The 135,392-nt window shown below is 51.3% G+C and overlaps 44 protein-coding genes across 44 annotated transcripts in view; 20 read left to right on the top strand and 24 right to left on the bottom strand.

The window, feature by feature from the left end:
• Positions 1–48,206: 48,206 nt before the first annotated feature.
• Positions 48,207–49,907, bottom strand: CLAFUR5_06783 (Oxidoreductase phnG; the record flags this gene model as incomplete). The annotated part of the gene is made up of 1 exon (XM_047905931.1): positions 48,207–49,907. The coding sequence occupies one exon, from the start codon at positions 49,905–49,907 to the stop codon at positions 48,207–48,209; it is 1,701 nt and encodes a 566-aa protein (XP_047762970.1).
• Positions 49,908–50,373: 466 nt separating this feature from the next.
• Positions 50,374–50,772, bottom strand: CLAFUR5_06782 (uncharacterized protein; the record flags this gene model as incomplete). Its single annotated transcript, XM_047905930.1, has 1 exon — positions 50,374–50,772. One exon carries the CDS (start codon positions 50,770–50,772, stop codon positions 50,374–50,376), a length of 399 nt encoding a protein of 132 aa, XP_047762971.1.
• A 945-nt stretch (positions 50,773–51,717) lies between these two features.
• CLAFUR5_06781 (uncharacterized protein) lies at positions 51,718–51,921 on the top strand (the record flags this gene model as incomplete). The annotated part of the gene is made up of 1 exon (XM_047905929.1): positions 51,718–51,921. One exon carries the CDS (start codon positions 51,718–51,720, stop codon positions 51,919–51,921), a length of 204 nt encoding a protein of 67 aa, XP_047762972.1.
• Positions 51,922–52,654: 733 nt separating this feature from the next.
• On the bottom strand, positions 52,655–53,518 carry CLAFUR5_06780 (uncharacterized protein; the record flags this gene model as incomplete). Its single annotated transcript, XM_047905928.1, has 1 exon — positions 52,655–53,518. The coding sequence occupies one exon, from the start codon at positions 53,516–53,518 to the stop codon at positions 52,655–52,657; it is 864 nt and encodes a 287-aa protein (XP_047762973.1).
• A 400-nt stretch (positions 53,519–53,918) lies between these two features.
• On the bottom strand, positions 53,919–54,593 carry CLAFUR5_06779 (uncharacterized protein; the record flags this gene model as incomplete). The annotated part of the gene is made up of 1 exon (XM_047905927.1): positions 53,919–54,593. The coding sequence occupies one exon, from the start codon at positions 54,591–54,593 to the stop codon at positions 53,919–53,921; it is 675 nt and encodes a 224-aa protein (XP_047763757.1).
• A 649-nt stretch (positions 54,594–55,242) lies between these two features.
• CLAFUR5_06778 (uncharacterized protein) lies at positions 55,243–56,160 on the bottom strand (the record flags this gene model as incomplete). The annotated part of the gene is made up of 1 exon (XM_047905926.1): positions 55,243–56,160. One exon carries the CDS (start codon positions 56,158–56,160, stop codon positions 55,243–55,245), a length of 918 nt encoding a protein of 305 aa, XP_047763756.1.
• A 194-nt stretch (positions 56,161–56,354) lies between these two features.
• On the bottom strand, positions 56,355–57,050 carry CLAFUR5_06777 (uncharacterized protein; the record flags this gene model as incomplete). Its single annotated transcript, XM_047905925.1, has 1 exon — positions 56,355–57,050. One exon carries the CDS (start codon positions 57,048–57,050, stop codon positions 56,355–56,357), a length of 696 nt encoding a protein of 231 aa, XP_047763762.1.
• A 535-nt stretch (positions 57,051–57,585) lies between these two features.
• Positions 57,586–58,650, top strand: CLAFUR5_06776 (NADP-dependent oxidoreductase lnbE; the record flags this gene model as incomplete). The annotated part of the gene is made up of 1 exon (XM_047905924.1): positions 57,586–58,650. One exon carries the CDS (start codon positions 57,586–57,588, stop codon positions 58,648–58,650), a length of 1,065 nt encoding a protein of 354 aa, XP_047763761.1.
• Positions 58,651–59,521: 871 nt separating this feature from the next.
• On the top strand, positions 59,522–61,084 carry CLAFUR5_06775 (Clock-controlled protein 8; the record flags this gene model as incomplete). Its single annotated transcript, XM_047905923.1, has 2 exons — positions 59,522–59,918; positions 59,976–61,084. 2 exons carry the CDS (start codon positions 59,522–59,524, stop codon positions 61,082–61,084), a joined length of 1,506 nt encoding a protein of 501 aa, XP_047763764.1.
• A 1,304-nt stretch (positions 61,085–62,388) lies between these two features.
• Positions 62,389–67,015, top strand: CLAFUR5_06774 (ABC multidrug transporter I; the record flags this gene model as incomplete). Its single annotated transcript, XM_047905922.1, has 2 exons — positions 62,389–66,608; positions 66,676–67,015. 2 exons carry the CDS (start codon positions 62,389–62,391, stop codon positions 67,013–67,015), a joined length of 4,560 nt encoding a protein of 1,519 aa, XP_047763763.1.
• Positions 67,016–67,597: 582 nt separating this feature from the next.
• Positions 67,598–69,421, top strand: CLAFUR5_06773 (Phomenoic acid biosynthesis cluster cytochrome P450 monooxygenase; the record flags this gene model as incomplete). Its single annotated transcript, XM_047905921.1, has 1 exon — positions 67,598–69,421. The coding sequence occupies one exon, from the start codon at positions 67,598–67,600 to the stop codon at positions 69,419–69,421; it is 1,824 nt and encodes a 607-aa protein (XP_047763759.1).
• Positions 69,422–69,546: 125 nt separating this feature from the next.
• CLAFUR5_06772 (uncharacterized protein) lies at positions 69,547–69,916 on the bottom strand (the record flags this gene model as incomplete). Its single annotated transcript, XM_047905920.1, has 2 exons — positions 69,547–69,666; positions 69,719–69,916. 2 exons carry the CDS (start codon positions 69,914–69,916, stop codon positions 69,547–69,549), a joined length of 318 nt encoding a protein of 105 aa, XP_047763758.1.
• A 300-nt stretch (positions 69,917–70,216) lies between these two features.
• Positions 70,217–71,737, bottom strand: CLAFUR5_06771 (Dual oxidase 1; the record flags this gene model as incomplete). Its single annotated transcript, XM_047905919.1, has 1 exon — positions 70,217–71,737. The coding sequence occupies one exon, from the start codon at positions 71,735–71,737 to the stop codon at positions 70,217–70,219; it is 1,521 nt and encodes a 506-aa protein (XP_047763173.1).
• Positions 71,738–73,015: 1,278 nt separating this feature from the next.
• Positions 73,016–74,382, bottom strand: CLAFUR5_06770 (Acyl-CoA dehydrogenase fadE12; the record flags this gene model as incomplete). The annotated part of the gene is made up of 2 exons (XM_047905918.1): positions 73,016–73,256; positions 73,310–74,382. The coding sequence occupies 2 exons, from the start codon at positions 74,380–74,382 to the stop codon at positions 73,016–73,018; spliced, it is 1,314 nt and encodes a 437-aa protein (XP_047763760.1).
• A 224-nt stretch (positions 74,383–74,606) lies between these two features.
• CLAFUR5_06769 (Peroxisomal acyl-coenzyme A thioester hydrolase 1) lies at positions 74,607–75,587 on the bottom strand (the record flags this gene model as incomplete). Its single annotated transcript, XM_047905917.1, has 2 exons — positions 74,607–74,648; positions 74,700–75,587. 2 exons carry the CDS (start codon positions 75,585–75,587, stop codon positions 74,607–74,609), a joined length of 930 nt encoding a protein of 309 aa, XP_047763185.1.
• A 170-nt stretch (positions 75,588–75,757) lies between these two features.
• CLAFUR5_06768 (NADH:quinone reductase) lies at positions 75,758–76,946 on the top strand (the record flags this gene model as incomplete). The annotated part of the gene is made up of 4 exons (XM_047905916.1): positions 75,758–75,800; positions 75,861–75,943; positions 76,005–76,733; positions 76,809–76,946. 4 exons carry the CDS (start codon positions 75,758–75,760, stop codon positions 76,944–76,946), a joined length of 993 nt encoding a protein of 330 aa, XP_047763186.1.
• Positions 76,947–77,103: 157 nt separating this feature from the next.
• CLAFUR5_06767 (uncharacterized protein) lies at positions 77,104–78,728 on the bottom strand (the record flags this gene model as incomplete). The annotated part of the gene is made up of 3 exons (XM_047905915.1): positions 77,104–77,319; positions 77,377–78,458; positions 78,506–78,728. The coding sequence occupies 3 exons, from the start codon at positions 78,726–78,728 to the stop codon at positions 77,104–77,106; spliced, it is 1,521 nt and encodes a 506-aa protein (XP_047763193.1).
• Positions 78,729–79,769: 1,041 nt separating this feature from the next.
• CLAFUR5_06766 (uncharacterized protein) lies at positions 79,770–81,342 on the top strand (the record flags this gene model as incomplete). Its single annotated transcript, XM_047905914.1, has 3 exons — positions 79,770–80,083; positions 80,140–81,085; positions 81,139–81,342. The coding sequence occupies 3 exons, from the start codon at positions 79,770–79,772 to the stop codon at positions 81,340–81,342; spliced, it is 1,464 nt and encodes a 487-aa protein (XP_047763194.1).
• A 281-nt stretch (positions 81,343–81,623) lies between these two features.
• On the top strand, positions 81,624–83,507 carry CLAFUR5_06765 (Hydroxymethylglutaryl-CoA lyase, mitochondrial; the record flags this gene model as incomplete). The annotated part of the gene is made up of 1 exon (XM_047905913.1): positions 81,624–83,507. One exon carries the CDS (start codon positions 81,624–81,626, stop codon positions 83,505–83,507), a length of 1,884 nt encoding a protein of 627 aa, XP_047763191.1.
• A 529-nt stretch (positions 83,508–84,036) lies between these two features.
• On the top strand, positions 84,037–85,750 carry CLAFUR5_06764 (Succinate--hydroxymethylglutarate CoA-transferase; the record flags this gene model as incomplete). The annotated part of the gene is made up of 7 exons (XM_047905912.1): positions 84,037–84,243; positions 84,297–84,368; positions 84,418–84,593; positions 84,650–84,747; positions 84,807–84,960; positions 85,032–85,552; positions 85,608–85,750. The coding sequence occupies 7 exons, from the start codon at positions 84,037–84,039 to the stop codon at positions 85,748–85,750; spliced, it is 1,371 nt and encodes a 456-aa protein (XP_047763192.1).
• Positions 85,751–86,052: 302 nt separating this feature from the next.
• CLAFUR5_06763 (Retinal dehydrogenase 1) lies at positions 86,053–87,758 on the top strand (the record flags this gene model as incomplete). Its single annotated transcript, XM_047905911.1, has 5 exons — positions 86,053–86,476; positions 86,544–86,665; positions 86,721–87,527; positions 87,588–87,694; positions 87,746–87,758. The coding sequence occupies 5 exons, from the start codon at positions 86,053–86,055 to the stop codon at positions 87,756–87,758; spliced, it is 1,473 nt and encodes a 490-aa protein (XP_047763189.1).
• Positions 87,759–88,410: 652 nt separating this feature from the next.
• Positions 88,411–89,929, top strand: CLAFUR5_06762 (Acyl-CoA dehydrogenase apdG; the record flags this gene model as incomplete). Its single annotated transcript, XM_047905910.1, has 4 exons — positions 88,411–88,591; positions 88,651–88,973; positions 89,026–89,582; positions 89,632–89,929. 4 exons carry the CDS (start codon positions 88,411–88,413, stop codon positions 89,927–89,929), a joined length of 1,359 nt encoding a protein of 452 aa, XP_047763190.1.
• A 277-nt stretch (positions 89,930–90,206) lies between these two features.
• On the bottom strand, positions 90,207–91,696 carry CLAFUR5_06761 (Sterol carrier protein 2; the record flags this gene model as incomplete). Its single annotated transcript, XM_047905909.1, has 3 exons — positions 90,207–91,092; positions 91,147–91,388; positions 91,445–91,696. The coding sequence occupies 3 exons, from the start codon at positions 91,694–91,696 to the stop codon at positions 90,207–90,209; spliced, it is 1,380 nt and encodes a 459-aa protein (XP_047763187.1).
• A 775-nt stretch (positions 91,697–92,471) lies between these two features.
• On the top strand, positions 92,472–93,491 carry CLAFUR5_06760 (Putative sterigmatocystin biosynthesis peroxidase stcC; the record flags this gene model as incomplete). Its single annotated transcript, XM_047905908.1, has 4 exons — positions 92,472–92,574; positions 92,630–92,671; positions 92,730–93,209; positions 93,265–93,491. 4 exons carry the CDS (start codon positions 92,472–92,474, stop codon positions 93,489–93,491), a joined length of 852 nt encoding a protein of 283 aa, XP_047763188.1.
• Positions 93,492–93,930: 439 nt separating this feature from the next.
• On the bottom strand, positions 93,931–94,539 carry CLAFUR5_06759 (uncharacterized protein; the record flags this gene model as incomplete). The annotated part of the gene is made up of 2 exons (XM_047905907.1): positions 93,931–94,291; positions 94,346–94,539. The coding sequence occupies 2 exons, from the start codon at positions 94,537–94,539 to the stop codon at positions 93,931–93,933; spliced, it is 555 nt and encodes a 184-aa protein (XP_047763834.1).
• Positions 94,540–95,163: 624 nt separating this feature from the next.
• CLAFUR5_06758 (Baeyer-Villiger monooxygenase) lies at positions 95,164–97,014 on the bottom strand (the record flags this gene model as incomplete). The annotated part of the gene is made up of 5 exons (XM_047905906.1): positions 95,164–95,504; positions 95,565–95,597; positions 95,653–96,074; positions 96,124–96,809; positions 96,868–97,014. The coding sequence occupies 5 exons, from the start codon at positions 97,012–97,014 to the stop codon at positions 95,164–95,166; spliced, it is 1,629 nt and encodes a 542-aa protein (XP_047763833.1).
• Positions 97,015–97,464: 450 nt separating this feature from the next.
• On the top strand, positions 97,465–98,658 carry CLAFUR5_06757 (Aryl-alcohol dehydrogenase; the record flags this gene model as incomplete). Its single annotated transcript, XM_047905905.1, has 2 exons — positions 97,465–98,008; positions 98,072–98,658. The coding sequence occupies 2 exons, from the start codon at positions 97,465–97,467 to the stop codon at positions 98,656–98,658; spliced, it is 1,131 nt and encodes a 376-aa protein (XP_047763832.1).
• Positions 98,659–98,763: 105 nt separating this feature from the next.
• On the bottom strand, positions 98,764–99,676 carry CLAFUR5_06756 (Delta(3,5)-Delta(2,4)-dienoyl-CoA isomerase, mitochondrial; the record flags this gene model as incomplete). Its single annotated transcript, XM_047905904.1, has 2 exons — positions 98,764–99,502; positions 99,561–99,676. The coding sequence occupies 2 exons, from the start codon at positions 99,674–99,676 to the stop codon at positions 98,764–98,766; spliced, it is 855 nt and encodes a 284-aa protein (XP_047763831.1).
• Positions 99,677–99,977: 301 nt separating this feature from the next.
• CLAFUR5_06755 (Phenylacetyl-CoA ligase epaB) lies at positions 99,978–101,722 on the top strand (the record flags this gene model as incomplete). Its single annotated transcript, XM_047905903.1, has 3 exons — positions 99,978–100,006; positions 100,064–101,274; positions 101,328–101,722. The coding sequence occupies 3 exons, from the start codon at positions 99,978–99,980 to the stop codon at positions 101,720–101,722; spliced, it is 1,635 nt and encodes a 544-aa protein (XP_047763830.1).
• Positions 101,719–103,073, bottom strand: CLAFUR5_06754 (uncharacterized protein; the record flags this gene model as incomplete). The annotated part of the gene is made up of 2 exons (XM_047905902.1): positions 101,719–101,724; positions 101,778–103,073. 2 exons carry the CDS (start codon positions 103,071–103,073, stop codon positions 101,719–101,721), a joined length of 1,302 nt encoding a protein of 433 aa, XP_047763829.1.
• Positions 103,074–103,601: 528 nt separating this feature from the next.
• CLAFUR5_06753 (uncharacterized protein) lies at positions 103,602–104,103 on the top strand (the record flags this gene model as incomplete). Its single annotated transcript, XM_047905901.1, has 2 exons — positions 103,602–103,706; positions 103,756–104,103. The coding sequence occupies 2 exons, from the start codon at positions 103,602–103,604 to the stop codon at positions 104,101–104,103; spliced, it is 453 nt and encodes a 150-aa protein (XP_047763828.1).
• A 271-nt stretch (positions 104,104–104,374) lies between these two features.
• Positions 104,375–104,964, bottom strand: CLAFUR5_06752 (uncharacterized protein; the record flags this gene model as incomplete). Its single annotated transcript, XM_047905900.1, has 2 exons — positions 104,375–104,892; positions 104,946–104,964. The coding sequence occupies 2 exons, from the start codon at positions 104,962–104,964 to the stop codon at positions 104,375–104,377; spliced, it is 537 nt and encodes a 178-aa protein (XP_047763827.1).
• A 305-nt stretch (positions 104,965–105,269) lies between these two features.
• On the bottom strand, positions 105,270–105,911 carry CLAFUR5_06751 (uncharacterized protein; the record flags this gene model as incomplete). Its single annotated transcript, XM_047905899.1, has 1 exon — positions 105,270–105,911. One exon carries the CDS (start codon positions 105,909–105,911, stop codon positions 105,270–105,272), a length of 642 nt encoding a protein of 213 aa, XP_047763826.1.
• Positions 105,912–106,910: 999 nt separating this feature from the next.
• CLAFUR5_06750 (uncharacterized protein) lies at positions 106,911–113,122 on the bottom strand (the record flags this gene model as incomplete). The annotated part of the gene is made up of 3 exons (XM_047905898.1): positions 106,911–107,535; positions 107,590–112,814; positions 112,871–113,122. 3 exons carry the CDS (start codon positions 113,120–113,122, stop codon positions 106,911–106,913), a joined length of 6,102 nt encoding a protein of 2,033 aa, XP_047763825.1.
• Positions 113,123–115,004: 1,882 nt separating this feature from the next.
• Positions 115,005–115,247, top strand: CLAFUR5_06749 (uncharacterized protein; the record flags this gene model as incomplete). Its single annotated transcript, XM_047905897.1, has 1 exon — positions 115,005–115,247. One exon carries the CDS (start codon positions 115,005–115,007, stop codon positions 115,245–115,247), a length of 243 nt encoding a protein of 80 aa, XP_047763240.1.
• Positions 115,248–115,817: 570 nt separating this feature from the next.
• On the top strand, positions 115,818–116,855 carry CLAFUR5_06748 (Esterase; the record flags this gene model as incomplete). The annotated part of the gene is made up of 1 exon (XM_047905896.1): positions 115,818–116,855. The coding sequence occupies one exon, from the start codon at positions 115,818–115,820 to the stop codon at positions 116,853–116,855; it is 1,038 nt and encodes a 345-aa protein (XP_047763241.1).
• Positions 116,856–117,046: 191 nt separating this feature from the next.
• Positions 117,047–117,698, bottom strand: CLAFUR5_06747 (uncharacterized protein; the record flags this gene model as incomplete). Its single annotated transcript, XM_047905895.1, has 2 exons — positions 117,047–117,601; positions 117,657–117,698. The coding sequence occupies 2 exons, from the start codon at positions 117,696–117,698 to the stop codon at positions 117,047–117,049; spliced, it is 597 nt and encodes a 198-aa protein (XP_047763232.1).
• A 2,533-nt stretch (positions 117,699–120,231) lies between these two features.
• Positions 120,232–121,002, top strand: CLAFUR5_06746 (uncharacterized protein; the record flags this gene model as incomplete). Its single annotated transcript, XM_047905894.1, has 1 exon — positions 120,232–121,002. The coding sequence occupies one exon, from the start codon at positions 120,232–120,234 to the stop codon at positions 121,000–121,002; it is 771 nt and encodes a 256-aa protein (XP_047763233.1).
• A 23-nt stretch (positions 121,003–121,025) lies between these two features.
• Positions 121,026–122,159, bottom strand: CLAFUR5_06745 (Aryl-alcohol dehydrogenase; the record flags this gene model as incomplete). Its single annotated transcript, XM_047905893.1, has 1 exon — positions 121,026–122,159. One exon carries the CDS (start codon positions 122,157–122,159, stop codon positions 121,026–121,028), a length of 1,134 nt encoding a protein of 377 aa, XP_047763234.1.
• Positions 122,160–123,441: 1,282 nt separating this feature from the next.
• CLAFUR5_06744 (Carboxylesterase NlhH) lies at positions 123,442–124,524 on the top strand (the record flags this gene model as incomplete). The annotated part of the gene is made up of 1 exon (XM_047905892.1): positions 123,442–124,524. One exon carries the CDS (start codon positions 123,442–123,444, stop codon positions 124,522–124,524), a length of 1,083 nt encoding a protein of 360 aa, XP_047763235.1.
• Positions 124,525–124,772: 248 nt separating this feature from the next.
• CLAFUR5_06743 (NADH:quinone reductase) lies at positions 124,773–125,928 on the bottom strand (the record flags this gene model as incomplete). The annotated part of the gene is made up of 3 exons (XM_047905891.1): positions 124,773–124,955; positions 125,016–125,833; positions 125,886–125,928. 3 exons carry the CDS (start codon positions 125,926–125,928, stop codon positions 124,773–124,775), a joined length of 1,044 nt encoding a protein of 347 aa, XP_047763236.1.
• Positions 125,929–126,713: 785 nt separating this feature from the next.
• On the bottom strand, positions 126,714–128,219 carry CLAFUR5_06742 (Adenylate-forming reductase; the record flags this gene model as incomplete). Its single annotated transcript, XM_047905890.1, is given in 3 exon segments — positions 126,714–126,795; positions 126,882–127,212; positions 127,232–128,219. 3 exon segments carry the CDS (start codon positions 128,217–128,219, stop codon positions 126,714–126,716), a joined length of 1,401 nt encoding a protein of 466 aa, XP_047763237.1.
• A 1,226-nt stretch (positions 128,220–129,445) lies between these two features.
• Positions 129,446–133,168, bottom strand: CLAFUR5_06741 (V-type proton ATPase catalytic subunit A; the record flags this gene model as incomplete). The annotated part of the gene is made up of 2 exons (XM_047905889.1): positions 129,446–130,402; positions 130,460–133,168. 2 exons carry the CDS (start codon positions 133,166–133,168, stop codon positions 129,446–129,448), a joined length of 3,666 nt encoding a protein of 1,221 aa, XP_047763238.1.
• A 1,947-nt stretch (positions 133,169–135,115) lies between these two features.
• The window catches only part of CLAFUR5_06740 (uncharacterized protein), a gene marked incomplete at both ends in the record, with an annotated part of 725 nt that continues 448 nt past the window's right edge, over positions 135,116–135,392 (top strand). The window contains 2 exons of the mRNA XM_047905888.1: positions 135,116–135,306; positions 135,369–135,392. The exon at positions 135,369–135,392 is cut by the window's right edge and continues 448 nt beyond it. Coding sequence (XP_047763239.1) covers positions 135,116–135,306; positions 135,369–135,392 — 215 coding nt within the window. The remainder of the gene's footprint in view (positions 135,307–135,368) is intronic.

Raw genomic sequence — 135,392 nt, 5'->3', positions numbered from 1 at the left:
ATAGCGATCTTTAACGCCTACCTACGGACCGGATACTACCCGATAGCTTTTAAACAATTAACGATAGTAGTCCTAAGTAAGTCGTAGGAGGAAGACTATACGTAGGTAAAGTCGTACCGCCTAATTGCGCTCCTTAACACTCTTAGGAAGGCGCTTAAGAAGCTAGTTATAACGAGACTCTCCGAGGCGGTAGAGGAACACTCCCTACTCCCGGACACCTAGATAGGTACGCGCCTATAGCGATCGACGCTATCCGCGATAGAACTTATCACCTCTTAGGTAAAGGCTATCTAGTATAAGAATAGGGACAAGGTGGCTTCCTTACTTAGCCTAGACATATCGGGAGCCTTAGACTACGTGTTATACCCGCGGCTACTCTATATCCTAAGGTCGAAAGGACTCCCTAAGTAGCTTGTCAACTTCGTACGGTCCTACCTCCAAAACCGTAGTACGTCGATCCTAGTCGGCTAGTATAGAAGCCTATTTCAAGTAGTCTATACTAGAATCCCGTAAGGCTTAACGCTAGTACCTATTCTGTTCCTCTTCTTTATAGCGACGCTACTCCTAGCCCTAGAATCCTAGAACACCGCTACGAGCGGCTTCGTAGACGACATAAACATCCTAGCGTAGTCTTCCTCGACTAAGGAGAACTATAGGCTACTAGAAGAGAAGTATAAGATCTACGAGGACTAGGCTAGGAGGCACGGGGCTCGGTTTGCCCTAGAAAAGTACAATCTAATACACTTTACGCGCCGGCCACGGTTCCACAATATATAAGCTTCTATCTAGATATAGGGGTATACGACTAACCCGGCAAATTAGCTTAGGATCCTCGGACTATAGGTAGACCCGGCGCTACGGTAGAGGAAGTACGTATAGGCAATATTACGGAAAGCTAAACAGAATATAGCATTATACTAGAGGCTCACTACGTCTATATAGAGGGCGGACTTCCGGTAGTTACGACTTCTATATACGGCTATTATATAGCTAGTCCTTACCTATAGTAGCTAAGTGTAGTCCTTAGGCGAGAGGGCCTACCTATCGAAGGGACTCGTCGCGCCGCTAGCGAAGATCTAAAACTAATGCCTAAGGAAGGTTACCGGGGTATATAAGTCGATACTAACGAGGATACTTAAGTACGAGACCGCTATACCGCCGATCGACCTATATATCTAGGGACTACGGACCTCCTACTTAGGCAAGTCGGTATAGTACCTAGTATAGAAGGTCATCGCTAGTATAGTCGTAAGGGCCCGCGAATTAGTACTAGCGTATAGGGGCATTCGACCCGGAAACGAGCCGAACTACCGGGTAAGGGACGAATAGCTAGTAATATAATAGGAAGGTAAGAAATTGTTTATAGAGCAACTATAGAAAGAGAGGTGGAACAACTAGGTTATAGGGCATAGTAGACGCCCTTACTACCTTTACGGCTATATAGACAAGCACCGAATAGCTAGTACGAAAAGAGGAGGAGCGTAGGACTCGCTAGGCCGGCGGGAGTAAGGCTAAGACCTAAAGCCTAGCGGAACAGATAGCGAGCTACCTATAGGAGCAGGACTAGAAAAAGAAGCCCCCTAAGACAATAGGCCCGATAGCGCTCCGAGCCTTCTAGAGACATAATTACTAGCTATATAGGGACCTGACAAGGGCCGAGGCAAGCATAGCGATCCAAATCAGGTCCGAACATATTAGGTTAAGGGCCTACCTATTTAGAAGACGCGTACTAGACATCTATAGCCTAGCCTACTAGTATAGCTACCTATCGTAAAACCTAGAATATATACTACTATAATGCCCGTAGTAGGCGAGAGGTAGGGGAAATTGGAGGCACTAAGCGGGAAGGAGAGACTATAAGTCAATTATTAGGGACAAAGGCAACATTCGCCGAATCTCTCGGTAGATACTATAGTAGGGATACCTCTAGTAGTTTAGCCTCGCTAGCGAGACGGAGGAGTAGATAGACAAGAGGCGGAAGCTAGTAGGTGGTAGATAGGGTAGTCATTAGGGCAGGCCTATAACACTAGCGTACCCCTAATAAGGGAAATTTTAGACGAGAACGAGGGGGAAAAGATAGGCGGGAAGGAGAAGGGGTTTTTACTAATACGGTGCCCCTCTATATAGATAGATAGATTTGTCATTCCCCTGTTCTAGGACCCTATCCGGCCTATATAGGTATATATCTATTGTTATATATAAATAGAAACCCGAATAGGTGAAAACCCTTCCCGCCCCCGACTACTCCTTATCTAGATTAGCTTTCCCTCTAAACGTACGTAGTCTATGTCACTACCCCGTTAGCCCCCGCTCCTAGCCGGTCTCGTCGCGCTATATCGTATCCTCTCTTCCTATACTACTCCTACTAGGCGGTACTGTTCTAGCTAGCCCTTCTCTAGTATCTAGTTCGTAATACGCCGTAGGTCCTTAGCGTTATTAAGAAGTACCCTAATCGTCCGGTTCCTCGCCTTTACTATCTACTCCCCCCTTCCTAGCGACCACCTCGGATAGACGAGGAGTACGTACCGTACGTTCTAGGAGCAATAGCCGTAGGGGTAGCTAGTATTCGTGTATCCTAAAACCTTCCTCTATAATAGGTACCCCTAGAGGCCGATGTGTTCGCTTCGTAGTTAGGTTGCTATACTACTCTATACCCTCGTAAGGCGGTAGTAGATAAGCTTCGGGGGGTACTTGACCGCGGATTTTGTAGCTAACTATTCCTTAGGTTGTCCCGCTAGCTAAAGGCGTCTACTATACCCTATAATCTAGTTGTTCTACCTCTCTTTCTATACTTGCTCTATAAACGATTTCTTACCTTCCTATTATGTTACTAGCTATTCGTCCCTTACCCGGTAGTTCGGCTCGTTTCCGGGTCGAATGCTCTTATACGCTAGTACTAATTCGCGGGCCCTTACGACTATACTAGCGATGACCTTCTATACTAGGTACTATGCCGACTTGCCTAAGTAGGAGGTCCGTAGTCCCTAGATATATAGGTCGATCGGCGGTATAGCGGTCTCGTACTTAAGTATCCTCGTTAGTATCGACTTATATACCCCGGTGACCTTCCTTAGGCATTAGTTTTGGATCTTCGCTAGCGGCGCGACGAGTCCCTTCGATAGGTAGGCCCTCTCGCCTAAGGACTACACTTAGCTACTATAGGTAAGGACTGGCCGTATAATAGCCGTATATAGAAGTCGTAACTACCGAAAGTCCGCCCCCTATATAGACGTAGTAAGCCTCTAGTATAATACTATATTCTGTTTAGCTTTCCGTAATATTACCTATACGTACTTCCTCTACCGTAGCGCCGGGTCTACCTATAGTCCGAGGATCCTAAGCTAATTTACCGGGTTAGTCGTATACCCCTATATCTAGATAGAAGCTTATATATTATAGAACCGTAGCCGGCGCGTAAAGTGTATTAGATTGTACTTTTCTAGGGCAAACCGAGCCCCGTACCTCCTAGCCTAGTCCTCGTAGATCTTATACTTCTCTTCTAGTAGCCTATAGTTCTCCTTAGTCGAGGAAGACTACGCTAGGATGTTCGTATCGTCTACGAAGCCGCTCGTAGCGGTGTTCTAGGATTCTAGGGCTAGGAGTAGCGTCGCTATAAAGAAGAGGAATAGAATAGGTACTAGCGTTAAGCCTTACGGGATTCTACTATAGACTACTTAAAATAGGCTTTTGTACTAACCGACTAGGATCGACGTACTACGCTTTTAGAGGTAGGACCGTACGAAGTTAATAAGCTACTTAGAGAGTCCTTTCGACCTTAGGATATATAGTAGCCGCGGGTATAATACGTAGTCGAAGGCTCCTAATATATCTAGACTAAGTAAGGATACTACCTTATCCCTATTCTTATACTAGATAGCCTTTACTTAAGAGGTAATAAGTTCTATCGCGGATAGCGTCGATCGCTATAGGCGCGTACCTATCTAGGTGTCCGGGAGTAGGGAGTATTCCTCTACCGCCTCGGAGAGTCCCGTTATAACTAGCTTCTTAAGCGCCTTCCTAAGAGTATTAAGGGGCGTAATTAGGCGGTACGACTTTACCTACGTATAGTCTTCCTTTTACGGCTTACGTAGGACTACTATCGTCGATTATTTGAATACTATCGGGTAGTATCCGGTCTATAGGCAGGCGGTAAAGATCGCTACGACTACTAGGGCTAGTTAATCTCTATACTTCTTTAGTAGCTCGTTTAGGATCCTATCCGGCCCCGGGGCTTTCTTCGCCGGTAACTTCCTAAGTATAGCGGTAACTTCCTCCTCGGACACCCCCTATTAGACCGTAATACTAGGGGCTAGGGGAGTAGAGCTGTTTATGTCGCTTAGATTAGCCTCGACTAGGGGCGGGAAGAACTTGCTAGCTAGTAGACGCGCCTTAGCCTCGGGGTCGCTAACCGGGCTACTAGGCGATTATAGCGCTAGGATAGAGAAGGAGGGGCCCTATATAGGGTCCTATCGGGCCCATTTCGCTAGCTTCTATATCCTCGCTAGCTTGCCGGCGATTTCTTCTACTATAGCCCTCTAGCCGACTACTTTCTCCCTCCGTATTATAGCTTTCTTCTATTAGTATGCCTCTCTATATATGTTCTAGGCCTCCTCGCTATAGCTACTCGTCTATACCCGGCGGGCTCTCCTTACTTCTCTTACTACCGTAGTATACTTTAGCGTCTAGTATAGTTTAGACTATATCGTTAGTTAGGTAAGCGGAACGTAAAGTAAGGTCGCTTTTCTTATTTCGTCTATTAACCCTTAGACTGCCTCGTCTATCTCGTCTTTACTATTATATTACTACTACGCGATCTAGACTAGCCTCTCGGAGTTATCGAGGTACGCCTAGATGTTAGCCTAGTAGGCCTTTCCCTAGTTTAGCTTAGGGGTTCTCGCTAGTATACGTTATATCTATGTCGTAATAGAGGTCCTGACTAGTATATAGTCTAACGACGCCTCGAGTTTATGTTCGATCCTATAGTAGGTTACCGTGTAGTAGTGGCTATCTAAGATCTAGAAGAGGTCGATCGTGCCTTAGAGTCCTCCTCTCTTCTAGTTACCTAGGTCCTTCGGGGTATTAAGGGCAATTACGTTACTCGCTATTAAGTCGAGTACTTCGTCGGCTATAGGGTACGGCTATATAAGGCTTTCCTAGGAAGGGTAGTATATATTAAAGTCTCCTATTACGATATAGTACCCTTATCTCTTAAGCGTACTATCTAGGTATCTATAGACCCTAAGGTCGCGGCTAGACCTCGAGGCTAGCGGTTATATATATAGGTTGTATATCTAGGTACTACCTACGTAGAGGGAGGTAATATCGCCCCGCCTTCTTTGTCTACGTAGTACACTACCTCCTAGTCGGATTCTAGTATGTCCTTACTAATATCGAAGCACGTACGGGGTCTACCGTCGCCTCGTAGGTATATCGTATAGCCTAGTAACTTATAGGTCGTTAGTCTCTTATAGTACGGGTTAATCTATAGCTCCTAGGTTACTAGGACGTAGTAGACATACGGGTCCGCCTCGTATAGGAAATAGTTCTAGACTATATCCTTGCTATAGTTAACGTTATACTAGATAATACTAAGCGTGTCGAGGCTAGTTATCGGCATCGACAATCATTTCCTCTATATCGTCCTATGTCCTACTACCCTATACGTCCTAGTCTACGCCTATCGGCTATGTACTAAAGGGGAGCCGGGCCTAGTTAGATTCCCTCGCCGTAGCTAGTAGAGTACGTAGCCTCCCGTACGCCCTAGGTTACGTATCCTTTACGTTATTCTCGGCCCTAGGGCGCTTATACCTAACCGCCGCTAGCTAGTTCCGGTATAGGCTAGCCTTACGGTCGCCGTAGAATCTTAGGGCGACGGTTCTATATATAATTGCCTTGTTTTTCGCTAGTTTCCGCTATAGGCATTCCGCGCTATACGATAGGTAGTACCCCGGACAGTTCGCGTACCGTCTCGTAGCCGATATATAGTCCCTAGATATATAGTCTCCTATATAGTTCGAGTAGGCCTACTTGTTTATATACGTATAGGTTAGTGTCTATACTATTAGTATTTGAAGTATTAGAGGACACGAAAGGATAAGGAGTGCTTTTCTACTATCTTAAGGCTATATTACTAGATTAGGCCTTATTCTATCGCTAGATCCGCCGCTTTTACGTCTTATAGCTATACTATTAGCGCCGAGGCCTTCTTACCTTCTAGCTATTTCCTATAGAGCCAAGTCGCCTTCTAGATTAGAGAGTTAAGAGTGACCGGGTTGTCCTCTTAGAGAGCACGTAGGTGACCTTAGTTAGTTAGGTCGAACTCCTTAGGTATATCGTAGACTAGGATCGTAAATTACTTCGTTAAGACCTTCGCTAATAGATAGATAGATTTGTTATTCCCCTGTTCTAGGACCCTATCCGGCCTATATAGGTATATATCTATTGTTATATATAAAGGGAAACCCGAATAGGTGAAAACCCTTCCCGCCCCCGACTACTCCTTATCTAGTTTAGCTTTCCCTCTAAACGTACGTAGTCTATGTCACTACCCCGTTAGCCCCCGCTCCTAGCCGGTCTCGTCGCGCTACGTCGTGTCCTCTCTTCCTATACTGTTCCTACTAGGCGGTACTGTTCTAGCTAGCCCTTCTCTAGTATCTAGTTCGTAATACGCCGTAGGTCCTTAGCGTTGTTAAGAAGTGCCCTAATCGTCCGGTTCCTCGCCTTTGCTATCTACTCCCCCCTTCCTAGCGACTACCTCGGATAGACGAGGAGTACGTACCGTACGTTCTAGGAGCGATAGCCGTAGGGGTAGCTAGTATTCGTATATCCTAGAACCTTCCTCTATAATAGGTACCCCTAGAGGCCGATGTGTTCGCTTCGCAGTTAGGTTGCTATACTACTCTATACCCTCGTAAGGCGGTAGTAGATAAGCTTCGGGGGGTGCTTGACCGCGGATTTTGTAGCTAACTATTCCTTAGGTTGTCCCGCTAGCTAAGGGCGTCTACTATACCCTACAACCTAGTTGTTCTACCTCTCTTTCTATAGTTGCTCTATAAACGATTTCTTACCTTCCTATTATATTGCTAGCTATTCGTCCCTTACCCGGTAGTTCGGCTCGTTTCCGGGTCGAATGCCCCTATACGCTAGTACTAATTCGCGGGCCCTTACGACTATACTAGCGATGACCTTCTATACTAGGTACTGTGCCGACTTGCCTAAGTAGGAGGTCCGTAGTCCCTAGATATATAGGTCGATCGGCGGTATAGCGGTCTCGTACTTAAGTATCCTCGTTAGTGTCGACTTATATACCCCGGTGACCTTCCTTAGGCATTAGTTTTGGATCTTCGCTAGCGGCGCGACGAGTCCCTTCGATAGGTAGGCCCTCTCGCCTAAGGACTACACTTAGCTACTATAGGTAAGGACTGGCCGTATAATAGCCGTATATAGAAGTCGTAACTACCGGAAGTCCGCCCCCTATATAGACGTAGTAAGCCTCTAGTATAATGCTATATTCTGTTTAGCTTTCCGTAATATTGCCTATACGTGCTTCCTCTACCGTAGCGCCGGGTCTACCTATAGTCCGAGGATCCTAAGCTAATTTGCCGGGTTAGTCGTATGCCCCTATATCTAGATAGAAGCTTATATATTGTAGAACCGTGGCCGGCGCGTAAAGTGTATTAGATTGTACTTTTCTAGGGCAAACCGAGCCCCGTGCCTCCTAGCCTAGTCCTCGTAGATCTTATACTTCTCTTCTAGTAGCCTATAGTTCTCCTTAGTCGAGGAAGACTACGCTAGGATGTTTATATCGTCTACGAAGCCGCTCGTAGCGGTGTTCTAGGATTCTAGGGCTAGGAGTAGCGTCGCTATAAAGAAGAGGAACAGAATAGGTACTAGCGTTAAGCCTTACGGAATTCTAGTATAGACTACTTAAAATAGGCTTCTATACTAGCCGACTAGGATCGACGTACTACGGTTTTAGAGGTAGGACCGTACGAAGTTGACAAGCTACTTAGGGAGTCCTTTCGACCTTAGGATATAGAGTAGCCGCGGGTATAACACGTAGTCTAAGGCTCCCGATATGTCTAGGCTAAGTAAGGAAGCCACCTTGTCCCTATTCTTATACTAGATGGCCTTTACCTAAGAGGTGATAAGTTCTATCGCGGATAGCGTCGATCGCTATAGGCGCGTACCTATCTAGGTGTCCGGGAGTAGGGAGTGTTCCTCTACCGCCTCGGAGAGTCTCGTTATAACTAGCTTCTTAAGCGCCTTCCTAAGAGTGTTAAGGAGCGCAATTAGGCGGTACGACTTTACCTACGTATAGTCTTCCTTCTACGGCTTACGTAGGACTACTGTCGTCGATTGTTTAAAAGCTATCGGGTGGTACCCGGTCTATAGGTAGGCGTTGAAGATCGCTATAACTACTAGGGCTAGTTAATCTCTATACTTCTTTAGTAGCTCGTTTAGGATCCTATCCGGCCCCGGGGCTTTCTTCGCCGGCAACTTCCTTAGTATAGCGGCAACTTCTCCCTCGGACACCTCCTATTAGACCGCGATACTAGGGGCTAGGGGAGTAGAGCTATTTATATCGCTTAGATCAGCCTCGACTAGGGGCGGGAAGAACTTGCTAGCTAGTAGACGCGCCTTGGCCTCGGGGTCGCTAACCGGGCTACTAGGCGATTATAGCGCTAGGATAGAGAAGGAGGAGCCCTATATAGGGTCCTATCGGGCCCATTTTGCTAGCTTCTATATCCTCTCTAGCTTGCCGGCGATTTCTTCTACTATAGCCCTCTAGCCGACTGCTTTCTCCCTTCGTATTATAGCTTTCTTCTGTTAGTATGCCTCCCTATATACGTTCTAGGCCTCCTCGCTATAGCTGCTCGTCTATACCCGGCGGGCTCTCCTTGCTTCTCTTACTACCGTAGTGCACTCCGGCGTCTAGTATAGTTTAGACTATATCGTTAGTTAGGTAAGCGGAACGTGAAGTAAGGTCGCTTTTCTTATTTCGTCTATCAACCCCTAGACTACTTCGTCTATCTCGTCTTTACTATTGTATTGCTACTACGCGATCTAGACTAGCCTCTTAAAGTCATCGAGGTACGCCTAGATATTAGCCTAGTAGGCCTTTCCCTAGTTTAGCTTAGGGGTTCCCGCTAGTATACGTTATATCTATATCGTAATAGAGGTCCTGACTAGTATATAGTCTAACGACGCCTCGAGTTTATGTTCGATCCTATAGTAGGTTACCGTATAGTAGTAGCTATCTAAGATCTAGGAGAGGTCGATCGTGCCTTAGAGTCCCTATCTCTTCTAGGTACCCAGGTCCTTCGGGGTATTAAGGGCAATTACGTTGCTCGCTATTAAGTCGAGTACTTCGTCGGCTATAGGGTACTGCTATATAAGGCTTTCCTAGGAAGGGTAGTGTATGTTAAAGTCTCCTACTACGATATAGCACCCTTGTCTCTTAAGCGCACTGTCTAGGTGTCTATAGACCCCTAGGTCGCGGCTAGACCTCGAGGCTAGCGGTTGTATATATAGGTTGTGTATCTAGGTACTACCTACGTAGAGGGAGGTAATATCGCCCCCGCCTTCTTCGTCTACGTAGTATACTACCTCCTAGTCGGATTCTAGTATGTCCTTACTAATATAGAAGCACGTACGGGGTCTGCCGTCGCCTCGTAGGCATGTCGTATAGCCTAGTAACTTGTAGGTCGTTAGTCTCTTATAGTGCGGGTTAATCTATAGCTCCTAGATTATAAGGACGTAGTGGACGCGCGGGTCCGCCTCGTATAGGAAATGGTTCTAGACTATATCCTTACTATAGTTAGTACGCCTAGATATTAGCCTAGTAGGCCTTTCCCTAGTTTAGCTTAGGGGTTCCCGCTAGTATACGTTATATCTATATCGTAATAGAGGTCCTGACTAGTATATAGTCTAACGACGCCTCGAGTTTATGTTCGATCCTATAGTAGGTTACCGTATAGTAGTAGCTATCTAAGATCTAGGAGAGGTCGATCGTGCCTTAGAGTCCCCCTCTCTTCTAGGTGCCTAGGTCCTTCGGGGTATTAAGGGCAATTACGTTGCTCGCTATCAAGTCGAGTACTTCGTCGGCTATAGGGTGCGGCTATATAAGGCTTTCCTAGGAAGGGTAGTATATATTAAAGTCTCCTACTACGATGTAGGACCCTTGTCTCTTAAGCGTACTGTCTAGGTGTCTATAGACCCCTAGGTCGCGGCTAGACCTCGAGGCTAGCGGTTGTATATATAGGTTGTGTATCTAGGTACTACCTACGTAGAGGGAGGTAATATCGCCCCCGCCTTCTTCGTCTACGTAGTATACTACCTCCTAGTCGGATTCTAGTATGTCCTTACTAATATAGAAGCACGTACGGGGTCTGCCGTCGCCTCGTAGGCATGTCGTATAGCCTAGTAACTTGTAGGTCGTTAGTCTCTTATAGTGCGGGTTAATCTATAGCTCCTAGATTATAAGGACGTAGTGGACGCGCGGGTCCGCCTCGTATAGGAAATGGTTCTAGACTATATCCTTACTATAGTTAACGTTATACTAGATAATGCTAAGCGTGTCGAGGCTAGTCATCGGTATCGATAATCATTTCCTCTATATCGTCCTATGTCCTACTGCCCTATACGTCCTAGTCTACGCCTATCGGCTATATACTAAAGGGGAGCCGGGCCTAGTTAGATTCCCTCGCCGTAGCTAGTAGAGCACGTGGCCTCCCGTACGCCCTAGGTTACGCATCCTTTATATCGTTCTCGGCCCTAGGGCGCTTATACCCGACCGCCGCTAGTTAGTTCCGGTATAGGCTAGCCTCACGGTCGCCGTAGAATCTTAGGGCGACGGTTCTATTTGTGATTGCCTTGTTTTTCGCTAGTTTCCGCTATAGGCATTCCGTACTATACGATAGGTAGTGCCCCGGACAGTTCGCGTACCGTCTCGTAGTCGATATATAGTCCCTAGATATATAGTCTCCTATATAGTTCGAGCAGGCCTACTTGTTTATGTACGTATAGGTTTGGTGTCTATACTGTTAGCATTTGAAGCATTAGAGGACACGAAAGGATAAGGAGTGCTTTTCTACTATCTTAAGGCTATATTACTAGACTAGGCCTTATTCTATCGCTAGATCCGCCGCTTTCGCGTCTTATAGCTATACTATTAGCGCCGAGGCCTTCTTGCCTTCTGGCCATTTCCTATAGAGCCAAGTCGCCTTCTGGATTAGAGAGTTAAGATTGACCGGGTTGTCCTCTTAGAGAGCGCGTAGGTGACCCTAGTTAGTTAGGTCAAACTCCTTAGGTATGTCGTAGACTAGGATCGTAAATTGTTTCGTTAAGACCTTCGCTAATGCCGTAACCTTAGATGCCTACTATAGCTATGCCTCTAGGTACCTCCTAGTAGTAGTAGAGCTAGTATAGATCTATAGAGTACCGTTAGACTATTAGTTCACTACGACTACCCCTAGTTAGTTAATTCGTTAGGCGAGCTCCTTGTTCGATAGCTTCGTAACTTCGGCCTAGTCTTCCTTTACTACAATACGGATCGTAACTATATCGTACGTTAGGCGGGGGCCTAGTATCGATGCCGCGACCGATACCTAGCTATAGGGGTATTGATTCCGGGTGGCCTTGCTAATCGCCTAGGACGTCGTCCTCATTTCTTATTGCCCTCGGTAATACGACAGTATAAGCGCCGTACGTAGCTAAGTGATTATTACCTATAGAGACCGGTAAGGGAGCTAATCGTTAGTTTCTATACTTTTTACGTCCTCTATAAGTTGCTACTAGTTGTCTTAGGGGGGCTTCGCCTATAGGGCCGTAGGCGCCGTTAGTGCCGTAGCCTAGGCTACTATTGCCTAGGAGTTGCCTAATGTAGCTAGGCACCTCCGCGGCGTTTAGAGCTAAAGAAACAGGGTGAAGAGAGCTTTAAGCTATCCAGATTGAATGAGGTAGAACTCCCTTAGTCCTAGGGGCAGTGGCCTGCTTTATATATCGTTAGAATGGCCTTGATAAGAGCTTTCGAATATGTCTTGTTTTGGCGTAGAGATCGATAAGCCGACGCGTCGAGTAGGTAGGGTTATATCTTACGGCTATAACCTTCGCTAATACCGTAACCTTAGATACCTACTATAGCTATACCTCTAGGTACCTCCTAGTAGTAGTAGAGCTAGTATAGATCTATAGAGTACCGTTAGACTATTAGTTTACTACGACTACCGCTAGTTAGTTAATTCGTTAGGCGAGCTCCTTGTTCGATAGCTTCGTAACTTCGGCCTAGTCTTCCTTTACTATAATACGGATCGTAACTATATCGTACGTTAGGCGGGGGCCTAGTATTAATACCGCGACCGATACCTAGCTATAGGGGTGTTAATCCCGGGTGGCCTTACTAATCGCCTAAGACGTCGTCCTTATTTCTTATTACCCTCGGTAATACGATAGTATAAGCGCCGTACGTAGCTAAGTGATTATTACCTATAGAGACCGGTATAGGAGCTAATCGCTAGTTTCTATACTTTTTACGTCCTCTATAAGTTACTACTAGTTGTCTTAGGGGAGCTTCGCCTATAGAGCTATAGGCGCCGGTAGTGCCGTAGCCTAGGCTACTATTACCTAGGAGTTGCCTAATGTAGCTAGTTACCTCCGCGGCGTTTAGAGCTAAAGAAATAGGGTGAAGAGAACTTCGAGCTATCTAAATTAAATAAGGTAGAACTCCCTTATTTCTAGGGGCAGTGGCCTACTTTATAGATCGTTAGAATAGCCTTAATAAGAGCTTTCGAATGTGTCGTGTTTAGCAATCTATAACGATATATAGTATATAGTCATTTAGAAGGATTGTACGCCTCGTTCTTATACTACTATTCTAGCTAGGGATTAGTTTTAGTACGCTAGGTACCTTCTACCGTAGTATATATACCTACTCTCCTTTTTTAGGCATTCCCTTCCCTAGTATAGGCCTACGTAGTAAGGACACCTTAGGGTCTTCTCCCCGTATTTTAGGACTATATAACCGTACTCTTAGTATTAGAAGTACTATAGTACCCTATAGCTACTCTAATAGATCTCCGTGTCTATTCTCTCGTAGTTCTAGAATAGCCTATTATCTAGTATCTAGTTAGCTTGTTCCGCTGTCTCTACCTAGATAATAAGCGATAAATATGTCTTCTCTTGGTCTACTATCTTATACAACTATACCGCCTTTATTAGTCGTACTCCTAGGGATATGTTCTAGTTCTATACTTAGAGTTAGGGAAGGTCTTCGACCTTAAATGTCCTAGGGACTCCGTAGGCGATAACGGTATACTATTAGTAGGGGACTCGCGCCGACTTCGCGACTTTAGTAGTCTACTCCTTATAGGTCTCTAGTTTTCGTCTATTAGACTCTTATACGGTAAAGAGTCTTACTACGCCTATTACCTCTACCTTCGCTCCGACTACCTCCTTTTAGCCGATTCTATCGACAATCTCCTTACTTATTAGGGCTACGATTTCTTATTTCTCCGACGGATTAGTAATATATAGGCGTAGCGTATTACTTGCCTTCGTAGGGGGTTAATTCTTACCTACTACTACTATTGCCTATATAGTTAGTCTCTAGGCTACCTTCTATATTACTTATTAGATTGTCTTCGGGATTTAGTATAAAAGCGCTTTTAGAGCTCCTAGTAGCAATACTATAGTGTTCTTATATACCCGGGCTAGGTATTCGTTATCCTCTAGTAAGTTTTCCGCCTCCGTATATAGGGTCGTCTACGCTATACTGTTTATCGTTAGCCTCGTAAGGCTATAGCTCTCGTTAGTTACTATCCTTCGCTACTATTCGGAGTAAGGTCGCGCTTCCTAATTAGGTAGTTATCTTCCGTAACTCCGTAACTCTAGGGTCTACTATTAGAGGAACGGAACCTTAGTTTAAGGGTTCTTTATACTACGATTGCGCCGCCGCTAGCGTAGGCGGGTCGCTACTACTAAAGTAGATTACTCGTCTTAATAAGGGCTGTCGAATAGATAGTCCTCGTCGAGATTTAGCGATTACTAAGATTAACTTCTATAATAGTATATAATAGGGCGATAATATACCCTACTTTTCCCTACTTCTTAGTAGCTCTTCTAGATTTATAGAAGCCCTTAAGCTCAAATTTATCTTCTTCTATAGTCCTAATAAGGATACTAAAGTTGTATACTAACGTACTTTACTACCGAGCGGGCTACTTTTACTAAGAACTATACTACTTCTACTTTAATTGCGACGGTATCTTAATACGACGACATCCTATAGAATCGTTACTAGGAGGACAAATCCTCTTTAGATTCTTCGCCATCTAGCGAGTCTACTTAATAGGTACGTACGTTATACCCCGACTCGCTATATCGCTTATAGCGTCGTAGCCTTAGTACTAGCCGAACACTATCTAGCGACTCTCTACTCACTTCCTACCTCGTAGTATCCTCTAGAGGTATCAATTGCGACGCCTTATCGAAGGTTAGAGACCCTCTAGACTGAATATACTTGCGCTTTCGTGCTTTCCGCTATATAAGGGCCTCGTTAGACTTACGTAGCTTACTAATCTCGCTTCGTATAAGAGCTATCTAATACGCTATCTCTCTACTCCCTCTCTATTGCCCTATTAAACGACCTTCCTCTTTCTACTAGGCCTTTCTAAACCCGTAACGACGCTCTAAGACGTAATGACACCTATTATAAACCCTATCTCGTCGAAGTTATAGGTGCCCTAGTTAAGGATACTATACTTCTCCTTTATATTACGTATAAGTAAGAACTACTTCTCGATAACGTCTAGATCTTCTATTAGGGCTCGCTAACGATCGTATCTACGTGTTATATAAACCTTTAGCTTACGATACCGCCTAATAAACCTGTCTGTCTAATTAAGACTAGCAGGCTTAAGACCCTTCTCTTATAGTAATAAATCGGCTATTGCTCGTATACTAGCCTTTAATAGCGGGAAACCTCTAAGATCTAGCTCGAGTATATACTCAAGTATTACCCTCTCTTCTAGCTCTATAAGCTTCTTCGAATTGGGCTCGTAGTTACCCCGAGGAGGTCGTCTATTCAATCGATACCCTAGTATAGTTCGAGACGCGTCGTATACCTTTATAGCGAGTCGATTCGTAGTTGTCGCGTCGCGTTTCGTGGCCTAGACAGCTAAGGTCAGTTTGGCCTCGTTTGAAGACAATATACGCTATAATAGTAGTTATATAGCTATATCTATAGAAGTAGTATAGTTCTTAGTAAAATTGGCCCGCTCGGTAGTATAGCCCGCTCGGTAGTAAAGTACGTTATATTTTATGTTGTCTATATTAGCGTATTAAGGATCTCTTTAGTTATAGCCTCTTCTTAGAGTTTTAGAGTCTTGACCTTAATATTGTTAAAAGACACTTCTATTAGGTCATTAATTACAAAGAATACTAATTAGCTCTCTATCTTATATCTCTAAAGGTTGAACTATCACTTCTAATTATCCTTCCTAAGAATTAGGATTTTGCCTCCCTTCTCCTCTATCTTCTCTTAGTATAAATCTATAATTGATTAGATATAATAAAACAAGGTGTATATGTTCTAAAGTAGTAGCTTAGATCCTACTAAGGCTTCTAGTATAGAATAGGAAAGTTCGTAGGTATAGATACTAAGGCCTACTTAGTAAAGTAAAGAGGGAGCGGTATAAGGTCTCGGGGCTAGGATATAGGTCTGTCTCTCCTAGTAGAGCTTTAAATAACTTACTTAAAGTCCTTCTTAATAGTATCTCGATATAGTTCTACCTATAAAGTATCTTTAAGGTACTAGCTTTAAGTAAGCCGTATAGAGTCCTTATCTAGGTTATCTATTACTTAGTATCGAACTAAGCTCCTTAATAGGATAGACGGGGTAGACTTTTAATTCCTAGATGTTTTCTACTACGATAGTAAGGTATATAAGTAACCTCTACTAATATAGATTACTCTTATTTCTATATAAACCCGGGCTTATAACCTATTAAATAGGTACGAATTAATAGTAGCGGAGTAGAGTAAGAGATCAATCTTTAACTAACTAATAGTACGAGTATAGAGTAATATATTAGGAACTAATATATTAATTGTGTTAGATATATCGCGATCTAAGCGTATATATAGGCGATATCTAATTATCAAAACTTAAGGCTACGTACGCTAAGAATTAGGTAACTAATTAGTTACCTATAGCCTCTTTAAGAGCAATACTTGTCCATTCTAGATAGATATATACAATATATAACCTGCTTTTAAAACACCCTATATAAGCCCGTATAATGACTTTCTATACTTCTAACGTAATATTTATAAGCCCGATTAGCGCTTACTAATATTCGCTATAATAAGGAAGCCCTAAAGCAGAGTTTATATCGGTATAGCACTACTACTATAACTAGTACAGTAGTACCCCCTAGGCCTAGTAAACCCGTATAGAACTTTTACTAGCCTATAACCTATTTTATAGTTATAGCTACTACCGAGACCCCGGTAACTACCGGTACCCTACCTTAGGGTACCGTAGTTATAAAGAGCTATAACTAATAGGACAAGTTTGACCGTTAGCTAGAGCTCTACGTAGAGTCTTTAAATGTCTACAAGTATATAGATCTTTACTAACTAAGTAACGAGCTAATAGAGCCTACTTACTTAACGTTTAAGGAAATCTAATAAGCGTATACGGTAGGACACGCTATATTAAGAGATCTTATTAAGCTACGACAAATAGACGTAGACCGAAGGTAACGGCTATACGATATCTTTACTACTACGCGATTAAAGCTCATTACCTACCTTATCTGTACGACGATAGAGCTAGGGTAAGAGCTAATATACGGCTAGAACACCCTTAGAGCGAAATACTAGGCTCTTAAGGATTAGTATAGTCTAGACGATAACTACGTAAGCCGTAGCTTATACTTAAGCTGTCTAGGCTTTAGAAGGCTAGCGTACGTAGAATCGATAACTAGTACTTAGACTAGTTAGTTTTATAGACTAAGATACTTAAGTATAACTACGCCGAGTATAACGACCTTAGTAGACACTTCCTACTTACTATTTAGTAGAAGTAGACTCTAGCCTACGGTGCTTCTCTATATAACGAGTAGAAGCGTAATAAAATGTTACTATAAAAGCTTACTAAGCGTTACCTCGAATAGATACGCGACACCGTACTAGTGATAACTAACGGTCGATTAGTCTTCGTAACCTTCTCCGGAGAAACCTTAGTAGAGGATAAAATAGTACCTATAGGTACTAGTTAAAAGGAGGGTGACCGTAGTAGTAGCCGTAGTAATAATAACCGTAGTAATAGCCGCGGTAACAAGGGTCGTAGTAGTAGCCGCGGCGATAAGAACAAAGATAAGGACAATAATAGGCTAAGCGGCTACTAGAATATTACCGGCGAGCCTAAGGACACCTGTTATAAGGGCCTGTTCTTATACGATATGATCAACCCCGATAAGCGCCTAGTAAAGGATTAACGCTTAGAGTAGTAGAAGAAGTACTAGAAAAACTTTATTAACTACTACTTAAGCGACGACGGCGAGCGTCTACTTAGCGTATTAAATCGTAATAATCGTAAGGACTAGGAACGTAACAAGGCTATTACTAATATAAAGAAGGTATTACTAAGCGATAAGGGCTTTGTTAGCCTTACTGTTCTTTCTAGCTTAATTAGTAAGTTAAGCGTCAACTTTAGGGATTACGAGGTATATAATAACTGTTTAGACACTTATATAATCAATTATTATAACTAGGAGGGTGTAGAGTTTATTATAGAGCGCCTTACTATCTTAGAAATCTAGGCTAGAATAACTACCTTTCTAATTATAGCGTTAGGGCGTGTTTATATATTAATTAGGGGCCATCTATTCACCTTACTAGATATAGCTTACTACCTAGACTTTTATATAAACGTCATCTCTTATATACGTATAGAAATAGCCGGACTCTAGTAGTACGGACGTAGTAATTCAATATAGTATAACGACACTAAATTAATAGACCTATACCGCCCTACTAGTATAATCCCTTTCCTTAAGGTGGTCACACTACCTAAGTCACCTATTATTTACTAATGGCCTATAAAAGAGGGCCTAGTACTACCGAAGGCTACTAAAAAGATACGTAACGCGTACTTTATTAGTACTATTAGTAGGAGTACAAACATCGGCGATAAACCTACTAATAGCGTAGTATCTCTAACTACTTAAGAGGATAGTAACCGCACCGTTCTCGTAGTCCTAAACAGTACTAGGGGCACTAAAGGTATAGCTACGTCTAGTAGGACCCCTATTAAACACCAAAAGCTCTCTAGCCGCTAGTAGTATTAAATCTTTAGTTATATTAGCGCTAAACGTATTAAGTAGTTACCGCTTAGAGTTAAGAAGGTGATTATTAACGATAGTCTAAGCGTACCCCTTACTATATATTATAGAGTATATAGGCTTAGTAAAGCTTATAAGGTATATAATTAGTCTTAGCCTATTAGGGTAATAACCCTATACGGCTATATAGCTATAGACTTAGTAGAATTCACGATCGCCTATAACGGTAATAGGTACCTTGTCTACTTCTACGATCTAGATACCTATAGATACTTCTAGTTTACTATTAAGAATAGGGATTAGTAATCGGTATTAGCTTGCTTTAATAGCCTACTAAGCTTTATTAACTTTATTAGTCGTAGGTTCGTAGACTTCTATAGCGATAATAAGCCCGCTATTAGGAAGGTGTTTCGCTTAGTTATTAATAATAACAAGATTAAATAGTACGTAACCGCGGAATACGCGCCTACGTAGGACCTAGTAGAAAGAGCTAGAGCTCTAATTATTACTATAAGTAGAACTATTTATATCTACGTACGATTACCGGAAAAGCTTTAGCTAGTATTACGGGTAGTAATCTATAAGACGTTAGTATAGGGTTGCCGTAAAATAAGCGTTGTTCGATAAGGCTACGAAAGAGAAGCGCGAAGCGCGCGAGATATATAAGGAAGCGCTAAGACGCGCGACGTTACGGTAGTAGTAAACCGTAATAGTATCCCCCCCTTTAGATCGCTATTCGTCCTCGGACGGCTCTGTCTCTATAGTAGTATATCTACGAAAACTATATTATCCTCTAGTCTACCTTATTTAGCTTAAGCATTCTCTAAACCCTTAATATCTTCCTTACTATCGATTACTATATCCGTCGGGCGGCTAAGCTAGTACGGCTATATAGAGGCTTAAAGTATATAGCGACATCCTTATTCTAACGCTTATTATAGAGACTTCTATCCGTTATTATCTTTATAGAAGTAGGTATACGCGGTTCTATAGTAGCCCTAGCGTATTAAGTATCCGAGCCTATATCTATAGCGTTCGTTTCTATAGAGCTTTATAGGTTAACTATAGGCGTATCGAACTCTATCGCACTCGTATTAAGTCTTATCGAGCGGCGTAACGCCCTTACTTATAGCTTAGACGTCGTTACGGGCGTATTAGTTTACGGTATAACTGCCGCCTATAGACGTACTCGCGTTCTCCGTAGGCAACTACCTAGACTTAGTATAAGATCGTAGTATACTAGTAACTCGGTCCTTATTAGGTACCTAGTCGTACGGCGGCTTAAAGTCGGCGGGTATAGACTTCGTCGGAAAGTTATAGTAGAAGTCTATAATAGATACGGCTACTCCTACTAAAACTTCTAGTAGCTCCTAGCTCGGCTCGCGGTATCCTTTCTACTTTACTAGGTACTTATACTCGTCTTACTTCGGTAGTAAGTATTTTAGTAGTCTTCCCTTTAGCTTAAAATATTTCCTATCGAGTATATCCTCTATAAAGTACTCTTCGGATGTTTCGCCGTCGTCGTTACGGGTAATCTCGATTAGAGGCAGCGGTACTAGGATCTATCTAGGTTCGGGGTTATTAGTAGCTAGTTATAGGAACGAGGCGTAGAAAGTGTTATAGAGATTGCCTAACTAATCGGGTATTATAACGCGGTAAGCATTTTAATACGGGAGTGCTACGGTGATCTCGTACGGCCCTACGTTCTTAATATCGAGCTTCTTAGACGGGCGTGTTATTAACTAGTTAGTAGTATTAATGTAAACTTCGTCGCCGATAGTATAATTCGGAGGTAGCGAGCGATATACGTTTATAAAATCTACTTATAACGCTTAGGCTAACACAATTTCTTGCCTTAGGTATACGTATATCTAGTTTATACGCTTAGTAAACGTATTCGTAGATTCTATATCGAGTCGTTACTTATAGGGTATGAGCTTTATAGGGGTAGTTAGACTAGTATCCGTAAATTCTAGGTTACGACCGGTATTAGCGTAGAAGGGTAATACTCTAGTAGTAGCTAATATATAATTGTTAGTAGTAAACTCGGCAAGTAGTAACTAATTAACCTAATTATCTTGGGCGTAGTTAATGTAGGCCCTAAGGTAACGTTCTATAACCTTATTCGTGTTTTTAGACTATCTATCGGATTCTAGGTAAAAGGCCGTCGATAGTCGTTATTAAATACCGAGTAGGGAGCAAACTCGTCTCTAGAACGTAGACGTCTACTAGGAGCCCCGATCCGAGACGATACTCTTAGGAATACTATAACGTACGAAGATGTAGCGGATAAAGATATATACGATATATAGGGCGTCTATCTATAGTACTAGGGTTAGGTGTCTCTCCTTAGTAAGCCTGTCCGTAACTATAAGGACGTTCTTATACGTTTATCTATCGGTTAAGCTCTTACTTACGGGCAAATCTATAACAAAGTTAATAGCGATATCCTCCTATACTCCGAAGGGTACCGGCAATAGTATAAGGAGGCCCTAATACTACTAATTTAACGGAACCGTTATTCTATAGATAATATAATTACGGACGAATCTCTTAATCGTTTGTACTATACGTAGCTAGCGGTAGTATCTACTAATCAACTCGAATGTCTTTTTACGGCCGGGATGCCTAGCCGCGGGTATATCGTAGAAACGTTTTGTAATTAGAGTACGAAGTTCTACTACGCTAGTAACTTCTAGGACAAATAAGCTATATCCTCCGTAGGCGTTCTTTATATAGATTATACTATCTTCCACTTTAGACGTACGATCTTTAATCTTATATTTACGTAATAAGGATACTTACTAGTTCTAGGATAGCTATTATATAGTAGCCTAAACGGTCTCTTCGTTATATAGAGCCTTAACTTATATAAGTAAATCCTACTATACTGCCTACTACGCGACCTCCCCCTCCTATAGCTCGCTTAAATTAAGCTTAATATCGAGGCGAGCGGGCGGTAGGATAACCTAGCTCTAATGCTATAGACGTAGATCACTTAGATCCGACGGTAGATCTTACGATCGTCTAGTAAGACTATTAGGCTTTATGCCCTATATACCTAGACGATAGGTAATTTTGAATACGAACTGTACTAGGAACTATGCCTAGCGTATCTACCGTCTTTTAAGTTGTTTCGCACTTATAAAGTATTCTAGGTTCTTATAATCGGAGTAGATAATGACGGGATTATTATCTATATCCTTCGTATTCTTAAAATCGGTGTCTATGTCATCGTCTAAGTTAACGGTAAGCTTAGGTCTCTATTCTTCGAAGGCGAGGGCGATAGCTAATAGTTCCTTATTGTAAATCTCGTAGTTATACTCCTATAGTAATATCTTCTTAGACATATATACTACCGGTCTCTAGACGTCTCCGTATTTCTATAAAATTACTACCGTAGTAACAAAATCTAAGGCATCTGTTTCGACTATAGTTTCTAACCCTAGTATAAAGTATATAAGTACCGTATCTGTTAATAATACATCTTTTAATCCTTAGAAGGCTACTTCGTATTCTATTGTCTAAACGAATAGTATTGGCTTACTATTCTTACTAGTCTTTGTCAAATTTGTAAGGGGCATATAGATTTTAGAGAAGTTCTATATAAACCTTCGATAGTAGTTTCCGAACCTAAGGAATACTTATACATCCTTTAGGCATATTAGAGTAAGCTAGTTCTTGACTACGTCGACCTTTTCTAGGTCTATACGGATACCGTCGACTCCTATAATAACACTAAGGTACTTCGTCTCTATTTAGTAGAACTCGCATTTGTCGATGTCTAATTATAGGCCGGCTTTACGTATACGCTATAGTACTTTACGTACGTATTATATATATTCTTCGAATGTGTCGCTAAAGATTAGGATATTATTTAGGTATACTAAACAGAAGTCATCGAGATACTCCCTAAGCGTATCGTTAATATATAATTAGAATGTTCCTAGAGTATTATATAGGCCGAAAGGCATTACTATATACTCGAATTGACTATAGCGAGTACTAAACGCAGTTTTCTATTCGTAGCCCTCCGTAATACGAATGCGGTTAAAGGTAGAGATAATATCGAGTTTAGTAAAGTACTTCTTCCTATTTAGGCGGTTTAGCGTTTTTTAGAATAGCGGTATTAGGTATCTACTTTTGACCGTAAGGGCATTAAGAGCTCTATAGTCAATATAGACCCGTAGACCGCCGCCTAGTTTACGTATAATTAGTACTAGTATAGAGGCCGGGCTCGTGCTTCGTTATATTACTCTAGATTCTAGCTAATTATCGACCTACTTCTTAATTACCTTATTCTCGCAAGACGACATTACGTATAGCCGCTTAAAAGGAGGTGACTTAGTTTCGTCTTTAAGGTGTATTTTATAGTCTTTACTAGGGCGGTAAGGTAGGATCTTCGATATATCCTAACGGTTAAAACAGTCCTCGAAATCGTATAGTTCCTAGGGTAAGTAGACCTTAGTATCTTAGTCCTTGTCTTTACCTTTTATAAATCTATCGAAGTCGCTATTTACTATTATTATATATACTATTAAGGGGTTTACTAACTATACCTTCCGAAGGTTTATAGCGTAGAGCCTAGTAGGATCGAAGTCTTACCTAGTCGCTACTATTACGTAGGCTCGTAATAGGTTAGCGTAGTACTCCTAACTAGGTAGTATAATCCACATTATATAGACTTCCGCTCCTTTCTTACGAGCTAGTTTTACTACGTAGGCCGCGGAGATGTTTACGATATTGATCTCTAGTTCTAGTTCGACAACTCGTTACTTTTGTTTCGTATATCGGTACGGTCGCTTTAACGTCTTAACGCCGTCTACCGGTAATAGTTATCGAGTATATATACGGAAGTTATCCTCTTCGTCCTTAAACGTCGTATAGAACTATAGTTAGGGTATATACTTAGGTAACGATAGCGTAGGAGCGGTGACTTCGTCGGGGTTATCTTCTACTATCGGCGGTCAATAATTGCCTAATAGTACTAGCGTAGCTAGATAGTTAATAGACTGTACTATTAGGTGCTTATTAGACCTCTAGTTTGCCTTATAGGTACGGCATTTCAAATGATTTATTATTATAATGCCCTGCTTTTATTATATCTCTAGTTCGTAGTCTACGAACTAACTAGAGCCGAGTACGATGTTATACTCTAGTAATTCTACTAAATAGTAGCTAAGGACTTCGACGTAGCCGCTAATATTAAAAGAAAAATACGTAGACTTAGTAATAAGCTCGTTAGCGGAGCCGCTATTAGCTAGTCCTAATTAAAGAGGTTCTTCCTAGAGTCGAGGAAGATTATATATACGAGCGTATATAGAATTTATATACTAAGAGGTAGCACTATAATTAAGGAAGGCAAGAGCTTAATTACTATATATACTACTAGGCATTATAAGGTAAGGGGACACTCTCGGCCTTAGTACCCCTCGTATAATAGGCGGTGTTAGAGAGCTTACTAATATACGTAAAGCGTACTCTAGTCCTTATATTACCGTATCTCGCTATATTTCCTTCTTAGTATTATGTTCGTAAGTAGGACTAACGGTTATTATACTTAAGCGTTAGTCTAGCTATTTCCCTATTACTTGTCACGGGCAGCCCGCGACCCCTCACTGTAGCTGCGTCGGCCCGGCTGAACCGCGGACCTTCTGCATCGGGTTAGCGCGGCTTGGCTTTACTTTATAACTTCGCCGCGCCTCGCGCTCCTCTTTCGTAGCTTCGTAGAACAACAACTATCTCATTCGGACCCTATGGTACGCGCGCCCTTACAGTTTGTTCTACCTTACTACCCAGATCGCGGATCTAGGTAAGGGACGCGTAACAACAGGAACAGACAGAACCGCAGAACTCGAGAACGCGCAGAGCCGCATCAGAACACAGAACACGGTAAGGCGCACAGCGCGCAGATGCCTAGAGAACGCAACGCGGCGACACCATCAGCAGGTGGTCGCGCGCTCGTAGACAGTCAGGATACAGGCACCGTCACGCCTCCCCCGAACCCAGACAACATGACTTCACAAACAGCGAACGGCGGCATGCGACCGCCACCTAAGCCTAAGGGCAAAAGCAAGCAGCGCACATCTCTTTTCCCCGACCTCTCCTCTTTTCCTCAGAGTCAGACACAGGACGACAACCGGCGGGTCACAGTAGACACCGGTGTCGCGCTACAACAAGAGATTGATAAAGCTTACCAGAAGGCCTTCGAGCGAGAAGAAGGTGGTGAGATTGACTTTACAGAACTGTTCGAGTTCAAGCTCGAAGAGAACCCAGGCGGCGACCCAGACGAGGTGTATCTATCACTCGACGAGGCAGAACACATTCTCGCATCCGAATACCAGAATGTCACCCCAGACAACCTCACGACCCTTGCATCCCAACACCCGAAGACCACCCACGACTTCGTGCTACAAGCAGTCAACACGGCAATTACTAAGGGCAGACAACTCGATGTAATGGAGCGAGCCAACGACCTCCAGAACACCCAGTACACCACGCTGTACACCGAATACGACCGCATCTACAAGATGCTGCGAAGTGAAGAGCTTGTCACACAGAAAATGGCAGCAGATCTTAAGAGCAAGAAGGATTGCGACCTAGCTAAGTTGCAAGAGCTGGGGAAGAAATACAAGGAAGCCAACAACCTGTGCAAGCAGTTCAGCGAGATCTGCGAGAAGGAGAAGAAGAAGGCACAAGATGCTGAGGCGAAGAACCAGGCCCTACAACAAGAAGTCGATGACCTGAAGGCTCGGCTTGAGGCAGGAGACACCACACAGAACGGAGGTAGGGGCCGCTTAGGCCGCCGACCCTCTCGTTCCCGCCCACGCGAGACCTCACTCGAGCAGCTATTGCGTAGGTATCGCGAAGCTGCTGGTGGAGGGGGCGGTGGCGGTGGTGGTGATAACGATAACGATGGAGACGACGATGACCGTGGCGACAATGGCCGAGGACGTGACAACGACCGTCCGCGACCAGGACCCAACAACAGTCGTGACTCGAGAATGCGCAACACCCGCACCCAGACACCACTGGTTGACCTTCCAGAACGTCTCTTCACCATTGACCGCACCCTCACTCGCGGCATGGAGATCGGCAAGGGTGTGCCCGACCCTAAGCACTTCAAGAACGATGACGACCCCAATTTCGACAGCTGGTACAGCAGTGTTCTCCTAAAGCTGACTGTAGCAACCTTCCGCACTGAGGCAGATGGTCTGCGCTTCGTGTATGGGTGGACACAAGGTGATCCTCAGCGAAGCATCAAGCCGAGGATCCCTGTGCCTGGACAGCAGTCCTTCAACGAGTTCAAGACTGGAGAAGAGTTATTAGACTGGATGACACGCCAATATGGCACACGCAATGAGGGAACCAAGGCTATGGTTGACATTGCTACCTGCAAGCAAGAACAAGGCGAAACCTTTGTAGCCTTCCATGCCCGCTACTCGAAGTTGCGCGCCTGGATGTCATGGACCGATGAGACCGAGCTCATGCTGTTCCGTAACCGACTGAACCGCAAGTACTTCATCAAGACCTTCGGCGACCGCGAAGTCGACCGCCGCCTAGACAGCATGCAAGACGTTATCGAGGAGTGCACCGCACTGGACGAGAGTTTCTACGAGACAGATCGACTATACCCGCAGAAGGAGCGCCCCCGGGGCAATGGCAACTCGAACAGCAATGGCGGCCAGAACAACCAGAACAACGGCAACGCAGTTGCTAGTGCCGCTGCCGGTGTAGCAGGTGCCTTGGTACAGCGCCCACTACAGTACGCTGGTACCAAGAAGAAGGAGGATCTGCCGACACATCTACAGAACCTGCCTACGCTCAACCGTGAGCAGCGCGAAGACCTTAAGAAGCAGGGTAAGTGCTACCGCTGCCGTACAGGTTCTCACGTGTCGACCAACCCTGAATGCCCAATGTATGGGTACGATGGCGACTATCGCCCACCGCGTCCACGCAATACCACGCCGAATCCGAACGCGAACCTCAGTTCCCTAGCCGCCGATCCGCGGCAGGGAAATGGCACGACCGCTGCCTAAGCGTGGTAGACAGCGGTCACCCGAACTTCCTAGGACAGAAAGAGCATGAGATTGAGAGACACGGAACGCAAGAGACGGTAACAGACTATAGTGAGGAGCTTAAGATATCGGCATGCGCACTGGATAAGCAACAGCCAGCTGTGTACCCTCACATAGTGTTACCCGTAATGATACAACAGAGAAAGGCTCGAGGCCTTGTAGATTCTGCTTCCACCTCTCTCTTTCTTGACTGGAAATTCACACGCAAATACACAATACCCCTGATCCCTTTGACGCAAAGCCGACGACTAACACTGGGAGATGGAACGGCTACTGCGCGGCAGATTACACACGCGGCCCCTGTAGACGTAGTCATAGGCGATCATCACGAGCAAATGTTATGCTACGTCACCGACCTCGAATACGACATCGTCTTTGGCCTGCCGTGGCTTACAGCGCACAACCCAAACATCTTCTGGGAGACAGGCGAGGTGGCATTCAGGTCGGATTACTGCTTTGGTCACTGTCTACAGAATAAGACACCGACAACAGTGCAATCCCTGAACCACCGCGAGAAGAAGAAGCAGGCACCAGTACGGTACGGACCAGAGCCCTTCACTGGAGATGTAGCGAGCTTCACAGCAGGAGGAGCAGAGCTGAATGCCTCATCATATGACCTGGAAGACATAGACGATGAAGAAGTGGACTGCCAGGGCGTTTCTCAACGCGCGTGGGGGATGTACGCGCACCGGCCTGGGGCTGAGTGCTTCTACATCATGCCCACTAGGCGTGAGAGCGACGGCGGAGAGCTTAAGCTGAGTGCAATGGCTGCTGATGATCTGGACCAATTCTTGAACAAGCAGTTCAATCACAACCCGAAGGAGAAGTTGCCGCCAATGTACCACGATATTGCGGACGCTTTCTCAGCTAAGGATCATGAAGGACTCCCACCTCACCGACTAGGCGTAGATCATGAGATTCACATTAAGCCTGATGGTCCACAAGAGCCACCATACCGCAAGCCCTACGGCCTAGCTGAGAAGGAGAACGAGGCAGTTAAAAAATGGCTAGACGAGCAAACATCTGAAGGGAAGGTGCGGAAAGCAGGGCAAAAGACGAACCAGTCTCCTGCACCAGTGCTAGTGGTACGTAAGCCTGGAGGTGGGCTGCGTGTTTGTATCGACTACAGAGGATTGAATGCGATCACTATCAAGAACCGGTATCCGATTCCCTTGATACAAGAGACGCTCAACCGCATGCACGGCAAGAAGTACTTCACAAAGCTGGACATTGTAGCAGCCTTCAACAAGTTACGGATAGCTGAAGGGCACGAGTGGTTGACAGCGTTTGCGACACGATACGGCATCTACGAGTGTCTAGTGTTGCCATTCGGCTTGTGCAACGGACCAGCATCGTTCCAATCATACATCAACAAGGTCTTGCAAGAACACCTAGACGACTTTGTGTCGGCCTACCTGGATGACGTACTTATCTTCAGTGACACCTTGGAGGAGCACATTGAACACGTGCGGAAGGTTCTCACCAAGCTACGCGATGCAGGACTTACAGTGGACATCGACAAAAGCGAATTCCACCAACAGAAGGTGAAGTATCTTGGGCTAATCATAACCCCTGACGGCATCGAGATGGACCCCGAGAAACTCGAATGTATTCAGACATGGGAAGCTCCTGAGAACCTGAAGGATGTCCAGGCCTTCCTTGGATTTGCCAACTTCTACAGGCGATTCATCGAAGCATTTTCGCGCATAGCTGCTCCTCTCACAAACCTGACCAAGTCGGACGGACCAAGCAATCACAAGAACAGAAGGATTCAATGGTCACTAGATTGCCAACGAGCCTTTGACAATTTGAAAGCTGCGTTCAGCAAAGCCGGCATGCTCGCACATTACGTGCCAGGCAGGGAAACAGTAATAGAGACAGATTCTTCAGATTTTGTGAACGCCGGCGTGCTTTCGCAGTATGACGAGAATGGTGTGCTACATCCTGTGGCCTTCTACTCGAAGAAGTTGAGTCCACAGGAGTGCAATTATGAAATCTATGATAAGGAACTGTTAGCCATCATCAAGGCTTTTGAGGAATGGAGACCCGAGCTCGCCTGCGAGGCAGATGATGAGGACTCACAGCCAGTCAAGATTTACACCGACCACAAGAACCTGGAATACTTCATGACGACAAAGCAGCTAAATCGGCGACAAGCGCGTTGGGCTGAGTTCTTGTCACAGTTCAACTTCAAGATAATATACCGTCCAGGACTTCAAGGTACAAAGCCAGACAGCCTGACGAGACGCAGCCAGGACCTTCCGCAGGGGGTGGACGACCCTCGGAACCAGCATCAGCATCAGACATTGCTGCCTCCTAAGCGATTCCTTAAGATCGCCTCACTACAGGCAACAGTAGAAGATGCGCCGGAAGAAGAGGAACTAGTACCGCTAAACCCTGAAGCTGAAGAGTTTATGCCTACAGAACGAGATGCGCCTACTGAACAACCGGCGACGCGTGAAAGTCAGCGGGAAGCCGAACTCGAGTATCGAATGTCGACGGCGTACGTAACCGATAACGAGCTCAAGACCGCGATTAAGGACCTGCAGAAAGACCGCACTCCTACACTGCTACAGAGAGCGAAGATTCACCCAGCACACTGCAAAGTGGATGGCGACCTGCTATATGTTCGAAACCAATACGACGGCTGGAGCTTATGGGTACCAAATGACCAAGCTTTACAGACCAGGATAATCAAGATAAACCATGACGCTCCAGCAGCAGGCCATCCAGGACGAGCTCGCACTTATGAACTCGTAGCACGTGAATTCTACTGGCCTGGATTAGCGAGATCCGTGCGCAGATACACCGCGAATTGCCGCACCTGCCGTACAACAAAATCTCTGCACTCCCAGCCACTAGGATTACTACAGCCACTTCCTGTTCCAGATCGGCCTTGGAAACACATTGCAGTCGACTTCGTTGTCGGACTCCCAGACAGCACTCTTGACGGCATGGTCTACAACAACATTATGACCGTCACTGACAGGCTCACTAAGGAAGTCGAGCTGATCCCTATTGGCGCAATGACAGCACAGAATACGGCAAGGCTTTTCCTCAAACATGTGTTCTGTCGGCGCGGGTTTCCTAACACCATTACATCAGACCGTGGCAAGCAGTGGGTTGCTACCTTCTGGAAGAAACTCTGCAAGATGCTCCGCACAAATCGCAAGCTGAGTTCTTCGTATCACCCAGAAACTGATGGACAGTCAGAACGCACTAACCAGGCGATGGAACAGTATCTCCGCATGTTCACCAACGAGGCACAGGATGACTGGGCAGAATGGCTGTGCCTTGCTCAGTTCGCGATCAACAATCACCTGTCTGAGACTACTGGTGTGTCGCCGTTCTACGCCACCTTAGGATACAACCCTGAGTTCATAGAGCGAGTTGACCTGAACGCTGGAAAGGAGGGAGGACTGACCACTCTCCAGCGACTGGACGCGCGATCAGCAGAAACCTTTGTGCGTCGAATTTGCGAGCTTCACAAACACCTTCAAGAGAATATGCGAATGTCACAAGCTCTCCAAGCAGAGGCAGCAAACCGCCACCGAAGCATTCCTCCAGACTACAAGGTGGGTGATTGGGTGTATCTTAGCACCAAGAACATCCGCACGACTCGACCATCTAAGAAGCTGGACAGGAGATATGCCGGCCCTTACCAGATCACGGAAGTTATGCCGGCCAGACTCTCTTATCGACTGAAACTATCAGACGCTCTAGTAGGACTTGATAACTGCTTCCACACCTCACTACTACAACGAGCCGACCACCCCGATTTCCCACCACTTGAAGGGCAGCATCTGGCGCCGCCACCACCGATAACTATCGAACCTGACACCACCGAGGCTGATGCAGCAGCCGATGTAGTGGCAGCACCTACGCACATGTACGAGGTGGAAAAGATCCTTGACATGTACACCCGTAAGCGGGCAGGCAAGGTGAAGAAGGGGCACAAGCGCAAAGTAGATACATGGTACAAGGTGAAATGGGCTGGATATCAGAACGAAGAGGATGGTGAGACCTGGCAACCTGCAGAGGACATGCTTGAACACGCAGCCGCCGCTGTTGCAGACTTTCACCATAACCGGCCGGAGTTGTCTACGCCTGTAGGCTTCGCAGCTCCATCTGACTGGTCCCTACCAGCCACTGAGATACTCGGGCTCAACTCGATCAGGGTCATTCCGAAAGACACCGTCACGAATGAGTCGCCTCGAGCCTTGCCTCTAATAGAATCTGCTCCGCACATATTCGATACTCGAGTGGAGCCTACAGAGCCTGCAATGATACCCAACTTTGGTCATAAGGATCATACGCGAGTGCGAGCCGAAGACAGACTTAGATCTGGGGCAAGCCAGCTAACTAGGCAACATGTTTCTCGAAGGAAGCCGGTCGAGGATAGTCTTGATAGAGCGAATGCGATGTTATCGGATGACGACAGGGCACTAGAGGATGATTCGGCGTTCGCGCGATTATGGAGCTCGACAGGCAAGTGGCCTCACAAGGTGAATAACGCTCAGAGGACTGAGGCGTGTTTTGGGAGGGGGGGTACTGTCACGGGCAGCCCGCGACCCCTCACTGTAGCTGCGTCGGCCCGGCTGAACCGCGGACCTTCTGCATCGGGTTAGCGCGGCTTGGCTTTACTTTATAACTTCGCCGCGCCTCGCGCTCCTCTTTCGTAGCTTCGTAGAACAACAACTATCTCATTCGGACCCTATGGTACGCGCGCCCTTACATTACTAAGGGTTAGCCGGTGTCTATATAATAGAGCTAGTATTCGCGCGCGGCGGAGGGCGCTTATACTACTTAATAGGGTAGTCTAGCGAGTATAAGTTATAGTCTATACGGCGGTAGCGGACATAACCGCCTACTACGATAATACTAGCCTTCTCCTTAGGCTCGAGCTTCTTAAGTTCCTTGAATTCGCGCGGTATCTAAGCGTATAGCTTAAGGCCTAAACCTTAGGCTACGCTAGGCGCGGTAGGTATAGTACCGTTACTACCGCTAGTACTACGAGGTAGTCGTAGTATAGCTAGGGTCTTTAACTTCAGGCGCTCGAACTTAGCTTCGAGCTTATAGTATAGGTCGACTAAGTCTTCGCGGTCCTTAGTCTCTATAGGCAGTGCCTCTATATATTTATAGTTAAGCTTGCCCTCGAGTAGGCGGTAATTAGTCTTAGCTAATAGGTCGTACAAGTTACGCTATTCGTCGTACTTAGCGATAAAGATAGAAAATGACTCGTTCTTACCCTACTATAAGACCTAGAGCTTCTAGAAGGCCTTGCCTACGACGTCCTTCTTACTATACTAATCGATAAGGAATTAGATTATCCTATTAATAGACTTAAGGGGGTTAATATAATTGCGCTTAGTACGCTTAGAGGGTACTCGCGGATTATATAGCTAGTATAGGTACCCGTCGAGGTAGTTAAGGATGTAGCGTAGTCCGTCCTCGATAGTCTAGAACTATATTACGGACAGCTTAATCTCTAGCTAATCGAGCTAACGGTTAAAGTTTATATTCTTATTATCAAACTTACTTTCTAGGTCCTTAACTAACTTATTAGTATATATAACATTGACGGAGGGTTCGATAGTAGTGAACTAGCTAACGGCGGTATTACTAGTTACCCTAGAAGTACTACTAGGTGTGCCCTAGCGTTCTTGTCGTAAGGAGTTACGGTATAGATAACGGCGTAGTCGACTATTATCTCTACCCTTATCGTTATTAGAGTTGTCTCCGTCGTCATCGCTACTACCTCTACTACCTCCTCGTCGGGTACCTCTACCTATACGGTCCTACTAAGTAGGAGGCGTAGGTAATCGTAAAACACCGTTATGACGAGGGGAGTAGACGCGGACCTAACGACTACGGTTATTATTATTATTGCTATTAGTACCGCTAGTATCGCTAGTACCGTTTGTGTCCTTAGCTACTAGCTAAGCCTTTAGCTCTACTACCTCCTTATTTAGAGCCTAATTGCGCTTAGACAGGGCTTTAATATCCTTAGGTAATATGCCTACCTACGACTTCTCGACCTGTCTAAAGAGCGTATCGTTATCCTATCGGAGGCGCTAATTAGCTTTCTTAAGGTCTTATATCTAACTCTTATACTTCTAGTATTTGTTAAAGTAGAATATAAAGAGGCCCTTAACATCCTTATCCTTTTCGAGTTGACTAAGACTCTCGGATACGATATTAAGTTCCTTCTTTATATCGGCGTATTTACGCTATATAACCTTATTAACCTTCTTTAGGGACTCGACCTAGTTGAAAAGTATAATAAAGTCTAACTATATCTAGCGAACGAGGTGAAACATAATCTCCGGGTATACTATAGTACGAGTCGCGAACTCGGCTAGGCTCTTAATAGTAGTATACTCTAAGGCGATTGCCTACTTATTAGGTTAGCGTATATTATTAGTTTCACTATCTTATATAGATATATTATCCCTTGACTCTATGATCTTATACATCTTAATTCCTCCTTCTTCTAAGATCTATTCTTCGTCGAGGAATTATACGAAGTTAATAGAGTCGGAGGTTAAGGTAAACTACTATTCTTTAGGGAGTAGATCCTTCTCGATCTCTTATTATTCGGCGGCGAATACGTTCGAGTCGTCGTTAAAAGGGAAGGCACCTAGGGCGGTATCGGTACCTAGGTTATCGAGTATCTACGTTTTAGTAGATACGGTTAGGAAAAGCTTAGCGCGTACGAGCGACTAACGCTTATACTTGCTAAGATCTAGATAAAGAGGTTACTTAGGTAAGAGCACCCCGTTAGTAGTACTACCGGGTATAGCTATATTGTACTGTTACGTAGTAGATAAGACTACTCTCTTAGTAGGTATATAAGGGCCCTATAAGAGTAGAGAGGCGCGCGTTTTACGTAAAGGAGAGAGGTGATCTATTGACTTAACTAGTGCGCTTATTTACGCAACTATAGTTATTATTAGTACGCCTCTATACGCGACTCGACGGTTAGTAACTATAGTGAACTTGACCTACCTTAACGCGTTTTACGCGAAGGAGAGAGGTGATCTATTAACTTAACTAATATACTTGTTTACGCGACTATAGTTATTATTAGTACGATTTGATTATAACTACTAGCCTAATTAGATAGGCCGCTTATACGACCGATTAAACTATTACGGGTAGTGATCTATAAGACGATAGTATAGGGTTGCCGTAAAACAAGCGTTATTCGGTAAGGCTACAAAAGAGAAGCGCGAAGCGCGCGAGATATATAAGGAAGCGCTAAGGCGCGCGACGTCACGGTAGTAGTGAACCGTAATAGCTAGAATATACTATAGTAGCGGTATATATCCTCTAGTAATCCCCTATCTAGTTAAAGGGCTAGAAGACCCTATTTGAATTAGTAATAGGACGAATTCCGAACGTAGGTTATATAGTAGTATATAGCTCCCTTATATACGTGTTTATCTATAGACTAGATTAGCCTAGTAAGAGCGAGAAACTCTAAGAGAGAGCGCTTATAGGCTACCTTATAGGATACGACTCTACTAATATCTACCGCGTATAGGACCTATTAAAAGATAGGGTTATACGAGTTAAGGACGTCCTCTTCGATAAGACTACGTTCTATAACCTATTACGCCTAATAGTAGGGTATACGACCCCTATCGAGAATATCGTAATAGCGGAACCGGCTAAAGAGCCTAAATAATACTACGACCTATATATCGCTTATTACGAGCAAGACATAGTATAGGCCGAGGGGGTAGAAGAATAGGCTTAGTAGCTATATACCTAATAACCTCGAGACGCCTACTAAAAGCTCCTTAGGTAAGAACTATACTAGCCGTAATACCGCGAGTTAGGAATATATAACTAAAAGGACCGGCAAATCGAGTACGTAATAGATCACGTGACTTAAGACAATATATAGTAGTTAGTAAATAGATAGATAGATAGATATTTCATTAAGCTGTTATAGTGCCCTTTGGCCTATATAGCTATACTATCTTGTTTTCGTATATATAGAGGGGAAACCGTATTAGTAAAAACCCCTCCTCCTTCCCGCCTGTCTTTTCCTCCTAGTTATTGTCTTAATTTTCCCTTGTTAGGGGTACGCTAGTGTTATAGGCCTGCCCTAATGACTACCCTATCTACCACCTCCTAGCTTCCGCCTCTTGTCTATCTACTCCTCCGTCTCGCTAGCGAGGCTAAACTACTAGAGGTATCCCTACTATAGTATCTACCGAGAGATTCGGCGAATGTTGCCTTTGTCCCTAATAATTGACTTATAGTCTCTCCTTCCCGCTTAGTGCCTCCAATTTCCCCTACCTCTCGCCTACTACGGGCATTATAGTAGTATATGTTCTAGGTTTTACGATAGGTAGCCATACTAGTAGGCTGGGCTATAGATGTCTAGTACGCGTCTTCTAAATAGGTAGGCCCTTAACCTAATGTGTTCGGACCTGATTTGGATCGCTATGCTTGCCTCGGCCCTTATTAGGTCCCTATATAGCTAGTAATTGTGTCTCTAGAAGGCTCGGAGCGCTATCGGGCCTATTGTCTTAGGGGGCTTCCTTTTCTAGTCCTGCTCCTATAGGTAGCTCGCTATCTATTCCGCTAGGCTTTAGGTCTTAGCCTTGCTCCCGCCGGCCTAGCGAGTCCTACGCTCCTCCTCTTTTCGTGCTAGCCATTCGGTGCTTGTCTGTATAGCCGTAAAGGTAGTAAGGTCATCCTCTTTTTAGCTTGTCCCATGTCCGGCCCCTCTCCGGTAGTGGCTTTCTATCTTATTCTTTGCCTCCTAGATCGTAGTTTGTACTAGGTAACCTGTCGTCCTTACCGCGTATTAAACTCTTATTCCCCGGATGTACTAGCCGATTAGTAGTGTTCCTGTCTCTATTTCTACCGTACTTATTAACGTTATCTTGTATACGCCTAGTACCCTACGTAGGTTGCCTACCTATATCCTGTTTAGGGGTTGCTCTATCCATTTCGGGATCGGCTTGCCTACGCCTCCTATTCTCTAAATCTGTGCCCCGTATAGTATAGCTAGTCTGACGATCGCCTTATATATTACTCTTGCCTTGTCGAATGTTGCTCCCTATATAGATGCTATAAGTCTCTTTATCGAGGCTTCGTTAACTTGTACTCGACTCTAGGCTTTCTTAACCTATATATTCTAGCTTAGCTTCGGGTCGAGCTAGATCCCTAGTACTTATAGCTCCGCTAATAGCTTTGTCTCGTAGCCTTAGATTCTTACCGCCGCCTTTATATTATAGCGTGTTCTCGCTTTACTAAAGTGTATAAGTTGGTACTTTGTAGGGGCGAACTGGGCACTATACTTCTTTGCCTACTCCTCGCATTTCTTATGCCTATCTTCGAGGAGGCGACAGTTCTCTTCTGTCGAGTCTGACTAGGCTAGGATATTTATGTCGTCTACGAACCCCGATACTAAGGTTTACGGAGAGGTGAGTAGGGGGATTAGATCAGACATAAATATCAGAAACAGGATAGGGGAGAGAGTAGATCCCTAAGGTATTCTAGTCTCTACCTTTACCGGGTCGGACGTGTACCTTCCTAGGACTAGGTATGTCGTCCGTTCCTAGAGAAAGGAGTAGACGAACGTCGTTGCCTACTAGGGGATGCCTTTCTACTATAGGATATGTATTAGCCTTTAGTATAAGACGTTATCGAAGGCTTCTACGATGTCGAGGGCAAGGAAGGAATCGTATTTAGTAAGCTAGCTACGAGATAAGGTAACAAGTCTTAACCGCGCTTTCCTACTTATCTAGTACTACTATATAGCCTCGTTTCGAGAGGTTAGCCCGGAGTAAAAGCTTCCCTCTACGCCCTCCCTCCCTATTTACTCCTTAAGCTAATATCCACCTCTATAGGCCTAAGCCCTTTAGTGCTCTCTATTGACCGACATACGTATCCGTCCTCTCGGGCTATATAGATAGTGTTAGCCGTCGCTACTAGTATATACTACGCCCTAGGTTTTAACGCCCTTCGCGTTACCGTAGCCTATCTCTAGAAAGCGGCCGTCTATACCTCGTAGGTTTACTCGGGGCATACACTACGCCGGGTAGCGTACTCCTTACGTTTCTACCTACTAACTAATATAAAGTTCCTTATTACCCTACCCTCGATCCTCCCCGATCATAGAACTAATCTACTTATATTATACGTCTTTTCCCCGTCCTAATAGCCGTCTTTTCCTTACTTAGGCTATCGTCTTTTCCTCGTCGCAATCTACTATATTAGACTAGGTACGTTATGTAGCGGGATAGGCAGTGCCTTAGGCAAAACCCTCGTTCCTATACCGGGTGTTTAATAGGCCCTTATAGGCTTCGTCGCGTATCTACCTACCTACCGTATTGCCCGCTAGTAAACACTAGATTGTTTCGTAGTCCGCTCGACGCCGTTATATAGTCCGCTTAGTTGTTGTTCTGTAGTCCGCTCGTCTAATGTTCGTCGCTTAGCCCGCTCGGTTTACGGTCTCCGGAGGTAAAAATTCTATACTTATACTAGAGGTGTCCTATCGAGCGTATAGGCCACGGTTCCGCGCCCTTCTTATACGTAGAAAGAAGAGGGACTCGCTCCCGACACGAGTACACGCTCGTCGGATAGTTTTCATACCCGTTTTGCTAGTAGTCCTCTATTCGCCGCGGCTTCGCCTACGTTACGCGCCCGTCGCGCCTACGACGCTCTAGCGTAAGAATACTTGGCTCTCTTATAGCTAGACGAGAGGTTCGTAGCCGACACTACGTATAGGTGATTCTCGTCGTTGACCTAGTTAGTATATAATACTACTAACTACTACGACACCCTATAGTAGTAGATAATAGATGCCCTTACCGTAGAAGACCGTAAGGAGATTATAGGTAATACGGACCCTAATCGCAAGCTATATCTATTTATATTTATACTACTAGAAGACGCGTTAATAAACAGCGCGTCTAATATACTACTCTTCCCCCTAGAGCTAGAGCTCTATATACTAGAGGAGTCTAACTATATAGTTATAGAGAATAGAAAGCGCCTACGAACGGCCTACTTCTACTATATACTATAACGTACTTTACTACCGAGCGGGCTATACTACCGAGCGGGCTATACTACTAAGCGGGCTACTTTTGCTAAGAACTATACCACTTCTATAGATATAGCTATATAACTACTATTATAGCGTATATTGTCTTTAAACGAGGCCAAACTGACCTTAGCTGTCTAGGCTACGAAACGCGACGTAATAATCACGAATCGACTTACTATAAAGGTATACGACGCGTCTCGAACTATACTAGGGTATCGATTGAATAGACGACCTCCTCGGGGTGACTACGAGCCTAATTCGAAGAAGCTTATAGAGCTAGAAGAGAGGGTAATACTTGAGTACATACTCGAGCTAGATCTTAGAGGTTTCCCGCTATTAAAGGCTAGTATACGAGCAATAGCCGATTTATTACTATAAGAGAAGGGTCTTAAGCCTGCTAGTCTTAATTAGACAGACAGGTTTATTAGGCGGTATCGTAAGCTAAAGGTTTATATAACACGTAGATACGATCGTTAGCGAGCCCTAATAGAAGATCTAGACGTTATCGAGAAGTAGTTCTTGCTTATACGTAATATAAAGGAGAAGTATAGTATCCTTAACTAGGGCACCTATAACTTCGACGAGATAGGGTTTATAATAGGTGTCATTACGTCTTAGAGCGTCGTTACGGGTTCAGAAAGGCCTAGTAGAAAGAGGAAGGTCGTTTAATAGGGCAATAGAGAGGGAGTAGAGAGATAGCGTATTAGATAGCTCTTATACGAAGCGAGATTAGTAAGCTACGTAACTCTAACGAGGCCCTTATATAGCGGAAAGCACGAAAGCGCAAGTATATTCAGTCTAGAGGGTCTCTAACCTTCGATAAGGCGTCGTAATTGATACCTCTAGAGGATACTAGGAGGTAGAAAGTGAGTAGAGAGTCGCTAGATAGTGTTCGGCTAGTACTAAGGCTACGACGCTATAAGCGATATAGCGAGTCGGGGCATAACGTACGTACCTATTAAGTAGACTTACTAGATAGCGAAGAATCTAAAGAGGAATTGTCCTCCTAGTAACAATTCTATAGGATGTCGTCGTGTTAAGATACCGTCGCAATTAAAGTAGAAGTAGTATAGTTCTTAGTAAAAGTAGCCCGCTTAGTAGTATAGCCCGCTCGGTAGTAAAGTACGTTACTAGATTATAGTCGCTAATATAATTATCGGCTAGATGTCCGGTATATAACCTAGAACACGCGCCTATCGCGATAAGAGCGATTAAAGCCCTATACGAAGAGGTAATAGCCCTCTAAGGCGTATTGATACTACTACCTCTATATACCGCGATAACCTTCCGCCTAAACCTTCTAACTACCGAGCCGCTATAAAACATCGCTTCTCCTAATAGTAGATCGAAGCTATAGCTAAGAAGCTTACTAAAGCCCTAGTAACAGGTATATTCAGATAGGTAATAAAGGAAGAGAAGGATTAGGATACTTAGTAAGAGGAGGGACTTTAGCTACTACTACCGCTAAAGTAGGTATATAAATATAAACTAGACGAGCACGGTATACTAAAGAGCTTTAAGGCTAGGCTATACGTAAGAGGCGATTTATAAGGAACATACTTAGATATATACGCCGCTATACTACTAGTAAGTATATTCCGCCTCTACTATACTATAGCCGCGAGCTTCGACCTAGAAGCCGAATAATTCGATATTATTAACGCCTTCCTAAACTCGGACCTACTATATACTATATATCTATAACCACCTCCTAGAATCGATAGGCTTTCCTATAGACACGCCCTTAAGCTAGTTAAGGCCCTCTACGGTCTAAAGGAGTCCCCTTTATTATAGTACAACTCCCTAACCGAGACGCTAGCCTCTCTTAGACTAGTACCCCTATCGGACTCCGAATATATCTACTATAATAATAAGGTTATGTTCTTCTTTTACGTTAACGACCTAGTTATACTCTACTACTATAAGTATAAGGCCTATACTACTAATATTAAGTAGCGGCTACTTACTAAGTACGAGATACACGAGCTTAGTGACCTCTCCTAGTTCCTAGGAATTAAGGTTACGCGCGATAGAAACAAGCGCTTACTATAGCTCTCTTAAGAAGACTATATTAAGAAGCTAGCCGCTAGATTTAGTATATCTACGAATATACGTAAAACGATAGTACTAGTAGATTAACACCTTGATTAGACCGTTCTAGAGGGTCATTAACCCACCTCTATCGCTATCCTTACGTACTAATAACGTATAGGATCCCTTAACTTTGCCGCTATATATACGCGGCCTAATATCGCCTTTTCCTTATCTATACTATCGTAGTATCTAACTAAGCTAACTAAGACACACCTTAAGCTTATTGTCAGGGCGAGAGCCTGGCCTGTGAGATGCAAGGGTGAAAGCGAGAATGCAGGTGCGAAGTGCAGATGCAAAAGGGTATGGTATGATTGCTACACAAAACAAAAGACGAAGAAAGCAAGAGAGGCCTGGGGAAGGCCAGATATTTATACGCGACCCTCGCGAGTGCGTGTCCCCGCATCAACAGGGCTAACCCGTGCGAAGCCGCGCTCAGCAGCTTTGCTCAAAACCTTATTCCAACCTGCCCTACGTTCCGAGTCTTCCACGTGCTTCTTCCAGGGTCCAGCGCAGTCGCGGGTGCTCGCGGGAGTGCCGTGAGTCACACAGTCACGAGCCGAAGTGAATCTGTCAAGGTTTGGTAGAGGGGTGAATTTGGAGGGCTGGGTCCCGTAGCGAATGTTGCGGGGCATGTGATTCTTGGCGCTCACACACCAAGCTGGACTGTCACTTCTTGACGACTTCTGAGCACTCTGAGGCTCTTCTGTCCCCACCTTCTGTACACTCTGTGGGGAGACCATGACAGTAGCCCCCCCGAACAAAGCTGAGTTCCTACGAAGCCGTAGTAGTTCCACATATCGAGGATGTTCAGCTTCAGTACCAGGCCTAGGCCTGATGTCATGGTCGATACACCATTGGTAAGCCCCGTCGAAAAGCTCAGATTCGAAGAGCCTGCCGATGTTGACTTCTGGGCCGTCTGCGCGGGCGTGGTATTCTTCGATTGCTTGACGATTGAAGATGATATGTTGGATAGGTTCCCATGAGGTATCCCACTCAGGGCAACCTTGCCATTCGACTTCATACTTGATCGGCGGTAGTCCTTCAACGTCGTTGGGCTCTACGCGGATTCCCCGGATCTTGCGGACGGCATAGTCGTCAGAAGGTAGGTTAACAGGCTCGTCGACTTCTACTTCATCGGGAGGACCTGGCATGTCTTGGTTTTGGTTCGGGAATGGGTCCTCAGCCGACGGCCGAAGGCGTACGGGATGGAAGACGTCGTGGATCTTTATGTTCGCAGGAAGAGCTAGACGGTAGGCGTGTGAACTGATACGCTCGGTGATCTCAAAAGGACCTAGGTTCTTCCAGTTCAGCTTCTTGGAGGGGCGGTCTGTCTTGATGTTCTTGGAGTTGAGGTAGACCATATCGCCTACTTGGTAGTCGGGAGCTGGCTGGCGACGACGATTGGCTTGATCCTCGTAGATTGCTTGTGCGTACACCATCTCGTCGTGAACTTCTTCATGGATCTGTGAGAGCATAGTAGCGAACTCGTCTGCTGCTTGCTCGTTTGCGTCTTCGGTAGGCGGGAGAGGTTCTTCTGGTTCCATGCCTGTACGAGGGTGGTAACCTCTCGTAGTATAGAAGGGAGAGTAGCCAGTAGTCTCCGAGTCCCAGTTACGAGTAGCGAACTCCACCCCAGGGATATGCTGAGGCCAATCCTTCTGGTGGTAGTCGACGAAGCAACGAAGGACCTGCTCGAGGATAGCGTTCGTAATTTCGGTCTGGCCGTCGGTCTGTGGCTGAAAACTGGTCGAGAGGTTATGCTTGATGCCCAGGATAGCACACAGACGCTTCCAGAAGTGCGAGATGAACTGGGTGCCTCTGTCAGAGGTGATGCTATCCGGGAGGCCTTGAAAGCGCCAGACGAATTCGTAGAACAAGCGAGCAGTCTCCTTTGCGGTCATGCTCCAGCACGGGATCATGTACCGGTCCTTGGAGTGACGGTCCACGATCACTAGAAGGGCCTTTGCTTTCACGCCGCTGAAGGTCTTGCCGTGAGGAAGATCGGTGATAAAGTCCATAGTGATGTGCTTCCACGGACGATCAGGAGCCGGGAGAGGGTGCAAGAGACCGTGGGGACGGTGGCGGTTAGCTTTGGCTCTTCGGCAAGCAGCGCAGTTCAGCACGTAGCGGCGGACGTCCTTCCAGGAATGCGGCCACCAGTAATACCTAGCGAGGAGCTTGTGGGTCTTGGCTACGCCTGGGTGACCCCCAGAGGCGGAGTCGTGGATGATTTGAAGAATCTCAGCTCGGATATTAGAGCCTTCGGGCTGCGGTACGTAAAGCTTCTTACGGAAGTAGACGACACCTTCCTGGAGCTCGCACTCGGACAGCGAGAAGCCCGGGAATGTCCTCGCGCCAGATTCAAGGGCCTGAACTAACTCTTGGGCGTCTATGTCGGCATCGTACGCTGTTCGTACTCGTGCCATGATGCCTTCGGGCTGCTCCTCATTATCAAACCCCTCAAAGTCTGATTCGGATGAGCCGTCGGTCGTTACTGAGCCCTCTTCATCGTCGTTCAAGTCCTCAGCGTCCGAGGCGTATTCTTCAGGCTCGGATTCATCGTCACTCTCGTCAAGGTAGGCAGGAGCGAGCACGAGAGTAGCAAAGGAAGCGGCGAGCGTAGGCTGGCCATTCGATAGGTACTCTCGAAGCTCGGAAGAGAGGTTGTGCTCTTTGATGACTTGTTGCCCTGCGATTTGCCGGCCCCCTCTTCGATCAACTGGAGAGTCACCAGGGCGGCGGGTAAGGGCGTCGGCCATCGAGTTGGCCTTGCCGGGCGTGTACGAGATCACGAAGTTGAACCGGGAGAGGAACTCGCTCCAGCGGGCCTGGCGACGATTGAGCAGCTTGCTCTTCATAAAGTAGACGAGGTTCTTATGGTCGGAGCTTACTTGGACGGGCATAGCAGAGCCTTCGAGCTCGGGGCGCCACTCTTCGAAAGCTTTGACGATGGCGAGAAGCTCCTTGTCGTAGATCTCGTAGTTACACTCCGTGGCGGTCATCTTCTTGGAGAGGAAGGCGACAGGTAACCAGGGGGATTCAGGCGAGCGGCGTTGTAGCAGGACACCGCCCACCACGCCGTCGGATGCGTCGGTCTCTACACGGGTCTCCAGTTCGAAATCGAAGTGCCGTAGAAGCGGGTTCTCAACAAACTTCGCTTTGAGCAAGTCAAAAGCCTCCTGGCATTCGTCGGTCCAGGCGAACTTCTCACCCTTGCGCGTGAGCTTCGTCAAAGGGCGTACCACGCCCGAAAATGCGTGGATGAAGCGGCGGTAGAAGTTGGCAAAGCCTAGGAAACCCTGGACCTCTTTGACGTTCGTAGGAGCATCCCATTCGACGATAGCGTCGATCTTCTCTTGGTCCATCTTGATGCCGTCTGCGGTAATGATCAAACCAAGGAACTTGACTTCGGTCTTCTCAAACTCGCACTTGTCGATGTCGAGCTGCAAGCCGGCGTCTGCGAGCTTCTGAAGGACCTTACAGACGTGCTCGCGGTGCTCCTCCTTGGTCTCGCTATAGACTAGGATGTCGTCGATGTAGGCAGTGCAGAACTGATCGAGGAACTCCTGAAGGATGTCGTTAATGAAGTTCTGGAAGGTACTAGGCCCGTTACAAACGCCGAAGGGCATAACGAGCGACTCGAACAGCCCGTAGCGAGTACGGAAGGCTGTGAGATACTCGTGTCCTTCTGCCATTCGTAACTTGTTGAACGCAGCGATGACATCGAGCTTGGTGAAGTACTTGGCCTTAGAGAGGCGCTCGAGCGTCTCCTGAATCAACGGTATTGGGTAGCGGTTCTTCTTTGTAACAGCGTTCAAGCCTCGGTAGTCTACGCAGAAGCGTAGACCACCGCCGGGCTTCTTGACGAACATGACGGGACTGCCAGCGCTGGAACGGCTCGCTCGAATGAACCCCTTCTTTAGGTTCTCTTCGAGGTATCTCTTGAGGACGATAAGCTCTTCTCGGGACATGGAATATAACGGTCCGAACGGTGTCTCTGCACCTTCTTCTAGCTCAATCTTGTGGTCGTGAGGGCGATGAGGAGGCAGCTCGTCTGCGGCTTTAGCATCGAATACGTGGAGGATGTGGTGTGCCCAAGGAGGGACCTTCGTAGCAGGGTCGGTAGGTGTACGCTTCTTGTCGAGCTTCTCGAGGGCGATGTCGATATCGCGGAGAGAGGCGGCGAAGACTTGAGCTTTGGGCTGCTTAGCAGCAGTGGTGAAGGCAGCGGCGTTCACCTGGAAGATCTTGGTATACTCAGGACCGCGCTGAGGCGGCGGAGAAGGCGGAGGTGCCGGAGGAACTTCTGGAGGGAAGCTGACAGTAAGGGAAGTCCAGTCGATGATAGGTCGGTGTCGTCTGAACCAGGGGAGGCCGAGGATAAACTTCTGATGCGGTAGGGACGTAAGGAAGCTGGTGATCGACATACGCTTGCCTCCGAGGGTGATTGACGTGTGTACAACATGAGTAATCTTACCAGTGGTAGTCTCCGTGCCGTCAAAGAGTTCAAGGGTGCGAGGGTACTTCAGTTCCTGGGGTTCGAGGTTGAGAGAGGTCGCGAGTTTATAGTCCATAAAAGACTCGCCTAGTGCGCCAGTGTCCATGAGAGTGAGATTGGAAGAAGAGAGTTTCTTTGAGCCGATATTTACATTCGTGACGAACGGTTTGCAAGCGTGGTCCTTGCCCGTCTCGTCGTACAGGTCTAGCTGTGCTGTATTGATCCTCAACTTCTTTCCTCTCTTCACTTTCGGTAAACGTTGTTCTTGGTCTTCATCGCGTCGATGAGGAAGACCTAGGCTTTTTCCTGCTCAGCGGGAGCAGCAGGAGCAGGCTCGATAGCGCCGACAGCGCCGCGAACCGGGTTGCGGGCGTTACGAGCAGCGAGCTGCGGACAGTTGGCTGCGATGTGGCCTGGACCGCCGCAGTAGGTGCAGAGTCCGGCCTGGCGACGGCGAAGCTTCTCTTCGGGAGTGAGCTTACCGTTGACGAGGCCCTGGACTCGAGGGACGGCGGCACCAGCGCTGAGATCCATAGCGTCACCTACAGAGACGGGAGGGAGAGCCGTAGGAGCGGCGGCGCCTAGTGGAGCAGCGAAGTGGCTTCCGGGACCACGAGGCTGACGACCTTGAGAACGGGAAGCGAGGAGAGAGGCGGTGTGTTTCATGTTGGAGTCGAGGCGCTGGCAGGTCTCGACGAGCTCAAGGAAGCTCATAGCACCGACGTCCTTGTCCTCGAGGGCTCGAAGAAGCTCTGCTGACAAACCACGGCGGAGAGTGCTCTTCTTGGTCTCTTCGTTGTAGCCGGTGAACCCGATGTCGCGGTTGAAGGCCGCGAGGTACTCGGCGAAGCTCTTGTTCTTCTGGAGGAGGTTGTGGATGGCGTTCTGGGCGGTGGCTCTACGGTCTGGATCACCAAAGGCAGCACGGAGGTCCTGCATCAAGGTGAGGACGTCCGGGCAGCCGATAGTCTGCGTGGCGTTGTCGATGTAGTGTTGTACCTGAGCCGCGGCGTCTCCCCGAAGGAGGGAGAAGACGTACGTGACTTTGTCCTTCTCTTGCGGAAAGTGGTCGGCATTAGCCAACAGCTTGATGGTGAGCTGTGTCTCAAATGCCTCAAACTTGCTCTTGTTGCCGTCGAACTCGTCTGGGTCGTTGACCTTCTTGGAGAAGTGCTGGCGGCGGTTGTCGTCGGCGTGCGGGGCGAGGTTCTGGAAGGTGTTCACAATACCTTGAAGGTATGTTGCTTGGTTGTTTGCTTGCTCGACCTGCTGGGCGGTCTCGCGGAAAGAGGAGACGGTGCGGTTGATGAGAGCGTAGGCGGTGTCGGGGTTGGCGTTTGCCCAGGCACCGAAGGCAGCGGCGTTCGAGAAGGGGATGTCAGTCCACTCACTGAAGTGGAATGGAGTGTCTTGGTTGTCGAGGTTGACACCTCTATCGGTGGCGTGGTCACCCATGAGGATGACTCGAGTGGTTGACGGTTTGTTGGTCTTTTGTGATGTCAGGGCGAGAGCCTGGCCTGTGAGATGCAAGGGTGAAAGCGAGAATGCAGGTGCGAAGTGCAGATGCAAAAGGGTATGGTATGATTGCTACACAAAACAAAAGACGAAGAAAGCAAGAGAGGCCTGGGGAAGGCCAGATATTTATACGCGACCCTCGCGAGTGCGTGTCCCCGCATCAACAGGGCTAACCCGTGCGAAGCCGCGCTCAGCAGCTTTGCTCAAAACCTTATTCCAACCTGCCCTACGTTCCGAGTCTTCCACGTGCTTCTTCCAGGGTCCAGCGCAGTCGCGGGTGCTCGCGGGAGTGCCGTGAGTCACACAGTCACGAGCCGAAGTGAATCTGTCAAGGTTTGGTAGAGGGGTGAATTTGGAGGGCTGGGTCCCGTAGCGAATGTTGCGGGGCATGTGATTCTTGGCGCTCACACACCAAGCTGGACTGTCACTTCTTGACGACTTCTGAGCACTCTGAGGCTCTTCTGTCCCCACCTTCTGTACACTCTGTGGGGAGACCATGACACTTATAGATCAGTACCTACGCTATCTCCTAGAGACTAAGAACCTCTACCTTATATATAGCGCTAGTAAACATATCACTAGCCTTTATAGCTAACTAGAGTACCTCGGTAGTAACTACGAGTTCTTTAGAGTATCGGACGCGTCCTACGGCATAAATAATAATAGGACTAGCTCAAATAGCTAGGTCTTTATACTGTTCGGTAGACTAGTAGATTATAAGGCATCTAAATAAATCATTATTACTAAGTCCTTAATAGAGGCTGAGCTACTCGGGCTTTCGTAAGCCGTCTTAGAGCTTATATAGTAGGAACGAGTCTTCGCTAAGATACACCTTTAGTTCAATCAGCGCACCCACTTATACTACGATAACACGCAGACTATCCGCCTTATTAACTAACAAGGGCAAAAGCTTAATACGAAGCTACGCCACGTTGACATCTACCACTACTGGCTTCGACAGCGAGACTAGCGCGGAGACATTGAGATCAAGTATCTCAGCACTAACGACATGCCTACAGACGGGCTGACCAAGCTGCTTCTACTACAGAAGCACAAGCACTTCGTCAAGCTGCTCAATATGGCTGAGGAAGGCGTAGACCCACGTACCTTAGTGCCCTCTGCAGCCGTATTAGGAGGTAACGGGCCAACAGACGCCTAAGAAGCCCGTAGTAGCGGCCTTACCTCATCGCGAAACGAACACCGAACGGCTTCATCTTTACGGACACCTCTCTAGAAGCGCTAGTAGGCGCAAAACACGGCCACCAGTAGCCACTAATGCTGTAGACGACAACGAAGCCAGGGCAAAGCATCCACCATTCACCGGTGCGGCCCTGGCACCATCATCAACAGGTGTTTCTCGGACTCCTATTGGCTAACAGCGCAAGGGCGAGAAACACCCCTGTCACCTCAGCTCACTTCACTTGAAACAGCTGACTTACCCTTACTACAGCAGCAGCAACACCGAGGGCCTGACGTCACTGCCATAGGTAGGGGGGGTGGTTATGACAGGGTGCACGCGATCACATAGGAATCAGCTCATTCACTCCAGCGCACGAGCTGAGGGGGTGTGTCGCGATCCGAGCGTGCACATGGGCAACATCCCATCATCAAAACTTGAGGCCACGTACGCTAAGAATCAGGTGACTGATTAGTCACCTGTAGCCTCTTCAAGAGCAACACTTGTCCATTCTAGATAGACACATGCAATACACAACCTGCTTTTGAAACACCCTATATGAGCCCGTACAATAACTTCCTACACTTCTAACGTGATAAGATATCTATCTAAGCTAAAGGGGAGAGAAGGTATCTCCCTACAAGCTGAGTCATTATAGATGCCTCAGGCTGCCAGATCACTTCCTGATTGTTAACTCCCTTTGAGATGCTAGTTAATCATTTAATTAGCTCGCTTCTTAGCCCCGGCGCGGTGAATCCCCCTCCGAGTACGTGAGAAACAATGCATATACACGTTCCGACGACAGCGGACAACTGCTTCCTCGAGCTACGGGTGCTACCCTTCGCTCATTTCAATAAGGACGGAGGCCTTTCAACATATCATTTTAGTTGGCGCCAAAATTTGGTGGCCTTGCCCGTGGTCTGATATAGGAGATAGGTATCAGAACCGTGCAGGCAGAGGAGAAGGGCAGACCAGAGTGGTTCATCGTGTATTGTAGACTATATGTTTACACCGCTTCGTCGAGGAGGCTGATTTGGAGGGGTCTTTGGAGGAGAGGGAGCGGGGATGGATGGGTGGGGTTGTGAAGGGAAGGGGAAGAGAAGGGCAGGGAAGAAAGCGCTTCGCGGTGTGTTTGAACCAAGTGGTAGGGAGGAGGTTTGAGGGCTGGGATATTGGATGTACAGTACGTCTAGGTTCAGCTCGCGATGGAGGGAAGATTTTCAGCGGGTGTGGATGGATTTTGGCATCATAGGTGGGTGAAGGAGCTCAAGGCGCTAGTAGCTAGCTGCTGATGAGCAAGTCCAGCGGTATCCATAGCATACGACACCACCACAGGAGAGGAAAATGCCTGCAGAAGATTAAAAAGAACAACATCCATTACAACACTCTATCAACCAACTCCATCCCCGCCCTTCCATCATCATCATCCGCTCAACTTCCCGAACCCCCCAATCTTCCTCTTCCGATACCCCTGATCATCATACGCCTCACTCGAATACTTATTCCCCGGAATCGGCGTCGCATACGGATTCCCCCCATTGACCACGACTCCCTTGGCCTTGCACACTCTATAGTCGTGGCCCTTTAGCAGATGCACCATGACTTTCGGTAGAACATTGCCGAGTAACATCCCCGCCCCACCGTACCGCGAGATAGGACAGAGTTGACTATCGTTTTCACGCTGGACGTATTCCTCGTCGACGAGTTGTTCGATATAATCGTCGTTCCCGCCGTAGGGGTTGGAGACGGAGAGTTCGTGGGCGATTAGGTCGTTGAGGAGATTGTGCATGACGACGGGGACGGCTGCGTAGACGTCCGGGACGTAATTGTAACTATAACTCGCCACGTCGCCGATGGCATAAACTCTGTCCCCAGCGGCGTCGACGCGCATGGTTTTGTGGTTCATGGCGATGTAGCCCTTGTCGTCCTTGAGGTAGGTTGGCACGAAGGCGCTGTTGGGGCCCACGCCGGTGCAGGCGATGTAGACGTCGGCGATGAGTTGGGTGTTATCGCTGAGGTCGATGCGGGTCGCGCCGGTTTGGTCGAACCATTCTTTGGCGTCTGTGACGCGGACGTTGTGGCGGATTTCGACGCCGAGTTTGAGGAGGGATTTTTCGGCGATGGTGCCGACTTTGGGGTTTGGGACGCCGGGGAGACAGCGGTCGGAGCCGGTTATGAGGGTGATTGATTTTGGGTTGGGGACTTTCGTTTTGAAGGGGCCGATGTGGGATTTGTAGTTGAGCAAGGTGGCTAGTTGGCCTGCGACTTCGACGCCCGAGGTGCCGCCGCCGCAGACGACGATGGATTTGGCGGCGGCGACTTTGCGGTGGAAGGCGTTGAGGGCGTCGGCGGTGTGGAGGTGGGGGCCGTGGAGGGAGAGGAGGTCGCTGTGGGCTGAGGTGCCGGTTGTGATGATGAGGGCGTGGTAGGGGAGAGATTGGACTGTGGGGAGGGAGGAGACGGAGGCGTTGGTGTCGAAGGCCTTGCTGCCGCGTTTGGGGAGGAGGTAGGAGCAGCGTTTTTGGGCTTCGAGGTTGAGGCATTCGATTTTGACGCTGCGGTCCTCGGGGTCCCAGTCGATGGCTTTGCCTTGGACGATGGTCCAGTCGTGGCCGCGATGACGGACGAAACCGGGCTCGATGGGGATGAAGGTGTCTTCGTGCTTGATCAGGCCGCCTTTGACGAGGGCGCGGGGAGCGCCGATGTTCCAGTAGATGTGGGTTGAGGGGCTGATAATGATGAGGCGGTATGGGCGGACGGCGGAAGATGTGCCGAGACGGTCGATGGTGTAGTCGAGGAAATGGTGGGCGCAGGATAGGCCGCCGAATGAGGCTCCAAGAATGATGATGTTGAGTGGTTCTTGGCTGGAGGTTGCGCCAGCCTCTGAGCCAGACTGATACGAGGCGATCGTGGGCTGCCGTTGGTGATGTGGTTGAGCTGGGATTGGTGTCTGTGGAGGTGGTGATGTAGGGGCAGAGACAAAGTTCGGCGGCAAAGTCTGTGGTCCCAGGGTTTGCTGCTGCAGCTGAGCTGACTGGAAGGGTATTGAGGGCTTTCCAGTAGCAGGTACATGAGCTGGCGATGGCACGCCTGCCGGCGAGGCATCTGGGTAGTAGTTACTCATCCTTCTTGACAAGACCTTGCTCCAATCTCGGTCTGCGCGCGCAAGGCGAGGTGTCATCGCTCGAGAGACACGGGCATGGTCGCTGTAAGACTGTTAGCCTACGCATGGACAGACGGGTCGCTATCGCCGAATGCGGCCATTCTTGGGATGGCGATTGCAGGAGATGTTTCTGAAGCGAGGAATGCTGATAGAAATTGCCGGAAGCGTGCATTGCATGCCAACTTCCGACTGCTCGTTACTCATTACGCCATCGGTCTATTGATAGCAGATTCCAGAAGGCCGTCCTAAGACGTGGTTCCGACTTGGGTATCATGATAGAACGTTGCTATGCCACTTTCCGTGTAATGCCCACACCTCCCATCGCACGCCGAAAGTAACGCCATGTACGCCACGCGCAAGTGCAAAGTCGTGTGCTCGTGACGCGTAATTATAGCATATGTCGAAGGGTGTCGTCGCATCACTACCATTACCACGCTCTGAAGCCGACGATGTCCTCATCCCGCTTCTTCTCCGCAAGCATCTCGGCGATTTGCGCTTTGGTCATGATCTTGACCGGCGGTGTGCTTGTTGGTGTGCATGTCCCGCTGGGAGAAGTGCTGTCTTGTGCATGCGACGGAGGTGGGCTGTTGTTTCGTGATCTGACAAAGCCTTGGAAGATGTTGCCCAGAACGCTGCTTGACGGCGGTCGCGACATTTGCGGTCTCCGAAGACACGCTTGTGGCTTGTCGGAGGCGGTGGAAGGCGATGCGCACGTTTGTGTTTGCGATTGCGCTTGCTGTTGTTGCAGTGCTGCCAGCCTCTTGGCGACCTCTGCTGCCTCGCGCTCCTCGTAGTAAGTCGCAGGGAGGGAGTCGACGGGAAACATGGTGTCGGATGGTCGGAGTGTTGTCGCGAGGTGGTCTGGTGTCGACCGGATTCGTGTGTGGTCGCTCAGAAGCTCGTGTGAGAGAGTGAGAGTGTCGTGTGGCAGGAGGGGTGTCTGAGGAAGATCGGAAGTGGTCGCAGGTGAGAGCGGGAGAATTATGTTCAGTCGGTAAGACGCGACTTCTCCCGGGTGTTGGTGACGTGATGCTGGCTGAGTATGGACCTGCTCGCTGTAGCCTGCAGTCTTGTGTACAGCAGCACGGAGGCGGCGGACCTGCCACGCCTGCGGAAGGCTTTCCTGCTTGCTTGGAAGACGTTCAGGGTAGTGTCTCGTGCCTGACTTTGGCACTGCCACTTCCCGCTGTCCGTGAAATGTGAAGATGGTGGAGGTGAAGGAGAGGTCGACGAGGGAACTCGACGGTGAGAGTGCCCTCTGCAGACGCAGACGCGGACAATTTCGCATTCGTGATTACCGACGGTCTCACAACTCAGCCACGATGCGTTTGATGAACAGAATCGACATCTCCAGACGAAAGCGAAACAGACGGTGCAAATGCCGCAGCAAAGTAGGATGATCCTGTACCACACCACGCCATGAACCTCGAAGCCGAGCCTCAGCACGACATCACGCGCGACCTTGACCGTGTTTAAATGGACTCGGCACTCGATACCGTGCCAGCGCAGCGGTATGCAGTCAATGGGAGTAATGCACCCGGGACTGCAAGCGACGTGCCGCAGGAAGCCAACAGCAGCACCCATGGACAGGGGAAGCTCCGTTCATGCACGACATCAGCTTGACCTCGTCGGCCTACGACTGATACTGATGGTAGAGCCGATGTCTTTTTCGCAAACTCGTACTAACACACGGCGTATCCTTCACTCGAAACCAAGCCGCTACTTCTTCATGAACGACATGAAACATTCCACCACATTCGGATAAGTCATCATGGACGGCAACTTCTCAATCCAATCTGGCAACCTCTCAGGAAAGCTGGCACCCATCGGCCTCACTGTCTTCTCCGGACAGCCGTTCATACATCCAACTCGCAGCGTGTACAGCTTGAACCTTGGAGAGCGGCCATACATCTGGCTTCCCTATGAGAGGCGAGAATCAACATGTCAGATCCAAGAATATGCTACCAGCAGCTAAACTGCCATGGCGTCGACTTACACAATTACCGCAAAACCACCGCTCCGTCACATTCCCACTGGTTGTGTCGGAATCCTCATACTTCTTGATCACATCTTCGCCGGATATAAGGGTGAGAGTCGCATCTTTATAGTGCTGAATCAGAGAACAAGCACTTCCACTCGTTCGCCGGCAACCGTTGCAGCCGCAGATGGCACACGTGAGGCGAGTACCGTCGAGGGTATGCTGTACGGCTTGGCAGAGACAACTGCCAGTGAATGTAGTTGGAGTGTCGGCTGACATGGTCAATTGAGCATTAATGTACCTTGATGGTGTGCAGCCTTGCGAGCTTGGCGATATATCACGACTTGAAGATGAATGCCATTTCAGTTCGTGATATATGCGCACCTCGCTTTTCGCGAAATCCTTCGAGTGCATCCTCCCGGTGAGGAAGCCCGAAACTCGCCGACGAGCACGTTCCTACGTTGTGCGGTGCGTGATTGACTAGTGAAGTAGGTACATCACATCACATCGCAGTGATACCACGTCGGATCCTTACAAAGATCCAGTTGAGCTCACAACGGGCTACACCACTCTATGGATGTATGTGGTCATATTATCAATGCTTTCGGGGCTTGGGAACTATCGCAGGCTGAACTTCGTGTGACGAGAAGAGTAGCCTTGAGATCAAGTAGAGTTGGTGCTCGTATTGGTAAGCTACCGTGTTGCTTCGAGGTATGAGGGGACATGACCTTTAGCCGCTCTCTCCCAAAGCACGCCAGAAAATCTCCATGAGCACCGACGCCACTGCGATGGCCACTGTCCACACCACAATCTTAATCATCTTCTCATGCTCTTCCTTCTCGTGCCTCTTTCTCTCCTCCTCCTCCTCCTCCTCCTCCTTCTTCTCGGCTTCCCTCCTCTCGTCTTCCTTCGCCTCGTCCTCCTTCATCTTCCACTCTCTCCACTCACGCTGCTGCTCCTCCCTCTCCGGCCTCTCCTCCTCCCACTTCTTATACTGCTTCAGGTGCCACCAAACCAGCCCTCCAGTGCACTCCAACAGAATTCCCAGGTTCTCTGGATGAACGAAGCGTAAGAAACCCCTCTCGTAATCGGCGACCTTCAAATCCTGCTGCCAAAATTCTGCCACCACTGACATACTCCACTTGACCTCACGCCAAGCGGACACCCGTGAGAATCGAGCAACCGTCTTCCGAACCTTCTCGCTGCCTTCGCATGGCCCTATCGTATCAATACAAATCGGATGCTTCGGGCGAACAGGCTCAAGGTCAGCTTTCGGGCTGACGGGAGCCATGTCAGCGCTCAATTGGACGTGCCAGTTGAGCTCGTGGCAGAGCCATTGGACCAAGTGGAGCTGATCTTTGGGTGAAGGGTCTTGAACGGGATGCTCGAGGTGCATCTGCTGGCGGCAGATCTTCGAGTCCTCGATGATGGACTTGAAGGTGGAGTTGACGCTCTTCAGGACGAAGAATTGGAAGGTCGGGCGCTTGATGTGGTCGGCGTGCTTGGTTGGGGGGATCTGCTCGAGGATGGGCTGGAGGAGCTCGGGAAGGCGGAAGACTTGGGTGGAGGCTGGTTCTGTTTCTTTGGTGGTCATCTCGTTGCTCGGATGATGCGATGTTGGTAATGGTGTGATACTGAGATGCTGTCGCTTATGAGGCTTAGTGTCTGAGTGAGATGCTCGTGGATGGTGCGATATTGGTACTCGTTTGAGACTACGGTGCTGCCGCTTGTGAGGCATAGTGTTTGAATGAGGTGCTCGTGGTGCTACTTGTGTGGTGTGTATTGTGTTCTATAATGGTAGTTGCTAAGGAGTGGAGATATTTAAAAATTTCACGCTTGCAACTTTGATCACATGCACGCTCGTGCCACATTTCGCCACCTGCTCGTGCAAGTGAACTACCTGCGTATGACCATTCGCCCCCAAAACAGTAGTGAATGCATCAGTACGAGACTGGCATGTGCTTCATACGATTTCCCGACCCATCGCCGCTGCTTCACATTCCCACGCCCCGGTGCCGCGCTTCGTTGATCATCTCATAGGTCTTCTCCATCTCGGTCACGTACCAATTCAACAGCTCCCCAAGATCCGCGTCCGGGCCGAAGGTACCGCCCGTAGCAATCATTTCCCAGGCCCCGGTCACAAACAACTGAGGAACGCAGTTCGCACGTGAAACAGTAGCTGGGTGCCATGCCACTGCTCTCCAGCTCTGTAATTGCGCGAAGTAGGCCGTTGTAGCTTGGAGGGACTTGCTAATAGACACCCAAGTTCCACCGTCAAATAGTCGTCGCAAGCCCACCCGTCCTTGTTTCGTCGTGTGGGTCGTCCAGCCGAGATCTCTCAGCAGCCAGTTCATCATTACTCGACGATCTTTGACCGTGTCTGACACAGGTTCGAGGTGCATCAGCCGACGGCAGGTCCTTGAGCCTTCAATAGTAGCCTTGAAAGTGCTGTTCAAGCGCTTGAGTACGAAGAGTTGGAAGAGCGGGTGTGGGACTTTACCCATGTAGTAGGAAGTGTGCTTTTCGCGAGTAGTGTAGTCTTTGTATGGTTTCGGAAGGTAGATGAGGATATTCTCGAGGAGTTCTGGGATGTTGAAGACCTTCGAGGCGGCGGAAGGCTGCATGATGGTGCTGGAGGTGCTTGTGCGTGGTTCGACGGGATGCGACATCTTGTATTGTGACGGGTTGATTTTGATGTGAAGTGATGTCAGGAAGGTAGCAAAGTGACAAAGTGCAGCGGCAAGAAGTGCGGCAAGAGCCCCACGACTTGGCAGTCACATGTGGCTGCGTCGACGGCGTTTCACCCAAGACACTTCCGCTCTGCTGCCGTCATCGATGCGGTCCGATTCAAGAAGAAATCGCCTAATTTTTGCCTGTTTAGCCAAGCGTGAGTTATCGCGAATGAGAGCTCTTCTCTGGGCACCAGATCGCGACCGTCATCCTCCACGTATATCAGAACGCCCTCGAGAGGTACAGGAACGCCGAGCAGCGCACCACTATTGATCAGCTCGTCTTCGTATTCATCCCTGTGGGTAAAGTCGAGCGCGAGCGAGATTCAGATGTGAGGTAGCACTAAGTGACCTGTGTGAATGGCAGTTGAGGAGATTGAAGACGATGGAGAGCGGTATGTATAGGAGTGAAATGGTAGTGAAGTGATATATTCGATCGAGATGCCATCCGGGTGAAAACCGACTCGACTCTTGCTTCAGCTACCATAATGTTGGAGCCTTGGCTATACCATCCATACCAGCATGCTGACTCCTATGCGATTACCTCCAGCGCAAGGTCGCAGCTTCTCGTCTTCGCCAACTGCAGTCCCTACACGCGCCACACCCTAGCTCCTTTAGCCACCCTCGTGTACTTCACCTGTACATCATCAAGGTCCTGATAATCAGGATGCCAGGGCCCGAGCACCTCATAACTCATCTTAGTCCCGCGCGCCGCCCGATGTTGACTAGGGCTACGACTCAGCACAGCGAGGACATGATCAAGCAGCGTGCCAAAGTCTCCCGGCTCTTGGGAAATCTCCTCTCTGTAGCTCTCGTAATCCTCCAGGCTCCTCTCCCAACGCCACGATGGCTGCAAATCGTCATCGAGAGACTCTGTCAGCTCCTGCTCCACCCAGACGTCCACACCTAGCTTCATGTGTGAGTATGGCTTCTGCGCCTCTCGCGTTGCTTTGGGCCAGTGCCTTCTGACCCACTTGAGGCTGCGGTATGCCTCGAGTTTGGCGAAGTATGCCACCGTGTCACGCAACTGACCCGTGACCTCTAAGTAGCTGCCATCGACGAGCTGGACGTCAGCGTCACACCAGGGAGCATTGTTGAGGCCGTAATCTGTGCAAAAGCCAAGCTGGGCAAAGAGCCAGCCAGCCAGCCTTCTCTGACTGTCGCGGGTGTCATCCAAAGGTTGGAGAAGCATGAGCTGGCGGCATGTTTTTGACTTTTCGATCACTGCCTCGAAAGTGTTGTTGACCCTCTTCATGACGAAAAGGTCGAATTGCGGCGGAGGGAGTTTGTTCTTGCCCCAGCGAAGCTCGCCAAGTTGTGCTGTGAGGTTGTTGCCCATGTATATGAGGATGTTCTCGAGGAGCTCTGGTATGCTGAAGACTCTGGTAGCGGCTGATGATGCCATTTGGTGGTTGGTGTGGTGGTTGATGCTGTTATTGGGGATATTGCTGTCTTTGACAGCATTGCTCGCGTTCATCTTGGTAGTAGCTGAGAAGTGCTGTGCCATTGAGGTGGTGTTTCAGCTGGAAAGCTGAAACGTTCTGCTAGAAGTGAAGTGAAAGCTCATGTATGTCGGCTGTGCCAGCAGTCATCACAAGTGAAGCGACACCCTATCACAAGCAACAATGGCGCATGTGCTTACCATCACTTCTGAAACCGCCCAGACCTCCTTCACTTGCCACGGGCATCACCATCAGGCTGTCAAGTCCTCCCACTGATCGCTTTCGCATGGACACTCTGCTGCAGCCTGTGCTCCGCAGGCGTACGCCTCATGACTTCCAGGTACTTATCAAGCAAATCGCCCACAGTGACCTCTTCTCCAAACTCCCACCTCTCAGCCCACATTGTGTTCAGCACACCATCTCGCCACCACCTGGTAAGCTCCTTCGCCCCTGCCCCGAAATCCCAGATATACTCAGAGCCGATCTGGACCCGCATGTCAAGATTTTTGATCGACACTCCCTGCTCAGGTGCCTTCAGATGAACCCAGGCGAGACTTCGATATGCCTCCACCTTGCTGAAGGCCGTGATGAGGTCGCGAAGATAGCCCTGCACTTTGCAGTTGACGACACCGTTCAGCCCAAGGCCTTCGATGCGGATGTCGAGTAAAGCCGCGTCTAGTGGTAGAACGACCGCGATGCCTACCTGCCGCAACAGCCATGTCGTCGGCATCCTTGCGGCCATTGGAGTCGTATCGCGTGGTTCCAGAAACATGTGCTGGCGGAGTCGTTTGGAGCTCTTGATGGCGAGGTTGGTGGTGCGGTTGAGACTCTGGAGCACGAAAAGCTGGAACAAAGGTTCGTGCTGCTTGTCGACTGGCGTGTCTGGTAGGTGCAGAAGGATGCTTTCGACCAGCTCGCCGATACCGAAGACTCGTTCCGTCGTAGTTGGTGCCATCACTGCTCGCTCATGTGCCGTTGTCAAGATCGAGGTACAAGTTGATTGTGTCGAAGTAGATAGTGCGTGCGACTTCGAGCGCGAAGATCCTTGTCAGCCAACGGCTGCACGTCACATGCGGCAGCCCGCTTAGTGCGCTTGGTGCAGTGCATACCTTCCGCAGTCGTTGTCACTGTGAAGGAGATGCTGCGGCCCGTGGATCCTGTAAATAGTGCCGTTTGGAACATCGGAAATGTTGCCTATCGGTGACGGCTATACGGTCAGTTGAGGATCACTTGGCGTAGAAGTAAGCCTTATAGTCGAGGCTTCCGCCGGCATACCACAAGTTAACGATCTACATCTGGGTACTGCAGACCTTGCAAGTATTGCGTGCTCACTCCAGAAAGCTTCGACTCCATTTGGAGCTTCAGTACCCCACTTCTTACAACAGATTACCTTGATCTTGTTGACATGGACTTCTTATTGTTAGTGGTATTCCTGTGAAGCAGTCAACAGTCAAAAACATCAAGCATAGCCAGCACCACCACATTCATCAATGACGACCTCCAGCACCAGGCTCTTCGAGCCTCTCCAACTCGGCCTATGCAAACTATCCCACCGCATGGTCATGGGCCCAATCTCCAGCAACCTGGCCGATACAAACAACGTCCTAACGCCACCCGCCATCAAATACTACAGCGACCGAGCCCAATACCCAGGCACATTAATCATCGGCGAAGCAGCCTTCATCAGCGCTCAGGCAGGCGGAACTTCCGAGCTCCGCGCCGCAATCTGGACAGAGGCTCAGATCGCTAGCTGGAAGAACGTGGTATCCGCTGTGCACGCGCAAGGGAGCTTCATGATCCTCCAGCTTTGGGCGCTTGGGCGGTCTGCAGATCCCGAGATTAAGAAGAGGGAGGGGACGGGGGATGTGGTGTCGAGTTCTGCGGTGGCGGAGAAGGAGGGAGGTGTGGTGCCGAGGGCGTTGAGGGAGGAGGAGATATGGCAGTATGTGAAAGAGTATGCCGAGGCGGCGAGGACGGCGGTGGAGGTTTGTGGGTTTGATGGGGTGGAGTTGCATGGTGGGAATGCGAGTTTGATTGACCAGTTTACTCAGAGCTGTGTTAATCAGAGGAATGATCAATGGGGAGGCAGTGTTGAGAATCGGTCGAGGTTCGCGCTGGAGATTACGAAAGCTGTTTGTCAAGCTGTGGGGGTGGACAGAGTTGGGTTCAGGGTCACTCCCTGGAGTACGTACCAAGGTATGGGTATGGAAAGTAATGCTACGATAGAGCAGTTCAGCGATCTACTGCGCGGCTTGAAGGCATTGGGCATTTCCTACCTGCACTTCGTGGAGAGCAGAATAGCGGGTAGGGTGGATGTCGAAGCTGGGGAGTCGTTGGAGCCATTTACTGAGCTCTGGGGCGAGGCGAAGCCTTTCGTGATCGCTGGAGGGTATACGCCTGAGACTGCGAGGACTGCGGTCGATAAGGAGTATCGAGGGAAGGATGTTGCGATAGTGTTCGGTCGGGCATTCGTCAATAATCCGGATTTGGTGCAGAGAGTGAAGAGTGGCCAGGAACTTGTTGAGAACAAGGCATGGACAGCATGGGCTGGTTGACGGCGCAAATGGATTTTCTTGCACCCATGCGCAGTGCTTTTCTAGAGTTCGTAACTAGATCATTGCAGATTACTGATCGTGCGGTCAACGAGCTCCTTCAGAAGTGAAGACACTGTTGCATACATCTCCAGTGCCAACAGCATATCATGCCAACAAGCAAACGCAATGTTTCATGGTCCTGTCAACTACAGGAAGATGCAGATTGTGTGCCGTTGGCGAGAAACATCGCATGCAGGCACGCTTCGCTTCCCGATGGCCTGATGCCGAACGCCTGGCACATGAAGATACGCCAGCCGAGCTATCAACAGTGCTAGACAAATGTGGTGCGGTCGCAACGCGTGTAGGCGTGGAAAAAGTGAAAGTTGAGATTCAGCTCCCACAAAGTGAGGTGTGGCTGCTTTTAGCGCCACGATGCTGTCATCCCTGAGAGGGGCCGAGATAGAGAACACGAGTTTCACAAGACGAGGCAGTTGTTCACGCTCTGCGGTACTTCGCTCCAGAGTGAGAATGACATTGTTGGGATCGCAGACTTATGTAGTCGACATATGGGTACTTTCAAGGACAGGCATGCTCCAACGAAATGAATGTCCCACTGTACGAAGTGGTCAGTGTCTTGCATGTGACTGTCGGTCGATGGTCGGAAGCGGCCCGGAAGTCAAACGAATCGCATGTGACAGCAACCTGGAAAGGACCGTGCTGCGAATTCCAGCGAGCGCTGAAGCTGTCTTCCCTTTGCTGACTGAACCTCAAATTTGCAATCTTCACTTTCACACAAATCTATGTTGCAACTGCAGGGTGACTACGACCCACGGCGCTTCCACGTTCACAACAGCTAGCGACTGCCGTGCCCCTCGCGTGTCCATGTCCGAAAATGGAAGCCGTTAAAGAGACCTCCAAGCCGCCAGGGTACCGCCAAACCTCACCGGAGCAGGTCGTGTGGTCGTCAGTACCAGATCATCAGCCAAAAGCCAGCAGCGAGTTCTCCTTACCGGGCATTCGTACGATTACATCTCCTCAGTATCACATCGTTTCACCGAGCGAGCGCCATGGTTCTCCGCATTCAGTACGAAGCCTGCCTCCGATCGACCCAGGGTCGTTCGATCAACCAAGAGCTGAGGACACAACAATGGGCAGTCCCATGGAGACGGGGAGTGTTATGAGCATGGACGAGCGGGCTGGTCGCAGCACTAGTGCGGTGTCAATCGGCAGCGCATCCGCCGCAGAGGTGACAGCGGCGGAAGTGCTATCGGGCCTCGGAAACCCACGACGTGAGCTTCTATATGAATGGCGAGATGAAGCAAAGAGACTGCGCTTACAACAACTAGATTATGCTCGTTCGTCCCGAGGTCAAAACGGGCACGTGTCGTCACATGCAAATGGCGCACGTGAACCGGAGCCACTGCTAGAGCTTGTGTCGCAAGCGCATCCATGGGTCGGAGGTAGCATCAGGGGATCGATGTCGGTATATGAGACCACAAAGTACTACTCCCCGCGGATCGTGCAGTACGGTGTCAACTTCATGGAGAGGAATATAGGCACGCCGATCGTGAACACTGTTGGCACCGTCGGCACGATGACGGGCGTTGGAGGTCAGCTGCGACGACATCTCGACTCTCGTCGGCCGCAAGATATCGAAGCGGGAGCAGCTAAGAGCAATGGAGATGTGTTGATGGAGGTCGACGGCGCGGAGCAGCTTCCGCCATACCCAACGAGCAGACCGCCGTCGTATCGCGAAGAGCCAAGTCCGCACGCGATAGACAGGGCACAAGGCCGCCCTGCTGCTAACAGGACATGGTCATCGCGAGTCTTTGTCACGACATCCGGACTTTCGGTCGCATTGAGCACCACGTCGCGCCAAAGCTTGCGATTCTGCCTGAAGCTACTGGCCAGTCAATTCCAGAATGTGGAGTCACTCACCAAGGCGCTGTCAATGGCTCTCAACAACTACGAGGAAACACGAAAGCGGGTCCGCGAGAGCCGCGAAGCCGACTTGGAGAAAGGACAGCGACCACCTACCCCAGATCAAGACGACGACGCTAGAAGGCTGGCGCAGGAGATCAGGCAGCATTGCGATACAATCTGGAGTACAATCCAAAACGTGGTCCAAGGCGTGTCGAGATCTGTCGGCGGCGCATTACCGCAGAACGCACGAGAGTTTGTGCGCGCGCAGCTCATGTCTCTGCCTCAGCGATGGCGCATAGTCTCTGACCACCAAGCGAATGTGCCATCCGAGACCAGCCGCGCTGCACAACGTATGATCGACTTCGCAACCGAAGGCTTGGACATGATGACTCAAGTCAGCGGTGTCCTGAAAGCGACGCTCGATTCAGCCGAGCAATGGCTCGCGACAGTCGGCAGAAGCGACGCGACTGCTCAAGACGATCGCGCCATGACGGACGCACCAGCACAACACGAACACAATGAGAAGTCATGATGAACCACCAATGATCGTCACAAGCCATGCGGTACTGCATGGTCGGTCACAAGGTTGCACCGCACCCAGACTGCCACGACGTGAAACACGGCTCGAGTGCACAGCATAACCAGGCAAGGACCATCTCTGTGCAGCCAGCGTAGATTGTGCTGTGCGACTACTGCATTGCTGCTTTGTAATGCAGGCACCGAGACGAGCGAGATGCGAGAGATGCGAGTGCTTTGATTGCTCGCCCGCGCACGCGGACACGGCCGCACGGCAGACTTGTGGGCTCCATATGCCTCCACATGCCTCCTCATGCCCCCACATGCCTCCACACGCCTCCACATGCCTCCACATGCCTCCACATGCCTCGAACCATTTCGAATGATTCATTGGACGAAGGAACTAAGTGCGTATTCACAATCAGTAATCTTGCGGATAGAGTGGTTGAGATTGGTAATATTTCTGTACTACAACGAGCGAGGCGTACGGCGTACGGTGTGCGGCAGCGAGGAGTATAGTGGTATTGGGACGGGCGACACAAGTGACGAGTAATGATATGGTAGTAGTGTATCAACATCCTTCATGAGAAGCATCCTTGATTCTGCAAGTAGAAGGCGCACGTCACATGGATGCTCCTGTCATCGGATCATCGTTGACAGCTGCAGCCATCGTCTGAGTGGCTTGTAGGCTTAACCTCACAGCTCCAGAGGTGTCTGTAGATCAATCACAATGATGAGCCAATCGCACAGCACATCACAACAGCATGTTGAATGTTCCACGCCTTCGAGACCGCTGTCCATTTCCAGGAAGTGCAGAGGGTTTTTAAGTGGAGCCAGCGATTGCGGAGATACCTCCCAAAGTCCTTCCAAAGGATTCACAGCACGCAAGCAAAAAAGCATTGTTTGCAGCTGTGCAGTGTTTCCCACCGGCTCGGATTCATGCCACAGCCGTGCTTGGTACTTTCGGCAAGGACACCAAGAACGCGGCAGAATCTCTACCAATCCGATGTCGAACTAGTGAGTAACAAACAGATCTTGTGCCTGTTGTGGCTCTCCTGACCGATTCATACTTTCGCCATCTGTGTACACCCGCCTCACCACCATTCCTGAGGTCTGAACCTACCGCCTTTCCCTTTCTTTGTACGCTTTCGTGTGTTTGTGCGAATACCAGGGATCTGGTCGACATACCACACCCTGTAGAGTCTATCCGCTCCGAGACGCTCTGCTGATTGGCGCGCATCGAGTCAAACAGCGGCCCCGTCCAGGGTACTGGTATCACTGTATCAGCCGAATTGACTTTCCGCCCCGGTCGAGGAAGCGATGGAGCGAGTTGAGCAGGAACTCCATCTGCGACATGTCGGACATGTTCACGGCGGGCAAGGGACAATCGCAGGTAATGCTGAGGTCCCGAGCTCGGGTGTGCATCCCACAGCGCGAGATCAGGAAGCTGGACTTGCAACCGAAGCGTACGAGGAGAAGCCGAGGCAGAGCTACCTGACGAATTCGTCGAAGGAAGGGGAGGATGCTGCTTCGACGAGGAGACCGTCGTGGGAACAGAGTGAGAAGCATCATCATGGTGCCAATGGCGTTAATGTCGAGGGTGCGCATAGGGAGTGGTCGCATTTGCAGAGGGAGTTGAGCCACATATCGCGACAGCAATCGCGGACGAGCAGCAAGAGTGGGAAGCAGATCAATGAACTCGTGCGAGATCTCGAGAAGGCTACGTCCAGCCCTGGGACGAGCGAGGATGAGGGTGCTTTTGATCTGCAAGAGTATTTGCGGTCGAGTAAGCAGCTGGAAGAGGAGTTTGGCATCAAGAGCAAGAAGATTGGAGTGATATGGGAGAACCTCACGGTAAAGGGAATGGGAGGAGCGAAGATTTTCGTCAAGACTTTCCCGGATGCGTTCACAGACTTCTTTGGCTTTCCGGTCAAGTTCACGATGGGCTTGTTTGGGTTTGGCAAGAAGGGGAGAGAGGTCAATATCTTGCAGGACTTCAAGGGTGTTGTGAAGCCGGGTGAGATGGTGCTTGTGCTGGGACGACCGGGCAGTGGATGTACTACATTCTTGAAAGTCATTGCCAACCAGCGATTCGGATACACCAACCTCGATGGCAAGGTTCTCTATGGGCCTTTCACGAACGAGGAGTTCGAGAAGCGGTATCGCGGAGAGGCAGTCTACTGCATGGAGGACGATGTGCACCACCCTACATTGACTGTTGGGCAAACTTTGGGCTTTGCACTCGAGACCAAGGTCCCTGGCAAGCGGCCTGGCGGACTCACCACCAACCAGTTCAAGGACAAGGTCATTGACATGCTCCTCCGCATGTTCAACATCGAGCACACGAAGAACACGATCGTGGGCAACCCCTTCGTGCGTGGTATCTCCGGTGGTGAGAGGAAGCGCGTCTCAATCGCTGAGATGATGATCACCGGTGCTGCGGTGTGCTCACACGACAACAGTACCCGCGGACTCGATGCGTCCACTGCTCTCGACTATGCAAAGTCCCTGCGAGTCATGACCAACATCTACAACACCACTACCTTCGTCTCACTGTACCAGGCGTCCGAGAACATCTACTCGCAGTTCGACAAAGTCCTCGTCATTGATGAGGGCCGACAGGTCTTCTTCGGCCCTGCCCAGGAAGCGCGCGCATACTTCGAAGGCCTTGGTTTCCGCGAGAAGCCTCGACAGACTACACCAGATTACCTCACCGGCTGCACCGACCCATTCGAACGCGAGTACAAGGATGGCCGCGACGCATCCAACGCCCCATCTTCCCCCGACGATCTCGTCGATGCCTTCAACAAGTCCAAGTACTCCACCCTTCTAGAAAGCGAAATTGGCGAATACCGCAAAATCATCGACGAAGAACAGCACGTCTTCGAGGACTTCAAGACCGCCGTCTCCCAAGGTAAACGCCACGCTCCGAAGAAATCCGTCTACTCCATTCCCTTCCATCTGCAGATGTGGGCTCTGATGAAGCGTCAGTTTATCCTCAAGTGGCAAGATCGCTTCTCGTTGGTCGTCTCCTGGATTACCTCTATCGTCATCGCCATTGTTATCGGTACCGTCTGGCTGCAACAGCCCAAGACCAGCGCTGGAGCTTTCACCCGTGGAGGTGTCCTCTTCATCGCATTGCTGTTCAACTGTTTCCAGGCGTTTGGTGAGCTGGGCACTGTCATGATGGGGAGGACGATCGTCAACAAGCATCGGGCGTACACTTTCCATCGGCCGTCGGCGTTGTGGATTGCGCAGATCTTGGTTGATTTGGCTTTCTCGGCGGTGCAGATTCTGGTCTTCTCGATTATGGTCTACTTCATGTGCGGTCTCGTATACGATGCTGGGGCGTTCTTCACGTTCTATCTGGTCATCATTTCGGGATACTTGGCGATCACACTGTTCTTCCGGACTGTGGGTTGTCTGTGCCCGGACTTTGACTCTGCCATCAAATTCGCTGCGACCATCATCACGCTGTTTGTGCTGACGTCTGGGTACTTGATCCAGTATCAGTCGCAGCAGGTGTGGCTTCGCTGGATCTTCTACATCAACGCTCTCGGTCTTGGATTCTCGGCTATGATGGTCAACGAGTTCAGCAGACTTGATCTTGAATGCGATGGTACATATCTTGTTCCGTCCGGTCCAGGCTACGGTGATATTGCTCACCAGTCTTGTACCCTCGCAGGCAGCACTCCAGGCCAATCATTCGTCTCTGGAACCGACTACGTTGAAACAGCATTCTCGTACAGACCTGATGAGCTTTGGCGGAATTGGGGCATCATCATTGTACTCGTCACTGCATTCTTGGCCGCTAACATGTTCCTGGGAGAGTACATTAAATGGGGTGCTGGCGGGAAGACTCTCACCTTCTTCGCAAAGGAGGACAAGGCCCGCAAGGAGCTTAACGATGCGCTCAAAGCAAAGAAGGCAGCACGTCGCGAGAAGGGTGAAGCCAGCGAAGGCTCCGACCTCAAGATCGAGTCGAAGGCTGTCTTGACCTGGGAAGAGCTGTGCTACGATGTGCCGGTCCCATCAGGACAACTGCGACTGTTGAAGAATGTCTTTGGCTACGTCAAGCCTGGACAATTAACTGCACTTATGGGCGCGTCCGGCGCTGGTAAGACTACGCTGCTGGATGTGCTTGCTTCTCGCAAGAATATTGGTGTGATCACTGGTGACAAACTTATCGATGGCAAGCCACCTGGCACTGCGTTCCAGCGTGGTACGAGTTACGCCGAGCAACTGGATGTTCACGAGGGGACACAGACAGTGCGTGAGGCTCTGCGCTTTTCTGCCGACTTGAGACAGCCGTACGAGACGCCACAGTCGGAGAAGTACGCATATGTCGAGGAGATTATCGCGCTTCTGGAGATGGAAGACATTGCGGATGCCGTTGTTGGAGATACAGACGCAGGTCTTGCCGTCGAACAGAGGAAGCGAGTCACCATCGGTGTCGAGCTGGCTGCTAAGCCGGAACTGCTGCTCTTCTTGGACGAACCAACCTCCGGACTCGACTCGCAGAGTGCTTTCAACATCGTCCGTTTCTTGCGAAAGCTCGCCGGAGCAGGCCAGGCAATTCTCTGCACGATTCACCAGCCGAACGCATCGCTCTTCGAAAACTTCGACCGACTGCTTCTGCTGCAGCGTGGCGGCGAGACTGTCTACTTCGGCGACATCGGAAAGGACGCATGCGTTCTGATCGACTACTTCCGGAAGTACGGCGCACACTGTCCACCAGACGCCAACCCAGCCGAGTGGATGCTGGATGCCATCGGTGCCGGTCAAGCTGCACGAATCGGCGACAAAGATTGGGGTGAGATCTGGCGTGACTCTGAGGAGCTCGCAGCCACCAAGGACGAAATCGTACGCATCAAGACTGAACGTATTGAAGAGGTTGGTTCTCAGCCTGCTGTTGAGCAGAAGGAATTCGCGACGCCGCTCTGGCATCAGATCAAGACTGTTCAGCTCCGCACGCACAAGTCCTTCTGGCGCTCGCCGAACTATGGGTTCACTAGGCTGTTCAACCATGTCATCATCGCGCTGTTGACGGGTCTCATGTTCTTGAGCCTTGACGAGTCGCGGACGTCGCTGCAGTACCGTGTCTTCATCATTTTCCAGGTCACGGTCCTGCCGGCACTTATCCTGGCCCAGGTCGAGCCGAAGTATGATCTCTCGAGACTGATCTACTACCGCGAAGCCGCATCGAAGACTTACAAGCAGTTCCCGTTCGCCGCGTCAATGGTCCTGGCAGAAATGCCATACAGTATCATCTGCGCTGTTGGCTTCTTCCTCCCGCTCTACTACATCCCAGGCTTCAGCCACGTGTCGAACAGAGCTGGATACAACTTCCTGATGGTCTTAATCACCGAGCTCTTTTCCGTCACGCTCGGCCAGATGGTTTCCGCGCTGACACCGAGCACTTTCATCGCGGTTCTGCTGAACCCGTTCTTGATCGTCATCTTCGCCCTCTTCTGTGGTGTCACGGTACCCAAGCCGCAAATTCCAGGTTTCTGGCGCGCATGGCTGTACCAGCTGGATCCGTAAGTTTCACCCCCCCCCCATCCATCCACCACCTTACCCATAACCTCTCACTAACACTCCACCCAGCTTCACCCGCCTCATCGCCGGCCTGGTGTCCAACGAACTCCACGAAAAACCCGTGATCTGCACCGACATCGAGTTCAACCGCTTCACCGCCCCAGCCGGCCAGACTTGCGGAGAGTACATGTCCGCCTTCTTCGCGGCGGGCGGACCGGGCTACATTGCCAACAACCAGACTTCGGATTGCTCGTACTGTGCGTACAGCGTGGGCGATCAGTTCTATGAGCCGCTTGGCATTTCGTGGAGTCATAGGTGGAGGGATCTTGGCATTTTGACCGCGTTTATTGGGAGTAATTTGATTTTGCTGTTTATTGGGAGTCGGTACTTGAATTTTAATAGACGGTAGATGGTGGGGAGGTGTTGTTTCTTGTTTGCATGGTAGCGTGGTGTTCTTGGGCTCTGGGGATAGAGGTAGATTGGGGGTGGCATCACTGGACATCGGTGGTGGTGTATTGGTATGGTATGGTATGGTTCTACAGCTCGAAGAAAGTTTGACAGTGTGGATGCGATTTCTTCAGCACTTTACTGTGCCCGCACGATATGTGATATGCTATGCGGCCATGCGAGCGCCATGTGAGACGTGTACGCAAGTCTGACTGGCAGTGACACCTTCCTGTTCCTCTTCGTCAACGGCGTGTTGTGATTGGCTATCCTTCGACAAGGATCAGCCTCCATCGTTCATCCTATCTTGACGTGTAGTCAGCATGTAGGAGATATTGCGCTGCAGGTTGCAATGTTTGTGCTTATAATCATGGCTTCTTCTTGAAATCCTTCTGCGTGACTTCCTCATCGGCAGCAGTGAACATACCCCCGAAAGCGAAGACGGGAGCGGTGACGGTGGTAACACAGCATCATTGAACGCAGCGACACATCATCTTTCCACCTCTCGACATTAGGTCTACCTCTTTGTACCTCTACCACCACCACGATGATCTCTCTACTCACCATCATCAGCGCTCTGATCATATCCTACTCCTCCACCTTCCTCTACAACCTGATCCGCAACCTCACCAATGCCCGCAAATCCGGCATGCCATACTTCATCGTCCCATGGGACCAAAACCACTTCCTCTGGATGATCTCCTCAGTCCCCCTGCGTCCACATCTGAAGAAATACCTCCCGAAATGGATCTACAGCCGCCTCTCCCTCACCATCTACGGCTTCGAATTCCACGAAGGCCTCCGCCCCTTCAAAGAATACGCCGCACCCCAAGGCGACCCCAACAATCTGGTCATGGTCACGACCGGACAATACGAGCTCTCGACCCGGGATCCGGAAGTGGCCACGGAGATTCTGAAGAGGCCGAGAGATTTCGTGCCGCATGATTTCACTACATTATTCATGTCGAGGTTTGGGCACAATGTTCTAACGTCGGATGGAGATTCGTGGGCGCGGCAGAGGAAAGTTGTGGCGAGTACGATTAATGAGAGGATTTCGAGGACGGTGTTTCGGGAGAGTGTTGAGCAGACGCAGGGGTTGCTGGGGGAGGTTGTGGGGGAGGGGGAGGAGGGGGAGACGGGGAGGTTGTTTGATATGATGAAGAAGATCACGATTAATGTTCTGTCGGGAGCTGGCATGGGGTCTAGTGTGCCGTGGAGCGATGAGGAGAATGCCAATGTAAAGCCGAAGGAAGGGTTTAGACTGACGTATATGGAAGCCGTCAAGGTGGTCATCGAGAGTATTGCTGGACCGATCATCCTGCCGAAGTGGTTCTTGGACAACTACCCAAGTATCCTACCCGGCCAGAAATTCCTGAAAAGTCTAAGCTACGCCATCGACGAGTTCCCAATCCACACCAACGACCTCCTCGCCCAAGAAAAGCAACGAACAGTCGACGCCGGCGACCAATCGCGAAGCAATATTATGAGCCAACTCCTCCAAGCCTCCGAGGGCGAAAAGGGAAGCAGCAAAGCCCTCGCCGACGACGAAATCCTCGGCAACCTCTTCATCTTCACAGCCGCCGGCTTCGACACGACCGCCAACACCCTCTCCTACGCCCTCGTCCTCCTCGCCCGCTACCCACAATGGCAACGCTGGCTCTTCTCAGAAATCGACAAAATCATGCCCGCAGATCCCACCGCAGAACTCGACTACAGCGCCATATTCCCGCAAGCCACGCGCATCCTCGCTGTAATGCTGGAGACGCTGCGGCTCTACTCGCCAGTAATTCATCTCGCGAAAATGACCAGAACGGCCCAAACTATCACCACCTCGAAGGGATCCTTGTGGATCCCCGCGAATTCGACCGTCTACGTGAGTGTCTGTGGCGTTCACACTGATCCAGAGATATGGCGGAACCTCAACCTCAGTCCCGCCGAATCGCCCAGCGATAGGGATGAATACCTCTTCCGGCCTACGCGCTGGTTCAACAACAACAACAACAACAACAACAACAACAACAACAACAACACCGACGACGACGACGACGACAGTAATCTGCAGCTCTTCCAGCCACCCAGGGGATCCTTCATACCCTGGTCAGCAGGTCCGCGGGTCTGTCCGGGCCAGAAGATGGCGCAGGTGGAGTTTGTGTCGATTTTCCTGTCGCTGTTTAGAAAGCATGAGATTGCCGCTGTTCCGCTGAAACTTGGCGCGGAGGGTAAAGTTGAGAGTCAAGCGCAGGTTGAAACACGACTTGATGCGAGGATCAGGGATAGTGTTAGTATTCTGACGCTGCAGATGAATGATGTGTATAATGTGCCGGAGGGGAGTGGGAAGGGTTTGAAGTTGAAGTTGAGGAGACGGAAGTGAGGGTGCGTGTAATGGATTAGGGAGAAAGTGTACTGGTCTTGTGGCGCTTTGTCGCTATCGGTCGCTCGCTGGCTCGCTGGCTATGAACGCTTATCATATGTGTCATTACTGTCGTTGTAAGTGAATCACCCAAACACCTCCATCAAAAAGTCATATCGAATTCGTAGACCCATATCCCTAGCCTTGGCCGTAAGCTCGTGACACTTATCAGCAAGAATCTCGCCCACGATGGGAGTGCCGCAATACTATCAAGATGTCAGCAATGTCTCTATTTCGTCTGAAATATAGTAAACTTACGAGAACCCCCACTTTCCTCTCCACAACCCCATCCTCGACCAAATCCTGAAAATGCCTTTCCAAAATCTCCCCAAAATCCGGCCGTCCAAAATGGCTACGCTGCTTAAGTCCAGTAAGTGCAGAATACGGCGCCGCCTCGGTCCTGTATCCATCGAGGATGTAGCGGAACACGTGCGTTGAGATGTTCTTCCGCTTCATGGTGATGTGCGTGTTGATATTCAGATCGAGCTGATCACGCTTCTTGAGGGGTCCGGCGCCGGCAATGCTGCGGTTGAGGAGGTCGGAGAACCAGAGGAAGTTGTTCTTTTCGCGGACGGTCCAGTGGAAGTCGACGCGGCGGTCGGGGTTGGTACAGCGGGTTCGGGCGGGTTCCGTGTCTTCTTTTTCGAGCTGCTCTTTGGTCTTTTCGGAGGCGGGGGTGCTGGCGCGTGAGGAGCGGCGGGAAGAGCGGGCTCGTGAGAGGGAGCGGGATTGACGTCGTTCGTTCCAGGGGTTGCGTTATTGGGAGAAGTTTTCTTCGAGGTCGGTGAGGATTGCGGAGAAGGGGGTGATGCCGATGCCGCCTCCTACGATGATGCTGTAGTCGTAGTCGTAGAAGCGTTGGGCTGGTGCGCCGTAGGGTCCGTCGATGCCGACTTTGATGTCTTCGTCGACTGGCATCTTGTCTTTGAGCGCTTCGGTCCAGTCGCCTTCCATCTTGATGTGGACTTGTAACTCGTCGCCGCGGCACGATGAGATTGTGAATGGATGCCATTGCCAGAGGGAGATCTTTGGGACTTGCAGCAGGAGGTACTGGCCAGCGCTGTACTTCCAGTCCTTGCCGCGAGGCTCTTTGACCGTGATGACTACAGCATCGCCGCCTTCCAGTACCTTCATCCGCGCTGGTACACTCATGAAGCCCTTTGCGACCCGCCCAACTCGCTCGAATATTACAAGGAGGACTGGGAAGGCTAGCCAGTAGCCCATCATGGGTGTTTGCAGAAGCGCTGCGGTCCCGTGAGCGCAAAGCAGGCTGAACATCGGGAACATGAGGAGATGACCAAGCTGGAAAATCTCATAGGAATAGTTTCGGACGTAGGGCATGCTCAGCAGACTGATAGTCCAGAACAAGCCCAAAGCTGTAACACCAGTCCAGCCTGGCAGACTTCGCACGTACCACACATATGGTCTGTATCCTTCCGCATTGACTGCACTTGCACCGAGGTAGGAGGCGACATCGTCTCCCTGCCCACGCCTCGAGCCGTACAGCATAGATCCAGTCAAATGGCCAATCGCGTGGAGCGTTGCGAACGTCAGGCCAGTAATGCTCATAATGATGTGAAGCTTCTGGCTATGATCCCAATTGATGAATCGACTGAGCGCGTAGAATCTTCTGAGAAACGTCGAAAGCGGCCGACTCATCGACAACACCATGAAGAACAGCGTCGGATACAGCACGCCAGCGCACGCCTTCGCCACAATGACTCCCCACCCGAGCGCTGCTCGTGCGGCAGGGTTCTTGATGTATATGACCATCTGCCAGAGGCCAATGCCGAGGAGACAGGCGACCACAAAGGCCACGAACAGAATGTTCGGCGCGTGGACTGCGCAATATGCTCTCATTCGTCTCCGAAAAGGTAGCCGTTGCTCTTCGGCCCTGTCCTCCTTGTCGTTCTCCTGCGAGTCTGCTTGTTTCTGGCTGGGCACCTCCCATCGTTTCACGTGTTCGACAAACTCTTTCCGTTCCAGCTGCGCGCCGCACTCGGGCATGATGCGGCAGAGGAAGGCGTGTAGCCCGTCTCCTTTGCTGTGACCTGCATTCTTCTCCAGATCTCGTCGATGGGGGTGTAGGATGTGGTGTTTCTGCAGCTTCGGTGCTAGCTCTTCGTGCACTTCGTGTAGCGTCGCTTCCAGCTCTTCAAACGTAATCTTGCCATCTTTGTCCTTGTCGAGGTCATCGAAGAAGTCGTTGATTTCCTTTTCGCTGAGGAGCGTGAAGTCCTTCGAGATTACTGGGTAGAGACCTTCCATCGCATACATACGAGAGATGGTGACTTAGCCCTGCAAACGGAACATTGCGTACCGCCGTCCTATATACTCCCTTACATGCTCAGCACTCCTCTTGCCATTGCAGCCAAGCTTCTGCTGCCTCTGGGCGCTGCACGTCAGGATCGCGACGATGTGATACTCTTGGCTCTCCCACGTGCTATACGACCAGTGGCAAGCAGTGTGTTGGCATGTAAAGTGCGGTAGTGAGGTGGATAAGGTTGAGACACAGAGAAGAGTGACGATCGGGCGTGGCTGCCGTGAATGACGCTGGCCAAGACAAACAGCCAAGATGACCAGAAAGTTGTAAACCACGTGTAAACGAACCTCTCTGCCAGCCCAGCGGTACAGGGTTGCGCGTCCACTCTTGTGATGCCAAGAGCGACTCTCCGTTACAGATGTACAGCAACGAGAGGCATTGATGATGTCTCGGACAGTATGTCGTTGCGTATTACACCTCTGCCAAAGAAGCAACTCACTTCCAGCTCGCTCACAGATCAAAGCCAATTCTCGAACCACTTCTTGTCAAACCATCTCATGCTCTCGGATGCCCTTAGCATGGCATAGACCTTGGTGCTGTCCATACAGGCCTCCTCCGCCCAAGGACCTCTGCATGGCGAGCCTGCAGGGCCTCTGAAGGTGTTGAAGTGTCGACAGTGATGCCAGGGAACATGGTGTATGCGACAGCATGCTGAACACCCTGCGAAGGTCGCAGTAAAGATTGCATGCTTCTGGTATCTAGGAGTGTACGTATCTAGGAGTGTACCGGGCGACAACCAGCGGAATCGACGAGGGTGCTTAAATCGGCTGACCTCAATTTCCAGCTGCACGGCCTTCTCTACGATATCAAAGCACCAGCAAATACAGTGAATGCCGCCAAGTAGCCACACCCGTCAGTCCATTCTAGGTCATAGCATTGGCTGGGAGCCGGTCGATGTACTCCCTGACAGGGCCTCCAAGCCTAGAATGTTGCCAAGAGACATAGGCAAGACTCAAGGCAATAGAATGCATGAGCAACACTTCTCTCGTCTTCCTTTTCCTCTTTCCGAAGCTACAAGTCACCACATACCAGGCCGAAAAGAATTGAGGTCGATCGATTAACGAGTAGATTGATAAGCCCGGCCTGAAGCGCTTAGGTCGGCAGCGCTCGAGACTGGACCTGCTGCATGCACAATGGGTGGTTTAGCAGCTCAGTCCTGCTGGGAGCACGAAGCGTACGCTAGTTGATACTATGCAGTGGGCTTGAGGACGCTCATGAATCTCTTCCATCTATCAATACGATCGCGGCAAAGCCAACACCCGCTCCGCTATGTAATTACAGATCATCTCCCGCGACACAGGCGCCAGACGGGGCAGCATGGCTTCGCGGAAGTACCGTTCGACATGGTACTCTTTGGCATATCCCATGCCTCCATGCACCATGACAGCTCGCTCGCAAGCCTCGAAAGCAGCCTCGGCGCACAGATACTTGGCCGCGTTGGCATATTCGCCGGTGGCGTAACCCTGGTCGTACCTGTACGGTGCATGTTAGCGGGAAGGTCCTTCTGATCGAGATGGTGTACTCACAGTTTGCAGCCTTGGTACAGTAAGAGCCTCGCGGCTTCAAGCTTCATCCACGAGTCTGCCAGTGGGTGCTGGATGCCCTGGTTCTTGCCAATTGGTCGACCAAACACATGCCGTTCTCGGGCATAGTTGCTTGCTCTTCGTAGTCCGGCAAATCCTAGTCCCATTGCTTCGCCACCCAAAAGAAGACGTTCAGCATTCATGCCGTGCATGATCATCTTGAATCCAGTCCCTTCTTCTCCAATCAAGTCTTCTTTTGGAACTTTCCAGCCGTCGAACATGAGCATGTTACTATCGACTGCGGCTCTGCCTAACTTCTTGATCTCCGTTACCTCTACAGCCGAGCGATCGAGATCTGTGTAGAATAGTGAAAGGCCTTGGGTAGGTTTCTGAACCTCAGCTAATGGTGTGGTGCGTACCAGTATTAGGATCTTCTCAGCTGTCTGCGCCGTCGATGTCCAGATCTTTGATCCGTTTAGCGTGTAGGAGTCTCCGCTCGAGTCACGGACGGCCATGGACTTCAACTTCAGCGTATCCAGACCTGTGTCGGGCTCTGTCACGCCAAAACAAGCCCGCTCTGTTCCAGCGATGAGAGGAACCAGCCAACGCTCTTTCTGCTCCTCCGTGCCGAACTTCACCACAGGCTCAAGCCCAAAGATATTCATATGCACCGAGCTAGCAGCTGTGAGCCCGCCACCGGACTCGGATAGAGTCTGCATCATGATCGTTGCCTCAGAGATGCCCAGCTCAGCGCCGCCATACTGAGATGGCATACATATGCCCAGCCATCCATCCTTGGCCAGAGCAGAGTGAAGTTCCAGGGAGAACTTGCCACGGTCGTCGAGATCTTTCCAGTACTCGTCTGGAAACTTTTGACAGATTTTGGCGATAGCCTCTCGCACTGTTCGTTGGGACTCAGTAAGATCCGGGTCGTTCATCTGCAGAAACTCGGTCGCTTGGCCATGAGCACTCCTTATACCGATGGACCGGGGCGACTTGCGTGGCAAGGAATTCAACGGCCGTGCGCGAGCGGCAGATCGAAGCGGGCATCGCATGAGAAGATGTGGCATTGACATCTTTGCAGGCGTCTCTATTCAGGCGACGCGCGGCGGTGACTGGTCGGTTCGCTCATATAGTAGTGCGAGAGACTGAGATGGAACCGCAGTGCAAGTGTGGAGTACAGCATGCCGAAAGGCGGAGCTCATGTCGTGCATGACGACCTTTATTCCCGCAACGTGTCGGACTCAGTCCTTATTTCCGTCGACCGAGCCTGCAAAAGTAGATGTACGCCACATCCTACTCAGAGCATCGGATATGCGGGCTGATTCATTCGCAGCACACCCTGGAGACACTATTAGCCGGTTGCCCCTGTGGTGGAGTGGTAACGATTCACCTCCTGGTATACTGTTGCTATCAAGTGACCCGTTGCCGCAAACATTCTCTGCGAAACCAAAGCTCTTTCATGTCCTGCCCACGGAGACTGCATCTCGGGACGTATCCAGGCATCCGCGCGGACAGCCTCTGCCACTGGATGGAAGAGTATGGTATGGTCGAGCGAGACCATCAAATTCACGCCTTCATCAATGGGTTGCAGCTGCGAAGGCTTGAGCGAGGAAGGTAGTACTTCCGGGTCGCGTACCCAGTGGATGCCGTGTACGCGGGTCGCCATGGGAAGGAGGTAGTTGTCACTCATGTAGGCTATCGCCGCAAGCTGTGCCATGGGATCGTCGAGCATGAGCGGCCGGCGAACCTTTACCCATTGAGATATTGTGATGTCCTGAGGACTGTTTTGGGGATCGGACGACACCTCAAGATCGCTGCAGATGTACGGACACTCTGCCGCACCTCCGCCGTCCTTGACGGGGCCCATGACTTTTCTGCTTGTCGCCTGATGCATGGCGAGAGAGTCCCGCGCGTCCTGGTGTGGCCGAATCTGGAACCTAACGACAGCCGTAAAGATGCATTGACCTTTTTGGGATGCCCGTACAGCTCGCAGAGGCAGTGAGGCATCTGCTTCAAGCTCGTCGACCTTATAATGAATTGGAGTTCTTGGCGCTCCTCCTTGCACGAAAGTACTGCGTAGGCTCGCAATGGAGCAATCGCCCCGCACAGTAGCCCGAGCAGCCATTATACAGTGCGCAACCATCGTGCCTCCGTAGATACCCTGCGCTCCGAGCGGTAGCCACGGATCACAGGCGTTCGTGCAGATGTTTGAACCGAGAGCGCGAAGCTTGAGAAGCTCCTCCATATTCAGCGCCTCGATTTGACCAGAGCCCTCCATGCTTGTTGTAATGATGGCCACACATATTGGTGACAAGCATCCATGAGGAGATGATCGCTATTGCTGACGCATTGCCTATTACCGATTGGCAACGTCAAAGTGTCATAAGGCATCTTCGACATCCGATCTGTGCTGGACACCAACCCGAACAGTGGCGCGGAGTACTAACCATGCCTTTCGATACTCAGCTGACCCGGAAACTTGGCATTCGAGGCAAGTGGCACCGCGTCGGCGACGTATAATGGTACATCAGCTGACGACCACATGTTTCAGTGCCCGTGATACAAGGTGGTATGCAATGGGTTGGCTATGTGGAACTCGCTAGTGCGGTGAGCAATGCAGGTGGTCTGGGCATTGTATGTCTCGAGGGTTTTCAACCACGGATGTGCGCTCTCAGGCTGACATGTGAGACCTCAGCTGACATCGCTGACCCAACCAACACCAGAAGATCTGAGGAAAGAGATTCGGCGATGCCGTGAAATGACGAAGAATCCGTTCGGGGTGAACCTCACAGCTCTCCCGACAATTAATCCGCCACCATACGAGGAGTATGCCAAGGTCATCATTGAGGAGGGAGTCAAAATTGTCGAGACTGCTGGACTAGTCGAGCCGTACGTGGCCATGTTCAAGAAAGCCGGCTGTATCGTCCTGCACAAATGTACCAGCATTCGCCACGCACTATCAGCAGAGCGAAGAATGGGCGTCGACTTTCTGTCGATTGATGGCTTCGAATGTGCCGGCCACGTGGGCGAGACTGACATTCCAAATATGGTGCTGCTTTCAAGAGCTCGTCAACAGCTTCGAACGCCGTTTATAGGATCCGGAGGTTTCGCTGATGGACGCGGTCTTCTCGCGGCATTGGCGCTGGGGGCTTCCGGTATCAATATGGGCACCCGCTTCATGTGTACCCAGGAAGCTCCCGTCCATATGAACATCAAGCAAGCAATCGTCAACGCGACTGAAAATGATACGCAATTGGTCTTGCGACGCTGGAAGAACACCAGCAGGTACTTCCGAAATAAGGTATCCGAAGCGGCGTATGAGATCGAAAAAACCAGTCCGACAGGCGAGTTCAAAGAGGTGCAGCAGTATGTGAGTGGGCAGCGAGGAAGGCAGGTGTTCATTAATGGAGACCCCGATCACGGCGTACGTATCCCTGATGACCTCGTTGCGATAAGCTGAGGATCGATTGGGCTTGCCATTGACTGACATGTGCTGTAGGTCTGGACCGCCGGTATCTGCATTGGCATGATCCAAGATGTGCCGACGTGTGAAGATCTCCTCAGACGGATAGAAGCCGAGGCCCAGGGTGCATTGTCTGCCAATGTCTCACAGTACAAGGAGTCGGCGAAGATGTAGGAGCTATGGCGGTACTGAATACCGCGTGGAAAGTTCGTCGCGTGTTGACGCAGATGAGACTATTTTCGGCAAGGACTATTGCTGTGATGTCATATACATTGTTGGACGTACCTGCTTTCGACTTGCCGCAGAATAACAGGGTCCATCATTGCTCAATCTATTCTTCAAGTACAGCAACTTGCAAGGTCTTCAGGTTCGCCAAACGTTCTCGCTGGCAGACTCTGAACTCCATTGACCCTTGCGCCCGACTCAGCATGCTAATGTAGCGATCAAAGTCACTTTTGCCAAGCATCAGCTGTGGCTCATCAGTGATGGCCTGTTTCGTTGCGACATGGTTGTTCTTGTAAACCACCAGCATAGTACCTATCACAACCTTGGGGAGATTGTTAGCCTTCTTGAATGGATTGAAAATGACATGCATTATACATACTGCCATGGCGTACACCCGACTATGCGCAGCGGCCCAAACTCGAATCTGTCCAGGGGAAATGCGCAAGACAGCAAAGAAGGCTGTCATTCCTTCGTGGGCTGCCCGGATAGCACCATGAGGATCGCTGTGAACGCCTGCTTTGTCATTCTTCTCGATGTACAGAAGCATGAGAGCATGAAAGTACGTAGTCGTGACTGTGACCATCTGGTAGAGCACACGCGGGGCCAGGTTGTCGAATCGAGTTGAAGCTGTCTGACAGAAAGGCTCCTCAAATTCCCCGTAGAGGTCCTGATAACGGGAAATAAGATGGCTTCGGTGGCTCGCATCGGCGACCAAGGGCTCTCGGCAGGACTGAGGACTACATATGGTCTCCTGAATGAGTGCTGAGCATTGCCACATGGCACGCACATAAGCGACATCGCGAGGCGTCTCCAGTGCGGAACCCGTGAAGGCCTGGACGTCGAGATGAGAGACATTGAAGAACGTAGTTGACGGAGGCCGTCGTAGTCGGAGCGATAGCTGGGCATCCTGCAGCATGGCTGCCTGCCAAAGTCGAAGGCGGATCTGAATATTCTCCACATCCATGTCCAAGCCGAGCTCTTTGGGGCAGCGGTTGAGCTTCAAACCATATATCTGTCGTTGCACGATGCCAGAAATTGTCCAGGCATCGGCAGTCCGGTTGCTGGCGATCATGAAATGGCATATCAAGATCATTGTCTGAATGGTGAGCAAAGAGCATCGGTTGAGGTAGTTCGATATGCAAAGTGTCTGGTGGCAGCAGCTCAGGTAGAAAGCAGCCGTACTCAGCTGCACCTCGTTACCCTTCTGAAGGCTTGTATCCTGCATGGCGTTGGCGTATACCGCGAACTGTAATGCAATTTGGGCAGGGTCGTGCCTGTGTTTGTCGTTATCAGAAAGCTGCCAGAAGCGTTCGACATCGGCAATGAATGCATGTTTCGACATGATGGGGTACAGTGGGTCGACTGTCTCAAAGTACCGCTCGATGAGACGATCTGCATCTGGTTTGCTCGGCAAGCTAGTGACAACCTCGACGAGCCCTCCCATGTCGGTCCAATAGTTCTCTGCTATCAGTCAGCACTGGTCGCATACGAGTCTCGTGATAACGCACGGAAAGGATGCTCGACGCTTGTGGTGCCAAAGAGATTCAGCAGGGCATGACGCTCATTTTGTGCGCAGGATGGTGGCGAGGGAATCATCAATGGGGCAAAGGTCTCCACGTCGTTGGTGAAGAGCGGCGTCATGTTCAGAATCTGGTCAATCTCGTCGTTCGTGCTTCCGTTTACGAAGCTCTGCCCAAAGTCCATGTCCCCATTGTCATTGTCGTCGGCCATGGCGATGATGGGAGGCGATGTGGTGGTAATGTGTGCAGATTCCGCAGCGTTTGTGTCCGGACTGACTTCGTCTTGTACAGACAGTCTACTAGCTGGGGCGTGATTGATCTTCTGCCGTTTGCGTGACCCTGAGCCATCCTGCTGATGGGAGGAAGAAGCAGCAATGACATTCGCAATAGGTGTATACTGGCATTGTGTCTGTCGCCGTATACTTTGCGTTATGATGAGTGGTCAGTGAATAGCACATGATAGCGGTGGAAATAATCAGGATACACAATCGTACCAAGTGAAACACGATGGGCGTGCACGATCACACTTCGACTTGCGCTCAACGCATTCTAGGCAGTTGAGCGTCGGCTTGTTACGTTTCGTGGCCCGGGCTGATCGACCAGATGCAGTTGTGCCGTCTTGCTTGGGTGTATGCAGATGACATCGCTGGTCAGTCGAGGCAGTCGAAGTAGCTCTGCGATGATGGTGACCATTCGTGAGCACGAGAATATCCTCTCCCACAGCACCATGTGCCTGTGGACATTCGCAACTACGCTCGAAGGTCCTGAAGGTGCTGGGTGAGGACATTGAGAATGTAGCAAAGCTTTCGGCAATAAAAATAGAAGCGTCTGGATGTCATGGGCCACTTCCGACAACGATGCTGTAGTAATCATCCCCTCCTCCCCCCTCCTTTGCTCGTCTTCGTTCCGACTAGCCGCAAGGTTCAGCCAAGTACAGCCTCTTTGCGGAGTAACAAAGGATCTGAGGGGAAAGCCAACATCGTTTCGTGCTTTATGCCGAGCACCAAGTATTGCAACATCTTCGGGGCCACGACGAGATTGCCATTGAAGAGGCTTGTGAAGTCAGGTGTGGTGCTCGTAACACATTACACAAAGTATGTGAGCGAGCAGTGACGCTCGAATCACCTGCATTCTCGGCAAGCACAAGCTCCGGAATAACGTCGGCCCGGTACCCGCCAATCAACACCCCTCGCACGTAAACAGTCCAGATTTCCACATGCAGCCGCTATCGTCCTCTCTGGCCTCCTACACCATGTCCATCAGTCAATCTCCACTCACCAGCAGCCATGGAATTGTTGAAGACTCTACAGGCTCTCGTCAATCGCCTTCAACATGGCCACCGGCGGAAGAGCAAGCTGCGGATGGGCAGGTCATGTACCCTTTCCGAAACTTTTGGAGCCCGGACGGCAACATTGGTGAAGTGCTTTTCGCACTTCCAACGAGAGAACGAGCAGACGCGCTTATCTCGTCATTTTTCGAGCACATAGATCCTCTATATCCTATTATCTCAGAGAACATGTTCCGGAACCGCTTCGAGGAGTTTTGGGCGCTTCCCGCGAATGAAAGGTAGGCTCTTTCCCCCCTGGCATGCATGCGAAGCTAGGACGCTCATGGCGACACAGAAGCAATTTCAACACGACTTGGGTTGCGCTGCAATTTATTGTCTTCGCCTCGGGCCACCTATACCTACACGATCCGACGGCAGCAGACTTCACATCCATCTCTGAGACGTACCTGTCGTGCTGCTATCGAGCTCTGGTCCTAGGCTCGTTCCTGAGTGAATGGTCTTTGGGAACCATCCAAGTTTTAATTCTCATCTGCAACTACTTCGTGACTAACAACCGGACAGCGGACTGCTGGACGTTCTCCGGCATTTTACAGAAAGTCGCCTATGGCTTGGAGTTGCACCTCCCTCCAGCTGCATACACGTCAATCTCGGAGAAGCACCTTCGGTGTGCACTGTGGCAGGCTTTCATGTTCCAGGATGTTTCGCTGTCGTACTTTCTTGAGCTGGTCCCTGCATCTTGCCACCACACCATTGACGTCAGTCAGTTACAGGTTGGCGAAGACGGCGACAACAATCTAGACAGTAGGTTGAGAGAGATGCTATCATCGGAGCGAGGCGACATCGACATCGCGTTCATCGGCAGCAAGACAGACATCGCATATCAGCGCGCCATTTGGAAATTCTCGAAATTCATGCAGAAGAACATCTGTCTCCCGTCGGCCCTGGGGAAGCCCATTGCTAAAGATATCGCCCATAAGGCCGGCCTCATCTCGGACTTACAACGTATCTACGACAATATTGATCCGCCATTCAACAATCCTGACCTTCCCCGTCAGCATGGACGAGTATGGAGACAGATGATCATGATTGCAAGCAACTACAACTTTGCATTGAGCATGCTGTATCTCGCTCACAACCCGGCGGCTGAGGTGAACCCAGATTGGCGTGGCGCGTTACGATCCTCAAACAAGGTCATGTCGGCATTCTTCAGCTTGGTCAACCATGATCGTCAATATTTGACACTCTGGACGCCGATACACACGCGTGCATATGCACAGACGGTATGAAATACTCAGTAGTGCATCCCAATAGTCAGACTGACCCGCTGTTCTAGCTGATGATCTGCAAAGCCCTCTCGACTGCCAAGGAGCAAACAGATGGAAACGAAGATCCATGGCTACAATTGGCCGTGGGACACTATGAGCGCTATGTGGATCTCCTGACCCATGCCCACGGCTCTTGGGCGTTTGAGCTGAAGAAGCGGGAGTATCTCAATGTCCTCGCTGGATATCGAGATCTTCTATCGCCGGCGGCTTGAGTATGGTATCCATATCTCTCTCTTGAGCTGTACTCAGGCAGGATTGCCCTCATCAATATGCTGCACAGCAAGCACAACAAGATCCAGGGTGATGTTGTTGTCATCGTGAGGACAGACTGGACAATCATGTGCTTTCGATCCCCGCACTTTGAATCCGCGAGTGGCTGACCCGAGGGAATAAAGCGGCTCGACGCACGTTCGCAGATCTTCCTTCGCCGAACTCTCGCGTCGGCTGTCTATCTCGCACAAAGGCATCGAACAAATGAACGCTCTGGCGAAACATGATGGCCTTTGTTCTAAACAACAGCTTAAGGCGACTTCATCGAGTCGGACGTGCCTTCTCTAGTGCCAGCGTTGAGCGACTGCGCATCCTCGAAGTTGGCCCACGAGATGGCCTGCAAAATGTGAAAGCCCAGATCCCGACCGATGTCAAGATCGAACTAATCCAGCGGCTTGCTGTCGCGGGGCTTCGAAACATCGAAGCAACGTCGTTTGTTCCGCCCAAATGGATCCCTCAGCTGGCTGACAACCGGAAGGTGATGGATGTTGTGGGACCGTGGGCGCAGAAACGGGACGTGGAGCTACCAGTTTTGGTACCGAATATGCGTGGCTTGGACAATGCCATAGAGGCAGGGGCTTCGAGTATAGAGGTGTTTGCATCGGCGACGGAAGGCTTCAGCAAAGCGAACCAGAATACCTCTGTCGAGCAGGCCCTAGACATCGCAGCTTCCGTAGCCCGCAAGGCGCTGTCGAGCGGACTGGCAGTTCGAGGAGTTACATCCTGCCTTTTCGCTGATCCCTACACTGGCGCTACCAAGCCGGAGCAAGTGCTGTACGTCGTCGAGCGGATGTTGGCAATGGGTTGCTATGAGATCGGGCTAGGAGACACTCTTGGTGTAGGAACAGCCTCACAGACCCGGGCATTGCTGGAGGTCCTGCTTGAGAGAGTCGATCCCAGCAAGCTGGCTGGCCATTTCCACGATACATATGGTCAGGCTTTGGCCAATGTAGTCGCCGCGTATGACTTGGGGATACGATCATTTGACGCCAGTGTAGCCGGGCTAGGCGGGTGCCCTTATGCAAAGGGCGCCCAGGGAAATTTGGCCACCGAAGATCTCGTGTACATGCTCGAAAGCTCTGGTATCAAGACCGGAATTGATCTCGTCGAGTTATCAAAAGCAGGAGACTGGATCGCGAGTCGCGTTGGCGTGCCCAACCGCAGCCGCGCTGGAGCCGCTCTGATGGCAAGATCTGTTGACAAGACCACCAAGTCTGTGCCCACCAGGACCGAGGAGATGAGCGGCAGATCGAAGGTCGTGGAGGTAGCGGAAAGTGATGCCTCTGACACAGTGTGGAAGGCTGAAGTATCAACTGGCGATGTTCTCGTCTACAGATGCGGAACCGCAGCCAAGATCGTGCTCAACAGACCCCAGAAGAGCAACTCGATGACTGGCAACATGCTGGAGTCCCTTACGAAATTGTTCAAAGACTTTTCTCAAGATCCCAGCATTTTCCACATCATTCTTACTGCAAAGGGCCGATATTTCTGTACCGGGATGGACTTTGGTCCCAGTACTGATAGAACATCTACTGAAGGCGGCTACTATTCACTCGTCAAGGGGCTCTTCACCGCGATAGAAGAATGCAAGAAAACGACGATAGCACTGGTGGATGGACCGGCCTTTGGGGGAGGTGTTGGTCTTACATTCGCGTGCGATGTCCGTCTTGTATCTCGAAGCGCGAAATGGAGTCTCACTGAAGTGAGATTGGGGCTTCAGCCAGCGATCATATCGCGCTTCATGGCTAGGGAGTGGGGATTCGCATTCTTCAGAGAAGCCTGCCTCAGTGGTAGAGGGGTCTCACCTGACGAACTTTTTCGCATTGGCGCGGTTCACTCGGTATCAGATGACACAGCAGCTCTGGACGTTGCCGCAGACAAGTATCTAAGCCAACTTGGCCGCTGTGCACCAGGAGCTGCGGCCAAATGCAAGGATCTGATTCAACTAGCCTGGTCGGATGCGGGAGGACTGCAGCAGGAGGCTCTCATCGAGGAGCGTTTCGGGACGATGATGAAGCCGGGATCGGAGGGAGAATATGGGATAGCTCAACTGCTCAAGAAGGAGCCTGCGGACTGGGCCAAGTTCGCATTATCTCAAGAGACCTGAAGTCAGTGCTGCGATTGCGTTCTGTAGGTGCTTGAACTGAGAGCCTAGATTGGAGCGCATGTGCTCCATGACTTGGCATTGTTGTACACTGGCGGCTTTGGACAGAAGAGGCGGCCGTCCATGCATTTCCATACAGGAGTCGGATCAGCTCTGAGCTGCAGCCTGCTGCAAGAGCAACAGTGTAGCGCAGCACTCGCCCTAGACGTGGAAGCGATATACTGCACCTCACCTCGAGCGCATCAACAGTATTGAATGTGCAAGACCTATTCTGCAGCGCTCGCTTTTACGGTCTTCGTTTAAGAGCACGACAGCCGCCTCTTTTGTCCGTGGCCGAGCACATGATCGTCGGGAATAGCTCGGTATTTGTGCATTGAGCGGATCAATGTTTATATAAGCTTAAGCTTGAGCCGATGCATGTCGGTACCTAGGTATCGTGCTACGAACTTCACCTCGACACTTCCCAGTGATTACGTTTTTGAAACGCGGACACGACGATTGACATCTTGAGGACTGGAGCTGAATCTTCGAGATGACCATCAGAAACGTCTTGTTGAGAGTCTCGCAAAGCCGGAGAGAACCGCGTCCACTCTGGTCGATCGTAGCACCAATTGGGGGCGTCCAGGAAAATAACCACCAGCCTGCCTTCAAAAGACACTTCACTGGAAAGCAAGCTGAAGGGCAGGAAAGAGGTGCCTTAGCTGGCGTCAAGATCCTCGACCTGTCACGAGTTCTAGCAGTTCGTTGAAGCCCTGCTCGAGGAAGCTTCGGCTGTCAGACTGAAGTTTACAGGCGCCATATTGTACCCAAATTCTTGCCGACTACGGCGCAGATGTGATCAAGATTGAGGATCCTGAACGTGGCGTAGGCTGCTTCAAGTACCAAACATTGCTACGTTCGTTGACACACACAGGATGACACACGGTACTGGCAGGTCAGCGGTGAGAGCAGCGCATGGAACGACGATGCTGGGCCGATCTCCAACTACTTCTCCGCCGTCAACCGCAACAAGAGGTCTCTGACCCTGAATTTGAAGAATACAAAGGCAAGGGACATCTTCTTGAGACTCGTGGAGCAGGCGGATGTGGTGTGAGTTCCAGGCTGTGGTACCTCTCTGCTATAGCAATGCCTGACCAATTTACCAGTGTCGAGAACCTTCGTCCAGGCGCATTAGACCGACTGAATCTGGGCTACGATGTACTAAGCGAGACCAACCCTGGGATCATCCTCGCGAGTACTTCAGGTCCGAGACTGCACTCACCCCATTGTCAGTATATGAGCTAATACCAATTGTTTGACCAGGATATGGATCTAGCGGACCGTACGCACAGAGAGCTGGTTACGACATGATCGCTGGAGCTGAAGCCGGACTTCTACACTTGACTGGAGAGCGTGGTGGAAAGCCTGTTCGGCCAGGACTTGGCCTTACGGATATGTGTACAGGTCTATACATGCAGTAAGTACAGCCCTGACCAGAAACTCTTACGTCTGAGAGATAGCGGCACAATTTCTGATCTTTGCTTTTAGTGGAGCGATTACTGCTGCTCTGTACGCCCGTACTCGCACAGGCGTCGGTCAAAAGATCGATGGATCGCTTTTCGAGACTCAAGTTGCGCTGTTAACTAACGTTGGTCTGTCCTGGCTGAATCTAGGAATTGAGGCCGAGCGCTGGGGCACGCAACACCCCTCTGTCGTACCTTACGATGCATTCCAGACAAAAGACCTCTATTTCGTCTGCGGAGCTACGAACGATAAACAATTCGCGAAGCTCGTTGAAACATTAGGCCGTCTAGAACTGAGCACTGATGAGCGGTTTAACACAAACCCACACCGCGTTAGCAATCGCGAGGCACTATTCAGTATCCTCAACGAGCTCTTCCGCGCAAAGACAACAGCAGAATGGGAGCAGCAATTTGAGGGGAGCGGGCTGCCCTATGCCCCGATCAATACGATGGAGCGTGTGTTCGAGCACCCCCAGATCGTTGCTAGACAGATGGTTGAGGAACTTCCGTTCGACGCTGCCGCAACAGGGGCGATCAAAGTGATCGGTAAGAGTGTGCGAGTCGCCTGCCTTTGTATCCGTGATTGTTGACCATCGACTAGGACCAGCAATCAAGTTCAGCAAGACGCCCGCCAGCATTCGAACTCGACCTCCTCTGCATGGCGAGCACACGACCGAAATTCTCGATGAGCTTGGTATTGATGAAGCAGCAGTGGCCGCACTGAAGAAGGATGGAGCGTTCTAGAATTTGCATCGCTTTCAGTCTGACCAAATTGCAAACATTCTCCTCCCTACAGACATGCCATGGTTGCGTAGCTAATGCCTCGTGTCGAGGACGAGTAGATCCTGCCGTTTTGGTTTGGGGTCACGAGGAAACCCACCTCCAGGCATGGAGACTTATTCCCGTTCCAGCTGGATATGACCGGTGGTACCCGACCTACGGACACTACCGACACAGTCAGCGGGCCTGCTTCCCCTCTTCACTCCAGCATATTGCGACTCCAAGCGCTGCTTCACAGTGCAGCAGTATAATTCGCGTACCCAACCATGGCACCGTCAAGCATGAACTTGGACCCCAAAAGCTATACCAAGCTGTACCTGAATGGGTCCTATGTCTCGCCACAGTCCGGCCAATCTTACAGTCTGAAGAATCCGAAAGACGGCAGTGCAGTAACGGATGCCATTCCCGTTGCAGGGCAGGAGGACATTGATGCAGCGGTAAAGTTCGCTGAGGCAGCCTTCCAGGGTCCATGGAAGGCATTCTCTGCGGCTCAGCGCACAGAGTGCTTCACTAGACTTGCACAACTCATCGACACGCATCTGGTCGACATCCTTACTCTTGACTCGTATACCAGTGGCAACCCAACCAGTATCATCCCCACGCGCGAGAAGACCTATATCAAGAATACCATAGCTTACTATGCCGGATGGACTGACAAGCAAGCCGGAGACTACTTGCCCGCCGATGATGGTATGTCGTTTCCAATGCAGTGCACTTTGCTGGTCGGATTTATGGCTGACTGCTGGAACTCATGCAGGCTTTGCCAAGATCGTCACCCATGAGCCTTTGGGCGTCTGTGCGGCTATCAACCCTTTCAACGCCCCCGTTGCCACCATGTTCCTTAAGGTCGCCCCGGCTCTGGCTACTGGCAACGTAGTAGTAAGTGGTGCACACGATGGATGGCAGCTTTGCATTTTGTTAATCTAGGCACTAGATTGTCAAACCGTCCGAGAAGACACCCTTGGGCACGCTGGCCGTTGCCCCGTTGTTTGAACAGGCAGGCTTTCCACCTGGCGTTCTGCAGGTTGTCACTGGTGCCGGTGATGTGGGTGCACTTCTGTCATCCCATATGCGCATCCGCAAGATCTCTTTTACGGGGAGCGTTGGCACTGGCAAAGCTATCCAGATTGCAGCCGCAAAGAGCAATCTGAAGCGTGTTACACTAGAGCTCGGAGGCAAGAGCCCTGCAGTTGTGTTTGCAGACGCCAATCTCGATAATGCACTGACGTGGACTGTCAACGCAATCCTCGCTCGATCAGGCCAGGTCTGTATGGCAGCGACTCGCGTGTACGTACAGGATTCGGTGGCGGAAGAATTCATCAAGCGTTATATGGAAAAGATGACGGAGGCTGCCAGCTTTCTTGGTGATCCCCAGGATACGAGCACCAAAATGGGTCCATTGGTTGACCAGGGACAGTTTGAAAAGGTCATGGCCATTCTTGAAAAGGGTAGCAGCGAGGCTGAGCTGGTCGTCGGCGGGAAACGACATGGCTCATCCGGATGCTATGTTCAACCTACGGTCTTCCTCAATCCTCGGGCTGATGCTTCCATTTACAAAGAGGAGATCTTTGGTCCCGTCTCGATAGTCAAGACTTTCAAAACGGAAGATGAAGTCGTGAGCCTGGCAAATGACACAGAGTATGGTCTTGTGGCCGGGCTTTTCACCAAAGACGTAACTCGTGCGTTGCGGGTTGCACATCGACTTGAGGCCGGTGTCATAGGCGTCAACTGTGTCAGTCTGGTAAGAACAACACCGCGACATGAGTTTTCAAGCAAGCAAACGGATCTGACCACTGTACAGAACAACATGCAGGTTCCCTTTGGAGGCTCGAAGCAATCCGGGAATGGTAGGGAAATGGGTGAATATGCACTCAGAGCGTACACCGAACCCAAAACGATTCTGATAAAGTGAGTGCACTGTCGGTAAGACTGTAGGACTGACGCTAACTGTGGTAACAGCGTGAATGCTTGATAGCTTCTGTAGCACCCTGATGTCAGCTAGTTGGGAGCTCGGCGGAGGTCGTGGAGAGACCGGTGTGGGTCGCTATGGGCAGTCGTGCTGTCAATCGCTCATACAGGTCAAAAAGCACAAGGGTTCTGGCGATCGGCGGATTTTCATGGCCTTCTTATACAGCCACACAGTTGGAGAACATTGTACTACTCGACTTCTGCCATCTCCAGTGAGTGACCAAAAGGTGATCAAGGCAGAAGTACCGAAGTTGAATGCTCGCTTGCAGTTTGGCATGGTATCGACTGCAGTCGCGACTGCAGTCGAGGCCTCTGCTGTCATTTTCAGTCTTGTCGAAGCCGTGCACGGGCAGAAAGCATGAGCATATAAACCTTCGCCGGGTTCTGAAGCGTGATCGTGCCATTCCAAATGCCTCATATCACAACCAAGTAGAGATACGGTAGGCGTTGCAGTGCTGTCGCGACATTGACGCGAATCTTCGGCCGCAGCGGAAATGAAAGAGCCGTGGAGTCCTATCGTGCGGTGCGGGAATAAGACTTGACATTGTCCAACCTCATTTTGAAGTGGCAATGGCTTTCTGCACAACAAAAGACGCAGAACTGATCTCACTGACATTCAAGCTCACGGTACAAACCGAGAGATTCAATTGATAGCCATGCAAAGCAAAGAACCTGTCCCCTTCAGCGAGCCCCCATGGCTTCTCGGCCACCCGTCACCATACTACAAGGAGTCCCATCGCAAATGGCAAAGGTTTTGCCGCGAGTTTGCGGATGAACACTTTACCCCTTCTGCATTACAGTGGGAGCGAGATGGCGAGGTGCCGGCGCATGTATACGGTAGGAAAGAAGAGTGTTAGAGATAGCATGGTTGCTGACGAAGTTGTTGTGCTATCTAGACACGTTCGCACGGCATAACATGATGGTTCCCAACATACCCACACCCTTGCCTATCAAGCTTTTGAAGAGCGTGGGTATCCATCACGTCGGTCCAATTGCAGTAGAAGAGTTCGATTACCTTCATGTCATCATCTACTCGTCTGAGATGATCCGCTGCGGCCTCATGGGTCCGGTAACAGCAATCACGACCGGCTTCGCCTTTGGCGTGCCTCCAATCGTACACTACGGCAGTCCCGAGTTACAAGAGCGCTTTCTACCTGACCTATTGACTGGCCGCACCCGAATCTGTATCGCCATAACTGAGCCAGACGCTGGATCGGACGTGAGCATAGCCAATGCTACTGCCCTACTTCTGCTAATACTGCGAATCATAGGTCGCTAATGTTCAGACTGTAGCTGAGAAGACTGCAGATGGAAAGCACTACATCCTGAACGGGACGAAGAAATGGATCACTAATGGAATGTGGAGCGATTACGCCTCCATGTGTGTCCGCACAGGAGGGAAAGGTCCAAGTGGACTGAGTGTCCTACTTGTCCCCCTGAAGAACCAGAAGGGCGTCAGTATGCGCAAGATTCCCGTCAGCGGCGGTAGAGCAAGCGGTACAACCTTCATTGAGCTGGATGATGTCGAAGTGCCTGTTGGCAACATCCTGGGGAAAGAGGGCGATGGGATGAAGTATATCATGGTATGTTGGCAGGAGATACTTGCATATCATAGCTCTGACTTACTCTTTTCACAGAACAATTTCAATCACGAACGATTGACTATTGCAGCTTTGGTCGGAACTCAGGCTCGCGTTGCATTGTCAACGGCCTTTGAGTGGGTCATGAAGCGTGAAGCATTTGGATCTCCTCTCATCAATCAGGCAGTCGTTCGCCATCGGCTGGCAAAGGCTGGGGCAGAGCTGGAAACACTATGGGCCTGGATTGAGTAAGATCTTACCGCTTGTGTTCGAGGACGATAGCTGACAGATGCACAGGAGCTTTGCCTATCAGATGTGTCATTTCAAGAAGGGAGAGGCAGACGTAAAACTGGGCGGCCTCACAGCATTAGCCAAAGCGAAAGCTGGACTTGTGCTGAACGAATGTGGACAGTGCGCCCAATTGCTGTTCGGTGGTAACGGCTATACAGAAACTGGCCAAGGAGAGCTTGTGGCGAAGATAGCTAAGGAGATCCAAGGTGCAAGAGTTCCAGGCGGCAGCGAGGACGTACTGCTCGACCTCGCGATTCGCCAGCTATATAAGAACCATCAGAGGCAGATATACACGAAGCTATGAGGACGGCTACAGCCCTGCAAAGTGGACTCCCAAGCATCACTGTCCGCTTTATCTCAGACCAGCTTCCACCGTTACAATAGTCGAGCCAAAGATTGGATAAATGAGAATGCCGGTCACACATATTACAAGTAGAAGCAGAATCTCTGCACCGCTGCTTACTCCGTTGTGCGGCGATATTCGTTCTACTGGAGTCTGATATGGTCTGAGATGAACAGAGATATGTTACAGCTTCGTCTCTTCGACGAGCCTGGCGGCCGCGTGTGTATGTGATGCAAGGCTACAGTCTAGACTCGATTCTCTCAAGTGTATCCCCCTGCACATAATCCACCTTGGCCTTTCTGCTCACAACCTTTGCTGCATCTTCGCGGCGTATGACGCGCGCCGAAGTTGCTGGATTATACGTCCACTTGGTAGAAGACTTAATCTCATCGTCCGTCATTGGCTTGCTGCCTTGGCCGTCAGCTCGTCTGTATATGTTCACCACCACGCAGCCTCCTAGCCCCAGATTATGCTGCAGTGCAAATTTGGTCGGTGGTGCGAGTCTGTTGTTAGCCCAGCCACGCAGCTGCCATGTCAACTCGCAACACTGTGCAAGACCAGTTGCCCCCAGTGGATGACCTTTCGAGATCAGACCACCAGAGGGATTGACGATTGGCCCTTTCCCGCCATGAGTTATGTCGCCGTTACGAACCATCCAATGCGCTTGGCCCTTATCGCAGAACCCTAAGCCATCAAGTAGTACCATCTCATTGGTCGAGAAGCAATCATGCAGCTCGCAGACACCAATCTCCTTGCTCGACGTGCCCGCTTCTTGCAGTGCAAGCTTCGTAGCTCGAGCGGTCATGTCGTAGCCTACCAAGTCTATTGCATCTCGAGAGTACGTTGTTGGAGTGTCCGTCATCATCGACTGGCCGGCCATCAGGATTGCCTGTGCTTTCAACCCTGGCCTCTTGGAAAGGTAGCGTTCCGACACGATCACCGCAGCGCCAGCTCCGTCGCTGGTCGGCGAGCATTGGAGTTTCGTGAGTGGCGCATGAATCATGGGCGATGACAAGATTTCCTCGAGGGTGTACGCTTTCTTAAATTGGGCGTATGGATTGCGTGTGGAGTGCTCATGGCTAACGCGCGCGATCTCGGCGAAATCTTCAGCGCGAGCACCATATCTGAGGACAAATAAGTTAGAGGAGCTATAGTCGGAGTGGTGCAGCGGTACTCACTTTTCCATGTATGCCCTTCCAGCGTTCGCAAAGTATTGCGCAGTACGAGGACTGTCATGGCGGCCTCTTGTCTCTTCCATCATCTTTGCAGAGAACTCCATAGGGCTCGGTAGGCTTTCGAATGGATCTTTGATTGCACCTGGAGCCATCTGCTCGAAGCCCACGACCAGGATCACGTCCGCTGCACCGTTTCGTACCATAGTCCGCGCGAGATGGAGCCCAGTGGAACCTGTTGCGCATGCCTGTAACGATTCAGCGGCTGCGAGGACTTTGTTCAACATCGTCAAGTGACACGCACGTTGTTGGTATTGAGAATTGGGATTCCGGTCATGCCATATTGGTAAAACACTCGCTGGGCGCTGCAGGTTCCACCGTAGCAGAAACACCCGACTCCATACTGGACTTCGTCATAGGTGATTTGCGCATCAAGCATCGCTTTGGCGCCAGCCTCAAAGCCCAGCTCGGGATACTCTCTGGTTCGGCGAGGTTTGATGAACTCGGTCATGCCCACACCAAGGACGTAAGCGTTTGACTGCTGTGGGCTAGACATGTTGTCGCACTCGATCTCAATGCTGCCTGAAACTGCTGCGCGAGATTGTTCTGACAACGAGCTTTGTACATACGGTATGTGGGAGCGGGCGTACATTCCCGCAGTATCACCGGCGGACCTATCGCGTTGCTGTCGTTGTTCCCGGCAGGTAGCAGAGTACCGCATTTACACTTCACATGTGTTTCCGCAGTCTATTGACAGCAGAGTCACCTCTCTGAGCGAAGCAATTTCGACAGCAAGCATTGATTGCATCACTTCGGTAGCGTGAAGTACTGACAGATGTTTGGCACGGCAAAATGCCAAGCTTTCACGAGCTCTCAACTTGCGCGTCGACAGGGATCTTGACTACGTCGTACCGCTCCAAGATCAAGCCTCATATCTGGTCATACATCACGCGAATCTTTTGAGTTATGAAGTCTCCGAGTCCTGCAAGTGATGATAACCATGCAGTGAGTATTGCGTAGACAGGGAGATGGAAATGGCAAAATAACCCTGGCCTTGAAGACACAGGCTCGCATAATGCTTGCGAATGCGACTTCGTGGGACTGACTGACCTTAAACCTCGGCGGCTATAAGATGGCAATGTATTCATTGCTTCGCCGGCAACTTCCCAGAAGAGTGCTCAGTCCCGCGTGCCCTCACGAAGATGGTTCCTGCTGAGCGCTCAACTCCACGAATCAGGAGTCGACGAACTCTGCTCACCACGTCTTATCGATGCTACCCTGCCGTATCAGACGAGTTTCCTGCCAACGCTTGGCTCATTGACACCGCAACGATGACTTCCCTATTGTTGTTTGTTTGTGCTTTAGGGTTCTCATTCGCACAGAGCGCGCAAGCTCCAGTTGGCCATGAGTACACTGCCCCGGGTCCTAACGACGGTATCAGCGTCGATAATCATGAAGCATGAGCGCGAAGCTGACTTTGACTTGATAGTCCGATCTCCATGTCCCGGCATCAATTCAGCCGCAGACCACGGTACGTGCCGGGTCCAAACACTGGAGTGGGAGGGCATAGAATATTCACAACTGGCCAGGGTACATTCCGCGCAGTGGCAAAAACTTGTCGCCCATTGTCGTGGCCCAAGGCTTGCTAGAAGGCCTCAACGTAGGCCTCGACTTCGGCCTACCAGTAGCTTTGGCCGCCACACTGTCGAACCCGAATCCGCTTGCCGGCACTTTCGACATGGATGACCTGCGGGAGCATAACTTCCCCATCGAGCACGACGTCAGTTTGTCGAGGCAAGACTTCTATCAGGGGGATAACTTACACTTCAATCAATCTGTCTTCAACGAGGTTCTTTCCTTCTACAGCAACACCAATCGTACGACCATTTCCTTGGCCGCCGATGCACTTTGGAGCCGGATTCGTACGAAAAGGAGTCTGAATGGAGACGAAGAGATCTACAGTGGTCGTCAGTTGGTGTTAGGTCTTGTTGAGACGAGCTTATACATGAGTCTTATGGGGGATCCCTTGACAGGTGATGCTCCTATTGACTACGTGAAGTCATTCTTCGGTAATCTTGCTACCTGCTGGACTTTACGAGTCTTGTTGACTAATGTGCTTGACAGAGCAAGAGAGACTCCCATACGAGCTTGGCTGGACAGCGCCTGCGGTGCAAATCAATTTTGTAACACTTGGAGCCATGGCAGCACAGGTGCTATTGAGTAAGCCGCAGGATCTTCTCATCGATCTGCCAAATCTGAATGCGGGCACACTCAGAGATGTCTTCCAGCTTAAAGACCCTCTTACGGGCACCGTGATCAATGCAACCTGCGCGCTGGCGGGCTTGTGCTAGGTGTAGTGTTGAGGTAGTACGTACTATATCATGATATGATGGTGTTGCCGCTCGACTCTGTAGTACATGCTCCGTGTCTTGTGCTTGGTTCTCTCGGTACGCGTCATGACAGCCAAAGACCTTTGTAGTGCTTGTCATGAGGGCCAAAATTGCAGCGCAGTATGATGTCCTGGGATGAGAACATACAATCTATCGCTTGAATAATACATACAAACGGGCAAGAAATGTGTATGATCTTTTAAACTTCGGCAGAGGACGAAAGGACAATGAATGCGATTCAAGCACACTTAATGCTAGGACTTTAGGATTTGGTCAATTTCACTATCTCATCAATGGACGTTTCACTTTGCATTGATCCTGCGCAATTGATCTGAGCCCACGACTCCTGCCTAACCACCGAGCCATCCTGAATGATACCATCCTCTGCGTAGATTGAAACCTAGACCTGGCCAGGGATAAAAGGGATGCTTGGGAGTGGCAGCTTCGGGATCCCGAGGATCTTGCCCAAATCTGTGGGTTGTCCATTGATGAATGCTGGGACCTGGGCGAATGCTCGGACAGCTGTGATGCGGCATGCCTCGTTGAAGTCCAGGTATACTTGGCCGGCGAACGTGACGCCAGAAGAAATGGCCGACATGACGCCGAGAGTGACATTTGTGTTGATGAGAGTAGTGCCGTTCTGTGGGAAATCCGTGTATTGCCCAGTGACCTCGAAGAAAGCCTGGCGAGTTGTTGTGCCGAAGGTCACGACATCTTGCCCAGTGAGGCCAACAGGGATGCCTGGAGCACCGTTGGCGTAGCTGTCGACATGTCAGCTTCGAGGAGCGATGTATTGACCAATGGTTCAAACCCACATGACAGTCGCACAGGGCCCAGCGAGGCTTCCTACGCCGAAGGGGATCTTGCTGAAGGTCGTGTATGTCGCGATAGGGCCTTTTTGCGAATAAGCGACAGGAACCTGGTTACTGAAGAATAGTCGTTGCTCCGCAGTGCATTGGGCATAGGCAGTAGCCGCAGAGGCCACAGCAAGGAGGCTTGGGAAGTGCATGGCGTATGAATGTTCTGTCTTGCTTGGGTGTTGGTGGATGTGAGCGAGGATGGTCAGTTCAGGAGCCAGGACACCAGGTGTATTTGTAACTTCGCATAGCTCATCGACAGCTGAGCTATTTCCGCTTTACCCCAGAACGTCCCCGGACCCCATATCGCTAGTTGAGTTGAAAACAGAGATGGTGCCTCTTAGGGTCGGAATTAAGGGATGTGTAGCGTTGTACCATATGAGGGGTCGAGTGATCGGCGCTCTGTACAGCACAGTCGGAGCACTGAGAGCTCAAGCGACGAAAGCACCTCGGGCTGTACCCAGGCTAATTTGTCGGAAATTACTTGCTTCGAAGACCGTGACGAGAGAGTGGTGTTCAGCCTGAGAGTCGAAAGGTAGATGCTGTGGTAATCGTGACAGAGTACTAGCTGCTTCTCAACGACATACGTCCAAGGTCACGCTTAGCAGCCGCTCGTCAACTGCTCCCATCAAAAACGTAACGCGAATCGTGCTGGCCGTGCTGGAGAGACATGTCCATGCCACATCTCGAACGACACCTGCTGTGCATTGACTGCGTACCCTGAGTAGTCAGAACAATGTGTTCGTGAACCACGCTGTGCTCTTCGCAGGCCACCCCTAAAGATTGGATGCAGTCGCGTCCGATGAAGACGAAAGTGCGTAACCTTGCCAGTTCTCTAGCGCCTCTTCCATCTTTTGCTGATACAATGGTAGACCCCCAAGGTAGACGAGATACTCCCTCTTTTTTCCAGGGATGTTGGTGCCCATGTACCAAGAGTTAGTCTTTACCAGTAACGTGCGCTCTGCCAGATCCAGGCAATGCGTTCGCCACGCTTGTTCAGCTTCCTTGTCTGCCTCGATGGATTCGATATCCTCCTCCTTCTGACGGAGAAGAATTCGAAGGATGTAATCTCCTTGCATCTCCAGGAATATTGGCCCGTTGCTGAGACTTGTTGGTGCTGGCACACGTTAGTGATAATCTCCAGCTCACTAGTTGAAACCCGGGCATAGATGCTTACCTTGGGGGCCGTAGACCATGAACATATTCGGGACTGTCAATGGTCAGCGTCTCTTGAACACAGCGAGTTGAAAGATGACAATCCTCACATCCATTCACCAGCATTCCTAGATTCGTGACGACTCCGTCTTTCCACTTCTCGTCAAGATCAATGCCGTTGCGGCCTTTAATGCCCATTGTTCGTAAGCCGCCTGTGACTGCATCATAGCCTGTGCAGACGGCTACAAGGTCAAACTGCCGTTCTTTCCCATCCTCCGTCACGATTCCAGTCTTTGTGAATGACACGATAGGGGAGTCTGTGATCTCCACATTCGGTCTATCACAGCTTTCGTAGTAGTCTTGCTCGAGACTTGGCCTCTTCGTGGACATGTAGTATGGCGGCTCCTCTGGAGCGAGGATGTCTCGTTTCGCCGGATCCGAAATACGTGCCCGAATCTTCTCCTTCCAGAACTCGTACAATTCACGATTTGCTTTGGGATCAACGATGTAGTCAGAATACGAGCCTTGAGACCTGCCGATACTGGTAAGCCGCTATCCGAGCAAGAATAGGATGCTCTTACCAGTTGAAGCCGCCTAGCTTCCAACCATGCTCAAGTCGCGCATTTCTTTTCTCCGCTGATTCGTCGAATACCTTCAATCCTGGGCGCTCCACAGGGAGACCCGAGGGTGTCGATCGACATGCCCTGAAGACGTGCGGCATCTGAGGCAGATATGCCAGTCTCTCCTCCTCTGTAATCGCCCGCTGCCTCATGGGAAGCGCAAGATTTGGGCTACGAATGAACTGTGTTACTCTTGGACTTACGTTGGACGCTTCTTGCACGATTTGGACGCCAGTGGAGCCAGCCCCTATCACCGCCACGTTCTTAGCCTCCAGCGTCATGTCCTCTGGCCAAAGTGCAGAGTGATGTAGAGCGCCCGCGAATAGCTCGCGGCCTTGCCATTCTGGAATGTGTTGCTTGAACGAGGTGCCCGTGGCTGCGATCAGCCAGCGGCATTTCCACACTGTGTCGGCAGTCTTGGTCTTCAGATGCCACCTATTCTGGTGTTCTTGGTACCTCGCTTCCACGACCCTGGTGTCGAGCTGGATATTCCGATGTAGGTCCCAGACATCCGCGACATGGTGGAAGTAAGCACGCAGCTCCTTATCAGAGGGGAAGCGTTCTGTCCATGGGAATGTACGCCATATTGCGGGGTCCGAGAAGCCGTAATATGGGAACTCGCAGTCCACTCTTGCGCCTGGGTATCTCTATGGCCATGTAGAAGCATCTGCAACAATCCAGTTTCTTGACATCGGAGTCTCTTACGTTCCAGCACCACACGCCACCAAGAGTAGAACCGGCTTCCAAGACCTTGACACTGAAACCGCTCTCACGGAGCTTGTGAAGGAGGTAACAGCCCCCAAAGCCGGCCCCGACGACGATCACGTCTACTTCCTGTTCGGCCGTTGACATTGCAGCTGGTGTGTGGATGGTTTGAGCAGTGTATCGACATCATGCTGTTCCCATGTTATCAGCAGACATTTGACTTCCTCCACCGCGCGATGTGAATGTTCCGGCCGGAAAGCCCCGGGAATGACGCGGAGACATGGCCTCGACACGTTCAGTACGCCGTTCCGTTCGTCCATCATGGTGGGCTCGAGACGTCGTGAGAAGAGTCATTGTCCTGATATGCCCTTGCTGAGCGTACACTGTTTGTGACCCAGGCCGAATGAATGAGTTTCGACACAGGAATCCGCATGCGTGCAGAGGGCGGACATAACAAGGCAACAAAATGGCCTCGGCCACACGGCACAATGCTGTGCTCCTCGGAAGCAGGCGAAGTGATTCAAAGGTACGACCGCCGAACCAACCCGCTTCGCCGCGAGACAGCCATCTCATTCTTCACAACATCCGACCGACAGCATGGCAGGCCTTAGAACACCCGCCTACGTGGTGCACGATGCTGCGCAAGATTTCAAACTGGAGGAGATTAGCCTGGGAGAGATGCAGGGCAACGAGCTGCTCGTGGAGATGAAGTACAGCGGTATCTGCCACACCGACTTGGTCTTCCAGCAAGGCAAACTTCGCGTCTGCGAGTATCCGGCAGTCTTCGGCCATGAAGGAGCTGGCTGGGTGCGAGCTATTGGCGCGAACGTGAAAGACAAAGACGTCAAGGTCGGCGACTTCGTCCTGCTCTCGATCAACTTCTGTGAGAAGTGCAAGTTCTGCCGACGTGGGCATCCTGCAGACTGTGTCGAAGGAACTCGATTGCACTTGTTCGGAGTGCGCGATGATGGGACCACAGCTGCGACTCTTTCGGGCTCTGCTGAAAGCGTGCGCGCCCATTTCTTCGGGCAGTCGAGCTTTTCACGCTTTAGCTATGTACACGAGACGTGCGTCGTCAGGCACCCCTACCCGCCGCAAGAAGCCGCTAAATTTGCAGCCATGGGTTGCGGCTACCAGACAGGTGAGTCCAACCCTTGGAAGGCGCAAGCTTCTTGTTACCACAGCACTCTGACCGCATTCTCAGGTGCCGGAACCGTGCTCAATATCCTCAAACCTGAGCCAGATGGCTCGATTGTCGTCTTCGGACTGGGAGCCGTAGGCCTGTCTGCGCTCATGGCTGCCAAGTCTCTGGGGCTGGAGCGGATCATCGCCGTTGACATACAAGAGCTGAAGTTTCCGATCGCCCGTGAAGTCGGAGCCACGGATCTGGTCAACTCACGGGATATCGACATTGCTGCCAAGCTGAAGGATCTCACTGGGGGAGCGGGCGTTGATTATGCAATAGACTGTACCGGTGTGCCATCAGTCATTGAGGCTATGTTGAACAGTCTTGCGATGAGAGGCTCTGCTGCCACGGTCGGTGTGCCGCCTACCGGTGCAAAAGTACAGATTGATCCCCTCGTATACCTGCTCGGTAGCAGAAGATGCCTTGGATGTCGAGAAGGGGACTCGGTTCCGAAGGAGTTCGTTCCTCAGCTCGTGGCTATGCAACAGAAGGGGCTGTTCCCAGTCGAGAAACTGGTCAAGGAGTACGATTACAGAGACATGGAGCAAGCATTGAAAGACATGCACGACGGCAAAGTTGTCAAGCCGGTGATTCGATGGTCATAAGCGCAGCGTGACCATGTTTTAAAAGTCGGCCTGCAGTATCCTACACAAATCGGCTAGTGGAGTTGCATTTCTAGTAGCATCCTCATTACTTAGGTGGAGTTGGTGCTATAGCTTCTCAAATGTCGTCTTAGTCTTGCGGATGCCACTCAGCATGGCTTTCTTCACATCGTCCGCCTGAACCATAGCACCATTCCATGCTGCTGTGTACAAGAGACCGTCCTGTACTGGCCGGTCCCGGCTAAAGTCCCACAGCGCTTTCGCGCTCTGCACTGCAACCGGACTCTTCGACGCAATAGTCTCTGCCAAGGCAAGACCACCCGCAACGAGATCGGCCTTGGTTTCGAAGACTTTGTTGACAAACCCATAGGAAAGAGCTTCATCTCCACGAAAGGCTACAGCTGTGTAGACCACTTCCTTTGCCCACGAGTAGCTGACACCTATCTTAGGCAGACGACTCATCGTTCCAATATCTGGCGCCAAGCCAACATCAATCTCTCGGATGCAAAAGCTGACATCTCGAGTACAGTACCGCACATCCGCCGCTGTGGCGATATCGATTGCCGCACCATACGATATGCCATGTAGAAGGCAAATCACCGGTTTCTCGCACCGTTCGATGGCGTTGATGGCGTTTTGATAATCCAGAGCGTGCCGACGGATCTTCCAGGTCCGGCGTGCGAAGTCTTCATGCTCTGCTGGGGTTCCTACGGGTCCAGATGATGATGCGCCGCTTACATCGAGCCCAGCGGAGAAAGCCTTCTCCCCCATGCCGGAAAGGAGGATGGCACGAACGTCCGGGTCGTGAGAGAGGCGGTCGAACAGGCTGGGCATAGAATGGAACATGCTAGTCGGGACGTAGTCAGCACGGATCAGCTGGTATTTTATTACTGGTCGGAACTCACTCATGTGTAAATGAATTGTACTTCTTCTGCCGGTCAATCTCCACATGAGCCACATACTCGTGCGGCTTCGAGACACGGAAGCCTTCGAACTCCGTATACCCAAGCGTTGATGACATGGCGACAGCAAGGATTGATGGCGATGACAACGAGGTTTCTCATTGAGCAGGACGGCATCAACTGTGTGTGTGTGTGTTGCTTGAGGTCTGAGCTCGCATACGGCATTGATTTATTTCCGAAGCTTGTCCATATCAGGCTAGATCATCATGTGAATGTTGCCCGCCCAAGCCGCGGTATATCCGCTCGTCATGAATCGCTGCCACACTGCATCTTGGAGTTGTGTAGTCGTGTAGCCGCCGCTGAAGGCCATTCATTTTTACGCTGTCCTCAGTCAAGCGGTTGCCATACACACACGCCATCATGCCATTCCTAGCTGAGGAGCACATGAGGTCAGTATCATCAGTGACACTGTTCTGAAAGTGAAGTTAACCATGAATCGACATCAGCATACCCGCCAAAGACATATTCTCATGGTACTTCGACTCGCCACAATTCGATCAAGCCGAGCCACTATACATCGATGCTCTGGACACTACAAGATTCTGGACCGCGAACCAATGTCGACAAGCAATCCGTCAACTCTCTGCTGGCTTTCGCCAGCTGGGCTTGAAGACCGGCGATTGCGTTTGCATATACGCCTTCAACTCATTAGACTACCCGATTCTGGCTAATGGCATCGTGGGCTTCGGAGGCGTCTACACTGGCTGTAATCCAAGCTACACCGCTTACGAGCTCACACACCACTTACGAAGCTCACGCGCGGCCGTTGTGATCGTTGAGCCAGAGCTAGTGGAGACGTGCTATGAAGCTGCTGCGAAAGTCGGCCTACCGCGTGAGCGGATCTTGCTGTTTGCGGATCAAGACAGTCATGGCTTGAAGAGCTGGCGTAGCTTGCTGGCTTGTGGTGAAGTTGATTGGCCTAGAATCAATGATCTCTCAACTGCGAAGATGACTACTGCAGCTCTGTTGTATAGTTCTGGAACGACTGGACTTCCCAAACCTGCCATGCTCTCGCACCACAACTTGATCGCACAGCAGTCATTGTTCTGGGAGTGGAAGGCGCCCCCATGGAAGAAGCGCCGACTGGTCGCACTACCCATGTTCCACGCCGCCACGGCTCCGCTCATTCACTTTGGCCCTCTGCGATCTGGCGACAAGATCTTCATCTTGCGACGCTTCGAGATCGAAAGCTTCCTGCGAAGTATCGAGCTGCATCAGATCAACATTGGTGCTTTCGTCCCACCGATGGTCCATATGATAATGAGCTCTCCCTGGTCCAAGAAGTATAGCATGAAGTCGATACGGCAGGCGCATGCCGGCGCTGCACCGCTTGATGCGGGTAGTCAAAGGCGGTTCAGGAGCTTGCTCGCGCCTGAGGCATCTTTGACGCAGGCCTGGGGCATGACTGAGACGAGTTGCACGTGTAGTGCTTTGCCTTTCGAATATGGGGACGAGCCGAGCGGATCCGTTGGTCAAATGCTACCGGGTATGGACGTCAAGCTGGTTGACGATGATGACAAAGATGTGACGGCGTTCGATGTGCGAGGAGAGATTTGCGTGCGCGGACCTTTGGTGGTACAAGGATACTACTTGAACTCCGACGCAAACAAGCGTGACTGGGACGCTGAAGGATACTTCCATACCGGTGACATTGCTTGTAAGTGCCTTCAAAGTGATTGTTGATGTCGTGGCTAACACTTCACTCGCCAGATCGAGACTCCAAGAGCAAGCTGTGGTATATCGTTGATCGAAAGAAAGAACTGATCAAAGTGCGTGGCTTCCAAGTGTCGCCCAGCGAGATTGAGGGCGCATTGCTGGAACATCCCGACATCATCGATGCTGCTGTGATTGGTGTGCCAGCTCGAAAGCTCTCAGATGGAGAACAGCCGAGAGCGTACGTGACTTTGCGCCAAGGGTCATCACTGACCGCAGACGGGATTCGTGAGGTGGTCCGTACGCAGCTGGCGCACTACAAACAATGTGCTGGGGGCGTGATCGTCGGAGCGGAGATCCCAAAGAGCCCGAGTGGCAAGATTCTGAAGCGGTTGCTTGTGAAAAGGGCAGCAGAGGAGATGGCTCATGAAAACCAAGGACCCCGACTTTAGATCTATAGAGGCGTTAGTATTAGGAGGGAAGTGATCTTGGTGAGAGCTTACGTACTAGCATACGTGCCAAAACCTGAGATGGAAACCTTCCCTTCTTTATACAGTCCTTATACCACTTGATCCCTCGCTCAATATTGAGGCGCAGACCCTCGACCACTTCCTGACGACCGTCCCACGACACCTCGGCGGTGTACTGTGTTGTCTCAACAGCCTGATACAGCTTTGCGTGCGATACATGCGGCGTAGTGTCTACAACGAGCTCAGATTCTTCCGAAAGCATACTCAGCTTCAGCCAGTTGAGATTGCAGCACTCTTCGAGTAGTAGCTTCAGAATCTGAACCCATGCACCAGAGTCCCCGGCCAGCAGCAAGTACTCCAGTCTGGCCACTCTCAGCGTCTTGCTGCAATTGTGCAAGACCGTGCGCAAGTCTTCAACATCGATGTCTACGCCAAAGAGGTCGATGTCCTGTAGAGCAGAGAATTTGTTGGCGTTGAGCGTCATCTTCATGAAGTGGATGTAAGAAACTTGTCGTAGATCGAGAGAGATACCATTGTAGTGTCGAGACCCGTGACCGACACCTGAGATGGAAAGTGTTTCAAGTTCATTGGCGTCGCGCAGGATCAGTTTCATCAATTGATCTTCGCCTGCCCACGCGCGCTTGACCAGACTCTCGATGTCATCCTCGCAAGACCAAAGGCAGAACGTCTTGAGATCTTTGTGGAAAGCTGCCACATCGAAACCTGCTCGCAAGTCACGCAAGTTGCCCAGCTGGAGGCCTGTCAGCTTGCATTTAGTCCACATGACTGTGTTGAAGATGCTGGAGACTTGAGCATGTTGCGTAGTGCCGGTATATCGTTGGCGCTCATCCAAATTCAGCGAAAGATTCGGACATTGGGCCTTCTTCAGATCATCGATGACGGCAATCATCAAGTCTAGATCACATTCGTTCACGCAGCAGTGCTCGAAGATATCTCGTCTTCGATACATTGAGTCGCGAAATTGTTGTGTCTCGTGGTCCAATTCGAAGACCTGTACCGTCTCAGGTTCTCGATTGCTAGCAACAGTCGATATCTCGTCCATATCGCTGTTTTCCAGTGGATCCAGGGTTAGAGTCACTCTCGGCATTCTTTTGGCCAGGTATGGCTTGGATGTGATATCCTTTAGCTTCCGAAGACGTTCGGGGTCCAACAAGAAGCAGTGTATATCGCTCAGGTAATCTCTGCAGAACTGGTCGAGGTAGGCGGCATCGAAGGCTTTGCATACTAACCGTAGGCTTGCTGTTTCCAGCCTGCCAATGTTCCCGATCTGTTGCAGGATCTCGACAGGCAGGCCTAAAATGTGGCAAGTCATGGGGGGCAGAAGGAGGTGCAATGACGGCAGATCAACGAAGGGAAGCGATGGAGACAGTACGAAAATCCAGAAGCTGCTTGACTGGTCATCAGGTGTAAGAGCTCGTTGAGAAGGAGAGCAAGAAGGAAGGGAGGTCTCTATCTTGATGACTTCAGACCACGGATACCACTAGGCTGTACACGACACAGCTGGGGTCTGAGCGCCAATCAATGACGCCGACGCGCCCATCTCGCGACAATTTCGTGTTATCACAGCGATATCAGCCATAACAACCCTGCATGTACAGCCTTCCCGATGGATCTGACCTTAAGGCTCAGCAGGTACTCTAAGCCAATTCAGATGTCCACAAGAGGCGGCATTATGCCCAAAGTGCCACCTCTTACCCACCCAGAAAAGCAATTGACCTCGGATCTCTGCATTAGGCCCGCAATAGCGTCGAGTCGCACAGCAGACCTCACACACCGCATATAGATCCATGACACTGATCACATGAGTCTCCATATTAGCCAATAAACTCCAGACACAGCCATGCTCAAAGGCACCGGCGCCGTCCAAGTCGACATCAGAATCTCCGACCTCAAGACCCGAGTGCAGAAGTCTGTAGACTTTTACAACTCGAATCGTGAGAAAGATGTACTCATATCCCTCTTCACATCTAGCATCCAAGCACTAACACTCCCAGGACTTCGACTACCACGCCACCCACGGCCTACAAGTCATCAGCGCCAGAGTCTCAACACTGGCGCAAGACAATGCAGAAGCACACGTCGTCTTTGAGAAAGAGACGGTCCGCGAGCTCTGCAATCCCATGGGTAACATGCACGGTGGCGCTACAGCGACGTTAGTAGATATGTCGACGACGTTTGCGCAAGCCGCCATCACCAAGGAAGGGTTCTGGGAGTTTGGCGGTGTCTCGAGGACGATGGGCGTCACCTACCTTAAGCCGATCGTGCAGGGGACTATCATTGTGATTGAGTGTAGTGTGCGGAGTGTTGGGAAGAGGTCGAGTGAGTTGTGTTATTCTTACTGATTCATGCTGAATGTTATGCTGACCTGATGCCAGCCGTGCTGCAATGTGTAATGAAAGACAAGGCCACAGGGAAGCTGCTGGCGCTTGCTGAGCATGGAAAAGCAGCACTGGCGAGTCAAGATGGCAAGAAGCCTGGAACCAGCCAGTTATGATCGTGTGTACCCGCTCTTCGCCTCGTGCCGTGGATGTTTCGAGGTACAAAGCCCGTGTGTGCGCAGCCCGTGGCTGCTCCTCCCCTCGCTTCATGCATTCCACTTGGCCCCCCAGCATATCACCAATGACCTCGGAAGTCCTCAACCGGGCTATCGTACTGGAACACCTTGTCTAGATCCTTCCACGATGCGAACTTGTAGCAAGTCCACCCCATTGGCGCGTCTAGACCTCCAGTGGGAGCTCTCCAAGCCTGTCCTGGGATTCCAGTCGCATCGGTGATTCGAGTGCACCGCAATGTGAAGAGACATCGTGTCCATAGGGCATTGCGAACCCAAATATCGAAGAACACTTTGTTGACCAAGTCTGCCCGTTCCTTGCCGATCGAGTTGGTCCACCCTACCAGGGAAGCAGGCAGAACATCGTCAAATTCGAAGCTGAAGTGGAATATGTGCGTCGAGTAGAACAAGCTGAGAGCTTCGCCTCTGGTTTGGCGGCAGGTTCGCATGAGGTTTGGCTGGTGGATCGAAGTATGGTCTGCCACTACCAGCTCGTAGATGCGGTTGCGGAGCTCGGCAGGCAACTCGAGAAGATGACACTGCTTGCTTGGTGCCGGCGGCGTTCTGGTGTAGGTGCTGGCTAGTGGTGATGTTACTATTATGAGCACACACGAACGCGTCGGAAATACTGACTCTGGCCTTCTGAAGTCATGTTGTCGTCAAGGGGGGTCTTCCGTGTTGTGGTACGCCATCCGATGGTGGAGGTGAAGTTGCGGCGGTGACGATGTGACGTCTGCTTCGGAGTGTTCGCACTGGAGGTCACGGTGAACTCGTTTCACGTCCCACGTTTCGGCTAGCGTTCGGCATCATCCATTTGTGCGTATTGCATCTTCGCCCGATGATGTCGTGGGACTGATCCTCTCGCGAGTGCGACCAATAGCCTACAGTAGCCGTAGTCGTAGTGCCGTAGTGCCGTAGTCGTAGTACCCTTGAGATCAAGAGAAGCATGACAAGCACTCACTTCCCCTTCGACACAACCCCACCCCCAACAGCCCCCGTCCCAGCGGCATCCCCTCCTTTCACCACACCCCCTTTGCCTTTGCCCCTCCCAAACCACCCTCCAACCCTCCTCGTAACCGGCAAAACAGTCCACCTCGCAAACCACGGCGTAGCCCACACGCTCCCCACCAGCCTCAACGGCAGCAACATCTTCGTAACAGCATAAGCCGTCGCCAACTCCACCACAATCCTCATGCCTGCCTCCCCCCTCCCAAAGTACCTCCCACTCCTCTCCTCATCATAAATCCACCCCTTCTTCCTCATCCACTTGCCGAACTTCTCCGTCCCGTCGCTGACCCACTTGCCCTCGCTGATGTAGGGTGGGAGCCAATTGTAGTAGTGGAAGGCGCCGGTGAGGCCGAAGAGCGGGATGATGGCGGTGAGCTCGTGCAGGATGAGGAAGGCGGTGATGTGGGAGAGAGGAGCGGTGCGGAGGGGTTGGATGTAGCGGCGGAGGAACTTGGGGAGGCGGGATTCGATGCGGGCGATGCGGGAGGTCGCTTGAGGTGTTTCGCTGGACGAGCGTCGAAGCTGGCGGAGGCTATGTCGAGAGAGGGGACTCCGGCTTGCGAGCAGGTCTCGCCGGAGTATGCTGAACATTGTGGTCGATGTTAGGTATGAGTGGAGGGACAAGGTTGGAGGTCTGGGATGTAGGGAAATGACGATGCTATGGTACGCCGTAGTCCCGCAACATCACCACGGAGCATGGATTGCTTTGCTTCATCATGTACATGCACTACACATGAGCGTCCGAGCCATCGGCCGGCAGATCAACCATTCTCTTCCAGTCGGTCGTGGACTTCGACTCTGCCACGCTGCGAAACCCAACCCAGTGAAACAGCAGAACCGAAATCCATCAGGCGATGAAACATCAGCATGATACTCCTCGGCGTACGCCTTTCCACCCGACCAACGACAACAATCGAAAGGAGCAGGACTTGGAGATCATATCAACGTCGAGTCGGAGGTATGCGGAGTGTGGTCGACTCAGGAAACCGTCACTGTAACAACGAAACTGCGAAATGTAGGCCTAAGTAGTTCTATGGGGAGAAGCCTTCTAATTTGAAAGCGCAGCAGCCGTGCAGATTGTTGCAACGAGCAAGGTATATGTGTCCTCTCTATGAGCAGTCTCTCGACAATCACCTGTGGCACGATGGCTCAGTGGCAACGACATCATGGATGGCATCGCCAGGAAAGCAACACTCACTTTCGATCGGTCTCACCGTCATGTTAGCGGTGAATCCATTCTTGTAAAGCTCGTGCGCCATCATGCTGCAGGTGGTTGTTCTTTTGCCATGAACGATGACATCGGGTATGTCCTGCAGTGCGAGGATGTTCTCATCGCAGACCTTCATTAGAGACAGCATGGTATGCGGATCTGAGTTCTGATGGAAACAGAGGAGTAGTGTATATACATCTTTGTCACGTATATACACCCCATGTTCTGTTTTACACATACTCCAATCTCTCCAAATACTGACACCGACCAGCGATCATAGCTTTTATACTCCTTCACCTCCTCCCTCTCCACTCTGTGTACCCCGACTCCCAACACTCCAAACACCTTCGCTAAAGGCCCTATCCTTCGCAAGCTAATGCTCAAACATACCTATGCAACACAACAGCCGCACACTTCCCAAAGTCCACATTCTGCACCGTCCCCCTCTGCCACCCCTTCCTCAAGTACTTCAGCGTCATATCATCCTCACAAACATACCACGACCCAAAGCTAAACGGAGCCTGACTGCCAATCAGATCCAAGAATCCGAAGACGCCATCATATAACTCAGCACCACCGGTCGCAGCACCAAGGATCAAGCCGACAGGTCCCAACTCAGTTGCGCCGTGCGTGATCAAGGCGAGGCCATGGTATTCACACAGCTCTGCCTCCTCGAGGGCGTCGTGCAGGAAGTAGGAGCGAGTGAGGTGATCGTAGACAGCGTGGGCGGCCTTCCCCTGGTCGCGGGTGACGCGGGCGACTTCGTGGCCGAGGACGGTGGGTGCGGCGACGAAGACGCCGTCTAGGGCTGGATTGCCGTGTCGGATGCTCGCTTTGAGGTAGTGGTGGCGGTGCTTGTGCTCATTGAAGATGTTGCATTGACTTGCTGGAAGGGCGAGGCCGGGTTGGACGGGGTTGCAGATCTCGCCTGAGGCGGTCTGGACGGGGACCGGAGCTTGGATTGCGGTGACGGTGCTTTGGAGGGCGGCAGTGACGGTGTGGAGGCTGGGAAGAATCAGCGTGAAGGAAGTTTTGAGGTTTAGTGAGAACAGTGCTTACATTGGGTTGCCGATAACAGTGGCGGGATAAGCAGCACCAGTCAAACCCGAGAAGTGTGTAGTAGTTGCAATTGGCTGAACCACAACGAAGGAGCTCAACAAGGTCGTAGGAATTGCTGGCTGTGGAACAGACGTGGCCAGAGCGCCGGCCAACGAGCTGAGCGCATGAGTGGCTGAAGAAAGTGCCAAGCCAAAGTTGCCGTTTTGTCCTGGTGTGTGGAGTATGGAAGCCCCAGCAGCGATGGAGCTGAGCGCAGCCTGGGCAGACGAGATCGCTGGGGCCGCTGTGGATGGATTGCCCAACGCAATGCTGCTCATATGCCCAGCGACTGAGCTCAAAGCTGCGGTGATGTCAAGGACAGGGCGCGATGTAGGTACCACGCCGACGCCGCTTGGAAACGCGCTGGTCGGTGCCATGATTACAGCCTCCGACTGAGCAGTGCCTACAGAAAAAACACCAGATGGAATCTCGCTGCCGAATGGAATGAGGCTGATTGGAACAGCACCCACGCCTGGGATCGTTGCCGATGGTGCCATGCTGCTGACAATGACGCTGTGTGTAACGACAGAGGCCAAAGCTGGAATCGTGCTAGTGCTGAGAATGATGCTCGATGCCAATGGCATGGGGATCACAGAAGGCAGTCCAAAAGTTGGTGTCGGCGGAGCAAAGGCCGTGAATATCATCAAGCTGGGAATGACGCCCATCAAAGCGCTGGTCGGTCCCACGATCGCCACGCCAGATGGTCCAATCGCGATAGGAACCGCCCCAGATGGAACAGCCTGACCAGATGCCAGCATGCTCACAGGTACCTCACCAGTAGCGCCTGGAATAACCCCCGAGGGAATAACGCTACCAATCGTGCGAGTAGTAGTGGCACCACCTGCACCAGTCATCTGTGCATTGGTAGGAAGAGCCACACCAACAGACTGCTTGAAGGCGATGTCGACATTGCTGTTCGTCGTCTCTGGTTCATGGACGGACTTAAGGTAGCAAGTCCCTGCTCCACTACCTCCGACGAAAGCAAACCCGATACATTGTGCTTGAGCATCGCAGAGCGGGATACAGCCGGCGAACGAGTCAGCGTGAGCGTTCATGAAGTCTCCGCCCAGAGCATCAGTACCGCAGCGACTTTTGTATTGGCCGATCAAGTTACCACTTCCAAGCGACTGGCAAGAAGCCGTCAGGCCGGTGGGCATGACGATGGTGACAGTAGATGCGCTGGCTGATGCCGGTGAAGTTGAGGTCACTGATATGATCGTCACAATGGATGGCACCGTAGTTGGAAATACTGTTACGACTGTGGTAGCGTCAAAGACACCCGATAGCGGACGGAAAGCCAAGCTTGCTGATCCAATACCGGAAGCAGTGTTTTGAGCGCCCAAGAAGCCCACCTTGACAGCAACGTCCGCCACCGAAGTAGAGAGCATGTTGCCTTGGGGTCCCTTGAGGTAACACGTGCCCGGACCATCGTCGCGAAGCCAAGAGAAGCCAACACAACCAGCTTGCCTGTCACAGGCCGCGAAACAGCCCTCGAAAGTTGGCGAGGCAAACGCAGCAATGTTACCTCCAGGGATATCGTGCTTGCAGGTGGTGTTGTAGACGTAGCCCATGCTGTCGATATGTTGGCCAGAGCCTTGATTACCGGTAAGTGCCTCGCATGAGCCGCCGCTTGTCTGGCTTGGCATCGAGAGGAACCCAGAGTCCGCATTGTTCGGGTTAGAAGCGGAGGGTGCGTATCTGTTCTTGAGGTAACAAGTACCCGCACCGCTGCCACCGAGGAACGAGAATGCGGTACAACCAGCAAACGCGGAGCACTTGTTGAAGCAGTCAGCGAAAGACGAGCCAGGGGCTGAGCCCATGTCACTGCCTGGGGCATCAGTGTTGCAGGCTAGTGTGTAGCCGCTGTGTTGGCTTCCGTTGCCAAGCTGATCACAGGACGCTAACGTGGAAGAGACCGGCGCCGAGGAGGTGCCCGATGGTGCTGCGGTAGAAGATGCGCTGCCCACACTTGCTGGAACCGTCACAAGAATCCCACCAGGAAGGGTGAAAACGCTGACGCCGCTCGTCAGAGCTGGAGGCGCTACACTGCTCGACACACCGCTCCCATTAGAGGAGCCAGACTTGAAACCCGACACGATGGAGTTTGGCGCACTCGAGTAGGTGCCTTCAGCCGTCTTCAAGTAGCAATTACCGCTATCCTCGCCCGAGTAGGTCCAGCCAACACAGCCAGCTTGTGCGTCACAGGCAGCAGGACACTTGCTAAAGCCACCACTCTGAACTGGGAAGACCTCTGATCCTGGCTGGCTGTTATCTTGAGCGCAGTGGATGGTGTAACCATTGATCTGCTGTCCGCTTGTGTAAGTGACTCCATTGGCAGTGCAAGTCTGGTTAGGGCTTGCAGGCGAAGATGTGGTGGATGAAGCTGAGATTGTTGATAAAGCCTGAACCTGGGATGAAGCAATGCTGCCCAATGATGAAGCCAGGCTACTTGGCCTTGCTGAGGTCGGAATGACGACGACAAGTGTGCTGGACACCGTAGCCTGCGAGGCGATGCTTCCCAGGGACGAGAGAAGTCCGGTTGGCACCACAGATGATGGCAAGGTCAGAGCTGGCGCACTTGTGCTGAGCGATGGAGTCGCAGAAGAGCCCAGACCAGCAAGTGAAGAGGCCAGTCCTGAAGGGATTGCGCTGGTCGGGATCACCCAACCGGGTGCACCATTGCTAAGAGATGCAGACGAGACCAAGCTGCCAAGCGACGAGACCAGTCCTGTGGGTAGAGCGGAAACGGGAACAGTCACAGCGCCAGTCAACAGTGCGGAGCCAGATGCCAATGCAGATGTGGCGAGGTTGCCCAACGAAGACGCCACACCGGAAGGTAGACCAAGCGATTGGATCGCTGTGGGGATAGCGCTTGGGGGAAGCGCAGCGATCGATGAGATTGCCGTTGATGCAATGCTCTGGAAGGCGAGGGCGCTCGAGAGCACAGATGCCGCTGGGGCTGCGAGCGATGCTGGGAGAGATGTTGGAATACTGCTTACCGACGAGCTTGGTAGACCCGCGGACGCCGGCAGCGAGGAGGGCAGAGCACTCGTTGGCAGACCAGCCAAGCTCGACTGAGAGAGCGCGGAGTTGAGGGCACCAGCAAGACTCGATGCCTGCGGGATACTCGTCGCAGCAATAGCAGAAGTGAGCGCGCTCGCAATATGGCTAATAGCAGGGGCGTTAGGCAAGCTAGTCGCGCTCACAGCCGATGCAATCTGGCTCGCGATCTGGCTGGCTTGTGGGATGTTGCTCGCTCCGAGGGCGGACGTCAATGCGCCGGGCAAATCGCTTGGGATGGCAGTACCGGCCGATGGGACAGCGCTGGGTCCAGCTGGGAGGCTCAACGAAGACAAGGCCGAATTGAGAGCGCCAGCAAGGCTCGAGGCTTGAGGGACGCTCGTCGCAGCGATGGCAGAAGTGAGGGCGCTTGCGATGTGGCTGATAGCAGAGGCGTTGGGCAGGCTGGTGGCGCCCACAAGAGAAGCGATCTGGCTCGCGATCTGACTGGCTTGGTTGATGTTGCTGTTGGCGAGCGCTGAAGTCAAGGCGCTCGGCTGAGCAGCGCCGGACGCAGGTGCATTCGTTGGAAGTCCGAAAGCGATGCTGCTCACTGCACTGCTTGGGCCCGCAGAGTTGAGCACACCGGCCAAAGAGCTCGCGACAGGAATCTGAGAATTGGCGAAAGCGCTGGTCAAAGCAGACGCTAGCTGAGACACATGACTAGCGCCAGGCACAGGGGTTGCGTTGACCACAGAGGCAATCTGATTTGCTACTTGCGAGGCCTGTGGGATGTTACTGGCGGCTAAAGCGGATGTGAGAGCACCAACTAGTCCGATCGAGCCAGGTGTAGGTACCGCGAGGGATGGCAGTGCACTGCTAAGCTGCCCAGACGCGATGGACACGGAGGAGGTCAAGGCTCCGGTAGGGATCCCGTTTGACGGGACTGACACGCTTGAAGCCAGCCCTGCTGGAACGCTGGTGGGCAGTGATGACAATGCACTGGCGCTGGATACTCCAGCGAGAGCGGATGTCAAGGCTGGTACAATCGAGCTCGCGCCCTGGATGTTAGAAGCAGCGATGGCAGATGAGAGCGCTTGAATGATTGATGAGACCTGCGTGTGTCCTGAAGCAGCAGAAGCGAGTCCCGATGCGATCTGCGAGGCCTGGTCGACGTTGCTCTGTGCAAGTGCAGATGTCAAAGCTGGAATGGCGGACTGAATGTTAGGCACGCTCGAAGTACCAGGGAGAGCAGCAGTAGGAAGAGCACTAGATGCAGCCAATGCAGAGGTCAATGCCGGTACGATCGAGGAGGCGGCTGGCAGATTGCTGCTAGCCAAAGCTGACGTCAAAGCATGTGCCAACGAACTAGCCTGAGGATTCCCAGATGCCACAGGAACGAGACCACCCGCGATCGATGATGCCTGAGGTGCATTGCTAGCAGCGATAGCAGAAGTCAAGGCTGGGATGGCGCTCTGCACGTTCGGCACACCAGAACCGCTTGGCAGGCCGGCCGAGGGGAGGTTGCTTGACGCGGCCAATGCAGAGGTGAAAGCCGGCACGATCGAGGAGGCCGCTGGCAAGTTGCTGCTCGCCAAAGCTGAAGTGAGTGCATGTGCCAGCGAACTTGCTTGGGGGATTCCAGATGCAGCAGGGATCAAGCTGCCCGCGATCTGCGAAGCGGCGGGCAGGTCGCTGTTTGCCACAGCTGACGAGAGTGCCGGCAGGGCAGACTGAACGTTGGGCACGATCGTGCTGGGCAAGATGCTGCTAGCACTCAATGCCGACCCAACGCTTCGTGTAGGGACCGCCAAAGATGCCGACGGTAGCCCACTTCCGAGCGAAGGAGCGACTGAGCCTATCGAGGCCAGAGCAGAGACCAGACTCGAAGCGTGACCGAGGTTGCTGGCGTTGATAGCAGATGTCAAGGCACCGGCGAGGGACTGGATGTTCGATGTCTCACCGGGAACCGTCACCGATGGCGCCACCGAGTTGATCATACCAGCCAAAGAGCCAGCGGCGGGAAGGTTTGAAGCGGCGATGGCGGATGACAAGGCCGGAATCACTGCTAACGTGGACTGCGCAGAGGTGGAGATCACTGGTACTACGCTGACCGAGCTGGTTGAAGAGACCCTGGGAGCTGCAGACATCGTAGTGGTCAAGACGCCAGCGATGACAGTCGTGGTCTGTCGATAAGTGTCAGTGAAGCCTCTCTTGGTGTCCATGATGGATGTCCACGTACAGATTTGACAGCGGCGGCAGCAGAAGTAGCTGCTGGCGCTGGGCTGCCGCTACCACTGTTGCATCCACCGAAGAAGAGGCCGCCGAAGAAGTAACAGTCAAGCTGGGTGGGCAGATCGGCAGCGGGTGCTGGCTGAGGACCGCCGAAGAGGCCATTTAAGCCGATCTGGCGTCTGTGAAGGCCTGGCAGTGCATTGGCAGAGTCTGCGCAGAGCGCGAGGCCAGCAACGGCCACCTCATTGAGGCGAACCATAGCTGATCTCTTGGTGTTACGGTCGGGGGACCAAGCGAAGTGGTGTAGCGAGGATCAGAAATGAAAGGCAGAGGTTGTGGAAAGGTCGCAGGGCGCGGGTGTTCTCCCTCAAATGTGTCTTCTGCTTGAGGCATTGGCTCTCGGAGGGTCCAACCGAAGATGTGGTCCCCATGGTTGGTTGAGAGCGACCATTAGCATCATGATCGATAGCCGTACGGTCCGATCTATCCTTGGAGGTCGATGGGGCATGTTGAGATGAGAGCACGAGCCTTGGATAGACAAAATGAGGATAGCGGACCCGGTCCGCCAAGGGCAAGCTCGATTGACCGGCAACAACCATAGACAATGTCTGCAGAGCCGCGCCGTACCTGAGCATAATTTAAGCATGATTGAGGGGTATGTTCTAAATCCAGATGTAGAGGACAAGCCCGGACTTGCCTGACGAATTTGGCAGTGCAGCACGCAACCTACCCAGAACGACTGATCACAGGAGTGCCAACGACGGGCTGCTTCCACGGCGTACTGCCTCGGTACGAGGGGCTCCAGACTGATCTTCCGCGCTCGAAGTCATGTCGCAATGGTGAGCGTCCACATCGGGACTCTTTCGTCAACGGGAAGTGCAGTACCAGGCTGGCACGAGCTTGGAGGAGCCATCCGTGGAGCACGCCTTTTGTGCGTACGAACAGGGCATCTTTCAAGGAGGCAGGCATTCTGGTAGCAACTGTTGTTTTCAGGGCCATTTCCTGCAGCGCATGTTGCTGAATTGATCATCGCTATACATGAGTCTGCCAGTCTCAACATTGATCTCGCTGGGCTTTGTTAAGAAGTGCCAATGGCTGACCGGTGAGAGCCATTAGCATTTGCATGCCCAAAGAGCAAGACCGCGTCTCAAGTCGACGTGAAGTGGTGAACGAAACGAAGCCCCCCGTCGCGATCTGGGCAGGGATCAGCGCTGCAGCCGAGATCGATCTTGCAGATGCCAAGACACGTGGTCGTGCCGACAACATCGATGACGACCGTTGTTACACTGGAAGGAGCAGTCTTGGCAGTAGATACTACTACTTCCTTACGTAACTTAGATAGTTACATCAATCAAGGATTACACACCATAACAAACTGGTAGCTTCCCTTGGAATACCAGGAGGATTTTTTTCTCCACCAGCTCGTCGCCATACGAGCACCCGGTCAGCGAATACCGCCAGCCACCAGCCGCGGACGTAAGCAATTGCGCCAGCGTGCACCAATCCAGAGGACCCACCACAGCCAGCGCCACGGCTCCAACCGATCCTCAGGATCCACCCTCGCCACAAGCTCGACATCTCTCGCTGACTGCGACCTACGTCTATGGGAGACCTGCTGGAGCACTCCGCATCCTCTGGTACAGCTTCACCTGGTTTCTGACCTCTGCAGCTCTTGCCTGTGGACATTATTGACTGTTGTCGTCACGCGACACATCGCGGAAGTCACAGGTCGCGGGTCGATCGGAAGTCGCTCCTCAAAGCCCGCGCCCTCCCTTTCACACCTTCTAACTCCCCAACTTCGCATCAACAACATCAACACCTCTGGACACGATACTTATCAGCGACCACGACGTCTGGCATACACCGCAGAAACTGCCCTCATTGCTGTTAACGCGAGCTCAGCGCATTGGCGGCTTACGTCTACCGAGCTGCTGCTCACACAGCACTACCAGCCAACCTCGTCGAGATCTACCAGGACCGCGAACTGAACCACCCTACGTCTAGCAACACCAAGCTGCCATCCGACGTCAAGTTCAACAGTACTCCTTTGCCAGTGGCCCCACGCGCCGGCCGATGCGGACGTTATAGAAATCGCCCGCACGCGCGCATGGCTGAATGACCACTTCGGCGTGGTAGCCCAAATGCGCAAGGACGGCTCCCTCCAGAAAGACCGCGAGACAGTAAAGACGATCATTACTTACCTTGCCGAGTACCGCGAGCACAAGCGGGCCAAGCAGCATGAGAGCGACCTCCAAACGGCTAATGCGGTCCTCGGTTTCTGCTGCTCCGCCATCTGGCCAGGCGGTCACTCTACCAAGAGAATGGCTGCCACGTCTCAGGGAGTCCTCATAGGCATCATGGAGAAGTACGAGCCTACGTCTTGAGGCAGCATACCAGAATCCTCGGTTGGCACCAATGGCACACGCTACAGACGAGCCGTTTCCAGCCTCGGCACACACAGCAACCCCACACCAATTACATCAGCATCCATAGATGCACCTACAAGTTTTCCTTTGTATGAGCGCGCGACAGAACCTACGTCTATGGACTGCTCCACCAACTCCTCTCTGTGCGAACACCGGAGAGCTTGACGATAACTCTTCAACACCACGAGGTCGTGGACACAGCACTCGACGGGGGGGGGGAGATTTGTTACACTGGAAGGAGCAGTCTTGGCAGTAGATACTACTACTTCCTTACGTAACTTAGATAGTTACATCAATCAAGGATTACACACCATAACAACCGTTCATCTTCCTTTGTGATGATGATGATGATGAGGCGCCTCGCAGACCAAGACGCTCATTGCGCTCAGCCGTCTAGGCTCAGCCTGAGGACTCCATGTAAGCATTGATACACATCGTAGGTATACTGCTCTGCCACGCCTCCGTTTCTCCTTGCACGTGCACTTCATCGTCTCTCGGAGCATTGACAGCAGCACCCCCCAACGAACAATGGCGACCATGGCCAACGACATCAAGGACCATGCAGCAACACGCCAACCCACGATCAAAGTCACAGCCCGACACGACCGATCCTTCATGGTGATGCTCCTCCAAACCTTCATCCGACCCTTCAACCAGCGCCTCGTGTCCCACTCGAAAGAATACCCAGCCGGCTCACCACAGCTCCCACCACATAGGAAAGCAAAGAAGAAGCTTGACATTTCAGAACGGAAAGTGGACGATGTATACCTATACCGTCTCTCCCCGAAGCACAGTCCGTCCAACGAGAAGAATACTCGCAAACGACGCTTATACTACTTCGCCGGTGGAGGATGGCAGATGCCAGCCAGTAGCGAACATTGGTCCTTCCTCACGGAACTCTGCCTCAACCTCCCCGAGACAGCCATTACGCTCGTCAGCTACCCTCTCGCGCCGCACAGTCCTGCGCCGATTGCCTTCCCAATGCTCATGAGACTCTACCGGACACTCATGCAAGACGCCGCCAACGCAAACGAAGAAGTGATCCTAGCCGGCGACTCAGCAGGCGGCAACATCGCCCTCGCGCTCGTAATCGCCGCTCTTGCCGAAGACGCCGCCTCAGCGACATGTCCGCCCTGTCCCGCCGCTATCCTCGCCCTCTCGCCCTCAACCGACATGCGCCGCTCCAACCCGACCATGAAAGAGATAGAAAAGCTCGACCCTCTTCTCCGAATCCCCTTCGCCCACAGCACCGCAGCAGCATGGTGTGGAGAAACGAGTCAAGAATGCCAGGCGTGGGAGAGGAGTGATGTAAGAGTATCGCCTTTGCTCGCGGATCTGGGACCACTGGCGAAGAGGGGGGTCAAGGTGCATGGTGTGACGGGGAGGTATGACATTTTGTCGCCGGATGCGGTGTTGTTTAGGGAGAAGTGTGAGGAGGCCGGGGTGGAGGGGGAGTGGTTGGATTGGGATAAGCAGATTCATGTTTTTCCGCTGATTTTCTCGTTTGGGTTTAGGGAGGGGATTGAGGCGAAGGATTGGATTTTGGAGGTGTTGAGAAGGACATAGCATGGATTTGTGGTGTGCGAATTCGTTGAGGAGAGATGATAGAGCGCTTGAGCGCGATAGATTCTGTGATACCCATATGTAAAGCATCTCTTGTACAGGCCACCTCGCCAGGTGAGATCTCCTCAGCGAAGCAAGCGTCATATGAAATCCACCACCTAGGAAACTACCCGAGATCGCCGTGTGCAGACGAGCTATTCGAGCAACACAACCCTCCGCCGCATCTCAGGCCCATACCCCTTCGACCCAGCACCACCCGCACTCTCCACCATCTCCAACCTCAGCGGCACCTCTGCCAACTTCCTTCCCTCCACCGCCCCAGTACTCTGACCCTCATCGAGCTTCCAATTCTCGTAGGTAATACCACGAACATGGCCCCTATTGACAGAGCCGATCGCACCAAGCCACGCGCCAGCGGCGTGCAGAATCACACCGCGCTGAAGCTTTCTACCTAGCCTATTCCATGCTGGCCTGTCGGCGTATGCTGGCATGTCGGAGTTTGCCCGGACAGAGATGCGGCATTTGGTTCTGTAGTAGAAGGGGAGGAGCTCTGCTCGCAAGGCGCGACAGGTGCATGTGGTGGGAGGTTGCCGCGCGAGGACGAGATCGGCTGCAATGCCATCACGAGTGGTGGCCATCCATCGTTTCACGAGCTGGCGGGTATCGAGGGGTTCGAGGTCGTTGATCACCAGTTTGCCGATTTTGCTCCAGATCTCCAGTGGGAGGTCGAGGAGACTTCTTTTTGGCTGCTATGGACTGGTGTCAGTCCCTCTCCGCGTGTCCCAGAATATGGCGATGATCTACTTTGCTATGGTCGGCATCTGGCGTCTTCCCTGCGGCAGACATGATGATGTGCAGCAGGAAGATGTCTGCGATTTGCGATGTTAGTTGAGAGAAGTTGTTTGTACTTCGTCGTGGGTGAATGTGTACTCGATGCGGAGTATTGATGACCGGTGGAAAGCACGCGCAAGAAGCTCGGACCTTGCATGTGAATGTGCCGGTAATGGGCCGTATCCGATCCCGATTTCACGAAGACCGAAAGGCCAAGCCAACGCTCCCATCAAGTTCTAACCTCTGCTCTGCATGTGGTAGTAGACCTGCTATTTGAGGTAGTGGTTGTGGCAAATTGGTTGGAACTATCCACGAGGCCACCGCTATTGAGCCTGCGAAGTAACAGTACATGACAGTACTGGCAACCACGATGCAGTCGTCTATGGTACGGCGAGCGCATGACCGTCATACAGGTACCTGAAAGCCAGTAGACATTACTCCACCGGTACCATCTTCCACAACACCAGCTCGTCTCGTCTAGCTCCCAATTTCTCCTTCGGGACGCTCGGTATGCTGTAGAATGAGGGTACTGATATTTGTCTTTGAGGTATGACATTCGCTTGAATAGGCCCTCTTCGACCAGGGAGCTGGAGTTGTCCACCATGATCTTCCCGATCTTACTCCAGATCTCATCGGGGAGATCGAGGAGGGCCTCCGTCGTTCGGCCGTGGCTCAGTTTGCACCACCGGTATCCCCCCGCCCACTGTCCAAGACTATCTCATCTTCGCCTGAAATGCGAGAATGGAAGCTTGAGAGTCCTCCTTAGCCCTCGCACTACCGATATTTAGCATTGGATCCCGAACAGACATCAACACGTCTTACATTTCGAGCAGCTTTAGCTGCGACTCGAGAGAAGCTATATGAAGCGCATTTTGCAGCGTTAAGTCGTCCAAGTCGGGGAAGTCGTGGTGCAGCTTAGCACGCGCCTCTTCCATTACCAGTCGCGCCGCAGCGGCGAGTTTGTCGGTGGTGGAGGAGTCCATCGGGCTTAGGGTGTCGAGTCGCGAAAGTGATGTAAAAGATTGATGGCGGTGCTAGGTAGAGCTGTATTCTTGTCGATAAGGCAATTGCTTCAGTCGGCGGGGACGCCGCTGCAGGAAGGCAGATGAAACAGCCGCACGGAGCGAACCGAGAGTTTCAAAGCTTTGCATGTGAAGACGGCGCACGCCAAAACCTAGTCATCTCGGGATGATCTGAACTTTACTATCTGGACAACGGGTGCAATACAGATGGCACTAACATAGTATTGTCCTGACTCGAGCTGGTTTGAGATATGGTAGGCGACCTTCAAGACGATCACTGTCAGGTCAGTCGCAGCTCGTGGAGTCTGCCTGATCGTACTCTGCTACTGCATAAGCATCATCCTCTCCGTCCTCCAATGTTCGACCATCCCGCGCACTCCGTACCTCACAATGCTCCCGCAGTCCCCAGTGGACTCAAGCTGCGGCCGAAAGTCCCGAAGAGGCCCTTCCCACCTAGTGTTCAGGAAGTTGACAATATTGTGCCCCTGCCAATGCTGTCGGAAAATAACACCCAGACCCGTGATCAACACTCTATGCTCCCATCCGATAGCACGAAGCCAACAGAAGATGACTCGTCTCAACCATCCATCATCCTCGAACCCAAGTGGCGGGTAAGGCGCAGCCACGCGGACGTTGATCTTGGTCTTGAAGTAGTAATGAAGGAGCTCTTCGCGCGGGACTCGGCATACGCGGGTTATGGCTGGTTGCCAGGCTGCTTGACGGCCTACTCGCACTACGCTCTCACATGCTGTTGCTTGGCGACGAATGTGATTTTCGCTCAGGGGCTCGAGGTTGTCGATTACGAGGTGGCCGATATGGGACCAGATCTCGGGCGGTAAGTTGAGGAGGCTCGTTCTCGTCTTCTGTGAGATGGCATGCGCTGCTGTGGATAGCTTAGCCTGTGCAAGTTTGAGTACTCAGAAAGGCCGTGATGACATGTTCTCGCAACCGACAAAATACATCTGCGGGACATGCTCTGCTGCTTCAACCACGTGTCGGTGGTCCTCGATCGATATCATGACCTCGAGCGTGCACTGTTTGTCGAGGATAAGTCTGGGCATAGAGCATTGCATGTCGCTTCGATTGTTCGCTCACTCATACATGACTCGACTGATTACTTGCATTGCTTTACTATGTCGTGAATCTGGGCTTCAATCTTGTCATCAGAAGGTCAACGAGAATCCAGAGGCAGGCGCGTCTGAGCGGAAGACGCGGATCCCTGCTAGCGCATGTCGCGAAAGCCACGCGGTCGGAAAGCAAAACTACAGTAACTCTCGTCTCGACATCCATCTTGATCCATCTTGGTCCTGTCATCAACAAGATCATCGATCCAACATGACCCATCAATTGGCTGACATCTGCCGGGATCTAACGGCAGTGCACTGTGGCCGCCAATTCTCTGGGCACAAATGTTCCTGCGTTGCCTATCGCGCAGCTCGCCTAACGATGGAAGACACTGTCTTACTATTTAACTCTACTTCGAGGACGTGACTTGTGTAACCACTACAACAGACATCGAACACAAGATGACGTCCAATAATGCCACGCCAGTTCTGGCGACTCACATTGATCGATCAGCTACCCAAAACAAAGCCGGCTCTGGATCCTACACCTACTACCACGCTGGACCTCTTTTCACAATCGGTGACCTGCACACGAACGTGCTCCTCTCCCGTGCCATCTCACGACTGTCCAATGGCAAGTTCAGACCACTTTTACCTCAGGACTTGGAGCAGCGAGGCCATGTCACACCACAGAACATCCGCGACAAGGACATTCGAGCTCTTCTCAATTGCGACCTAGCGCTCTTCACATACGATGGCGCCGAGCTGGATTCCGGCACTGTGGTAGAGTTCATGATCGCTAAGATGGCCGACATTCCCTGCGTCATCCTTCGAAGCGATTTCAGACATGGAGGCGACCAAGCGAGCAAAGATTCGGCGGGTCAGCCATGGAACTTGATGAGTAGCTTCTGGCCCAGGACTAATGCGGTTGTTGTTGATGCTATGTTGGACTACAAGCAAGCTTTAGCTGTTGCAATCAAGGGTGGTACCGACGGTGCGGCTGAGCTGAGCCACTTTGCGGGCGAGAGCTTGATTGGAAGGACTGCAAAGAGATGCGTCGACGCCTTGGATGAGGTGCTGAAGCTTCCGTCGAGAATGCCCAAAGAGCTCCGTGAGAGTGTTTATCGATGGCTGGCGCTGATGCCGGGATATGCGGAAGGGGACGATGCTCAAGATGTCAGTGAGGCAATCTCATTGCTGGCTAAGAAAGAGGCAAAGGGCCTGCTTCAATGAACTCAACTCTCGCAACGCATGTTCTACCACACCAAAACGCTCTTGATCACGCTCCCGTCCTCCATCACCTTCCGTCCCTCCTCATACTCTGCGACTGGATACTCCTTGAGGAAGCGCCTCATCGGCAGGATCCCCTTCTTCGTCCACTCCACTAGCTCGGGTAGCGCCTCTGCTGGATCTCTGTCGCCTTCGATAACGCCGACCAACTTCCGGCCATTGGCCATATGTGTTAATGTATCGAGCTCTATCTTGGCACCTACTGGCTTTACACCGACTTGAAGGACTGTCCCATTCTTCCGCAGCGCCTCGAGACACGCGGACAAGATCCCGACCGAAGGCGTCGTGTCCAGGATGTGTGTACACCCGAGCCCCATCGGTGTGAGCTTCTTCAACTCAGTCTGCAAATCCGACCCCTTCAAATTCTCCGGCGTCGAACGCAGACTGGCCGTAGCACCACAATCCTTTGCGAGCTCTATACGTGAGGGAACCAGATCCACTGCAATGATGTTCTTGACACCCCGATGCGCTGCAGCACATATCCCAGCTAATCCGACACCACCAAGTCCTACCACTGCCACGACATCGTCCGGACCGCATTGTCCTACGTGCGTGATCGATCCAGCCCCAGTCATGATCCCGCACCCCAGTGGAGCATACATTTTCAGCTCTGCAGCATCACGGATTGACTCCGTGACATTCGCCGCGCAGGACACCTTGACCGGTACTGGCGAGGCGAAACTTGATTGTCCAAAGAAACCTCCACCAATAGTCTTGGACTTATCGGATGCCAGGACGAAATTTGGCTCGTTCGCCTTGAGAGTCAGAGCGGCGTGCTCAACACAATATGCTGGATGTCCGGTATTGCAGTAGTGACAATCGAGACATGCTGCTGCGGAGAGGATCACGAGGTCGCCTTCCTTGTATTGGGATTCGAGTTTCTTGCTTCCCAATCGAACAACCCGACCGGCACCTTCATGCCCCAGCACTCGGGGATAAATCCCTCCATAACCAGAAATATCGGTATGGCAAATGCCTGTGGCGATCATTTCGACGAGGAATTCATCTTCTTGAGGCTCGCGGGTTAGGAGGTCTTCGAGTTTCCAGTCGTGTTCGGTGTAGGCTACGATGCCTTTGCAGGGGATTGTGTATTGGGACATGGTGAATTATGGACAGGCTTTCACGAGTCAGGAAAATCTGGCGACCTTGATGGATATTTTGAAGAAGGATATAGGTGAGGACTGGCTGGAACGATCATAGCTTTGGATGCTTCGTACCTGATCGACGGGAGGGAGGGACACTTCAGGTTCGTCATTGTCGTGGTGCGGGGTGATGCGAGCTTCTTGGAGGTCGAGAGCACGAAAGTTCCTTCCTCGCGTCTTCGGTCTATTGGTCTTAGAGCGAGCGACGTTCTTGACAAAGAAAGACTTCTGATATACTGGCATGCGTACGGTTTTGACCAGGATACCCGCTGTGCTTCGGTTTGGCAATGCGAGAATCCGACGTACACCTCGTGCTTAAGACAGCTGCTTCCGTTGCTCCGCGTCTGGGCGAAAGAAAGGACTGACCCATTGAGGATGCAGTTGCCAGTGAGAAGATGTGAAGCGAACTGATATGCGAATGCAGGCAAGGATGTCGTGCAACGGTGACCTGCAGCATTACGTTGCCAGTGACTCGTCTACACCTATACCGACGACTTAACGATGCGGTTGATCAGGAACGTGCTGAAGGCATTGAAGGAGTTCCATTCCCGGAGCGGCATCCTGCTCGAACTCTCGACCTGCGTGCTATCTGTTCACATTGTGTGCCTCGATAGCACATGCATGGGAATAACTTGTGAGGTTTGTCAGCCGGACGAAAACATCGGACGAAAATCAGCCCCCAGTATCTGTCAGCTGCAGCGCAGGATTGGTCATTGGTGGGACTCGGACCTTGATCCTTCTCACGCATGCAATGTAATTGAAGGACAGGGCCAACAAGTGAGGCATTAGCGAAGTGGACGAGACGATGGATGCTTTGGGCGGTTGCCCAAGTGGGGACAAGCTGAGTTGAATCCTTTGATGTGTCAGCGGGGGTTACATAAATTGACCAATGTCCTACACAGTGTGTCGTCTGCAGCTACGACTTGGTAGTGGTGTTGGTTGTGCGGTTGATTATAAAAGTGAAGGATATCGCGATCAAGACTCACGGTGAACGGACTTCACAAGCTGAACGGTCAACTGCGTCCTCTCTCTTCGCCCCACCATCGGACTCACTACCCCACTGCAACACCACCTTCCGACAAACAACATCTGCTGATAAACATCACCTTCGGGCAAGCACCACCGTTCTGCTGAACTGCCGTCCAAGTCCTCCAGCTGTACCCACTGCCAGCAGACCTCCCTCGAGACCGCAAAGATGGCATCCACCTAAAAAGCCCCAGGCCGCATTGGCGACCCCAACATGAGTCTCGAAACAGACCCACGCATGCGCCCCGATCTCCTCGCAGCTCTCAAACCCCTCCAGATGGCTATCAACGCAGACGCACCACCCATGGACCGCAAGGACACCGCCGCCATCGAAGCCCTGAACAAGCAGTTCAGCGAAAACATGGTCACCCTCTACGAAACTCTCCCCAACGACCTCCCAGGCGACGATCTCGAGGCCGCCCTCGACGAGTCCGAAATCACCATCGACGGCCAAGACGGCAACAAGATCAAACTCTACATCAGAAAGCCCAAGAACGCATCCACTCCTCTCCCTGCGGTTCTCTACATCCACGGCGGCGGCATGACGATCCTCAACACCGCCGCAAAGCACCACCTCCGCTGGATCAAGTCCTTCGCTCTCCAAGGCGTCGTCGCCATGGCCGTCGACTTCCGCAACGCCTGGACACTCAACGGCCGGAACCCCTTCCCCGCCGGCCTAAACGACTGCGCAGCAGCCGTCAAATACATCCACGCCCACAAGTCCTCGCTCGGAATCAGCCACCTGATCCTCCAAGGCGAGAGCGGCGGCGCAAACCTCTCCATCGCAACGACCATCAAAGCCAACCGCGAGGGCTGGGTCGATGCCATCGCGGGCATCTACGCCCTGGTCCCTTACATCGCCGGCCCCGAGGGTTTCGGCTGGGACGAAGCAAAGCGACTCGAAGTCCTTCCCAGCTTAGTCGAGAATAATGGCTACTTCCTCCATACCAACCTCATGGACGCCATGGGATACTACTACCACCCCGTGGACTCGGACTTGACGAATCCGCTCGCGTGGCCTTATCACGCGAAGGTGGAGGATTTGAAGGGACTGCCACCCTTTGTCGTATGTGTGGATGAGTTGGACCCCTTGAGGGATGAGGGCAAGGCGTTTTTGAAGAAGTTGATCCAGGCGGGGGTTAGAGCGAGTGGAGAGATGAATTTGGGGATTGTGCATGGGTCGGAGATGATTTCGAGGAAGGCGATTCCGGATATGTATGAGAAGACTGTGAGGGGGATTGTGGGGTTTGCGAAGGGTTTGGGGGAGAAGAGGGAGGTGGAAGGGTTGAAGATTTGAGGTGGTGGGGTTCTAGATGGTGGTGCTGAGAGACGTTTTAGCAGTGATTATACATGTTAGATAGGGAACAGGAACCTACTTGCTGATGTTGCTCTGTCGACCTTATGTCAATGGTCATACCTGACCCGTACGCCGGTTTACAGCTGTCGACAGACTCGATCTTAGCAATACATAGCCTCGAATTCGGTGTCCATCTCACGAGAAGCCGAACAAAACGCTGAATTGTATTTCACATCGCTGCATATCATCTATAGCTTCGCCTGAATAGCACTCGCCGGCTTGCCCCGGATATCTGGCTCTGGCTGCTTGTCAACAATCATGCTCTGTGCCTTCTGCAAGCTCTCCACCGCCTCCTTCTCAATTCTGTTGACGAGGTCCGCGCATGTTGGGATATCGTTGATAAGACCCACAACTTGGCCGGCGGTCCAGACCTAGAATACTCGTTAGTATCATCGAATTGTTCGAAGTTATTATGCACTGCATCCACTTACACCGTAGTCTGGGTCACCGTTCAGGAAAACTTGTCGTCCACGCTTTCCGCTGACGAGACCACCCACGGCCTCAAACTCCTTTGTCTCCGGCTTGTTTTCGATTTCGTACGCCTCATCTGAAACCTTGTTCTTGAACAATCGGCTGGTATTCCTCCACTTCCTCAATACAAGTTTTGTATCCGTCTCTTGCGCCTTGACAATGCTCTCCTTGATATTGTTGTGAATCGGTGCCTCAATAGTGCACATGAATCGTGTCCCCATGTTGATTCCCTCAGCTCCCAAGTTGATCGCTGCAGCGAGACCCTGGCCGTCACAGAAGCCGCCTGAGGCGATGAACGGGATGGGCATGACTTGTCGTGATCGGGAGAGGAGGATCAAGTTCGTGATGTCTGTCTCGCCAACGTGACCGGCGCACTCGAACCCGTCGATGCTAAGGAAATCAACGCCGAGCTTGACGGCGCTCAAAGCGTGGCGGATACTCGTGCACTTGTGCAGAATCACGCAAGGTGGGTCCGCCTCTTTCAGCATCTTAATGATGGGGCCTGGGGAGTTGCCGGCTGTCTCGACGATGCGGATGCCCTCGTCGAGAATGGCTTGGGCGTAGCCTGGGTAGTCGGGTGGGTTCATCGATGGGAGGAGGGTCAAGTTCACGCCGAAGGGCTTGTTGGTCATCTCCTTGCACTTCTGGATCTCTTTGCGGAGGTCGTCTGGGGAGGGCTGGGTGAGGGCTGTGATGATGCCGAGGCCGCCGGCGTTGGAGACTGCTGAGGCCATTTCTGCGTAGCCGACCCATTGCATTCCACCTTGGACGACCGGGACTGGGGGGGGGGTGTTAGATGTGTTGCTATCGCTGGGTGTGTCCCATCTTACCTCTGATCCCGAGCTTGCGGGTGAGGGCAGTGTTGAAAGGCATGCTGTCGGTGTTGCTGTCGCTGTGTTGGTTGGGTATCTCGATAGCACAAGGGCTGAGTATGTCACAGTATGAAATACTAGAAGCGAGAGAGCAAGAGTTCCCTACCTGTGTCAGGACCGACGACTAGACTCCGGCAAGCAATGTAATCAAGAGAGTGTTGTGCTTGCAGCCGAGGTCATTCACGATCCGTGGACCCTGGCTGCTGCTTTCATTGCTTCCTGTTGGTCCGGAGCTGTCTCCTTCGGCTCGTGACATGCGGCAAAAGCGCTTCTTTCTTCTCCTTCCTCCGACGACACAACATGACCACTAATGAAGCTCGACCCGCCTTCGTCTGTTGACATATCAGCACTCCGGGCCCTGAACAGTGAATGCGCTCGTCGATATGTTGTTGTCTGCCTGCCCACAAACACAATGTCGTCAGATGCATAGGATACGAAGATCCCGGATCGGCTGACAGCTGCAATCCGAGACCTGACCGAAGTGCCGCCATTGATATATGATCGGTAGGTCGGTGAAGCTACTCGAGGACTATATGTAGCTACTTCGCTGTCTTGAGTCTCCTCCATCTGGCACATGTCATATACACCATGCCGCCTTCGTCATCTGCTCAGCCACGGCCAGCAGCTCGGAAGGCCCGTGAAGACAAGCTGAAAGACAACAATCGATAGCATGAAAGATCATGGCCGAATGAAAGTTGTCACATGTGTGTACATCTCCGATTGAGTTGTTCAATGTGTCGTTAACATGAGGCCGTGGTCTCGTGGCCGCAGGCTTGCTTGTTCGCATCACGAATCGAATATGGCTCCATAAGCAGGCACGGCCCGACTCTCCAGCGTATAAACCACATCTTCCGTAACCTTCTGATTGCTAATGATCAGAATAGCTTCCGCACAAAGTTGCTGCAATCAAGTCAGTCACCATCACTAAAATGCAATCCAGCCACATCAACGCACCCTATAAGCAGCATAAACAATCCCGCCAAATCCGGCTTCCCAGTCTTCTTCGTATCAATAATAACAGCATCCCTATCCGTCTTCAATATCGCGTCAAGAATCTTAAATCCATACGTCTGCTCGGGAAGCCGCGCCGACCAGACAATTCTAACGGGCCACTGGGGATACATCTGCAAGAACGATAAACAAGGACCGATCCGTGATCCGGTAGCCACTACGACGAGGGGCTTGAAGAGGTGCGCGATGTGTACGACCCCAAGCGCGGGTAATCCTTTCATCCACAGACGGCTCGGTCTCTTTGGATCATTGATGACCTTGTCTGTCCAGTCTCCTGCATTGGAGATTATTACTCATGTATCCTCTCGAGCCGTCCGGGTTCGGGATCACTGCGAAGGCGTGGTTATGCAACAGCGGCGCATCAGAAAGCCGGACCGCCCCTCCAACACGGACTTGACGGTAATCGAAGTTGAGACGTAGAGCGTGGTTGGACAGCTGCTCTACTTCGAAGGATCGTTTGCGGAGGTGTAGCCAGGGGTAGATGACACAGCAGGTGATGGTGATCATGAACCAGAAAAGTGGCGTTTTAATCAGGACTGTGCCGTAGTGCGAGAACCGTTTATCAGGATCCTGCTGTTTCGCGGTTATGCTGGCGAGTAAGAAGACCTGAACCCAAACAACCGCAACAGTAGTCCACCCAGCATAGCGATGACAATTCTCCCATGGATCGTGATACCGCGCTCGGATCCTAGGATGTGCTGTGCTAATCAAAACGACCAGGAGAGTGATGATCAGTACTGTCGTGACGAACAGAGCATCTACCACGATCTCATCACCTTTCAGATCTCTGACCAGCAAGACCGTGAAGAAGATATACCAAAGCAAAGACGAGACCGCACAACCCGAATGGACCCCGCCGTAGCTACACACTTTCGCGACATGCTTCCGGATCGCAAGTGGGAAGAAATGTGGCAAGGAAACCGCCGCTCGGGAGATGAAGTTGATAACGTGCTCTTTGCGTAGCACCACGGCAGCGGTGAGGTTTGCGCCGACTGCAGTGGTGGCGTCGCTGTAGGTGAAGGGTTTCGTTTTCCAGAGGTTGTCATGTCTCGATATACGAACCATCATGACGGCGATCGTGGCGATATTGGCCAGCACGACCAGGCAGAAGAGTCTCCTGTAAAGCGAGAAGAAGCCGTATCGAAATCTGTTATACCACTGAGGTCCTTGCTGCCGTGGTAATGGGAACTCCTCCAACAAAGTGCTGAGGCTATGGGATGTTGCAACGTCTTTGCTGTGGTCCGGGACGATTGTCTTTTCCGGCATTGACATGCCTGACATGGTCGTTGTCTCTGACATTGGAGACTCGGGTATCGCTGCTTCGGTGTTCATACTGGGCTGCTTGGATATGAATAGAGATGATAGTGATGCAACGGGACCTGCTCGAGAAGATATAAGGGAACACGATGTGGGCTGATTGGGACTGCATCGGATCAATCCAAGGGTATTGCCTTGATCTCATTCCTCTAGGGGCTCCTCAACATCATCCGTCTAGTGTTCTCGCGGCGTCATTCGTTTCGTGTTCCAAGCAATCACAACGCATAGCATGGAATAGCGCTCGGCATATCGTGCGAAAAGGTCGACATGAACGTGGTCCCGACGTCCAAGCCAACATCGTTTCTTGTCGAACGAGACGCTGCCACCTTAGCAGCAGCTAGAACTGCATTGTGCACGAACCTCTTTGGTGCTTGCTCCGTCAATCCTATAGACTGGCCGACAACGAGACTCGACCGATGAAGCCAGATAGAGGATGTCCTCCGCGTCTGCAGGTATAGAGCTGCGACTTTGCAGACCATCCAAGTTGTCTTCATGCTGTGGTGGGCCCAAAGCTCCTCCATGCAGCAGACATCGCGCCTCAACTCCTATGCAACGCTTCCTCCGACATCGCAAGCATAACCATCAACTCCAGGACCTTCATCGGCACAGCAAAGCACTACCACGTCAATGGCGATACTCCATCAAGCACATCCTCCGTCGTCCTTCAGCAGGATGTCATGCAACGCGACATCCCTCGTCCGTCATGCCAAATCAAAATACCAGGTGAGGTCAACTACAAGAAGCGAGACCAAAGTGACGACGCTCACACCTTTCTTGGACCGTTGAACCATGATGGACGCGACCAGGGCCCCAAACGATTCCAAGCCTATTCGCCAAGACTGCTTGAGAGAGGCCAAGTCCGAAAAGTCTTCTTGTGTCTTACAAGCAAGACGGCCTCGATCGTGGTGGCATCTGACAATGTGGTGGATGGAGCATGGTTTCTCGTTGTGAGTGCGGGGAGTCGTTTGCAAGGTCCTAATAAGATGGTCAATTATGATCGTACTGATTGAACGCATGTGACGCTACAGTCTGTGCTCAAAGCATTGTCCGCGTTCGCTGTCGATCCTTGATCATCACTAGCGTTGTGGATCTTCTGCCCCATGTCCTGAAATGCCATAAGGCCTGGTGTTCAACCTCTCCATAACTGTTATCACTCTATAGACCGCCATCTACACATGTCCCGACATCCCTCACTCATCAATAACACTCGCAAACTTCTCCTGCATCTTCTGCAAAATCTCCTCGTACTTCTTCGTAACCGTCTCCTCCCCATCCGTCGGCAGCTCAAACTTCATGCTCGTAAGGTCATTCTTGATTTCATTCGTGGCTTCCCTGACCTTCGCCCAGTTGTGTCCTTGGCTGATGGCCTTTTGTGCTTCGTCGTGGTAGGACATCATGTTCTTCATCATCCATGATGTCTTCCAGAGTGGGCAGAACTGGTCGTAGTCTGAGTAACCGTTTTGCTGCAGGAAGTCTTCCTTGATCAGAGTGGCAACGTCGAGGGTGATTTTGTCGGAGTCACCGAGTGCAGACTTGCCGACAAGCTGTACGACCTGGTCGAGTTCTTCGGATGCGGAGAGCAGCTCACGGATGCGGTTGGCGTATTGTGGGAACTCTGGGTTGTTCTCGGAGTAGTACTTTTGCAGCGTGGTGGTGTACTTGGAGTATGAGGCGGAGGTATTGATCGATGGGAAATGCTTCCGTTGGGCGAGCTTCTTGTCGAGACCCCAGAAGACCTGTACAATACCAAGAGTGGATGAAGTGACTGGATCCGAGAAGTCACCACCTGGTGGTGATACAGCGCCGACAATACTGATGGAACCCTTGCGGTCTGGTGAGCCGAGAGCGATGACCTTGCCGGCACGCTCGTAGAAGGACGCGAGCTTGGCACCGAGGTAGGCTGGGAAACCCTGATCTGCAGGCATCTCTCCGAGACGACCAGAAATCTCACGAAGAGCCTCAGCCCAGCGAGAGGTGGAGTCAGCCATCATGGCGACGTTCTTACCCTGATCACGGAAGTACTCCGAGATGGTAATTCCAGTGTAGATGGAGGCCTCACGAGCGGCCACAGGCATGTTGGATGTGTTGGCGATCAGGCATGTACGCTTCATGATGGGCTCTCTGCGGCCATCGAACTCGATAGTGAGCTGGACACATCATCGTTAGCTTGGAGCAAGCGCGTATCGTAGAGAGCCATGTCATACCTCTGGGAAATCCATCAACACTTCAGCCATTTCGTTTCCTCGTTCGCCGCAGTTATGGACGACCATAGTGTTCCCCAACAGGAACTTGTGGTCAGAAGCATCCTCGAGAGTGATGCCGTAATAGGAGTCGGCAGGGAGCTTCGCGACCTCAAAATATACCTTCTGCCCATCGCGAACTACAGACGCCGGGACGGCTGCCGTCTTGCGGGCGAGAGCGCATTTGCTCAAGACCGACTCGAGCACTCCAGTGCCAGGAGTCCCGGAGATGTAGACGGCATAGGAAGTCTTGTGGGAGACATTGCGAACAACCTTGGCCTTCTCGACGCAGATCGAGGCACGAAGTCCCAGGGAGCGGGCAAGCTGGACCAAACCATGGCAGACCGTGGTATAGATGGTCTTGACGGTGGCGCTCAAGTCCTGCTGGTTGACGTGTCCATTAGATTCGATCAGTCCCGCCAGGAAGTGCTCGCGGACTTCGAAGGGCTCAGAGATGAGCCAGGCCGGAACGATCTTGCGCTCGTCGTCAGTCCCACGTACACCCGTGAGCATGACCATTTCCCAAAAGACGTTCCCAGTGTTTAGGGCCTTGCGCTTTCCAGTGGGAGCTTCCGGGTCGAAGCCTATGGGCCGCAGACTAACAGACTCGTCGCCGTTTCCAAGGAAGCCTTCCTTTTCGACCTTGGTAACATTTCCCGACAAGGTCCCCAAAGGCTGGCGAGCGGTCCCAGAAGAGCCTCCAGCAGTAGAGTACCGGTATTTCTTGTACTCGCGCGAATCGACCTCCAGCCCAAAAAAGCCCCCGTAGGCATTGATCTGCTCACGAATTGCAGAGTCCCGAGGGTCCACGGAGAACACGGCCCTGTCATAATGCCCATCGCCCACCCAGAACCCGAGGAGGTAGGCCATCTGCCCGGCGTGGGACGCATTGGCACCGGACTGCTCGAGCATCGAGCTCAAGTGGTTCCTCTCGAGGAAGACGGGACAGAAGGTCTGCTGGGAGGCCTTGCGAACGTGTGTGCCCAGCAGGGAGTGGTCCTGAGCCTGGAGGGTCCACTCGAAGGGACCAGCGGGGATCGTGGTCTTGAAGGTCGCAGCTTTGGTGTGCGCAGCCCCAGCACCGCCATGAGTGATATGGTCCCAGCTACGAGTGAATAGCTTGAGCAGGCGGACAGAGCGAGATCGTGGCTGGGACGGGACTTCCAGCCGGGCCCAATCGAAATAGGTCACCGAGGTCTGGTGTTTCCCACGGATGATGTGATCCGTTTGGCGGATATACTGCGGCGTGGTCAGGACCAGGAGGTGGGAGGCATTGCACTTGAACGAAACCTCACTAACGGTTTCGTTCTTGTGCTGAGTCTTGACCGAGACCTCGTACATGGTCTCCGTTCCCGACGGGAGACCCACAACCTTGCGAGGCGTCCCGTCCTTGCCCATGACTTCGTCGTTGACGGTAATGTTCTCTACCGCTCGGGAGTCTCCATCGGCCATCATGACCATTGTTCCCGCGGAGAAGCAGCCCACGTAAACGATCAAATCACTGTTGGAGAACTTGGACACAGACTGCGAGATGACAGTCTTGCCACATCCGAAAGCGCCAGGAATGCAGACAGTACCACCTTGCACACCGGGGAAGAGAGCATCGAGCACACGCTGTCCAACAATGAATGGATCGCCAGAGCTGAGCTTGTCGGTGGTAGGTCGTGGTACACGAACAGGCCACTGGTGCATCATGGTGTACTTTGTCTTCTTGCCCTCAAACTCAACCTCCAACAGCTCCGTATCCACAGTGTACTCGCCCGCCTTTGGATACTCCGTAATCGTACCTCTTGCGCGCGGCGGCAGCAGAATCTTGTGATCGCTAAGCAGGCTGTTCTCCTCTACAGTTCCAAAGATGTCGCCGCCAGTGATGTGGTCGCCCTTCTTGAACTTGTCGCTTGGGGTGAACTTCCACTTCCTCTTGCGGTCCAGAGCGGGCACGGCGATACCTCGTGGGATGTAGATGCTGTTGGAGACATCGCTGATGCCCTTGAGGGGACGCTGGATACCGTCGTAGATGGTTTCCATCAGACCAGGTCCAAGCTCGACTGAGAGAGGCTTTCCAGTGCGGTAGACTGGGTCACCGACGGTCACACCGGCAGTCTCCTCGTAGACCTGGATGGTGGCCTTGTCGGCGTCGATACGGATGACTTCTCCAATCAGCTGGTCGGCGCCGACCTTGCACAGTTCGTACATGGCACATCCTGTCATGTGTTCGGCGACAATGACGGGACCAGAGACGGAGAAGATGGAGCCCTGCTGCGACTCCTCCTCATCGCCATTCTGCTGCTGCTTCTTGGGAGGCATCTTGGCGGTGGTGTGTGAAGGTGTTTCTGCAGCTGTTTCGTCTGTTCGAAGCTCTTCCTCTGCCTGCTGCTCAATGGAATGCGGACCCGCCTCTTGCTCTATTGACGCAAACTCGATGGCGGTGATGGGAGATGGTAGCGGAGTTCGTGGCAGCTCTGGGCTCGCGGGAAGTGCTACTGCAGCTTCGGGTGGCGTGAAAGGGCGGGAGTTGATGGTGCTGAATGGGTTGCTGTTGCTGTGTGGACGCTGCTCGCTGGAGCTAGTCGTGGGTCGGGATTTAGTGGGATCGGTCTGTTGGCTGGCGACGAGATCGCGAAAGGACGGACGAGCTCTGAGCAAAGGCGTTCGGGGTCTCAAGCCTAGCATACACCTGGTCGCACCGCAAATGTATGATGCGTGTCACGGGTGCGCGGTCGCAGTCTTCGGGCTAGAGCTGTTGCTGCGGTAGGCTGTAGCTAGGGATTCAACAAGCGATCCTGGCAAGCTTGGCTGATGATGCAGCGCGGCAGCTCTGCAGTCTGCACACTGGCGGCGGCGGCGACAACGAGGTGCAAGGTGAGAGACGCGATGGACTAACGGCGGTGACTTTGATGATGGCCATAGTCTCATACGTATGTGCTATATACCGCTGCGTCCGACCGACATACTAGCCCTCCCCTCTACTTCCACCCGCCGTTAACCATCTTGCACCATCACCCACTCCATCACCACCACCACTACACATTCCACGAGCTCATCAGCAGCAACAACAAGGCGACAGCATCATCAAGTCTCATCAAGCATAATCGTCACCGCGCTTGTGTCTCCCCTGGCCAAGACTGCCTCACACATCTCACTCTTCTCCAACCTCCAACGCTTTCGCGTCAGAATCTGATGAAAAGTTCCACCGTCGACGACGACCGTGATGGCAGCCAGCAAAAATTGCGCCAGTGCCGCCCCCGAAGGAGAGGCATACATGTCTCGGTCCGCGATGTGCAATGCAGCCGATTCATGTACCTTCAGACATTCATGAGCGTCCTCAGGCCAACAAGGTAAGTATACGGAAGGAAGATGGAGCTGGCAGCGCACTCTCTGGAAGGTGAAGAGCGTGCTGGCCTGTGCACGTCACGTGAACTCACGTGACGAGAGCAGACCAGCATCACGCGTCCGCCGTCCGCGCCAGGACAACTCTAATTCAGCAGCTCGAAGCCGCAATCCATCAATCGAGTGGAGTGGATTCTTGTGGCAGCACCGATGAGATCGGGATCATAATGTCTGAAACGGATGTTACCTCCAGGGCGTAGTTCACACAATGCTATTGTCTTCTCCTATTGACAAGCTTCAGGTCTTGCACAGCGCCTTCGTACCAATTACGAGAATGTCGAACGGCAGAAGAGCTGTGCTGAACGCTTGTCGGAGGCTGTTGACAGATTGAGCACCCCTCAGATCATGGCAACGACTGATCTTTGCGACCCAGGCCTTCCCATCGACGGCGATGTGGTAATGCGCGAGCGCCTCGTGTGAGTAACTCTAGTCCGCCTATCGCTCTCGCACGCTTACAGAATCAAGCACTGACGTCTCTACTGAAGACAGCCATGCGGGGCCTAGCGACGAGGAAGTGTGTCCACCGCCCTTTGACATACAGACACTGCCTGGCCTGGCCTGGCCTGGCCTGGACTGGTTTGGACTGGTTTGGAAGGCTTCAAGCCTCGTACTAAGCTGTTGAGATCGTGCAAGACACTGTGCGCTATTCTTACTTGACCACATCCACCACCCAGCGTCCAGAGCTCGAACTTCTTCCAGATTCGCGCCTTCCGCTATTTCCGGAGCCATTACTCTCAGGCTAGACCATAGAAGGAGCAGAGATGCAACTTCCTTCCATTGTCACAATGCGAAAGCCGCCTTGCTGGTCTAAGCCTCTGTCTCTCCTTCCAGATCAGGGACTGAGATAAGTCTGGCTTCAGCAGTCGGCAGTGAGGATATATGCTTGCGAGATCCGTTCCAAGGTCAGCATCTCATTCACATCACATCAATTTGCATACTTTACATTCTTGGTGCTGGCACCATCTATCTAATACTTACATACAACTTTTCCCCCTTTGGAACCGGTCGAAACGCAGGACGATCCTTGATTCTACATTTACCTGTTCAGCAACCCCCCACGTCACCTGCAACCCGCTTCTTTTGGACACACGACACCGGTGCTGGCACCAATACCCTGAGCTCTTCCTCCCGTCAGTCACCTTGTTCAACCCCTTCACGGCGCTCAGCACAGGCACTGTCTCGCCATTCTCTCATCTACTCAACAGTACTCAAGCCGCCTCCACCTCAGTCATGCCTCGCAAACAACTCGCCGCCCCCTCGCAATGGGTTCATGACCATTCGGCCGCCACATACTCCGCCACAGACTTCTCCAAATTCTTGACACAACACTCTGGCCTATGGGAGGAGTGGCGAGACAAGTCTCACGAACCCGGCTACATGATGCCTATGACGTGGCTGAGTGCTTATGGCCCCGCGGGAGCGTGAGTTACTGGACCACAACCAAGTTCATCATGATCAGTATGTACGCCATGGATGATTCCAGAACGCACAAAGACCCGTGGATGAA

Source organism: Fulvia fulva, chromosome 6 (assembly GCF_020509005.1).
Source record: "Fulvia fulva chromosome 6, complete sequence".
NCBI classification, from domain to species: Eukaryota; Fungi; Ascomycota; class Dothideomycetes; order Mycosphaerellales; family Mycosphaerellaceae; genus Fulvia; species Fulvia fulva.
This window is presented reverse-complemented; position numbering and strand designations above follow the sequence as displayed.